The sequence below is a fragment of the Bombina bombina genome, chromosome 3 (assembly GCF_027579735.1).
Source record: "Bombina bombina isolate aBomBom1 chromosome 3, aBomBom1.pri, whole genome shotgun sequence".
Classification (NCBI taxonomy): Eukaryota; Metazoa; Chordata; class Amphibia; order Anura; family Bombinatoridae; genus Bombina; species Bombina bombina.
In genome coordinates this window covers 427768352-427912530 of record NC_069501.1, presented here as the reverse complement: position 1 = coordinate 427912530, position 144179 = coordinate 427768352, and the positions used below count along the sequence as shown (strand labels likewise).

At 36.4% G+C, this 144179-nt stretch overlaps 1 protein-coding gene across 1 annotated transcript; it reads left to right on the top strand.

The window, feature by feature from the left end:
* Positions 1-68121: 68121 nt before the first annotated feature.
* LOC128653391 (uncharacterized protein C6orf132 homolog) lies at positions 68122-139232 on the top strand. Its single transcript, XM_053706640.1, has 5 exons — positions 68122-68429; positions 100265-100368; positions 122510-122576; positions 128658-132162; positions 138207-139232. Exons 1-5 carry the CDS (start codon positions 68291-68293, stop codon positions 138298-138300), a joined length of 3909 nt encoding a protein of 1302 aa, XP_053562615.1. The 5' UTR covers positions 68122-68290; the 3' UTR covers positions 138301-139232.
* The last annotated feature ends 4947 nt before the right edge of the window (positions 139233-144179 follow it).

The following is a 144179-nucleotide window of genomic DNA, read 5'->3' as shown; positions in this document are numbered from 1 at the left end:
CCTGGGAGGTACCCCCTACATACTGCTTATTACAGCATGTGCACCCAATCAAATATACCACATTTTTACTTCTACAATTAACGCATGATTCAGCATTATACTGTTTACATGTCATTCTGGACTCAAAAATGTCACTTCTATTAATGAAGCTACAGGGGATACATGAACCATATCCACATCTATACATGCCTCTCCCTCTTACCATGAGCTAGTTGTTCTTTGGGTTCGTAACTCACTAGGAGATAGAATGTTACCCAATGTGATACCCTGTCTATAAGAAAAACGACAGCCCTGTTTTACTTTATATTGTAGTTTATCATAGGAAAATGTCTGCAGATAATTTTGCAAACATCATCCTAATCCGAGGAGTATTGTGTGAAAAAAAGTAACAGGTTGCTGTTTTGAATACCTCTGCTCATTCTGTCTTACTGTCTTGTAATAATGAGTTTATGTCAAGCTGCTCTACATAATTTTTGGCTTTTGAATAATATTTTTTTTGTACCCTCTTTCCATTAATTTATTAGGAAAGAGTTTCTACGTAAGCGCCAACTAACACCACTCTGCCCGGAAAATGGTGAAACCCTAGCTGTCACCAGTGGTAAACAAATCAGAAGAAGTGGAAGAACCAGGCGTCAACTAACGAAGGCTTAGTGGGATTTTAAAGGTTAAAATAACAGAAATGTATTGCTAATTAAAACAATAACATGTATGGATACAATAATAGATACAATAAAATTACAATAAAATTCCTAGTCTATGGATCCAAGACTTTTTACAGGGTAAAAAATGTTGCAATAAAATCAATACAATGAAAAATATATTAGGTGCATGTGAACAAAAATAGTACTGGTCGAGAAAATAGAAGAGTCTTCTCAAAAGATATGTATATATATCCTACTGTACTTTGGATAAGACCCTGCTGCAATCAGAGGTTAAACAAAATTGTCCATGAGTTGATGTTCAGTGCAATGGGTATAGGTATTAGTTATATTGGTGAATAGAAAACAACAGTCAAATGTTGAATATTCAGTATTCGATATCAGTTCCTGAGTTGTGTCCTAATGTGATAATCCAAAAAATGCAATCCAAAAATAACTTGAAAGCCAAAGTTACTAGTGAAATCCAAAAATAAAATAAAGTAAAGTCAAATGTCAAAATGTCAAAATAAACTCCAAAGTAGACAAAAATTGCAAAATAGTGTCCGGGAAATCCAATGTCTAAAGAAAAATTACTTAAGTGAATAGCGTGGGTGAAAAAAAAAAAAAAAGTGTGTAACAAAAAATGCTATTCCAGCACCAAAAACAAATGAACCTCAAAAAAATGTTCCAAATAAGATTCCAATGCGATAATGTGGATGAATGTACGTGAAGTATATGCAAAAGGTAGTGTAACACAATGTGCTATTGTAGCACCAAAAAACAATGTGCTATTTCAACACCAAAAAACAATAAGTCATAAATTGTAAATCCTGAGGGGAAAAATAGGTTGTATTCCAAACCTTTGGACACAGAGGGTCAACTCACACAGTGGGAGAACAGTCCATAGTGGATAATGGAAATATAAAACAAAAATAGCAAAAAAATCAAAAATAAAAATACTGATGAAAAAATACCTGTGAAGAGAAGAAATAGATACAATGTGTAGCAGGTTTTTCAAAGGGTGCTCCAGTAGAATCAAACTTACCAGTAGAAGGTCTACGCGTTTCGGCCTCTCATTAGGCCTTTATCAAGACTGGTTTCTTGTACTCGTTAGTGACCTTTTATAGCATCTGTCTGTAATTGATCGGAAGTAAGCATCTATGTTACTTCCGGTTTCGTGTGTAAAATAGGAATATAAATACTCCTTTTAACAGAGCTTTTTTAATAGTTTTTTATGGCTCCACTACATTAGAGGCTCTGTTAAAAAGAGTATTTATATTCCAGATGCTATAAAAGGTCACTAACTAACTGTTGTACTAATATATAATCAAAAGTATCATGGTCAATATGACCTGGATATAGTCCATCATCCATTAGAGATCTAAATTCAGTCTGAAACTCATTTGTTGGATTACTGGTTAAGATTATATAATCCTCTGTGTTATTTAGTTGTCTTAGTACTTCATCTACATAGGAACTCCTATTCCACACAACTACACTCCTGCCCTTGTCTGCAGCCTTTATTATTAGATCAATATTTGATTTTAATGTTTCTAAAGTAGATCTTTCTTCTTTTGAAAGATTAGGGTAAAGTCTTTTGGGTCATGTAGATAAACTCACAAGATCTGCTTCAATTCTTTTTTGAAAAATTACTAGAATCTCACCCCTAGATTGTACAGGGTAGAAGACAGATCTGGGTTTGAAGCACGTATGGGAGTTTATAATACCTGACCCAATATCACTTTCTTGTCCAAATTGAACCAGACTGTGGATATCCCTTAGTTCAGAGAGGTCTAAGGGGCCGATTTATCATGGCCCGAATGGGGCCGTATACCCCTGTTTTCTTAAGACTGCTGCTCCTTAACTTGTACGCCTCCTCTGAGGCGGCGGACATCAATCCACCCGATCTCATACAATCGAGTTGATTGACACCCTCTGCTAGCGGACAATTGGCCGTGAATCTGCAGGGGCGGCAATGCACAAGCAGTTCACCAGAACTGCTAATGCAATGCTAAATGCCGGCAGCGTATGCTGTCAGCATTTCGGCATTTATCAATGTCTGGCAGACATGATCGCCACAGCGGATCATGTCCGCCAGACACTTGATAAATCAGCCCCTATCTGTAAGTTTCTAACATGAGTGTCATCTAGTACGATATCAGCTTCTGATATTTCCATAGAAGTATCTGATTCTGAATAACAGTATTTCTTCAATGTTAACTTTCTCATTAATTTATTTACATCCACCAGTATTTGAAACAAATTAAATCTAGAAGTCAGTACAAATCCTAAACCATAGCTTAAAACTTGAATTTCTATGGCACTCAATTGATAATCAGTTAGATTTATAACATTCATTTTCTGTGAATGATCAACTCCTATTATTGATGATATTTGTTTTGTTTCTTGCCCTTCCTTAAGGGATATCATTCATTGGTGCTACAGCGGTCACGTGATGGTGGGCTGGTCCGGGACAGGATTTTAGTGCTCACAGAATGGTTGGTGTATGAGCTGTATGTGCTGCTAACTTTGAAGTTATGGAATTCCTTACCAATAGCCTATAGTGCTGAGACAGTGGATATCGGATCTAGGAGAGGAGTCGTGCTTTCCCTGAGTGGTCGGTTTGGAGCTGTTTTTTTTCTAACAGCCCAGACCTGCACACTTTAACTCCTAAGGCAAAGCTTATTTCAGGGTTAAATCAAAATTCATTAAAATTATGGTGGAGATAAAAGCCTGAGATTAAAATCCTCCATGTCTCAAAAGTAAATCAATAAAATATTTTTGCATAGGAAATAAGCACATCTAGACAAGTATCCCTGCTTTGTTACCAATGCACAATAGGATTCTAGGTAAGATATGCAAATTAGATAAGCAAAATCAACCTTAGCAGCAAATCTTATCAGAAATCTATCTGCTACTGACGAGTTCTAAAGAGAACAAAACAGGCTGTCTAGTAGTGGTTTCTGTATTTGCTGCAATCACCCTATTAAGGGATCGCTGTGTTAAAACAGTATTTGAAGCAAAAAATCTGATATTTTTCATATCTAATATATATATATATATATATATATATATATATATATTTATATGTATTTACAGACAAAAATACACATATAAACACATAAAAACATATGTACACACACACATATATATATATATATAGGAAAACATCAAACAGGGGATCTGCACACACAATAAACTTCCAACTTTTGGGGTGCTCTGGGTAGGAAAAGTAAACAAATGAAATAAACAGGTTCCGCACTCTCCGCTGTGAAAACACAAACTTCTTTAATTGAACTGTGACGTTTTGAGGTAGCTAGCCCCTTCCTCAGACAGATAAATATAATGCAACTTACTCCCCTTAAATACCCTCCACAATGTACTGTGAATAGGGTTGCCACCTCGACCATGTTTTCCTGGACACTTATGAGTTACACATGCTGCAGGGTATACAGGGAGGAACATGAATAGTGCTGTCCAGCATCACTTTTCGTGTGCTATCTATGGGTGCAATTCATGTTCCCCTCTGCACACCCTGCAGCATGTGTAACTCATAAGTGTCCAACTTAAGTGTGGCAACCCTAACTGTGAATGCTGAACACCTGCAGCGTCTCATCTGCGTAACTGAGCATGCTCAGAGATAACTACGGTGGCCGCATTGGGACAAACAACTTAAAACAAAGTTAAAAATGAAAAATGCCTGAAATTACAATGTAACAATATTCATATAAACAAAAATGTAGACGTTACTTACAAAAAAACAGGCAAGTAATGAATATCAAGTGTAAGTATGAAATTCATACACTGTAACAGGACATCATTAATTTGACCAGGGAGACAAATGAAACCTACCTACAGCAAAAATTGCTTTAACTAGAAGGGAATATGTCAAAAAGACATAAAAATTCTGAATACAATCTTAATCATCCCTGTATAATCTAATAACTGACAGACTTTGAATAGAATACTTTGAATCGATCCTCTTGTCATAGGCTCCATTCTAGATTATACATAATAGGTCAGTATTAATCATGTACTAGATTTGGTACATTATTTATTTCCAATAGACGATTATCCCCTTGCAGTATACTTTTGTATATATTTTTGAGTTTAGGGTCCACTATATCCTCTTGTCATAGGCTCCATTTTAGATTATACATAATATGTCAGTATCAATTATGCACTAGATTTGGTACATCATTTATTTCCAAAAGACGAGTATCCCCTTGCAGTATGTTTTGGTTTTAGGATAACTCCCTTAAATTTTGTTAATTGTTTCCTCTTGTCATAGGCTCTTATCCGTACTATACACAGATGATGTTTTTATAAATACATTACTTTGTATTGGATCTAGTAATATGTTTTTAATGCATATTACACATGGGGATATATATCCTTAGGGTTAGCCAATGTTTTAGCCATTTCATTATGTGCTCATTTGATTAATGCCATTAACATGTTTTTTGCAGCGCAGTAGTAGGGTTGCCACCTGTCCCTTAAAATATAGAACACTTATAAGTTACACATGCTGCAGGGAGGAATATGAATAGTGCTGTCCAGAAACACAATACATTCCTCCCTGCACACCCTGCAGCATGTGTAGCTCATAAGTGTCCAGGAAAACATGGCTGAGGTGGCAACCCTACGCAGTAGCCTTGGTTTGCTGTGACCATGCACCGCTCATTGGATCTGCGTTATCGATTGGGTCTTCCTTTTACTACTATTATGAGCACTTTGGCAGTGAACGGTGCTTTGCCATGGCAACGCTGATGCTGGCTGCTGATTGGGCCTAGTAGGCATGTGCCCTTTCAGGAAGTACTTGGATTATGTTTTCTGATCAGGCTGTAACGGTTCCGTAAGTAACAATGGCTTTACTGAGCCCCATTTATGTATAACAGGTTTTCTCGCATTGTCTGTATAGTATATGCAATTTGCTGTATAGTGATTAAGTTGCGGTCAAAGTAGGATACGTGTGCTAACATGCTAATGTGCATTTCATTGTTTGCCTGTTCCTCTATGTTGTGCCTGTTCTCTCATGCAGACCATAATGTTCTAGTTGCATGATATATGTCACATATATTTTATTCAAATACACTTATTATTAAGCTCAGACAGATTTGTGCATTAGTTTTGCTGTAATTAACTACACACTATATTTGTTTACTATGTGATTGGGTGGTTACCATGACTACCTTTTTTCTTTTTTTTGGTCCTAATTGGGGGGTGGGGTTTGTGTAATGTTTGTTATATATTGTTTGCACTTTGTATACACTGTGTCTGAGGAAAAGGATACTTTGTCCCCGAAACGTCACTACTTTCACAGTAAAAGATTGTTTTGGAAAGACCAGAGAGTGCCAGTTTTGTGTTCAGATATATATATATATATATATATATATATATATATATATATATATATATATATATATATATTATCCAATGAAATAAAGGTAGCACACGATTGCAAAAGGCTGAACCTTTTATTAGAGCAACGTTTCGGGGCTCCTGCCCCTTTCTCAAGCTAATTTGTAACTGACACACATACCCCTTTTATAGGGTCAACATAAAACAGGAAACCAATTACAAAGCAAGGATGTGTTTAACAGGAACTGACATCATCACATATCCTGTGGAAAAAGAAAAGCAACACATAATTTAACCTCTAACACCCCTTGGCAAGTGTTGGACAACCTATTAAAAACACTTGCAGCAAGTCGCTGACCAAAAAAGCAATAATGCCCAAAAACAAACTAACACTGACAGTAGTTTACAGGAAATGAAAAATTGTACAATACATATTTATCATATCAAGGGCAAAAGATCAAACTCCCTGTTTAACCCCTTGGGGTGTAAAGTGTTGAGAAGCCAAATCCATTTGGCTTCCCGATTTAGTAAGTCCCTATGCCTATCACCTCCTCTCAGTCTCTTAGGGGCACTATCTATTACCAAATACCTTAACTGATTGGCCTGATGACCCATTTCAGCAAAATGTGCTGGGAAAGGTAGATGTAACATCTTAGTATTGCAAATGGTCGACTTGTGTTGACAAATGCGGTCTCTTATCTTTTGTGTGGTCTCGCCAACATATAGTAGCCCACATGGGCACTTAAGCGCATAGACAACATAAGCCGAATCGCATGTGTAGTACCCTTTAATCTGGTACCTCCTCCCTGTGTGTGGGTGGGAGATTACTCCCCCCTTAATTATATTGTTACATTGGGCACACCCTAAACATGGGAATGTGCCTTCCTTTGGGGTTCCAAAAATAGTTTCTGGGTGTCACTCTTAGGCTTTTCAGATATGGCATGTACCAACTTTCTACCAATCATGTGGCCCTTCTGAAACGAGGCCCTAGGGACTGTCCAAAATTCCTTAATCTCTGGGCAGGTATCTCGTAGGAGATACCAATGCTTTTTAATGATGTTATGCACTTTCTTGCTCAGCGTATTATATGAGCTTACAAAATTAATTCTGGTCTCCTTGACAATGTTCTTGCTTTTACTTTTAACAATATTTGAACTAACTGGGCGATTTTTAAGAGATTTCTCTATGGTTTCTAACTCTAGAGCATCATAGCCCCTACTGACAAATTTACTCTTCATGCTCTCAGATCTGTCATCAAAGAGCCAATACCAGCCACTATGGGCCTACCCGGCTGGTATTGGCTCTTTGATGAGCCCTACCGCACAATTCCTGGATAAAATCTTAGCACCATTGGTCACACAAGGCAAATCATATGTCAGGGATATGATGCAATTCATTGACAAAATAAATGCTATCAAAGAGATAGATGACAGGGTCATCTTGGCCACTTGGGATGTTACTTCCCTTTACACGATGTGGGGATTGACTGTGTAGGAGAAGCTTTAGAAAAATGTAAGCAGTATAGCAATATACAACAAACATGGTTTTTAGAGCTGTTATCTTTGGTACTTACTAACAATTTCTTCCTCTTTGAAAACCAATTTTACATGCAGAAATTGAGGAAAGGCATGTATACACCAATCCGCTATTCTCCAAACACTGTCAGGGGTGGTTCCGCTACATAGATTATTTGTTCATCGTGTGGCCGGGCCCCCCTGAAACATTAATTTAATTTAAACTCTGCATAGAGAATGCAGTCTCCTTTTTAAAATTCAGCAGTAAGATGGATATGCAGAAAGTGGAATTTCTTGACACAATGGTGTATAAAAAAGAGGGATGATTGGCTACAGATATTTTTGTAAAAAGTACAGATAGAAATACACTCTTACATAGAAACAGCTTTCACCCCCCATGAGTTTTTCAAAGTGTGCCCAGATCACAATTATTAAGATTGGAGAGAATTGTATCGGATCCACTAATCCGACGTGACAGATCTGAGAGCATGAAGAGTAAATTTGTCAGTAGGGGCTATGATGCTCTAGAGTTAGAAACCATAGAGAAATCTCTTAAAAATCGCCCAGTTAGTTCAAATATTGTTAAAAGTAAAAGCAAGAACATTGTCAAGGAGACCAGAATTAATTTTGTAAGCTCATATAATACGCTAAGGAAGAAAGTGTATAACATCATTAAAAAGCATTAGTATCTCCTACTAGATACCTGCCCAGAGATTAAGGAATTTAGGACAGTCCCTAGGGCCTCGTTTAGGAAGGGCCACACGATTGGTAGAAAGTTGGTACATGCCATATCTGAAAAGCTTAACAGTGACACCCAGAAACAATTTTTTGGAACCCCAAAGGAAGGCACATTCCCATGTTTAGGGTGTGCCCAATGTAACAACATAATTAAGGGGGGAGTAATCTCCCACCCACACACAGAGAGGAGGTACCAGATTAAAGGGTACTACACGTGCGATTCGGCTTATGTTGTCTATGCGCTTAAGTGCCCATGTGGGCTACTATATGTTGGTGAGACCACACAAAAGATAAGAGACCACATTTGTCAACACAAGTCGACCATTTGCAATACTAAGATGTTACATCTACCTTTCCCAGCACATTTTGCTGAAATGGGTCATCAGGCCAATCAGTTAAGGTATTTGGTAATAGATAGTGCCCCTAAGAGACTGAGAGGAGGTGATAGGCATAGGGACTTACTAAATCGGGAAGCCAAATAGATTTGGCTTCTCAACACTTTACACCGCAAGGGGTTATACAGGGAGTTTGATCTTTTGCCCTTGATATGATAAATATGTATTGTACAATTTTTCATTTCCTGTAAACTACTGTCAGTGTTAGTTTGTTTTTGGGCATTATTGCTTTTTTGGTCAGCGACTTGCTGCAAGTGTTTTTAATAGGTTGCCCAATACTTGCCAAGGGGTGTTAGGGGTTAAATTATGTGTTGCTTTTCTTTTTCCACAGGATATGTGATGATGTCAGTTCCTGTTAAACACACCCCTGCTTTGTAATTGGTTTCCTGTTTTATGTTTGACCCTATAAAAAGGGTATGTGTGTCATTTACAAATTAGCTTGAGAAAGGGGCAGGAGCCCCGAAACGTTGCTCTAATAAAAGGTTCAGCCTTTTGAAATCGTGTGCTACCTTTATTTCATTGGATAATATTATCACACTGGGACCTGAAGGGTGGTCCTATTAGGTATTGCACCGGACATTACTTATATTGAGAAACAAGTTTACATATATATATATATATATATATATATATATATATATATATATATATATATATATATATATATATATATATAGGAAAACATCAAGCAGAGGATCTGCACACACAATAAACTTCCAACTTCAGGGGTGCTCTGGGTAGGAAACGCAAACAAACGATCTGAAAACACAAACTTCTTTAGTTGAACTGTGACGTTTCGGGGTAGTTAGCCCCTTCCTCAGACAGATAAATATAGTGCAACTTACTCCCCTTAAATACCCTCCACAATGTACTGTGAATGCTGAACACCTGCAGCGTCTCATCTGCGTAACTGAGCATGCTCAGAGATAACTACGGTGGCCGCATTGGGACAAACAACTAAAAACAAAAATTCCTGAAATTACAATGTAACAATATTCATATAAACAAAAATGTAACCTAAGTAGCCCTGATATAAGTGATGAATATTACATCTTAACTAATGAGGGGAATATGTAAGACTTTACTTACAAAAAAACAGGTAATGAATATCAAGTGTAATTATGATATCCATACCCTGTAACAGGACATAATTAAATTGACCAGGGAGACAAATGAAACCTACCTACAGCAAAAATTGCGTTAACTAGGACGGAATATGTCAAAAAGACATAAAAATTATGAATGCAATCTTAATCATCCCTGTATAATCTAATAACTGACATACTCAGAGTATGACTATCTGATTAGTATGAATCTATGGCTAGCTGTACTACACAATATACTACTATGTGTAAAATATGTACAAACAGGATCATTACAAGAAACATTGCATATCAAAATGAGTATTAAGGCCCCTAGGTACTAAAGTATGTAAGGTGTAAATCCACCTGGTCTCTTTTTGCAACAACAATTTGGCCCTATTACCCCCTCTCAGTAAGGGAGGGACGTGATCAGTGATCACGTATCGCAAATCGGCCACAGTATGTTTGGCAGACAAAAAGTGTCTAGCCACTGGCTGATCACTTTTACCAGTGGCTAGGGCAGCACGTATGGATGCCCTGTGATTTGCCATACAGGTACGTAGATCATTATCATCAACATTTTGCCAACGTAATATCTGCCACAGCAACAGTGCAGCATGTACACTATAAACTTGGTAGTACATGTGACTCTGTGCTTAATAGCAGTACCTAGGGGCCTTAATACCCATTTTGATATGCAATGTTTCTTGTAATGATCCTGTTTGTACATATTTTACACATAGTAGTATATTGTGTAGTACAGCTAGTCATAGATTCATACTAATCTGATTAGGGTTGCCACCCGTCCCTTAAAATACAGAACACTTATAAGTTACACATGCTGCAGGGTGTGCAGGGGGGAATATGAATAGTGCTGTCCAGAAACACAATACATGTTCCTCCCTGCACCCCCTGCAGCATGTGTAACTCATAAGTGTCCAGGAAAACATGGCTGAGGTGGCAACCCTAAATCTGATAGTCATATTCTGAGTCTGTCAGTTATTAGAGTATACAGGGATGATTAAGATTGTATTCATAATTTTTATGTCTTTTTGACATATTCCCTCCTAGTTAAAGCAATTTTTGTGGTAGGTAGGTTTCATTTGTCTCCCTGGTCAAATTAATGATGTCCTGTTACAGGGTATGAATTTCATAATTACACTTGATATTCATTACTTGCCTGTTTTTTGTAACAACGTCTTACATATTCCCTTCATTAGTTAAGATGTAATATTTATTTCTAGCCAATTTTTTTTTTGTGCTAGTTTTGTTACATATTGTGAAGACGAGTTATTTATCACATATATAAGGGCTACTTAGGTTACATTTTTGTTTATATGAATATTGTTACATTGTAAATTCAGGCATTTTCCATTTTTAACTTTGTTTTTAGTTGTTTGTCCCAATGCAGCCACCGTAGTTATCTCTGAGCATGCTCAGTTGGGCAGATGAGACGCTGCAGGTGTTCAGCATTCACAGTACATTGTGAAGGGTATTTAAGGGGAGTAATTTGCACTATATTTGTTATCTGTCTGAGGAAGGGGCTAACTACACTTAAACATCACAGTTCAATTAAAGACGTTTGTGTTTTCACAGCGGACGAGTGCGGGACAAGAGAGAAAAGAGAGAGAAGAGAGAGAGAGCCGTTCACCCACATCACAAATCTACCTAATAAATGTATTAACCCCTAATCCGCCACCCTCCATATCGCAAAGTAACTAATGAACCTCTTAACCCCTAAACCGCCACCCCCCACAACGCAATAAACCTAACTAAGCTATTAACCCCTAAACCGCCAACCCCCACAACACAAATAACTAATTTAATTACTAAGCCCCCTAACCTAACACCCCCTAAATTAACCCCAATTACATTAAATAAAAAAATACTAAGTTACAATTAAATAAAAAACCTAACATTACTTTAAAAAAAACAACCTAAGATTAAATTAAATTAACATTAACATTAAAAGTCTAACATTACAGAAAAAAATAAACCAAATGATCAAAAATAAAAAAATTAAACCTAATCTAATACCCCTATGAAAATAAAAAGCTCCCCCAAAATAAAAACACCCCCTAATCTAAACTAAACTACCAATAGCTCTTTAAATGGCCTTTGTAGGGCACTGCCCTAAGTTAAACAGCTCTTTTACATAAAAAATACTAAGTCCCCCCTAACAGTAAACCCCACCCACAAAACCCACAAAAAGTTAAAAAAAAACTAACACTAAAAAAACCTAAATTATATTATATTAAATTGCATGGGCAATCAGCTCTTTTACAGCCCAAAAAAACCCTAATCTAAAAAAAAAGCCACCCCAAAAAAATAAGAAAAAAACGTAAGTCTAAGCCCCAAATAGGTACTCACCGTTCCTGAAGTTCGGCGGAGAAGGTCTTCTTCCAGGCAAAGATGATCTTCTTCCAGGCGGCGACCTCTTCTATCTTCATCCAGGACCAAGGTGACGTGGAGCAGAGGTGACAGGACCGGTGACCACTGAGCCATCCAGCGTGGAGATCCTCTTCGTACGATCACCGCCGCACATTTACGATTAAATGCAAGGTACCCATTTTATATTTGGGGTACCTTGCATTCCTATTGGCTGAAAATTTCAATTCAGCCAATAGGATGTGAGCTACTGAAATCCTATTGGCTGATTTGAACAGTCAATAGGATTTCAGTAGCTCACATCCTATTGGCTTATTTGGCTCCGCGGTTGCCGGTCCTGTTCCGCGGTCACCTCCGCTCCGCGTCACCTTGGTAGTGGTTGAAGATAGAAGAGGTCACTGCCTGGAAGAAGATCATCACCGACTGGAAGAAGACCTTCTTCGCCGGACTTCAGGGACAGTGAGTACCTATTTGGGGCTTAGATTAGGCTTTTTTTTTTAGATTAGGGTTTTTTTTGGGCTATAAAAGAGCTGATTGCCCTTTTAAGTGCAATGCCCATACAAATGCCCCTTCAGGGACAAGGGGTAGTATAGGTTTTTTTAGTGTTAGTTTTTTTTATTTTGGGGGGTTTAGTGTGGCGGGGTTATTGTTAGGGGGGACTTAGTATTTTTTTGATGTAAAAGAGCTGTTTAACTTAGAGCAATGCCATGCAAAAGAGCCTTTTAAGGGCTATTGGTAGTTTAGTTTAGATTAGGGGGTGTTTTTATTTTGGGGGTTTTATTTTCATAGGGGTATTATTAGTTTAATTTTTTTATTTTTTATAATTTGGTTTCTTTTTTCTGTAATGTTAGAATGTTTTATTTTTTGTAATTTTATATTACTTTAATTTAAAGGTATAGTCTACTCCAGAATTTGTATTGTTTAAAAAGATAGATAATCCCTTTATTACCCATTCCCCAGTTTTGCATAATCAACACAGTTATATTAATACACGTATTACCACTGTGATTCCCTTGTATCTAAGCCTCTGCAGACTGCCCCATTAGCTCAGTGCATTTGACAGAGATGCAGTTTAGCCAATCACTGCAGACCCCTAAATAACTCCACGGGAGTGAGGACAATGTTATCTATATGACACACATGAACTAGTACTGTCTAACTGTGAAAAATTTTTCAAAATGCTCTGAGCTAAGAGATGGTGTTCAACGGTTTTAGAAATTAGTTTAAGCCTACCTAGGTTTAGCTTTTCAAAAATACCACCAAGGGAACAAAGCAAATTTGCTGATAAAAGTAAATTGGAAAGTTGTTTAAAATTGCATGCCCTATCTGAATCATGAAAGTTTAATTTTGACTAGACTGTCCCTTTAATCTTAAAAAAAAAAAAAAAGATCCAGAAGTAGAAAGAGCGCTCTTAGCCAACGGGTAAAAAAACAAAATATAATCCTAAAGCGCACAATTGTAAAATCCAGGTAATGATGCAGGTGCACAGAGCAGATGCGTTTCGTGCACATGCACACTTGGTCACTGCTTACCTGTGCACCTGCAAAGGCCTGCCTTTTAAGCTATTCAGCTCTTAAAGTGATATTACTTCATTTATTATGATTCAAAACCTGTATAAGCAGATTGTTTAAATAGTACTGACTGTTTTGCTATTACATAAATCTCAGCTTTATCCTCGCAAATAGCAAATAGCTTTTTGGCATACATAAAACACAGTATAATTGAAACACTATATATAATACGTTATTAGCAAAAAAATAAGTAAATAGAATATCGCAGTCATCTATAATTACAGTCTATATAATAACCAACATAGTAAAGTGTAATTTCATATTTATACAAATAAATCTAAATTTCTCCTTTCGTTAATGCCTGAAGGGTAACTAGTTTGTAAGGTAAAGATCCAAAAGACTTCTCTTTTGTTTAGGATAATTTCCCTATTTCCTCCCCTTCTCCAGATGGGAACAAAATCTATGCCTTGCACCGTAAATGCACTAACATCTCAGTTATGTAAATCTCTAAAGTGTCTGGCTACAGGAGTATCTAATTCTTCATCCTCTATACTACGTAGATGTTCTAAAAACCTTTCTTTGAGAGGTCTTTTAGTTTTTCCAGTATATTGTTTAGAACATAGTTTACAAGTCAGGAGATATGCTACATGTGTAGTTGAACAATTAATAAAAAAAATAATTTTGTGTTGATGAAGAGGTCACCATATCTCCCTCAGTAACAAAGTTACATGTTCTGCATATCTGCCTTCTACATTTAAAGAAGCCTTTCCTTCTTTGTAGCCAACAACTATTTGTTGTTGGCTTAAGATCAGACAGAGATAAAACAAATCTTAGTTGTTTTTTTTTTTAAAGTAATGTTAGGTTTTTTCTTTTCTAAAGACCACTGCTTCATAACTTTGTCCACACACAAAGTAGTGTACAATATGGGTTGATACTTCCCTCAAGATATCAGAACCGCAGCCGTCCCACAGTCTCTCCTGTAATCTGTGTAGATAGATATGGTGTGCTAGATGGAGGCGCAGGTTCACACTATAAATCGATTTGATCACTGTGTACTATCAACAAAAAATGGCTCAAAAGGGAACTGCAACCGGCTAAAGTAACGATTCTTAAGTAATATAACATGTTTGTAGACAAATGTTCTGATATACTCTCTAATATTGTGTAAATTAGGTATTATAGGTTTTCTGGACTAACTTTGTAGATTTATTTTAGAACGTATGTTAACTTTTTTCAAACTAACCTGTTTTCCAATGAGGTAACAGGTAGCGTCACTATTCATGTATTTAAATACCGCCTGTGTAGCGGAACGGTATGCTTGGTTTGTAAAGCACTTTTAAATGCTCTTGAAAAAGACGGCTAGGTCCGTTGAAAAGCATTGGGCAAAATAAATTACAGGTTTTTTTTACTAGAAAACCTGTGAAATCCTTTTTTGCACTAAGAAAGAGCCGGTCTTCTGAAATATATGCTGTGAGTATATACACGCCTTACATGGTGTCCTTATTTGTTATAACAGGACAATCCTTCTACTCTGAAATAGGAGTACACCTCTGCACCTCTACAGATGAAAACTGATGAGGAATAAGAAATACACAGTGATCAAATCCATTTATAGTGTGAACCTGCGCCTCCATCTAGCACACCAATTTATAACTTGTCCGCCTGCTCTGAGGCTGCGGACATCAATCCGCCCAATTCTATATGATCGGCTGATTTACACCCCACGCTAGAGGCCAATTAGCTGCAAATCTGCAGGGGTGGCATTGCCCCAGTAGTTTACAAGAACTGCTTGTGCAATTATAAATACTCTGTCGGCATTTATCGATGTGCGGGGGACATGAAACGCTACATCGTATCATGTGCTTTAATAAATCGTCCCCTTAGTATCGCATTTTAATAAATCGTCCCCTTAATATTTTTTTATCTAATGTAATTGGGGTTAACTTAGGGGGTTTAGTAATTAAATTAGTTATTTGCATTGTGGGGGGTTGGCGGTTTAGGGGTTAATAGCTTAATTAGCTTTATTGCATTTGGGGTGGCGGTTTAGGGGTTAATAGGTTAATTAGTTACTTTGCGATGTGGGGGGGATGGCGGATTAGGGGTTAATACATGTATTAGGTAGGAGGCAGGGCGTAGTCGTGCAGGAACATGGCTGCACTGTGAATAAGCTCAGTAGCCTTTCTCTCTCACATGGCCCCATTCAGCTGCAAAATTCACCGTTTGACCATGCCTGGTGAATATCTGCACTCAGGAACCTCAGAGGCAGTGATCTGAGAGCAGCGACTGTCAGGACAGTATAACACCTTCAAGACTCGGAAAAACAATCTCCGTTCTGGCGCCATCTTGCCAGCATAACTTGCTATGGCTCCACATCACTCGATCCGCTACAGGACTCGGCCAAGCTGCATACCGTTAGAGCTCAAGCAAGATCAACAGAACACCGCAATACAGGGTAAGGCAGAAATTAATACCACTACCTAAAACCATTAGTTTGAGGGGCAATTACCTTGCACGACTATATAATATAATATTTAATGACCAATAGGGACAACAATCCTAACCCTGCCTATCATGGCTTTTTAAGGGAACAAACACCAAACTTAGGGATACAAATTTCATAAAAGAAGAAAAATAACATACAGACCTCACTGTAATGAAGCGGTTGTGGCCACTAAACTACAAAATGTTAATCAGCAACTCTATGACGTTACAATAGAATATTTTGCTATGAATATGCCTGATATAAACTATAACAAGGTATATATAGAATCCTGAACAGCCACCTCATGGATAAAATATACCCTTTAAAGCAAGTGAAAGTTTAGATATATGCTTAAATAAAAATATAGTGCTCATGGACAGAGTTTAAGAACCACTACCCTAACCAAAAGGAACATTAACCCACCTCACAAATATATCTTAAACATTTAAGAATTTACACAAACCAAAACTCATTAATAACTGGACTCTCTGACTTAAATACCTTCTGCACATGGCAACAAGAAGATCTACCAGACCTAATACTAAAAAACTGATAGGCACAAATACCCCATCAGTAAGTTCCTTTTTCCAAACTACTGAAAAAGAACCAACTACTGCAATAGAATCAACTTAACATTCAGATAAAATGGCAACACAACCACCTATAACTATACCTCCGCTACCACAAAATCAGCTATCACAAATACAACATACAATATCAACTCTTCCATCAAAATGTGATATTGCTGATTTGAAAACATTCATTAAAACTGAAATCTCCTCTCTAAGAAAGGAATGGATATGAGTGAGATGAACTCGAGAATTGAATACTTAGGAGATGGACAAGAAAACCTAGACTTATTGGTCAGCGACACCACACAACATCTAAATTGTCAAAATTCTATTTTTCAAGCCTTACAAACAAAAGTTGAAGATCTTGACAATCAAAGTAGACGTAGCAACCTACCGATTCAGGGAATACCTGAAGATATCACCCAAGAAACCCTCACCACCTACTTGCTACAACTCTTCAAACACCTAGATCTCTCACTAGAACTCTCTGAATCATCATTGGAACGTGCTCATAGAGCCTTAAAGCCGAAACCAAACCCTACTAACCCACCAAGGGATATGTTACGGTACCAACAGTGTACCAAGGGTTAATACCAGATGAACAATGTCCTGCATACAGAATCAGCACTTCATAACCTTGATCAGTTTCCCTGCAAACATGAGACCAAGCTCCACATTTCAGGTTTAAAACAGAATATATTTATTAAAGGCTGAATGCCTAGTATTTATACAGGTTTTGACCCCAGATGGGGGGGTTGAATATAACCCTGGCTTCAGGTTACAGAGGGCATTGGTTTAACAGTAAAGCAAACATATGAACAATGCATCAAACCTCTAACAATTGTCTATTCACAGGTAAAACAGATTAACATATTAAGTTAATTAACTAGGGAAGAACGTTTACTCAGACAATCTGATGTTGGGCAGTCTAGTTAACATAATCACACAAGGACACAATCAGTTTACCCAGACAGACTCCTGAGACACAATCAGATCTGAAACATACATAGAATACATCTTATTACAGAATATAGGAACAGTTCTTATTAGCTATAAAGTCTTTTATGCCCACTTGGTTTATAGAGTCACAATCGCTCCCACAAGGGGCACTCACACCCTGTACCCATCCTGTATTTATGGATACAGGGTGACATAGACATAAGACAGAGTTATGAAAGTACATGGGGTGTCCAGCATATAAAATTCCATATTTCCATGCAGTCTCTGGGTATCCTTAAGCCCATGTGCCTCCAGCCCAAAGAATGTTCCATAACAGGCCCTCCAATGTACAGTGGCGAGATTGGTTTCGTCACATCTCTCCCCTTTTCCAAACAGACTAACAGGGTATCTGACCTCCTGCCGGTCAGTGCCCTGGTTAGTCCAGCAACCCACCCTTAAAACACAATTAGTAGTACAGCCCACCCACAATAAATGGTTACTACACCTGAGTACGGGGAAAACTTGTCCATGTCCAGGTGCCTCACCACAGCTGTGTGGGGGACTGGCACGCTGAATTGGTGGGTTGCGAGGTGGGCAGAGACCAGCTGTACTCTGCCCGGGTGCCAGCACTACCTTGGAAGTAGCCTGGTGGGAGCATGGTTGCTGGAGGGGGAGACCGACTGTCTCCCCTTTGGATACATAGCTGTGCTGCTGGAGGGGGAGACCGATCATCTCCCCTTTGGCTAAACAGCCCTGTTGCTGGGGGACAGGACCAGCTGTCCCTACCCCCTGTGCTGTAAGGGCAGAGACCACGGTCCCATCTGCACAGTTGTGGGGCTTACTGTCTCCCCCTGATGCGTTAAGCTGCCGCTGGGGAATGGAGTCTGGGCTCCCAATTCCCTGTATATCACTCTGCTGCTGGGGGACAGGACCAACTGTCTCTGCCCCCTGTAACTCAGCCTGCCGCTGGGGAATGGAGTCTGGGCTCCCAATTCCCTGTATATTCCTCTGCTGCTGGGGGACAGGACCAACTGTCTCTGCCCCCTGTAACTCAGCCTGCCGCTGGGGAATGGAGTCTGGGCTCCCAATTCCCTGCAGGACCGGTGGAGAGACCTCGGTCCCATCTCCACCGGCCACCTGGGGTCCTTCCCAGTAAATCTCCACAATATCTTCCCAGCTGAATGGGTCTGGATATGGGTCTTTCACCTTGCTGTCCTGCTGAGCCTTCCCAATGGAGTGGAGGAGATCTTGGTAGTCCTGCTCCAGTTCCCACACCAGGGCTGCTAAGTGAGCCAGGTCTGGCTCTACCTCATGGGGGTCAGCCCAGTCATGCCTAGCCTCCCTCTCATAGAAAATGTCCTGAAGTCTGGTCTGCGCAGGGCTCCCAAAGTCAGGCTCTGCAAAGGACTCCCATAACAAGCCAGGACCATCAAACTCCTCTCCCTCTGGTTTGTCATGCTCAGCTGTCCAGGGTATATACTGTGCCATATACCACCAGAGCGCCTGGTAGGCATCCTCCAGCCATAGCTCCTGCCATACCCGGTGCTCTAGTGCCTTCACCCATTCCTCCAGGGGCTGCTCTCCCAGGAAGGGCATCCGCAGGGCCACTTGCTTCTGCAACCACTGCTCTTCACTGGGGAGACTCTTACCCTGCTGGTATTGTACATTATCCAGGGCCTGGTACCAGATGCCTTTCCTTAATGCATCCCGGCCATCCAGGTCCTCCTCCTCATATAACACCGCTGGTTCCATTCTGTTGCTTTTAGGGTCGCAGTACTGGGACATGCGTTGCCCCCAACTTGTAAATCCACGGAATGGTGTCTCCTGTAGCTGTCCTTCTGGCTGTAGGATCAATCCCGTCGCTTGCCACCAATGTTACGGTACCAACAGTGTACCAAGGGTTAATACCAGATGAACAATGTCCTGCATACAGAATCAGCACTTCATAACCTTGATCAGTTTCCCTGCAAACATGAGACCAAGCTCCACATTTCAGGTTTAAAACAGAATATATTTATTAAAGGCTGAATGCCTAGTATTTATACAGGTTTTGACCCCAGATGGGGGGGGTTGAATATAACCCTGGCTTCAGGTTACAGAGGGCATTGGTTTAACAGTAAAGCAAACATATGAACAATGCATCAAACCTCTAACAATTGTCTATTCACAGGTAAAACAGATTAACATATTAAGTTAATTAACTAGGGAAGAACGTTTACTCAGACAATCTGATGTTGGGCAGTCTAGTTAACATAATCACACAAGGACACAATCAGTTTACCCAGACAGACTCCTGAGACACAATCAGATCTGAAACATACATAGAATACATCTTATTACAGAATATAGGAACAGTTCTTATTAGCTATAAAGTCTTTTATGCCCACTTGGTTTATAGAGTCACAATCGCTCCCACAAGGGGCACTCACACCCTGTACCCATCCTGTATTTATGGATACAGGGTGACATAGACATAAGACAGAGTTATGAAAGTACATGGGGTGTCCAGCATATAAAATTCCATATTTCCATGCAGTCTCTGGGTATCCTTAAGCCCATGTGCCTCCAGCCCAAAGAATGTTCCATAACAGGCCCTCCAATGTACAGTGGCGAGATTGGTTTCGTCACAGGATATAATTATGAAATTTGCACAATACCAACAAAAAGAAGCCATATGGAAAAAAGCATGCACTCAGCATTCTATAACATTCCAAGGACATAACTTGCAGGTCTACCAAGATTTATGCCCAGTACCAATCAAAAAGAGGCATTTTCTTAGATTTATCACATCTCAGCTGCAGAAGCATAAAATAAAATACCACTGGGGCTTTCCTTTCAGCTTCTTAGTACATAAAGATGGCAAAACACTAGTCTACAAGGACTCAGAAGACCTTGACACTGTCAAAAGGCCTCAATATAACTTTCACAGTACCCCAACAACGCGACAACACGCATGAAAATCCTGCTAAACATCAAAGGCCACAGTGGACCAAGGTATCCAGAAGACGTACAACTGATTCTCCATTCAAGTGAACGGACTCTAAATATGCCAAGAGACGGACTCTCTCTATAAGGACCATCTCACCAAATTAACAGGTCGTATCTATATATCTAATGCAAAACATGAAGACCCAATAACTTGTAATAGATATCATCTTAAAAATAAATGTAAACTTTAGACATTAATAATGTTAGTTTTTTCAATGCTTTATAGGTACGACAGGAAATACACGTAAAAACAGACTTTCGTGTAAATAAATGCTCACCTATAGTAGCTATTAATTTTTTTATCCTTTAAAAACTGTTAATATGCTTATTCCTTATAAATATTGTTATTGTTTGTTAGTTAAAAAGTTGTATAATTATGTCAGTAATGAATTATGAGACTAAAGGTGTTGTGGCAATGGCTGCTTATAACAGACAGCTCTTAAGTTGTTCGACCATTGGAAGGCTGTCAGTATGCCTACTTGTGCAGGATGAGGTGCGGCCCCCTGGCCAGGTTACCAACTCGCAAAAGCAACCACATAAACAAATTTTTTACTAAAGTGAGCTTGGATCGTCCCTGGACGGGAGGTCAGGCCGGCATGAGCGATAGCTAGACCTTGACTCCTCCTGGATCCCCCAATCCTGCTCACAAAGCCACAATACCAACAAATTGTCCTGTAAACATATACTATCCAGGCAAAGACAATTACGCCATTCATATTAATGGATACTGTTAAAACTTTGTATACCCTACACAGGGGCTGGTGAGGGGGAAACGCTTCTCACCAAAGTTATCTGTTCGATTATGTTAAAACTTATATTAATCCTATTATGTTATGTTATTTGTTCTTTGTTAATTCTTGCTAATGCTGCTAAAACTGACAAAAGACGACTCACCACTCCATACATTTATCACTAACAACAATAAAACGAGCTACATCCCTGAAACACCCATTATAAACGCCACATTATACCCCAATGGCTAACTACCCACAGGGAAAAATACCCTCAAACTCAATACGGATCCAAACTATAAATACAAAAGGACAATAACCTATCAAAAAGATCCCAAGCCTTAAGAGATTTTAACAGACACAAATCAGATTTAGTTTTCATCCAAGAAACACACTTTCTTAAAGGAAGGGAACCGCTTACTTTTAACCTTAAATGTGGCAACTGCTACTATGCATCTCATACCAAATCCAAAAAACATGGAGTGGGAATTTTAATTAAGAAAAATGTTCCATTTAAAGAAATTAAAATTATAAGAGATAAAGCTGGTAGATACATTATACTGATAGGTCTACTATACGGCCGTCCTATTACACTAGTCTCCATATATACCCCAAACACTAAACAGTCATCCTTCGTTAGGACGGTGACTAACCTCATCTTAGAACACCAAAAAGGAATTTTATTTATATGTGGAGATCTTAATATGTCTCTAAATCCTTTATTGGTCTGCTCATCCACCAACAATTAACAGTACATGACTTGTGGATAACTTTTTACCCAGAAAAAGAAGAATACACGTTTTATTCATAGCCACGCAAACAATACTCAAGAATTGACTATATTTTCACAGATGTCACAGGCCTCTCATTATTTAACTTGTCTCAAATTTCTCCCATAACATGGTCTGATCATTCGTCAGTCTTAGGCTCCTTAACATGGCCATCAAAACCAATACATGAATATATATGGAAGTTAGACAACCATAACTGAATACTTTCTACATAACAACACATTGGAAATATCCCCATTAAACATCTGGGAAGCTCACAAATGCATCACTAAACAAAGACGTATATTTCTGGCAACCATACTTTCTAATATTCTAATAATGAAGACCTGAAAAAACAACGTAAACAGTGCCAATTAACCAAAACTTACTAATCGCCATCCAATTAGAAAAAAAAAATATTTAGCAACTCACCTAAATAAAGAAAACAAACGTCAGGCACAACGCCTACAACTATTAAACTATGAAGGTTGAAATAAAACTGGTTGTTCCTTAGCGCGATATCTTAAACAAAAAAAATAAATATATATATTTTATGCATTAAGGACGATCACAATAAAATCCACTGCTCTACTCAAGCCATATCTTGTGCATTCAGAACATACTTCCAAAAACTATACAATCTAAACACCAATTCTGACCTTAAGACAACCTCACAAGACACAAAATTAAATGACATAAACACATATCTTTCGTCCCTAAATTTACCCCACCTCACTACCACTTAAAAAGACCAGTTGGAAGATCCCATAACACCAGAAGAAATACAAAAGGTCATTAAAGATCACACAACTTGGAAAATCGCCAGGCTTGGATGGTTTTAGTAATAGATATTATAAATGATTTCAAGAAGAACTAATCCACCATATTAACGAATCCAAACAATTATCACCTAGATCACTAGAAGCCCACATTATCCTCATACCCAAGCCGAAAAAATCTCTAGAACACCCATCACACTACCGCCCTATCTCACTGATAAATTCGGACGTGAAAATGTATGCAAAAATACTGGCAAATAGATTAAATCTTGTGCTCCCAGACTTGATCCACTAAGATCAAGTGGGATTCGTTCTTAAGAGAGAGGCGAAAGACAACATGGTCAGGGCCCTAAATCTAATCCAATTTATCCAAGACAGAGGAATCCCAGGAATTCTTCTGTCTATAGGCGCGGAAAAGGCCTTTGACCGTGTTGGCTGGGACTTCTTACGAGCTACATTAATCAATATGGTCCTCGGCCCCAAGATACTGAATAGAATGTTTTCATTATATTCCCACCCTAATGCAAAATTTGTAATAAATTGAACTCTATCTAAATCATTCACCATATCTAATGGCATGCAGCAGGGGTGCCATCTTTCTCCCCAGTTGTTTGCCTGTTTTATAGAAATTCTAGCTACAAAAATCAGACAAAACCCACTAATCAAAGGAATACAAATTGGAACTCATACCTATGTTATGTCTTTTTTTGCAGACAATATCTTATTCTCCATTGTAAACACAGAAATATCAATTGCCCCACTAATGCAAGAATTCAAAACTCAGACATTTTAAATATTAAACTAGATAATACCACACTAGACAAAGTTAAACAATTAACACCATTTACATGGTGCCCCCACTCCTTACACGATATCTAGGAATAAAACTAACAATTGCAATGGAAAAAACTTTTGCAACCAACTTTCTTCCCATCTCAAAAAATATTATAAGAGACCTATCATCATGGCTCTCTAAAAGTTATTATGGTTAGGCAAAATAAACATTCTCAAAATGAATATCTTCCCTAGACTCCTGTATATACTCCAAGCCTTACCAATCCCACTACCCAAAAACTACATTCCCAGTCTACAAAAAGATTTCAGTGATTTTGTTTGGCATAGACGCCCACCCTGAATAAACAAAAAAATTATGCAAACCCCTAAACACCAAGGAGGCCTAGGGATACCCAATATAACCAAGTACCATCAAGCCATATTTTTACAAAGAATTGTAAACTGGTTCACACATTATGAACACAAACGGTGGGTACAACTTGAACACTCAATTTCAAACACACAACATTTAGGTAAGATTTGTTGGAATCTAGAGAAATCATCGAACCTGACGCTTACCAATTTTCCACTAATAGTGGAAACGTACAAAACATGGGAACTTATATTAGACACACATCCCAATATATCCTCGAAACCCTCCCCTTTAACCTCACTAATAGATAATGGACAATTCACAATAGGGTCACACACATTAAGAGACGCTCCAAATACATTCTACTGAGACATCCCAATACATTTTACAATATCCATCAAAAAATTGCTAACCCAACCAGATCTGATTGAGAAAGGATACACCTGCTTTCGCAATTGGTTTATGTACACTTGTGTCCATCATTTTATTACATACCATAAGCAATCTAGAAATATGGTTAGATCATTAACTAACTTTGAAAGCCTATGCGTTAGACCCCCTCCAACATCACACACCCTCTCAACAATATACAAAATATTGACATGCAACCCACCGGGATACATTCCTGTCTTCCTAGAAAAATGGGAAGAAGAGTTAGGTATAATAATCTTGCCACAAACTAGTGTATCTCTTCTACATAGATGGTATCTCACCCCAACCAAATTGCACCGCCTTTACCATACCAGACCAAACCGTTGTTGGATATGTGTTCACAGACATGGTAATATGGTACACATGTGGTGGTGGTGTAACATAATTCAGAATTTCTGGAGAACCATTATCGAAGAAATAGAAAACATATTAGACACTCAATTCCATAATTCAGAATTTCTGGAGAACCATTATCGAAGAAATAGAAAACATATTAGACACTCATTCAATTTATTGGAACAATACCTCAAGAAATAAAACCACACACATAAACAGTAAGAGAGTATAGATCTGTTTGTTGATCATTAACCAATACAACATCAAACCAAACCACACAGATTGTAATTAAATAAATACATAAAATACATAGGAGTAGCTGTTTTCACATTACTAATGTATGCGAGTCGTCATCCATATTCCATATTCAATGTAGTAAAATACTTTAGTCAATCTCAAGCATCAATCTCATTCTTTTCTTTTCTTTTATATTCTTCACCTTCATAAAGCTCATAGAAGTGAAATGTAAACTTAAAAGAAGGTTTTTCATCCTTTCTCTTCTTTTTCTGAAAGATTTAATTGTAAAACATTACTGATTGTTATATGTTGATCACAGGAAGCTGCGCCTTCCACATTATAATAAATAATTTTATTAGGTAGTTTGCGATGTGGGGTTTGGCGTATTAGGGGTTAATATATTTTATTAGTTATTGCGGTGGGGGATAGCGGTTGACAGGTAGGTATTGCGCATGCATTAGGTGTTTGTTAATACTTTCAGGGAGTTACGGTGCTCACATATTCAGCGCAAGGCTTGCTGCGCCTGCCTATGTGTGGCGAGGTGAAAATGGAGTAAAATGTATCCATTTTCGCTGCGTAAGTCCTTGCACTGAATATGTGATACTGACTTGCGAGGTGGTTCTATGTTAGTTTATGGGAGTAAAATTAGCGGGTGACAGGTGAAATATATATGTGATATCAATACTGGACTAAAAATCACAAAAGCTGGCGAGACGCTGCATATGTAATTTGGCCTTAATGAGAATATGTGATGGTGTTTGTGTGAGAGTCGGGTGTTTTTTTCAAACTTTTTCTTCTCCATTGACTTCTATGGGGGAATACGTGAACGTGCATGCAATGTTGTAAGTTCCGATTTTTGCACTAGTCGGGTTACCACTAGCACAAAATAGTAATTGTAATACCAGCGCATCCCGACTAGCGCAAAAATCTTAATTCTAGCAGAGTTTTCCCTATTGCGAAAAATGCAAAATACTGCTTCACTTGTAATCTAGCCCATAGTGTCCAATATGCAATTTATCTTCTTCTTTTCTCTTTGCTGCTCGGGCAAAAGATAAGTATCTGAACATTTTTACTAAACCGTCTGACAGATTTTCTCCTGAAAAGAGAGCCAGAATGACTAATATATGTATGTTTAGATCAGTCATAACAGATTCTGCTTTTTCAATGTGTAATTTATATGTATCATCAGATTCTGAAGATGAAAATATCCATTTAAAAAAAAAGTAAATGCAGAACTGACGTTCACTTTGTTTAAACTGAGTCAGATGACTCTTAGGGGCAAATTTATCAAGCTCCGTATGGAGCTTGATGCCCCGTGTTTCTAAAGACCGCTGCTCCATAACCTGTCCGCCTTCTCTGAGGCGACGGACCGAAATCAACCCGATCGAATATGATCGGGTTGATTGACACCGCCTGCTAGCGGCCGATTGGCCGCGAATCTGCAGGGGGCGACATTGATAAATGCCGACATTTATTGATGTGCAGTGGACATGATCCGCTATATCGGATCATGTCCGCTCGCACCATAGTAAATAGGCCCCTTATAGTGAAAAAGATAATAATGATAATACTGTTTTTAAACATATATTTTCTTCTGAAAGCTCTTCCTCTTCTGAGGATTCCCCTAAATATAGAAGATCAAAAAGACTAAAAACCTAAATTGTTAGACAATACTGGCAAAATTCTTGATCCTAACGAACTGCAACATCCCAGGTCATCAGAATGGAGACAATCTAAAAGAGTTGATAAGTTCCTTGACTATTATATATGCAGATCTTTAACTAAGAAAACTAAATTTAACCTTAAAGCAGAATGCCTAAGACATAAATTACCCCATAAAACTCACTTAACCCCAGATATTTCTAAAAATGTATTAAAATGTATTGGAAGTAGAAATTTCAATATGAGAAAAGGCCCTGACAGGTATTTAAAGACATGCCAAGATAAACTTTTGGATACCTTTGGTCCAGTAACTAAATTGAAATTAGCTGAAGAAGTTATTGTAAATGATACACAATTTGATCATTTCTTAATGAGGAAATGGATCCAAAGGATTATTTATCTATAAGGAGATTCAAATACTGCTATTTCTACTCAGAGACGCTGCATAGTTTTAAGCAGTACAGACCCGAAATTAGATGACTTTGCTCCCATTGAAATGGGGCCCCTAGCTAATGTTTGTTTGGGGATGCTAGTCTCAAACAATTAAATAGTTACATGTTATATTTAAATCCCTCAAGAAAATGTAATCTTACACAAAAGAAAAATATTTTATCAACCTAAAAAGATTTTTGATAGGACCGAAAAAGGCAGAGTCCGCTTTTCCAGCTGGTCCAACGCAATCTCTAGGACTCACTTCCAGAATGATGCCACTTCATCAACTCTTCCCACAACAACTTTTTTCCCATCAAGAGCAAGGCAATGGACAGCAAGAATCCATGATTCAGTGGCTCTAGATGACCATTCTCAGGTGAATTTTCTTATTTATACTTTCACAAATTTTTCCCATCAAAAAATTGGAGGCAGACTGACATTATTTATTCACAATTGGCACTTCATAACCCAAGATCCTTATCTTTCTGTCTCTTCTACTACTATCAGTAGGTGAGTTAAGTGGATCATGACTCAAGCTGATGTGGAAGATATTTCTTCGGCTCATTTAATTAGAGGTGCTTCAGCTTCTAAAGCCTTTTCTAAATCTGCCCCTTTACAAGAAATATTGAATGCTGCTGATTGTTTGTTTGACACTATTCTTCATCAGTTTAATTTTAAACCAATTTCTTCTATTCCACACCATCTGATTTTCTGATTTCCTTTGCTTTAAACTAGCAAAATATGAATCTCAGTCCTTGTAAAAAAAAATCTGAATATCCTAATTTTATGTTATAATCTAGATTTTATTAAAGAGACAGACAAATATTTTCCCTCCTCTTTATCATTGTCCCCACCCTATTTTGATAATATTTATGTTTTTACATTTTTTTTATTATTATTATCTATATTTTTTCAGCTCCAGCTTCTTCTAATTCAAGATTCTAAACAAAAACAATCTCTTCATCTCAAGACGTAAAGTAATTTGCCTACACATACAACTTCAATTTTAAGATTTTTAAGATTCATCTCATTTTTGGACCACTTGCTCCACTTCAAGTTCTTTATTTTATTAATTGTGTTCTGTATTTTTACTTTCTTTTTGTTCCAACATTTTTCATCCTCCTCGCAACAAAGATCAAAGAGGAAGATTAGCTGCAGATTGGACACTAAATTTCTGTATATGTTATCTGATTGGTCTGGAGAGATCACACCATATTATCTGTTTGTTAATTGGTTGAAGTTTTCTCTGTTTTTTTTCTTATTTCTTATTATGCTTTAAAGTGCTGCCTGAGCAGTAAATGAAAAGTAAAAGCAAAATATTTGTCTATGTCACTTTAATAAAATCTATATTATTCCGTCACAAAAAATACTTTTTTAACTTTTTCTTTTGGTAGCTGGTGATCAGTGGTTACTAGACTTGTACAGCCCAGAAAAATTTGGTTCATCCGCATCATTCATAAATATTCAGGGAATTTGTTTTCCCGAATATTCAATGGCTGCACTATTCTGTAATCGTTTAGTTTAAAACAAAACATATACTGAATATTCGTAGAACATTTACATTTGTTTTTATTAAACAATTGTAAATGTTTCTAAGTTGGAGGTGAATAAGTTCACTTGTAGCTTTATACTTACCTTTAGCGCACTGGAGAGCCGTGCTAACTCGCACCTTTCTTCACAGGGCCTGGCCACGCTAATAGGAGGTGTAGCAGAGCAGCTCCAAGGCCCTGGGAGTTGCCCCGCTAAGCTTAATAATAGCGTGACCGGGCTCTGTGAAGAAGAGGAGTGGGTTATCATGGCTCTCCAGCTCGCTAAAGGTAAGTATTTAACACATTAAAGGTAATTTAAATAAAACAAATAAATAATGAAGAATTTTGTTTTCTTCCTTTGGTGCATTTATTCAGATATTTGCTTAGTCAAAAGAAACTAATATCCTTTTTTTGTAACCAATTTGCATTTGTAACTTAACTAATTCACATTTCTAGTAGCTGCACATTTGTCTCTTCTCAGTGACTCACCAGATGTGTGTAATCCATGGCTGCTCTGGGGCTGACTCTAACTACCTTTGAAGAAGTTAAACACACAGTTATAAACTAGATTTGCATAATCAACATAAGCATGATAACAAGACAATGCCATATTACTTAGTCTAAACTTCAAGGGCGCGATTACATATGTGGCGTTGCCCGCAAAAGCCGGCGATGCCGGTTTTTAGTTGGATATTGCTATCACATAAACAGCGTCGCATATAAATGCGTCGCGTATATTTCACCCGTCGCCCACAGTTTTTACTCCCATAAGCTAACATAGAACCACGTCGCAAATAGGTATCACATATTCAGCGCAAGGAATTATGCAGAGAAAATTGAGACATTTTACTCCATTTTCACTTCGCCACACATAGGCTTGCGCAGCAAGCCTTACGCTAAAAATGTGAGCACTGTAACTCCCTGAAAGTATTAACAAACACCTAACGCATGCGCAGTATCTACCTGTCAACCGCAATCCCCCACCGCAATAACTAATAAAGTATATTAACCCCTAATCCACCATTCACGCACATCGCAATCTACTTAACAAAAGTACTAACCCCTAATCCGCCATCTCCCCACATCGCAAAGTAACTAATTAAGCTATTAACCCCTAATCCTCCAAACCCCCACATCGCAATCTACCTATTAACCCCTAATCCGCCAACCCCCACCTTGCAAAGTATCCTATAAATATATTAACCCCTAATCCGCCAAACCCCCACAATGCAATAAACCTTATAAATCTATTAACCCCTAAACTGACAACCCCAACAAGGGGCATTTGTATGGGCATTGCCCTTAAAAGCACATTCAGCTCTGTTACTGCCCTTAAAAGGACATTCAGCTCTTTTACAGTGTCCATTAAAAGCCCTAATCTAAAAAATAAAAAAAAAATCTAAGTCTAACCCCCATATAGGTACTCACCGTTCCTGAAGTCCGGCGGAGAAAGTTTTCTTCCAGGCGGCGGTGAAGTCTTCTTGGAGGCGGCGACATCTTCTTCCAGCGCGGCGACCTTTTCCATCTTCATCAGGACCAAGCTGGCATAGAGCGGAGGTGTCCGCGGAACTGGACCGGCGACCGCGGAACCATCGAGCGTGGAGATACTCTTCATACGATCACCGCACCCTGAGGATTGAATTCAAGGTACCCGTTTAAATATGGGGTACCTTGCATTCCTATTAGCGACATTTTCAAATCAGCCAATAGGATGAGAGCTACTGAGATCCTATCGGCTGAAATAGGGATTATGTTTATTTTTTTAATTTTTGTTAATTTGGTTTATTATTTTCTGTAATGTTAGACTCTTTTAATTTTTGTAATTTTATATTAATTTAAACACACCACTAGATTTCTAGAGTTCTACAGCCAAAGGGGTGCGTTAGCTACACATGCTTTTTCCCCCCCCGCACCTTTTAAATACCGCTGGTATTTAGAGTTCACAGAAGGGCTGCGTTAGGCTCCAAAAAGGGAGCGTAGAGCATATTTACCGCCACTGCAACTCTCAATACCAGCGGTGCTTACGGATGCGGCCAGCTTCAAAAACGTGCTCGTGCACGATTCCCCCATAGGAAACAATGGGGCCGTTTGAGCTGAAAAAATACCTAACACCTGCAAAAAAGCAGCGTTCAGCTCCTAACGCAGCCCCATTGTTTCCTATGGGGAAACACTTCCTATGTCTGCACCTAACACCCTAACATGTACCCCAAGTCTAAACACCCCTAACCTTACACTTATTAACCCCTAATCTGCCGCCCCCGCTATCGCTAACCCCTGCATATATTTTTTTAACCCCTAATCTGCCGCTCCATACACCGCCGCCACCTACGTTATCCCTATGTACCCCTAATCTGATGCCCCTAACACCACCGACCCCTATATTATATTTATTAACCCCTAATCTGCCGCCCCCAACGTCGCCGCCACCTACCTACAATTATTAACCCCTAATCTGCCGACCGGACCTCACTGCTACTATAATAAAGTTATTAACCCCTAATCCGCCTCAATAACCCTATAATAAATAGTATTAACCCCTAATCTGCCCTCCCTAACACCGCTGACACCTAACTTCAAGTATTAACCCCTAATCTGCCGACTACTCTATTAAATTTATTAACCCCTAAAGCTAAGTCTAACCCTAACACTAACACCCCCCTAAGTTAAATATAATTTTTATCTAACAAAATAAATTAACTCTTATTAAATAAATTAATCCTAATTAAAGCTAAATACTTACCTGTAAAATAAACCCTAATATAGCTACAATATAAATTATAATTATATTATAGCTATTTTAGGATTAATATTTATTTTACAGGCAACTTTGTATTTATTTTAACCAAGTACAATAGCTATTAAATAGTTAAGAACTATTTAATAGCTACCTAGTTAAAATAATTACAAAATTACCTGTAAAATAAATCCTAACTTAAGTTACAATTAAACCTAACACTACACTATCAATAAATTAATTAAATAAAATACCTACAATTATCTACAATTAAACCTAACACTACACTATCAATAAATTAATTACATAAAATACCTACAAATAAATACAATTAAATAAACTAACTAAAGTACAAAAAATAAAAAAAGAACTAAGTACAAAAAATAAAAAAAGAACTAAGTTACAAAAAAATAAAAAAATAATTTACAAACATTAGAAAAAGATTACAACAATTTTAAGCTAATTACACCTACTCTAAGCCCCCTAATAAAATAACAAAGCCCCCCAAAATAAAAAAATGTCCTACCCTATTCTAAAATACAAATAGAAAAGCTCTTTTACCTTACCAGCTCTTAAAAGGGCCTTTTGCGGGGCATGCCCCAAAGAATTCAGCTCTTTTGCCTGTAAAAAAAAACATACAATACCCCCCCCCAACATTATAACCCATCACCCACATACCCCTAATCTAACCCAAACCCCCCTTAAATAAACCTAACACTAAGCCCCTGAAGATCTCCCTACCTTATCTTCACCACGCCGGGTATCACCGATCCGTCCAGAGGAGCCTCCGAAGTCTTCATCCAAGCCCAAGCGGGGGCTGAAGAAGTCCATCATCGGGCTGAAGAGGTCCATCATCGGGCTGAAGAGGTCCATCATCGGGCTGAAGTCTTGATCCAAGCGGGCGCTGAAGAGGTCCATCATCGGGCTGAAGTCTTCTATCAAGCGGCATTTTCAATCTTCTTTCTTCCGGATCCATCTTCATCCCGCCGACGCGGAACATCCATCCTGGCCGACGACTTCCCGACAAATGACGGTTCCTTTAATAGAATGTCAGCTCAATCTGATTGGCTGATTGGATCAGCCAATCAGATTGAACTTGAATCTGATTGGCTGATTCCATCAGCCAATCAGAATGTTCCTACCTTAATTCCGATTGGCTGATAGAATCCTATCAGCCAATCGGAATTCGAGGGACGCCATCTTTGATGACGTCTCTTAAAGGAACCGTCATTCGTCGGGAAGTCGTCGGCCAGGATGGATGTTCCGCGTCGGCGGGATGAAGATGGATCCGGAAGAAAGAAGATTGAAGATGCCGCTTGATAGAAGACTTAAGCCCGATGATGGACCTCTTCAGCACCCGCTTGGATCAAGACTTCAGCCCGATGATGGACCTCTTCAGCCCCATGATGGACCTCTTCAGCCCCCGCTTGGGCTTGGATGAAGACTTCGGAGGCTCCTCTGGACAGATCGGTGATACCCGGCGTGGTGAAGACAAGGTAGGGAGATCTTCAGGGGCTTAGTGTTAGGTTTATTTAAGGGGGGTTTGGGTTAGATTAGGGGTATGTGGGTGGTGGGTTTGTAATGTTGGGGGGGTATTGTATGTTTTTTTTTGCAGGCAAAAGAGCTGAATTCTTTGGGGCATGCCCCGCAAAAGGCCCTTTTAAAGGCTGGTAAGGTAAAAGAGCTTTTCTATTTGTATTTTAGAATAGGGTAGGGCATTTTTTTTATTTTGGGGGCTTTGTTATTTTATTAGGGGGCTTAGAGTAGGTGTAATTAGCTTAAAATAGTTGTAATCTTTTTCTGTTTGTAAATTATTTTTTTATTTTTTGTAACAGTTCTTTTTTTATTTTTTGTACTTTGTTAGTTTATTTAATTGTATTTATTTGTAGGTATTTTATGTAATTAATTTATTGATAGTGTAGTGTTAGGTTTAATTGTAGATAATTGTAGGTATTTTATTTAATTAATTTATTGATAGTGTAGTGTTAGGTTTAATTGTAACTTAGGTTAGGATTTATTTTACAGGTAATTTTGTAATTATTTTAACTAGGTAGCTATTAAATAGTTCTTAACTATTTAATAGCTATTGTACCTGGTTAAAAAAAATACAAAGTTGCCTGTAAAATAAATATTAATCCTAAAATAGCTATAATATAATTATAATTTATATTGTAGCTATATTAGGGTTTATTTTACAGGTAAGTATTTAGCTTTAATTAGGATTAATTTATTTACTAAGAGTTAATTTATTTCGTTAGATAAAAATTATATTTAACTTAGGGGGGTGTTAGGGTAAGACTTAGCTTTAGGAGTAGCGGTGAGGTCCGGTCGGCAGATTAGGGGTTAATACTTGAAGTTCGGTGTCAGCGGTGTTAGGGAGGGCAGATTAGGGGTTAATACTATTTATTATAGGGTTATTGAGGTGGGAGTGAGGCGGATTAGGGGTTAATAACTTTATTATAGTAGCAGTGAGGTCCGGTCGGCAGATTAGGGGTTAATAATTGTAGGTAGGTGGCAGCGACGTTGGGGGGGGCAGATTAGGGGTTAATAAATATAATATAGGGGTCGGCGGTGTTAGGGGCAGCAGATTAGGGGTACATAAGGATAACGCAGGTGGTGGCGGTGTGTGGTCGCAGATTAGGGGTTAAAAAATTTATTAGAGTGGCGGCGATGTGGGGGGACCTCGGTTTAGGGGTACATAGGTAGTTTATGGGTGTTAGTGTACTGTAGAGCACAGTAGTTAAGAGCTTTATGAACCGGCGTTAGCCCAGAAAGCTCTTAACTCCTGGCTTTTTGCTGCGGCTGGAGTCTTGTCGTTAGAGTTCTAACACTCACTTCAGCCAAGACTCTAAATACCGGCGTTAAAAAGATCCCATTGAAAAGATAGGATACGCAAATGGCGTAGGGGGATCTGCGGTATGGAAAAGTTGCGGCTGCGAATTGAGCGTTAGACCCTTTCCTGACTGACTCTAAATACCAGCGGGCGGCCAAAACCAGCGTTAAGAGCCCCTAATGCTGGTTTTGACGGCTAACGCAGAACTCTAAATCTAGTGGTTAGTTTTTTTTATTTTTAAAGTAATGTTAGGGTTTTTTTATTTTAATTGTAATTTAGTATTTTTTAATTTTAGGTAATGGGGGTTAATTTAGGGGGTGTTAGGTTAGGGGGCTTAGTTATTTAATTAGTTATTTGCGTTGTGGGGGGGTTGGCGGTTTAGGAGTTAATAGATATGTTAGGTTTATTGCATTGTAGGGGTTTGGCGGATTAGAGGTTAATAGATTTATTAGGTAGATTTGCGATGTTGGGGTTGGCGGATTTAGGGGTTAATACTTTTATTAGGTGTATTGCGATGTGGGTGAATGGCGGATAAGGGGTAAATAGTTTAATTAGGCATATTGCGTTGTGGGGGTTGGCGGTTTAGGAGTTAATTTTTTATTAATTGCGATGTGGGGGGATTAAGGATATAGGGGTTTTGACGTGTCGGGTTTATTTTTGGGAGGCGAGTTAAACTTTTACGGGATATTTAACTTTTTTGTGGGGGTTTTATGCGCCAGCAGTTGCTAAAGTGCTGTAAGTCATTGACGACTCCAGAAATGTGAGTAAACATTGCTAGTTTATTTGACTTTATGAACTGCTGGCGGGGTTTATGTGATTCCCCGATGTGCGAGGGGAAATTACGGGCGACACGGGTTTCAGCAGTTATGCTAAAGCCTGTGCCGCATATGTAATCTCACCCCAAATAAGTAGTAGATTTTTTTCTGACAAATGTCAGTCATGTCTATTTCCAATCCTCCTATACCATGTGACAGCCATCATATACGTATATTCTGTGAATTCTTGCACATGCTGAGCACATGGGGACTTAAAACGTTTAAATGTAAAAAAAAACTGTGCACATTTTGTTAAAGTGAATGTAAATTTAGATGATAAAGTGGGCACTTTAATTCATCAAAATTTAGATTTCACTCGTGTTGTGAAAATACTTACCTTTGAATCTTGACAGCCACTCCAGTGATTCCCCCGGTCCCCCTCTTCATACGTCAGAAATGACGGATCGGTCATCCTCCAATCACGGCTTCCCCCCCGGGGGAATCAGTGTCTGTTTCAATGCCGTGATTGGAGGAAGCCGGATTCCTCATTTTAGACCCGGGAAGAGGCTTTGCGAAGGGCAGGGGAAGCGATGCAGCGGCTGTCAAGATTAAAAGGTAAGTATTTTCACAAGACGAGTGAAATTTAAATTTTGATTAATTAAAGTGCCCCTGTATTTTAATCAGATTTTTACAAACCGGGCACTTTATCATCTAAATTTACATTCACTTTATTGAAAGCAAATTGGAAAGTTGTTTAAAATTAGATGCTCTATATATCTGAATAACTAAAGTTTAATTTTGACCTGAATGTCCCTTTAAACACACAGTCATAAAAAGGAATAATGCATTTTCATTTTGCACTTTCCAATACCTTTCATAAGATGTATTTACATAGGATCCAGCAATCAAGCTAATTTGTTCTGTCGTTTAAAGAAGCTCCTTACTGTGTGATACCAACATAATTCCAATAACATACCTGCTGCCTGTTAAAGGGATATAAAAAACCCCAAAAAAATATTTTCTGATTCAGAGTATACAATTTAAAAAAAAAGTTTTCAGTTCACTTTTGTTATCAAATTTACTTTGTTCCCATGATATTAGGTGTTTGGAGCACTATGTTGCAGGAAATAACATTCTTGAAAAACTGCTGCCATATAGTGCACGCTCTTGAGTTTACGTCCCTACTTTTTAACAAAATATACCAAGAGAACAAACAAAATTTTATAATAGAAGTATGTTAGAAAGCTGTTTAAAATTGCATGCTCTGTCTGAATCATTAAATCATTTTTGTTTTGTTTCATGTCCCTTTAATCTGCTATTGACATAGTACCAAAGTCAAAGTTAATGAAGTTAAAATATGTTTAACAACATGCTGACAACTTGTTAATAGGGTTCAACACATAAAATCATATTCACTTATTCTCATTTTCCCTACTGACTATTTTAACTGCTTTAAAGGGACAGTCAACACAAAAATTGTTATTGTTTAAAAAGATAGATAATGCCTTTACTGCCCACTCCCCAGCTTTGCACAAAAAACATGGTTATAGTCACATACTTCATAACCTGTAAACCTCTAAATTCCTATCTAAGTCCCTAAAGACAGCCCCATGATCACATGCTTTTGTATTTGCTTTTCACATCAGGGGAAGCAAGTTCATGTGAGCCATATAGATAACACTGTGCTGACGCCCGTTGATTCTAACAACACAGCACTAATTGGCTTAAATGCAAGTCAATAGATAAAGTGATGTGATCAGGGGGCCATCAGAAGATGCTTAGAAACAAGGTAATCACAGAGGTAAAACGTATTAATATTATAAAACTGGGGAATGGGTAATAAAGGGATTAACTATCTTTTAAAACAATTAAACATTTTGAGTTGACTGTCCCTTTAATACAAAGTATGGAATGCACATAAAAACAGAGAAACTGTTTTATAGAGGGAAACTAAACTTTATTGAGATATGATTTTACTGTGCCATTATAGTGTTCTAGAATTGTCACAATAATCACTGTACCCTAAATAACTAAATCAGCTATCATCCAATACTGTGCATGACATAAAAAATATATTTATATGATCTTATTGATAACGTGTTATTGGCTCAGATGTTATAAAGAAAATACAGGATTGTTACACCCCCTTGCGCTAGCCAGACAGTAGTTTTCCATTACTAAACTTGTGTTCACATCTAGTTTTCTACATATTGTGACTTATATCACTTTAGAAAATTAGCCTTAAATTTGACAATCTCACATTCACAGAATGTGCAAGAGAGATCAGCAAGACCTGCAAAGGTCAATGAAAAAGGCATATGTGCATAGCCACCAATCACCAGCTAGTTCTCAGTAGATAACTGATACTCTGGGGTAGACTTTAACTATGTTTTTAACCTATTTGCAGGAATTAAGCAGACAGTTATATGACAGTAATAGTACAATGATAAAATGCTCTAATTTGGATGTCCCTTTAAAGAGACAGTCTACACCAGAATTGTTAATGTTTTAAACGATAGATAATCCCTTGTTTACCCATTCCCTAGTTTTGCATAACCAACACAGTTATATTGATATATTTTTACCTCTGTGATTATCTTGTATCTAAGCCTCTGCAGACTGCCCCTTTATTTGTTCTTTTGACAGACTTGCAGTTTAGCCAATCAGTGATGGCTCCCAGGTAACCTTACGTGCACGAGCACAGTGTTATCTATATGAAAAACATGAACTAACACCCTCTAGTGGTGAAAAAACTGTTAAAATGCATTCTTAAAGGGACAGTCTAGTCCAAAAAAAAACTTTCATGATTCAGATAGGGCATGTAATTTTAAACAATTTTCCAATTTACTTTTATCACCAATTTTTCTTTGTTCTCTTGGTATTCTTAGTTGAAAGCTTAACCTAGGAGGTTCATATGCTAATTTCTTAGACCTTGAAGGCCGCCTCTTAAGAATGCATTTTAAGAGGTTTTTCACCACTAGAGGGTTTTAGTTCATGTTTTTCATATAGATAACACTGTGCTCGTGCACCTGAAGTTACCTGGGAGCCATCACTGATTGGCTAAACTGCAAGTCTGTCAAAAGAACTGAAATAAAGGGGCAGTCTGCAGAGGCTTAGATACAAGATAATCACAGAGGTAAAAAATATATAAATATAACTGTGTTGGTTATGCAAAACTAGGGAATGGGTAAACAAGGGATTATCTATCTTTAAAAACAATAACAATTCTGGTGTAGACTGTCCCTTTAAGAGGCGGCCTTCAAGATCTAAGAAATTAGCATATGAACCTCCTAAGTTAAGCTTTAAACTAAGAATACCAAGAGAACAAAGAAAAATTGGTGATAAAAGTAAATTGGAACATTGTTTAAAATTACATGCTCTATCTGAATCATGAAAGTTTTGTTTTGGACTAGACTGTCCCTTTAATGTGTTCCATAAGAAACCTTAAAAACTAAAAGATTTTCTAGTCAAAATGATCTTAGTAATGCAACATAGCTAATAACATTTCAGTGTTTTGTTGCCTCTGTGAACCAACAGAATAATACACTTTTGCTAATTAAAATAAATTGGCTGAAAAATACAATGCAAGATTGTCATGAGTTTTGTATTATTCTGCATGTAACCCTAACAGTGCTGTGTTATGGGTACAGAGATAATATTTTTATTATTGGAGCTTATTGTACACTTTGTGCTCCTTCTGTATACTTCATTAAGAGATATTTATTCTTATTATCCTCTAATATCTATGTATACACATTATTGTCACTGCTTGGCGCCTCTTGCAGGTACCTGTTTGGCTCTAGTTGCCATCTGTGTACAGTTTTTTTGTATCACATAATATTTTTAGTTTCAGTGTGCCAGTTGCTTTTCTTATTTAGGGCTAAAGCACAATTTAGCACTTTTGCTTGAGCGTAAACTTCGCTAGACTAATGCTTTTTGTGAGTATCGAGTAGCGCGTGCATTACAAGTTGAAAGTAATATGTTTCTTGTGAATGAAATCCGACAACCACATTTCGTGACCACATTAACGTTTTCTCCCCATAGAAGTCAATGGAGAGCTCAGAAGAAAAAAACTATCGCTCTCGCACTAACCCGACAGAGAGAGAGAGAGAGAGAAAGAGAGAGAAATACATATTTAATAACAAAAATTACATTTTCGATGTGAAGAACATAGGAATGTAAAATATGCATAATGCGCTTTGGGGTTCACGATTTAGGTTTAATGTGGTGTCAAGTTAGCACACATGAAGAATTGTTAACTTCAATACGTATTCCTGAAACATTAAATATAAAATATTAAAAAATAATTTGTAACAATACTGTTAATAGAACCAAATAATTAATTGAATATATATATATATATTATTTTACAGTATGTATAATCATTTTTAATAATTATTATTCATATTTCTATATTTAACTTTTCAATAATTGAAACAAAAAATTGTCTGGCTCCTAAGCTTACATTCCTGCTTTTTCAAATAAAGATGCTGCTTCTGACCGACTCCACTTCAGTTCCGCCTGAAGCAGAAGTTAAGAAGCAGCGGTCCTAAGACCGCTGCTCCTTAACTCGTCCACCACCTCTGAATACGATCAGGTTGATTGACACCCCCCTGCTAGCGGCTAATTGACCGTGAATCTACATGGGGCGGTATTGCACAAGCATTTCACAAGAACTGCTGGTGCATTGATAAATGCAGACAGCGTATGCTGTCAGCATTTATCGATGTGCGGCGGACATGATTCGCTATAGCGGATCATATCTGTCTGCACCATGATAAGTTTACCCCCAAGAGAACGAAGAAAATTTGATAATAGGAGTAAATTAGAAAAGTTGCTTGAAACTGCACGCTCTGTCTGAATCATAAAAGAAAAACAAAATTGGGTTTTATATCCCTTTAATTTTGACTTTACATTCCCTTTAATATTTTTTTGTAGCCAGATGGGCAGGATATATATACATATTTTTGTTTGTATCTCTGTTCTACAAATTACTGGTTTTGCAGGATTACATTTAATAAAGATCACAGCCAGCACTGTTTTTATGAATAGTTGAGGTATTTTAATCCTATGCATCTCAGCTGACCTACAGTAAATAAATATGTCACCTTGCAGATGAAAGAGGGAAGAAATACCTGCATGTATGTCACTAGAATTTGTATCATTCTGCAGACATGAGGTGAGAGGTGGCACTAAATTATCAGCATACAGGAAATCACAACTAAATGTACAGCATGAACTGGAAATATGAACAAAATAAGTAACTGCATATGTTTAGTGTCAAAAGTTTCCATATATAGTTTAATGCAATATTTTATAAACAAATAAGATGCATGGAATGGATACTGTATTCAACATTCAACACTATTCATCCATTTGATACAGTTGCATTTAAAAAGATAGTAAATATCTTGAGATTGTAATATAAAATATTTACTTATAAGTAGTAATACAATTTTGCAATATACTTTATTTATTTTGTTTTCTTTACCTGTAGTTTAAGTCTGAAAATTGTGGGGTTTCCAGTACTGTATTTATTATTACTCAAAGTGCACAAAGCAGGTTAAACAACCCTAACCCTGTTACCACATATCTTTAAAAATTGATCATTATTGGCTTCAACATAGTTGATAAGTGCAAACAATTGATAAGTCACTAACAAAATGACAGCTGGCTGTGTCTACTCCAAATAAGGCAAACAGTGATTGGAGTTTGACTATTAAAAACAATTGCAGCAAACAAGGTCTTAATGCAATAAAAACTAATTCACACTCACCAAGTATGTTAAAGGAGTAGTAAACACTAAAAATTGTAATGTTTAAAAAGATAGATAATCCCTTTATTTACTATTCCCCAGTTTTGCATAACCAACACTGTTATAGAAATATACTTTTTACCTCTGTAATTATTATTATTATTATTATTATTATTATTATTATTAGTTATTTGTAGAGTGCAAACAGATTCCGCAGTGCTAATTACCTTGTATCTATCCTTCTGCTGACTGCCTCCTTAGCTCAGATCTTTTGACAGACTTGCATTTCAGGAAATTAGTGCTGACTCTTAAATAACTTCACATGCATGTGCACAATGTTATCTATATGAAACACATGAACTAACTGCCTTCTACTGTAACTGTGAAAAACTGTCAAATGCATTCAAATTAGAGGCGGCCTTTAATGGCTTAGAAATTAGCATATAAGCCTACCTAGTACTAGCCTTCAACTAAGAATAACAAGAGAACAAAGCAAATTTGATGATAAAAGTACATTAGAAAGTTGTTTAAAATGGCATGCCCTATCTGAATCATTAAAGTTTAATTTGAACTTTACTATCCCTTTAACTTATTTCCTGACTGCAGTAAAATCTTGTATGTAAAAGCTAATTTTTTTAGTCATTTTCCTGAAAAATATGCAGTTCTGCATTTAAATTTTGTTTCTGTTAGCATGATAAGCTCATTAATTATAATTATTTTATTAGCTACAAACCAGTGTTTGTGTATTCTTAATTTTGGTATAGTATCCCTTAAGCTTCTTCTGGCTTTGGTTGTTATTTGCTGGTTGTAGAAGGAGCATAACTGTAAATAATATTTGAAAATATACTACCATCCAAAAAGGTTCCACACAATTACATCCCTTATTTGTGGATATAGGTTTCATCTATTGGCATTAAATTGCCTTAATGATCAATATAATTGTGTTCTTGGCAAATGCTAGCCATCTCATAACAGCCATGTCATGTTCTGCTAAAATCCTGAGGCAACAAGTACCTTAGACCAGTGTTTCTCAACCGCGGTCTTCAAGTACCCCAACAGGCCAGGTTTTCAGTATAGCTGAAACAGTGCACAAGTGAAGTATTCAGCTGATCAGTAACCATGCACTCACCCATCAGCTCATTATTTCACCTGTGCATTGGTTCAGCAGCTGTAATGAAAACCTGGCCTGTTGGAGGTACTTAGAAGCAAATTAGAAGAAAAGTTGATCCACAGTAGTTAACAAAGCGTCAAGATTGTCAAATGTTGAAATTTGTGACGTAATATACGCTCCCGCAATATCAATCAGATGCAGATCGATGCTTGTGTTATTCGAGCGGAATACTGATCCTCCGCCGTCACATTCGACTCTATTTGACCCTCTTGCCAATTTATCAAACATTCAAAAGATATGCTCACGTCTATTCCGACGCAGCATACCTATTGTTCAAACCGCCACCCTTGAGGTCGCGAATGCCATAGAAATCAATGGGAGTCTGAAAACACAGAAAGATTATGTTCGATGCTGCAAGAAAATGAAGCATATTAGATAATAAAAGTAAATTAGGGAGATGTTACCCTACTTATGGATTGTGTTACATTTTTGTCTCTCATTACAAAGCAAGGGGACAATATTGCTCCAAATTTGGTGCAAAGTATTGCTCCAAATTTGGTGCACTAGTAGATATAGGGATAAAAATGAAATAAATACATTAGATAATATAGCCAACTTCCTTTTTTTGGATAAATCTATTTGCACCATATTTAACACATGTAATACAAGTCCCAGTCTCCACTTCGCAACAAATTTGATGCAACACTTTTTGAAACAAATTTGACCCAATACTCAAACTCCTAAACAACCCACAAACTGGTAAAGTTTTCCACAACTTTAACAAATGAATACTCACGCGATTAATGAAATCAGTCAATCTGATTGAAATATACATTTTCTACTATCACTAACGAATCAAATTGCTCTATACTTGAGTCATTGATCACTCATCAGAACTTGTAAGTGCCTTTTGTTACATTGTGTATTATACTTTGAAAGTATGTATATGTGAAAATAGTATTAAAAATAAACACTGATGATGACATTAGGCCACACAGTGTAATATTTCTAACAATGATTTTAATAATCAAATAATAATTGATTCAATATAATCTTAAACTGATAGCTCAAAGGGATAGTCTACATAACATTAAACTGTCATGAATCAGATACAGCAAAATTAAAGGGACACTGAACGCAATTTCTTTTGTGATTCATATAGAGCATGAACTTTTAAGTAACTTTCTAATTTACTCCTATTATCAAATTTTCTTCATTCTCTTGGTATCTTTATTTGAAATGCAAGAATGTAAGTTTAGATGCCGGCCCATTTTTGGTGAACAACCTGGGTTGTCCTTGCTGATTGGTGGATAAATTCATCCACCAATAAAAAAAATTGCTGTCCAGAGTCCTGGACCAAAAAAAAAAGCTTAGATGCCTTATTTTTTAAATAAAGATAGCAAGAGAATGAAGAAAATTTGATATAAGGAGTAAATTAGAAAGTTGTTTAAAATTGCATGCTCTATCTAAATCACGAAAGAAAAAAAATGTGGGTTCAGTGTCCCTTTAAAATCACCTCTTTACTGTCATGCTATTTTCAGTGTTTTTCTTCCTTCTCTTGAATTTCATTTTCATTAAGAAATGTCATCTTATATGCCAGCCCATTTTTTAACACCTTTGTAGGGGTGGTGTTTCAAACTAGACTGCAATCAGAAAGGGTTACACAGAGAGGTTACATGCAGAGAGAAAACTTCCCCAGCTCTTAAAATATTCATTGATTGCAAATAAATACATATGATACCCTGATTACATGTTATATTAGCAATTATGAAATAGAGATATGAAAGGCAACATTGTTTAGAACAAAAAAAGGAATTTATGGACGTAAATATGTTTGCAAAAGATTTCTGACATAACACATTACAGTATTTATACACAAGTATGTGCAAAGATATATGTACAAATTCTATCATTATTAATCATTTTATAAAAAGAAAAAAATATGAGATAGGCATATAATGATTTATAGAAATACAAATATACATTATTTGTATAACAAATAAATAGAAAAATAACTTTCAATGAGATATTATTGTTTGTTCAGGTATAAATCTAGCTATTTCTTTTATATTAACAGATGAAAAATAAAAGATTAGCTTTAGAGCAATGTGCTTGTTCATGGAGTAATGAAATGGTATAAATAAAGTTGGAAAAAACAGAATATCCGCAGCATCGATGACTCTTATTTATCAACAGTCCGATGCTCATCGCGCCGTACTTGATGCACTTGTTTTTGACAGACTTTTTAATAAATAAGGCCATCGTATGTAGATTCACGGCAGCGATCTCTGGCAATGTCTGGCAAGCGTATTGACTCCAGCGAATGTGACGAGATTGATGCAATGATAAATCGGCCCCTTAGACTGTATGATTTAAGATTTTTTTGTTTTGGCTAAAAACTCAATTCCTCAGATTACGAGTGAAGCGCTAATTGAAAAACCTTTGTAAACATAGCCAGCAGAAGAAATTACACTCCCAGTGGGGTGCAGTATAATTAAGTAATACCATTTTTATTTGCCATTGTTCTCTGAGCTTTGGTTTTCGAGATAAATATAAGATAAGGAAGAATGTGTGTGTACATAAAAGTGATAACATAATGAGATCTGATATTACCTGAAGCTTAACCCATTGTAATCGGCTGTGGCTTAAAAGCACAAAACCAGCTACTTCATATACACAAATAAACATGAAAATGCAATTTCTCATACATTTTATGCTCTGCAGCTGGTATAACAAGTTATTGAAAATACATTCATATAAAAACTATTTTACAGTGTTCTGTCACTTTTTTTTTTTTTTTAAACATTTATTTATGAACCAACATTGAGTACAGAACATAAAGTACGCCACGAAGGGCTTAATGTCATAATACAAAAGGAATTAAAACAATTATCATAACTAAATAACAATAATACATATCCTTTGTTGATGGGATAATGTAAGAATCGCTCAATGAAGGTATTTTATATATATATTATGTACCATGACAAACAAAAAGAAGAGAAGGAAAAAAAAAAAAAAACAATAGTATGAGTGAAATTTGAATATTCATTCAGATAATTAACAATTTGCTTTTTTGCTGTTTCTTTTGCAATCTTAACCTCTAAATGAATTGCCTAAACCTCGTAATCCTTATCAACTAGGAAATACCAAGAGGGGGGGGAGTATGGGGAGGGAGGGGGGGGAGGGGAGAAAAATTGAGTGTTACTATCTGTCTAATATCACTACTTCAGAATGTCTAAAAGGATAAATTAATTGATCTATTTCTTCTGGTGGAAAAATCTTGATAAATGTGGACCATTTTCTAAAAAAAAGTATTATATCCCTTTCTGATGTTAAAGTTGTGTCCATCTGCTCAACAATGCATTGTTTTTTCATATAGTTTTTGATCTCTAAAATACTGGGTATCGTGGAGCCTCGCCAATTCTTAAGAATTAAATTTCTTGTTGCCAGAATTGTCACATTTCTAGCCTTCATATTTTCAATGGCCAAGGGGGATTCTTTAAGGAAAACAACTTCTGCCAAAGAGATAGAGAGAGGATGTATCTTCAGTACTTTTTTTAGCCAGAATTCTATTTTCTGCCATAACTGTCTTATCTTGGGACATGCCCATATCATGTGAATTATATCAGCTGCCGGATATGCACACTTTGGACATATATTAAATTTGTGATTATGCCATTTGAATCCCTTTAGTGGGGTATAGTAAGATCTATATAATAGTTTGATATGTGATTCTCACCAGCTTGCAGCTTGCAGAAGGTGGTCTGAACTATTATAGCTATAGATTTTTCTACCTGTTCTATCACAATATTTAGTCTTGGAGATAAGAGATTCCAACTCTGTGTTATCTGACTTAAATTAGAGTTTCTGAGAACTAGTTGCCAGCTCATACCAGATTGAAACGGAGGTTAAATCATTTTTGGCAAGAATAAGCCAGTTATCTAATTTTCCCCATGACCATCCGAATTTTTCAGTAAGGAAAAAAAGATAATGTCTAGCCTGTAAATAGGCAAAAAAGTCCTAGTTGCTTAATTGGAATTCCTGTTTTAGTCTGTCAAAAGATTTTACTGATAGAGTATCTTGATCTATGAATTGGGTCATAAAGGTTAGACCCCTCTCCTGCCAGGTCTGGAATATCCGAGATTGTGTTCCTTGCTGAAATTCTGGATTGCCACATAGGCATTGGAATTTTGGAATGGAAAGATCATTACTTACTTTTTGCCCATATTTCTTCCACGCCTGTATTATCGTATAAACCGAGCTGAAACACTTCACCTTTTTTGGGATTAATTGAACTGGGCAGTGAATTAAAGCTATGGGATTATAAGGATATATAATATTTCTTTCAAGCTTATTATTGGTAAAGTAATCTTTATTCACAACCCAGTCTATCACAATACGTGAGAGAAAGACTAAACTGTATTTACTAAGATCAGGAAGAGCCAGTCCCCCAAATTTTTTTGTGGAGAAAAAGTTTATTTAAAGAGATGCGGGGTCTTTTGCATTTCCATATAAAATACCTTAGAGCCCTGTTCAATTTTTTCCAATCTTTAACTTTTAAAATGACCGGGATGTTTTGTAAAGGGAAGAGAATTTTTGGAAGGAGATCCATTTTAAATAGAGCAATGCATCCTGACAAGGACAATGGAAGATTTTGCCAACTACTCATATACTCTATTATATTTGATAATATAGGAGAAATATTAAGACCATACCACTCTTTTGGATTAGTTGATACGTTAATTCCAAGGTATCTAAAGTGGGACACTGCCTCCTTAAAAGGTGTTGTATGAAGAGAAACCTCGTTTTTCCTAACCATTGATCCTATAGCCAGTAAAGGTTCCAAAAAAGTTAATGATCGACAGTAATCTTGAAATGTTTTTTTCTGTATCCGAAATATAAATCAGCACATTGTCGGCGTATAAAGCAATTTTTTGCTCTACTGAACCAACCTTTATTCCCTCGAGAGATTGCCTAATTTTAAGAGCTAGAGATTCCATCGCTAAGTCAAATAAAAGAGGTGATAATGGGCATCCTTGTCTTGTGCCTCTCTGGAGATTGATTAGATTGCATTCTAAATTATTAACAATCAGTTTAGTGGAGGAATTATTACAAAGATTATCAATAAAATAAATAAAGTTATCTTTAAAACCAAAATTAGACAACGAGGTTAAAATATGTTGATGATATACCGAGTCAAACGCTTTTTCTGCATCGAGCGCGATAACTGCTAAATCAGACTGATCCTGCAAAGAAGTTTCTTGTGAGTTATAAAAGTAATCAAGGACTAAAACTATTCTCTGACTTTGGCCGCTAGGTTACGCTTAGAAAAGAATCCTGCCTGATCTTTGTCAATAAGAACCCCTATCTTGCGCTGAAGTCTCTTAGCTAGAATTGATGTTAGTAACTTATAATCAGTGTTCAATAACGCAATGGGGCGATAGGACTCCTTTTTCAAAGGATCTTTTCCCAGTTTCAAAATCAATGCTGTAGTAGATGCAGCAAAATTCAGGGAAATATGCTTATTTTCTATATAATAATGGTTAAAAAGATTCCTCAGATGAGGAATTAGGACATGGGACAGTATCTTATAGAACTCGCTAGGAAGAAAGTCAGGTCCAGGAGCTTTATCCAATTTCAAATTTTTAATGGCACAGACAATCTCTTGATCAGAGATAAGGGCATTCATTTTAGCTATTGCTTCGTCAGTCAAGCATGGATAGTCAAGCCCTCTCCAGAATAGTTCTGAAGCTTTCATATCTGATTCCCTGAAGGAATATATATCCCTGTAATAAACAGAGAAAGCATCAAGGATTTAATTTGGGTCTTTAAGTATAGTATCTTGCTCAAGAAGCAAGTCAATAGCGGAACTCCCCTGTGTATTCTTAACTAATGAAGCTAGCAATTTGCCTGCCTTATCCCCATGTCTATAAAACTTAGCTCTATATTTAAAATCAGCTTGGACTGAAGTATACATTAATAAAGTGTCTCTATCTCTTTTAGCAGAAGTATACCTCCTCCAATTCGCAGATGTGGGTTGCGCTAGATACTTATTATAGGTACTAGTGAGTGAGCTCAGTATTTTATTTTCCCTGTGGGCAGTTTTTCGTTTAAAATTAACCATATAAGCAATAATGTCCCCTCTGATTACTACTTTGCCTGCCTCCCATAGTAGACTCGGATCATTAACTGTTCCAAGATTTAGAGAAAAAAAATCCGTCATTCTAGCAGTCAACCAATTTTTAAATTTTAAATTTTTATTAAAAACTTAGGAAAAAAGAAACCGCGTGGCTTGTATATTTTATTGCTCAACGGAATACTTAAAATAATTGGGGCATGATCTGAGATGGTAACTTGTGTAATCTTAGCTGTGGTTCCTATTTTTAGTAGATTCTCATTGACTAGAAATAGATCAATTCTTGACAAAGAATTCACGCTTCTGGCTTTACAAGTGAATTCTCTTTGAGTTGGATTTTGAATCCTCCAGATGTCTTTAAGAGCTAGATTCCTAAATAGAGTTTTAAACATTTTACTTTCCAATTTATCTCTTTTAGAGATATGAGTAATATGTATTTGCCTACATCTTCTATCTAGGGGAATCTGTGGAGTCATGTTAAAGTCCCCTGCTACAATTATATTACCTTCCCCAAATTGCAAAATTTTAGTTTGTAATAATTCCCAAAACCTTGGTTCAAATTTATTAGGAGCATAAATATTACAAAGGGTAAATATGGAATTTGAAAATTTAATTTTTAAAATCAAGATTCTACTTTCCGGATCATTAACTTCTAATAATACCTCATATGATGTGTTCTTCCCTAGTAGAATAGCTACTCCTCTTTTTCTACCTATACTAGATGCAAAGAATACTTCCTTAAACCATGAGGATCTTCATTTCAATGATTCTACTGCATTCAGATGAGTCTCCTGGATAAAGGCAATGTCTGTATTGAGTTTCTTCAATTGTGAAATTATCATTTTGCGCTTTATTGGAGTAGAGATACCTCCAACATTCCAAGAGGATATAACCATTTTTTTTTACTTTAGTCGCCATTTATCGGGAGAAACCCCAAAAGGGGGGACGCCGCCCCAACCCCCACTCCCTACTCCTATTAGAAAAAAAAAAAAAACAGAAAGAAAAAAGAGGAATCAAGCAGTATGAGAGGCTGAAAAACATTTGAAACATCATTAGTCACAGCAAGATTACTCCCATATGTGACTTTTAAAATCAACACTGCTTAACACATTTCTCAGTATAAAACTTTTCTGCCTCAGATACATTATCAAAAAAATATGTATGACCCTGCATTTCCACCTTGAGTTTAGCTGGGTAAACAACTGTGGCAAAAAGTCCCTCTTTAATCAGTGTACCACAGATTGGGGAGAGCTCCCTCCTTCTCAGGGAAGTTTCATAAGCAAAATCCTGAAAGACCAAGATTTTATTTCCTTCTAACAGGATAGGTGCATTTTTGAGAGATAATTGCAAGACCCTAGCCTTGTCCTGATAATTTAAATATCTCACTATTATGGGTCTAGATCCACCTGATGAAGGAGATCTCCCCAATCTGTGGCCCCTTTCTACGGCTAGGGGTAGCAATTCTTGCGGGATGTTAAAGAGTTTAGGAAGAGTCTTATCTGCAAGCTTTATTAAATCTATGTGTTGGACAGTCTCAGGAACCCCAATTATCCTGACATTGTTTCTCCTGGATCGATTCTCTAAATCCTCAATTTTATTTTGTAATTCTATCAAGGAAAGTGAGTTGGCCTCCAATTTATTGTTGTGAGATACTGTGAGATCTTCTAGGTCAGACACTCTTTGTTCGACCTCCTGAATCCTTGCCGAGAATTGCTTAACTTCTACTGACAATGTGTGTATATCTTGTTTTATCTATAATCTAAGAGACTCAAATTTTGGATTCAGGGCTTCAATAATACTATTCACTAATAGCTGTGAATTTGTAGCGTCAGTATGCTTTATAGTAGAAGTTGGTTCAGGATGTAATTTGGCCAAGGTTTCAGCTGCTGCCTTATTCCTCCTGTCTCTGGGTCTGGAAGCCATGGTTGGTGAAGTGATTTTATTGTGAGACGGTGAATTTAAAAATGTATCCATAGGTGTGTTAGACGAAAGAAGTAAGAGAAAACGTGCGACACGAGGGATTTAAGAAATAATTGTGATTATAATTAGTTTGTGAAAAAGTGAAAGTGATAAGAGAGCAAAAAAAAAGGAAAGGAAAGGAGAGAAGAGCATCCCCACCCCCTTCTTCAGGGGGTAAGGAGAGGAAGGATGGGAGGACGGTGAAAAAATAAGAAGGTCAAGTGAGACAGTGCCAAACAAGTATTATTATAAAAGGGTGTGTAAGACCACCAAGGATCCTTAATCCCAGAAACAGGTTATCCTATATTAGTTGTGTTCAACCTTGAAACCCCTAAATCAGCACTCTGGAATTTAATGTAACTATTCCTAGTTAACTACCTTATTCATAAGCCTTCTCATGGGATGATTATCGATAAGTTAAATACTTTATAAAGTTTGTTTCCAACACTAGACCGAGTATAGCCAAAGTCAGCTTAGTCTTGATTTATCTAAGAAACTTTACAAATAACTGAACTCTTGGTTTGTTATTTCAAAACAACCTTTACTCCACAACTCAATGCTCTATTGATTACATCTAACCAAGAGGAGGATCCAATTTCCAATTTTCAATTTATGCCCGACACCAAAGAGCTATATACCACAATATACTGCAGAACTCTATCATCAACAGATAAAAAAAAGGATTGAATACTTCTAAATATGATACAGTGTCAAGCGAGTTATATTCACACTATGCCCTTCAAATTATAGTTTAAGCTCTATTATATTTCGTCTTATAGACTATGTTATTTAGCCAATTGCTATATATCATCTACTCCAGAATGAGAGAGAAATGGGAGCAGATCTTACTTTGGTCTAATGATAAAGATAAAAAAAAAAAAGGATAAAAAAGTAAGAGAATAATGAGGATCAGTAGTTCTACTCCCTTCCCGCCTCCATTGTATATCTGTACCATTAATGTATATTAAGGAATAATAAAGTGATAGTCACTAAAGAGTTTTTCTTAAGACACCCTGAGTTTTATACAAAATTTATACAAAACTTTATACAAAATTTCTTCAATTAGTCCCCCTTCAACCCTCTCAGGAGCTGATTCCTTTAACTAGGACCTCTAGATTAAATCCAAAGCTTCCCCAGCCTTCAGCCTTTAAGTTCAGGAGCCACATAAAGGGGGAAAAAAACAAACCATAAGCCTTTATCCAAAAAGAAAAGCACCGGGCCTTTAATTTTCAGAGTACTTATCAAAGTCAGCGTTTTTGATTCTCAGAAAGTAAGTTCCATTAACTCTGCAGTCAATTATACAGTTAGTTTCTTTCCCTGCAATCTGCTCAATATTACCTTACACTAGCTTTTGTCCTTGGAACAAAGCCAGGGGGCACACAGATGTTCCAGCTCACTCTCCCGGTACCTTCTTAGTTACTAAACCACCAGCAGCCTTCACAATAAGTATGACAATCAAAGCCAGGAGCGCCTAATAACTCTAGCACCAGCCCAACGGTCTCAGCCTGTGATGCGTGCAAATATACAATTTCCCAGCGTATCTTACTTCCTTCGAATGGTCCGCATTTACACGGTTGAGGCCGAGAAGACACACCAACGAACCAGCTTCTCCATTCGGCTGCCTCTCAGGTACCTCGTTCGCTGCTTCTCACCTGTAACCTCTACAAACAGCACACAGTCTAAGCCACGGACGCCCAGCAACACATCAAGGGGCGGAGCAAGAAGCAGCTCCCAATGATCTCATCCTCGGGCCGTTCACCACAGGTAAGTCGGTCTATACTGTATTTCACGTTATCTCCTGTTAAGATGTCTACCCCCCAAGCGCAACATCGGTGGAAGGGGGGACTGCTTCTTGATTCCTTCAAGCTTGTGGACAATAATTTCAGGCTATCTACCCCCCTCACGCAGCACCGGTGGGAGGGGGGGACTGCCGCACTTGATCTTTATTCCCTGAACAATTTCTACACAAGTTGTCTTAAGTGTAGATCAGGGCAATGGATGTTATCTTATAGCACCAGATGTAGAAAAGCGCTTTGAGAGTCCTTCAGGGCATTTAGACGCCAGCTGCTGCAGTCTCTTCTCCTCGGTTGCAGAGGCTCCCGGCACGAACTACCGCCACTAGGTTACCTGCAGGGAGCAAGCTTGTGTTGTGCAACCTGTTCACAAGCTCCTCCTCCGGATCTCAGTGAAATTCACACCAGTGTTCTGTCACTTTAAGTAACTTTGTCACTGGACAATAATAATTTAAGGCCTCATGATTAAAAGCTCGCCAGCATGGAGAAAAATTATGCACACTCTTTGGGGGGCATTATATTGCAATGTTTGTATCAATTCTTCATAGCCAGAGCCCTGCATATTGAAATAAACAGCTCTCAAACCAAAATTTGCCCTTTTAAAATTCTTTAAGTACTAACAAGACGTCTTAGATTATCTCGTCAAAATGGAGAGCTTTAGATCATCAGGCCCTTAAAGGGACAGTGAACACCTTGTAATTTCAAGACATTTCTGTTGTGTTAATACAGAATAACATATCAGTCAAGTCTTAACATTTTTAAAACATCCCTTTTACTGCAGTTATTTTTTAATAGCCAAACTCCACCCACCATTTGCCTTATTTGGAGGAGCCAATCTGGGCTTTAGTCCACAGACCACAAGACTAGCCAAGGTTATAAAGTTTGTACAAAATGCACTGTTTTGTAGTTGATATCTGACAAAGCCAATTAGAGACATGTATGTAGCAAAGTTAGCCTTGAAAGTCAACAGGTTCCAATTTCTTACAATTAGAAATTGCTCAATTTTCAGAGCTAAATTACATAAAAAGGGAGCAAAATTAATAATGAAAATATAATGCAAAATTGTTTCATTATGCATAACTAAGTTCTTTACTATCCATTTCAGGAGAGACTAAGTAAACACACAACTCATTTGAAAGATATATACATTTGCAGATTGAATTTTGTTGTAGTTGTAAGAAAATCACTCTATAGACAAGTGATTACAACTAAATTACCACGTAAACTACATTTCAAAGTATGGTATCATCATAAATTTAGTTTTGTTGCAACTAAATGGATTGTAACTTATTACAACTCTCCAAAAAAGTTATCAGCATAGATTAAAATATCATTCCAACCCTCATAGGGGCTGAATTTACTCCGTTATTTAAATAAAGGGGACTGAACATGGAAGAATCAGCATGTCTCTCATGTAAGCTAATGTCATTTTCTGGAATGCAGAATGTTGCAGGGGAGAGCAAATGTGACAGGGAGAACTCTACAATAACAATACTTTATCTTCTGGTTTCACAGACATATGTTCTATGAGTGTATTACATAGATTTTATATAACAAGATAAAGCAGAGAGTCCAGGAATAATGTGATTAGAGATTTTGACAAGACTTGTCAGAAGACTTCAGACACACCCAAGAAACACCCCTGTTCAGCCCCTTCAACAAGGCTGAGAGGCTCATTTTACATTTTTAAATTTTGATACAATTTTAACTTTGTACAGGGAGTGCAGAATTATTAGGCAAATTAGTATTTTGACCACATCATCCTCTTTATGCATGTTGTCTTACTCCAAGCTGTATAGGCTCGAAAGCCTACTACCAATTAAGCATATTAGGTGATGTGCATCTCTGTAATGAGAAGGGGTGTGGTCTAATGACATCAACACCCTATATCAGGTGTGCATAATTATTAGGCAACTTCCTTTCCTTTGGCAAAATGGGTCAAAAGAAGGACTTGACAGGCTCAGAAAAGTCAAAAATAGTGAGATATCTTGCAGAGGGATGCAGCACTCTTAAAATTGCAAAGCTTCTGAAGCGTGATCATCGAACAATCAAGCGTTTCATTCAAAATAGTCAACAGGGTCGCAAGAAGCGTGTGGAAAAACAAAGGCGCAAAATAACTGCCCATGAACTGAGAAAAGTCAAGCGTGCAGCTGCCAAGATGCCACTTGCCACCAGTTTGGCCATATTTCAGAGCTGCAACATCACTGGAGTGCCCAAAAGCACAAGGTGTGCAATACTCAGAGACATGGCCAAGGTAAGAAAGGCTGAAAGACGACCACCACTGAACAAGACACACAAGCTGAAACGTCAAGACTGGGCCAAGAAATATCTCAAGACTGATTTTTCTAAGGTTTTATGGACTGATGAAATGAGAGTGAGTCTTGATGGGCCAGATGGATGGGCCCGTGGCTGGATTGGTAAAGGGCAGAGAGCTCCAGTCCGACTCAGACGCCAGCAAGGTGGAGGTGGAGTACTGGTTTGGGCTGGTATCATCAAAGATGAGCTTGTGGGGCCTTTTCGGGTTGAGGATGGAGTCAAGCTCAACTCCCAGTCCTACTGCCAGTTTCTGGAAGACACCTTCTTCAAGCAGTGGTACAGGAAGAAGTCTGCATCCTTCAAGAAAAACATGATTTTCATGCAGGACAATGCTCCATCACACGCGTCCAAATACTCCACAGCGTGGCTGGCAAGAAAGGGTATAAAAGAAGAAAATCTAATGACATGGCCTCCTTGTTCACCTGATCTGAACCTCATTGAGAACCTGTGGTCCATCATCAAATGTGAGATTTACAAGGAGGGAAAACAGTACACCTCTCTGAACAGTGTCTGGGAGGCTGTGGTTGCTGCTGCACGCAATGTTGATGGTGAACAGATCAAAACACTGACAGAATCCATGGATGGCAGGCTTTTGAGTGCCCTTGCAAAGAAAGGTGGCTATATTGGTCACTTATTTGTTTTTGTTTTGTTTTTGAATGTCAGAAATGTATATTTGTGAATGTTGAGATGTTATATTGGTTTCACTGGTAAAAATAAATAATTTAAATGGGTATATATTTGTTTTTTGTTAAGTTGCCTAATAATTATGCATAGTAATAGTCACCTGCACACACAGATATCCCCCTAAAATAGCTATAACTAAAAACAAACTAAAAACTACTTCCAAAACTATTCAGCTTTGATATTAATGAGTTTTTTGGGTTCATTGAGAACATGGTTGTTGTTCAATAATAAAATTAATCCTCAAAAATACAACTTGCCTAATAATTCTGCACTCCCTGTATTTTGAAACTATATTGTACATTACGAGCCAGATTACAAGTGGAGCGATATTTAACACTCTTGCTCTAACTCTGCAAGAAGTAAGCTTTTTGCGTGCATTGGGTAGCGCTTGTATTTCAAGTTGAAAGTAAAACATTTTTACTCATGTGCTAACCTGATGCACTCAAAAAGCTGATATTAAAATATCGTGTACGCGTTAACGTATTCCCCCCATAGAAGTCAAAGGAGCAAAAAAAAGTGGAAAAAATACCTAACACCCTACTCGCAATTAAACCCAAATCGCATATTCTGAAGTGCGCTAACCTGACAAGAAAATATTAATATTTCACATTCCAATGTTCTTCACATAGCAGAATATGTTCTATTTATTCATAAATACATATTTCTGCATATATATGATTATTTTTTGGTAAAATATATATTAACAATATTAAATATGAATATTGCATAAATATGCTTTTTCATGTTTTCATTTACTTGACAGAAAAGGGCTCCAATGCACTTATATATGTTTATATTTGTATACATATGTATTAATGTGTTTATATGGGTATACTGTATATGTCTGTAAATACATAAATATATATGTACACACACACACATATATATATATATATATATATATATATATATATATATATATATATACAGTCATATGCAAGACTTTAGGCACCCCTGACAATTTCCATGATTTTCATTTATAAATAATTGGGTGTTTGAAACAGCAATTTCATTTTGATCTATCAAATAACTGAAGCACACAGTAATATTTCAGTAGTGAAATGAGGTTTATTGGATTAACAGAAAATGTGCAATATGCATCAAAATGAAATTAGACAGGTGCATAAATTTGGGCACCCCAATATTGCATCAATATTTAGTAGAGCCTCCTTTAGCAGAAATAACAGCCTCTAGACGCTTTCTATAGCCTGTAATAAGTGTCTGGATTCTGGATGAAGGTATTTTGGACCATTTCTTCTTGCAAAACATCTCCAGTTCAGTTAGGTTTGATGGTTGCCGAGCATGGACAGCCCGCTTCAAATCACCCCACAGATTTTCAATGATATTCAGGTCTGGGGACTGGGATGGCCATTCCAGAACATTGTACTTGTTACTCTGCATAAACGCCAGAGTAGATTTTGAGCAGTGTTTTGGGTCGTTGTCTTGTTGAAATATCCAGCCCCGGCGTAACTTCAACTTTGTGATTGATTCCTCAACATTATTCTCAAGTATACTAGACAATAGAAATTACCAATGGCACTCCTTAGGTATATTGGACCATAATCTCTAATAGAGCCACTTATTCGGGCTGGGTGTAGATGCTGTGTATTGATTCAATGAACACAATCTGAGAAGAGAGGTAGTGAGATTACCTCTCCAAAAAGAATACATGTATAGCACTCAGGGGACACAAAAAGAAAATATGTATCTGTAGGTAACTTATCACTAACATCACGTTAGAAAATGAAAAATGGGAAATAGCACAAAAGTACTAATAAAACTTAAATTTTATTGGGGTAAAGTAAAATTAGGAAAATAAGTTAAAAACACACTTAAGTACTTAACGTAGTGAACATAATGGTTCAATTATCAGGGTAATCGAATTGAAATGGGTGTGTAATACAGGATTGTTAGTACTGTGTTTGTCACTGGTAGTGCTAAAATTGAAATAATCTCATTGGTAAATTTAATACCTCAGTTGGAAGATCTCTTATGTGCAATAGACAATATATTTATATTGCACACGTAGTAAAAGAAGTTGGCTAGTAGCCAAAAATTGAGAAAATATAGGAAACCCTGTGTCAATATATTCAGCATTTCTATGGTAGTCACAAGAGATAGTAATTTTACCCTGATTTTCTTAGATCATATATACCAGTATCCCACATTGAGGTTATATGCTTGGCTTCTGGCACGTCTTTATTGTTTATACATTGAGTTATTACTATACATTGTTACATGTGGCAACTTAAAATAGATTGGAATATAGTGCTATTGTTACGCTCAATTACAATGATAGAGCTATTACTAATATATGATAAAAAGAAAATGCATTGTCCAGCTATTGATAGACTTGACTATATTAATTCTATTGGTAGCCTTTGTTGCCTCTGATGGTTATCGATACTACTAGGTGCTTGTAGTTCTGTAGTAGCCATGAAAGGAATAGAATAGATTAGTGCTTGAATTACAATGTTGCTAGTGGCTGATCATAGCTTGCAACATACTCTAATATGGTATTTTCCTTTTAGCGGTACTAAAGGAAACAGTGAGCACTCTAAACTGTTAACAGAGGATCAGGCTAAGTGTAACATCAATATTATCTGTCAAAGTCCTATAAGTGTGCTCGGTTTGAGCAGTAAACCATTGATAAGTTATGCTATTACACTCGTTATTGGAAGCAAATGCACTTTGCCTTGAAGACCATATATATAAGATTATGTGCTCAAAATAATATAGGAAAGTCAGTTAACAATGTTTTTATGAAGCGGTACAGGTTTCTCATTAATCTTGTGCAAACACAGAGGCTGAGTCAAGCTCATAATATCGAGTATAAAGCACACTGGGCATCTAATAGTGCCCCATTAAAGCGATTACACGAGAATAAAGTTAAAAACTACAGTAAAGTTATAGTAGCCTAAGGCTTTCTAAAAACACAGGAGCTCCTAAGACTCCTCACCAATGCCCTAGCGTCCCTAGCATGTTTCGCCGGAAACAGCTTTTACAAAGGGTAAGCGCAACTGACAACGGCGACAGGCGTGTCACAAACGCAATTATAGTATAGATTCTCAGGCTAATCTTTGCATTGAATACACCAGTATAACTTATTTACTGTTAAACCTGCTGAGCCACAGGGAACAAAATAGACACATGAGAAATAATACGATTTTTGTTGACTTTGCATATATTCTGACTTTTAGACTGTGGGAAGGAACGGAGATTAATTAGACAGTGATAAAAGAGAAGGATAACTAGTTAAATGAGCAGTAAACACTTTGAGAATTTAATATAAAATATTTAAATATGTATAGTGAGCATTTCAATACACTTTCGTTACTTATATTTGCCCCCTTCCTGTAATTTAACTATTAAAATCAAGATGTTTTCCAATTCCAAGACTGAAGTGCACCTCAGACTTCACAAACCTAAGACTTCCATATCTCTGCGCCTAATTGCTTTCAGCAGTGATGATCAGATAAGAAGCTGCAAAACAATTTAACTTTTGCTAAAAAACCTAAATGTATGCTTACCTGATAAATTTCTTTCTTTCCGGATATGGAGAGAACACAACGTCATCAATTACTAGTGGGAATATCACTCATGGCCAGCAGGAAGAGGCAAAGAGAACCACAGCAAAGCTGTTAAGTGTCACTTCCCTACCCACAATCCCCAGTCATTCGACTGAAGGGAAATGGAAAAAGGAATAACACAAAGGTGTAGAAGTGCCTGAGGTTTAGACAAAAAATAACTGTCTTTAATTTAAGGGTGGGGTCGTGGAATCTCTATATCTGGAAAGAAAGAAATTTATCAGGTAAGCATAAATTTAGTTTTCTTTCCTATGATATGGAGAGTCCACTACGTCATCAATTACTAGTGGGAGCCAATACCCAAGCTAGAGGATACAGATGACTAGGGAGGGAAATCAAGACAGGCAGACCTAAACAGAAGGCACCACCGCTTGAAGAACCTATCTCCCAAAATAAGCCTCAACCGAGACAAAAGAATCAAATTCAAAAAATTTTGAAAAATTACACAGAGGGGACCAAGTTGCAGCCTTGCAAATTTGTTCCACAGATGCTTCATCTTTAAAAGCCGGAGAAGAGGATACAACCCTTGTATAATGAGCTGTAACTCTCTCAGGAGACTGCTGACCAGCAGTCTCATAAGCAAAACGAATTATACTTCTCAACCAAAAAGAAAGAGAAGTAGCAGAAGCTCTCTGACCCTAACACTTTCCTGAGAGACAAACAAACAGGGAAGAGGACAGGCGAAGATCCTTAGTACCTGTAGGAAGAATATTAGAGCACACAAAACATCCAAGTTGCACAGCAAAAGATCCTTATGAGAAGAAGGATTAGGACATAGAGAAGGAACAACAAGTTCCTGAATATTAATTCATTCCGAAACCACTTTAGGAAGAAAATCCAACTTAGAACCTCATTACTAACATGAAAGATAAGGGAAGGTGAATCACACTGGAAAGCTGAGAGTTCCGAGACTCTCCGAGCAGAAGAGAAAGTAAAAAAGAAACAAAACCTTCTAAGATAACAGAATCTATGGAATGCAAAGGCTCAAACGAAGCCTGCTACAAAGCCTTTAAGAACAAGGTTAAGGCTCCAAGGAGGAGCAACAGACTTAAACACAGACCTGAGACTGACCAGGGCCTGTCAAAAAGATTGAACATTTGGCACACCCACCAGACACCGGAAAAAGCAGAAATCGGACCCTTCCAGATAACTGACCCTCCTGGAGAAAAGACCAAATTCTAGGAATCCTAACCCTACTCCAAGAGTAGCCCTATGATTCACACCAAGAAAGGTATATACACCATACCCTTAGAAAAACTATCAATAAACAGTCTTGCGAGCCTGGATCATGGTCTCCATGACTGACCCAGAAAATCTACGCTTAGACAGAACTAAGCATTCAATCTCCAAGCAGTTAACTACAACGACATTGAGATGGAGGAATGGACCCTAAAATAGAAGGTCCTTCCTCAAAGGTAACCTCCAAGGTGGCAGAGATGAAAACTTCACTAGGTCAGTATACCAGATCCTGCAAGGCCATGCAGGAGCTATTAGAAAAACTGATGCTCTCTCCTATTTGATACGAGCAAAGACTCGTGGAAGGTGCGCAAACAGAGGAAACCAGTAAGCTAGACCGAAATCCCAAGGAACTGCCAGAGCAGCCATCAGGGCGGTCTGCGGATCTCTCAACTTTGAACCATACCTGTAAAGGTTAGCAATCTGCCGAGACGTCATCAGAACCAACTCCGGTACCCCCATTTGAGGGTTAACACCTCCGGATGGAAAGCCCACTCCCCTAGATGAAATGACTGTCTGCTCAGGAAATCGATTCCCAGTTGTTCAGTCCTGGAATGTGGATGGCAGAAAGACAAACAAATGTGAGCTTCCACCCACTGAATAATCCAAACCACCTCCTTCATGGCTAAGGAACGCCTAATTCCTTTGATGTAAACCACTGAGGTGATAAAGCCTGACTTGAACCCAATAAACCAGGCAAAGGACAATTAAGGTCAAGCCATCAAAGCATTGAAAATCGCTCTCAACTACAAGATGTTTATGGAGAGAGCAGACTCCCCTCGAGTCCATAGACCCTGCATCTTAAAACGAATCCCAGACTGCTCTCCAGCCTTAGCAGGCTGGCGTCCATGGCCTAATCACCCAGGAAGGTCTCTGAAAGCATGTGCCCTGAGCCAGATGCTCCTGAGAAGGCCACCACAGGAGAGAGTCTCTTGTAGACTGTCTAGATCTATCCTCTGAGACAAATCCGAAAGGACTCCGTACCATTATCTGATCATGCATAACTGCAGAGCTCACAAATGAGATTGAGCAAAGGGAAGATGTCCATGAGAGTTACCATCAGACCAAATAACCATACAGTGAGCCACTGATGGTCGAAAAGAGGCAAGAGGAAAGAATCAGAAATTTCCAACCTCTGCCAAAAAATTCTTTATAGATAGGGAAACTACCCTTGTAGCTATAACAAGGGAACTCATCCCAAAATACCTGTAAAGAGAGACCCCAGAACCACAAACTGAAAGCGATTGTCTATAAGGGCAAATCTCAGGAACTGATACATATCTTTCAGGTCTATGGTCGTCATTACCTGACCATCTTGGACCAAAGGAAGAATGGAACAAAAGATTTCCATTTAGACGGATGGCACTCTGGGCAATTAGTTGAGACTCTTAAAGTCTAGAAAGGGTTGAAAAAAAATCTCTCTTTATTGGGAACCAAGAACAAAATTGAATAGAACTCTAGGCCCTGTTCCCTTACTGGAACTGGAACTATCACTTCCAGGAAGGAAGGTCCTGAACATAGTTCAAGAATACCTCTCTTTTATATCTAGACTGCAGGTAAACAAGGGAGGTGGAATCTGCTCCAGGGAGGAAAATTCAATTCTGTAACCCTGAAACACTATGTCCACAGCCCAACTGGGACTTATCATATCCAAAACTGAATGAGTTTCCAAGAAAAATGTCCTTTGAAGACGTTCTTAAGGTCTGTGCTTCTTGACTAATGGTAGAAAAGGCCCTTTTCCACCAGTAATATCAGAAATCATTTCAGCCAGACCAGGCCCAAACAAGGTCTTATCCTTGAAAGGGAACGTCAAAAACTTGGAATTAGAAGTAATATCAGCTGACCAAGAGTTTAGCCACCACACTCTGTGGCTAAGACAGAGAAGCCAGATATATAGACTCCCATATAAAATTTGCACCGAATCATCAGAAACAGAGGAATTGGTTAGTTTGAGAGCCTCAATCCTGTCTTGGATCTTCTCCAAAGAAGTCTCCCAAATTGAATCAGACAAGGCATCTGAAAATCTTGATGAACATACATCTTTAACAAATAAGCCACCAGCTTTTTGTCCAGGGATCCACAAAAGAGCAGCTCTCCACTATAGGGATCATAGTTCTCTCAGCCAGCATAGAAAAGGCCCCATCTACTTTAGGCACTGTGCACCATGAATCTTTAATGGAGTTAATGATAGGAAACATCTTTTTAAAGACGGGAGACAGGGAGAAAATTACCCCTGGCTTATCCCATTCCTGAGAAAAAATCTCTGTTGCAAGGTCTGGAACAGAAAACTCCTCCACAGAAGAAGGAACATCATAAAATGTATTACATTTACCAGATTTCCTAGGGTTGACAGCAACAAGAGTATCTGAGTCTTCCAAAGCAGCCAATACCTCCTTTAATAGTACACGAAGGAGTTCAGGCTTAAATCAGAAGTGTACTTCTTCAGTATCAGATAACAGAATTATACTGTCCGAATCTGAGATTTCACCCTCAGGGACTACCAACGTATCCTCCTCAACAGACCTATGAGGGAGAGCAATCTGTGTAGCAGGAGATGGAACAGAAACCGTATTATCTGAATCTTTAATTTTCCTCTTATATTTTCCCTTGAACATAGGAAAATAAGATAATGCCTCAAATACCGCAGAAGATACCTGTGCAGCTATTTCTGCAGGCAAATAAACTCCTCCAGGAGACTGAGAGGAAATGCAGGGCACTATATGAGTAGCCATTAAGGCTTGGGACGTTTGAGGAGAAAGCTGTGGCAATGCCTAAACACATCAGTAGTGCCATTAGTACCCCTGTTCCTCATCCTGAGAGACATGAGGCTCAGAAAAGTCCTTTTTAAGCAGGAGAAACAAAATTGCATAGTAACACAATTTATGAATAAAGGCATAACAGATATATGTCCATAGGAGCAGTACTCTAGCTCCAAAATTAAACTGACAGAAAAATAATAACTTTAAAAAAATTGTGCTGTCACTTTAAAGGTATAACAAATTGCCTTAAACATGAGAAGCAATTATCATAGGAATAGACCCTGTTCCAAAAGCAATAAAAATACCCCAATTCACTTAACTTATTTTTTATTAAGGACTACTTGAGAGGTTTGATAAATAAGCACTTTCACTTTAAGGAAAATATAAGATCGTTTTACTATTATGCACTTTCACTTAATAAACTTCAAGCAATGTTATCTTGCAGGGAGCTACAAACTCAAAAGATAAACGATCCGAAATAATGCACAAGACTCTTAACAATATGCATACACTACTCAAAGGCAGCTGAAAATGGTGCTGCTCCGTTCTCAGCCAGAGAGGGAGACGAGGTCGTGTGATCGGACCCAGAGACAGCTGGAAATGTTGCCTCTCCGCTCTCAGCCAAAGAAGGAGGCGGAGTCACATGAAAGTCAAAGACATAAAGTGCGCAGCGAGAACTAGCAGCGCGCTTCAAGTACACAACAGCCACATAAGTTTAAAGGGACATAATACTCATATGCTAAATCACTTGAAACTGATGCAGTATAACTGTAAAAAGCTGACAGGAAAATATCACCTGAGCATCTCTATGTAAAAAGGGAAAATATTTTACCTAACAATATCCTCAGTTCAGCAGAGTAAGTTCTGTGTACAATGTTATACTTCAGACACTGCCCAGCTGCAGGAAAAAAAAATGAAATGAACAGCAGCCAATCAGTATCAAAAGTGCTGAGGTCATGAACTCTTTTACTGTGATCTCATGAGATTTGGCTTAACTCTCGTGAGTTTTCATAGTAAACTTCCTTAAACTGAATAGGGAAATATGATGAGTTGTTTACGAAGCTCGCTCCTTTGCCTGTCCTGGGACAGACATACTGATTTGCTGCTTAGAAGTCCTTTACAATGGGATGTGGCTACTTAGGAACTTTTGAGGTAAAATATCTTTATTTTTTACATAGAGATGCTCAGGTGATATTTTCTAGTCAGCTTTTTACAGCTATGCTGCATCACTTTCAAGTGTTTCAACATTTGGGTATCATGGCCCTTTAATCAAAAAGACAAACAGCCATGCCTTAATAAGTGGAAAATCGTTCAACTTCCCTCACATTTGTACAAAACAGCCAAGGTTACTTGCTCCTTGCTACCCGCTCCTCAAATACAAGAATGAGCTACCATTAATAGATCCAAAAAACATTGTAGATTCTTTAACTACTACGTATCGAACAAGACTTTAAATTGTGATACAAATAAAAAACTCCCCCAGTGAGAACCGGTTCTCCCATTCCAAAACCAGTTACTTACCACTGCACTACAGCGGGATTTTGCTAACTGCAGCTCAGTAGAAGGGAAAAAGAAAGTGGTAATAAACGGAACAAAAACAACGGCCTCTGGGGATGATTCCCACAATATAAGGGAAAAAAAACCACAAGTCTCACACATATATAAAGTGCCTGCCACTGACAAATAAAATCCTTCCCAAAGGATTAATATGTCCCAATAAACACTGCAGAAAAACTTTTCCTAGTGCAAGTCTCCAAACCTAGAAGACAAAAGTACTTACGTGCAGTCTAGCCATCCGGCAGGAGGACAATTTACAAGGCGTGAAAGGACACACACTCCTTACAGAGACCTGTAGAAAAAGAAAGAACAGAGTAAACTTACTCTGGCTTTCTATACCATGGACAGTAATATGTTAGGAAACGAAGCAAGCTACAGCTATACCCAAAAATCTTGCTGGTAGCGAAAAGAAATCCAATTTTCTTCAGACACCAAAACTTCACCTCCTCCATTGACAGAGGCAAAGAGAATGACTAACTGGGGATTGTGGGTAGGGGAGCGACACTTATGAGCTTTGCCTCCTCTTGCTGGCCAGGAGTGATATTCCCATTGATGATGTTGTGGACTCTCCATATCTTAGGAAAGAAAAATGATACTGGCTAATTGTATCTACTCCAGTTATAAGTCCTGATTGGATTACTAAAGCTTTACAAGAAAGAGAAACACAACCAGGAACAAACAATGGCTCAGTAGCATGTTCTTTTCAGAGTCAACACCTGGGAGTAGGGTTGCCACCTCTGCTATGTTTTCCTGGACACTTATGAGTTACACATGCTGCAGGGTGTGCAGAGGGGAACATGAATAGTGCTGTCCATGATCACTATTTGTGTGCTATCCAGGGGTGCTATTCATGTTCCAATCTGCACACCCTGCAGCATGTGTAACTCATAAGTGTCCAGGAAAACATGGCTGAGGTGGCAACCCTACCTAGGAGCAGCATCTTTTACCCCAACTGTGCTTTTCATAGCGAACTTTAATTAAGTATATCAGTCTGATCCCACCTAAAACAGAGAGTCTAGTCCTGAAATACCAGGCACTCCTCTTTTGAAAGAAGAATATGGCAACCCCAGAAGATTTGGCTTTCTGTGGACTTTGTCATCGAGGTGCACTTATATCCTTAGGCACACTGGGTGGGGAGTCCACATTTGGTTTCGCTCACCATCCTTAAAGAGACTTTTTCCCATGATCACAATGCACTTAACGGTAAAATGAAACCCACAAGTTTTCTTTCATGATTTAGATAGACCAGTGTTTTCCAAAACCAGCAGTCCGGACCCTTAACAGGCCAGATATTCATTATGTCTTAATTAGAGCACAGATTGGTGCGGATGGTTGAACTGCTTATTTAACCTGTGCTCTAGTTAAAGGGATAGTAAAGTCCAAAATAAACTTTTATGATTCAGTAAAAGTTGTTTAAAATTGCATGCTCTGTGTGAATCATGAAAGTGGTGAATGAAGTTTGCTTTTTGAAAAACAACTGCAGCAATCAAGGTGTTAATGAATTCAAATCTTTTTCACAATCACCTAGTGTATTAATAAATTGCAAGACAACAAAAATATTGTAATTATAAAGTGTTTACTGTTCTTTTAAGAAAGGTATTACAAGGGCAGTGCACTGCAAAATTGGTTTCCCTTTTAAAAGATAGATAATCCCTTTATTACCCATTCCCCAGTTTTGCATAACCAACACAGTTATAATAATATACTTTTAACCTCTGTGATTATCTTGTATCTAGGCCTCTGCAAACTGCCCCTTTATTTCAGTTCTTTTGACAGACTTGCAGTTTAGCCAGTCAGTGTCTGCTCCCAGATAACTTCACGGGCACGAGCACAGTGTTATCTATATGAAATACATGAACTAACACCCTCTAGTGGTGAAAAACTGTTAAAATGCATTCTGAAAAGAGGTGACCTTCAAGGTCTAAGAAATTAGTATATGAACCGTTACCTCCTAGGTTAAGCTTTCAACTAAGAATACCAAGAGAACAAAGCAAAATTGGTGGTAAAAGTAAATTGGAAATTGTTTAAAATTACATGCTCTATCTGAATCATGAAAGTTTATTATGGCCTAGACTGTCCCTTTAATGTGTTTCCAATTCCAGCTGCAGAATATAAAATGCATGGGAAAATGTTTGTTTTTGTATTTGCACAAGCGAACCTGCAGTCAGGATTTATCAAGCAGCGATCATCAGACAGCTGCTTCCCTGCCCTGTTATCCACCTCTTAAGTGGAAAATTTCAATCTCCCTGATCTCTTCCCACTGGAGAGATTGAGAGCTCCTGCCCGCATGTGATTGACTGTGCGCATGCAGGGGGGGGTGTCCCACGAGCGCACAGGAGAAGCCGGCGCACAGGAGTGAATATGTACACCCTTGTCCGCCTGTGGATGATAAATCAAGCACTAATGCTGATTTTGCACAGAGAGCAGACCTTGTTACTTTATCTCTATATATACACACAAAAATTATTTATCTTATATTTGTCAGCATACAAAAAGATTCAATACCTAGGACAATTGAAAATGGACATTTTAGAATCTATCTTTCCCACCCCCATTAGGAAATAGATAACTTCTGCTCTCTTTTGTTTACATAACTTTTCACTACCTTTCACTGCAGTATTAATATTTTCATTATAGGTGTCAATTTCAGTAAAGAAAAACAGATATTTCAAATGACAAACTAAAGGTAAAGGAACAATTTGTAAACAATTTAATACACTCCAACAAGTAAAATGAATCACTGGGAACTCATTAAAGGGGAGAAATGCAGTACACTGTCCCTTTAATATAATTAAAATTGGTCTGAGGACAATAGTCAATATTGTTTAATGCCTGAAGGATATGGAGAGGATTTGACTTGACTAATGTCACAAGAGCAGTTGTACAAAATGACACATTTCTTTCAATCAAAATAAGCAGTGCTATGCAAGTGCAATAACAAACAAAACAGTGCTCTCTGCCCTGGTGATGTCATTGGGGCCTATTTCACTAAGTCTCTGTGCACAGTCATATTTAAAGGTACAGTATAAACCAGTTTTCATATAACTGCATGTAATAGATACTGCTTTAAAGAATAATATGCATAGATACTGATGTAAAAATCCAGTATAAAACTGTTTAAAAACTTACTTAGAAGCTCTCAGTTTAGCTCTGTTGAAAAGGTTGTTGGAAAGCCCACTGCAAGTGGGAAATTCAGACCCCGCTTCCTTTGCATATATGGTTAGGAGTCTGAAAATCAGAGCAATGTTATTTAAAAATAAGCAAAACTATAAATGTTTAATAAAAAACAACAACTTTATGGGCTATATAAATAGACCATCTACAAAACATTTATGCAAAGACAAAATGAGTGTATAATGTCCCTTTAGATATGAAAGCCTTTTGTGTTAAACTGTAAAGACCTCATTTAAATTTCCATGTGGCTTGAAAAAGTGATGTTCCTTTGCTAAAAACATATATATATATATATATATATATATATATATATATATATATATATATATATATATATTAATAATGGCAAAATTGTATTTTATGGAGAGAGAAAGCCAGAGAGGGTGTACGGAACATCAGTAAATAGACCATATCCAAAGCAGACTTGCAAAACAATCCATCATATATGATTTTATAGTCTACCTCAGTTTATATTTTTAAAGCAATTTGATATGTGTCATCTATTTTGTAAATCCCTAATTTATGTATTTGATTACCTAACGAGAGACAGGTTGTTCCACATAAGGCCTGGGGGCCACAATTTATCTCCAATTTATCAGCCATCTTGACATTAAACACTGCTCCTCTAGCTCACCCCATGACCAACTCACTGAGTGCTAACAGCTTATTCCTGTCCAATGTACATAAATCAAGTGTTCATCTGCTCCTGATTGTATGGAATTGTTCTTTAATTAGAATTTTTTTTTCTATTTTGTGTACATTTATATATTTTGTTTTTATTAACAGAATTTCAAAAACAAATGTATAAAGCAGTCACAGATTATTGCCTTTAAGTAATACTTTCATTTGGTTTGAATTTAGACTAGAACGTGACATAAAGGTGCACGTCTTGTGAACCTTAGACTCTCTGGCAACAGAGGGTTAATGTTAGGTTGCTTCACACCCTTAGAAAGCGCTTGGTAACAGCAAGAATGTGACTAGTGTAGTTTGTGAAGGGAGGGTCATAAAAAAAGGTGTAGTCAAATGAAGTGAACCAACAGGAATTAGCTATTTACCTGCTGGAAAGGTGGGTCTGAAGTTTCAATTCTTCCTGCGTACAATCCACAGGGACTTGGTTTCAGCAAGCTGCCTGGATTGCATTGGAAATATGCCTCACTAGAGACAGTTTTTTTCAAAACTGATTTTATTTTTTAATTTAATGATCTATATATTTAACTAATATTTTATCTACAAAAATGAAGAAAAATAGTTCCATGCAGGGGACCCTGAATAAACTCTTTGGAAAGAAGAATTCCAATAATAATTCACTTTATGCAGACAATCCACCATGGATTCTAACACAGGGAACAAAGAAAAGCTCTGATGATTACCATGGTGAGTTATTTGGGGGGATTTAGGGATAAAGGTTTGGAGTTGAACATCTGTGCATGCCTAGGGATGTGCAGCTAGGCAAAGCAGTGTATAGATTCAGATTTGAGTGTATGCACTGCTGCTAGCAGGACATGCAATGTCAAATGCTTTAGAGTTTTATTTTTCAGGTTTGTTTCTGGTGTTTGATAGATTTGCTGTAGCTGGGGAATTCATCTTGCATTGCTAAAGCTGCAATCTTAATAATAGCTGTGCTTTGTGAGGTAAATGGCTTGGCTCATGCTGTGTATGAATCCTTTTCTTTCAAGCTCTGTTCAGTGGAAAATATAATGTATTATTTGACAGGCAATAAGAGCCATCCTTTCCACTTAAATAAACCACTGCAATTCTCCATATTATTATATACTGCTTCATATTTATTATGAGAAAAGTTTAAAATATTTTACATTTATTTAATGTTCATTACTCTGTTCTAGATCTGTAGGTGTAAAAAAATATTGTGTGTGTATATATATATATATATATATATATATATATATATACATACACATAAACTTGAGTGTATGTTTTTTGTTTTTTTTACACACACACTCACATATATATCTCTATCAGTGGTGTATGTATAAAAATAAAAAATAAAAAAATAAAATATATATATATATATATATATATATATAGTAAATACACACAAACTTGAGTATATATGTATGTATAGAAAATAAATATAAAAATCAGTGTTTATAATCATTTATGCACATTTATTTATTTTTATATATATATATATATATATATATATATATATATATATATATATATATATATGTATTTTTTATTTATTTTTTTACATAGGTCAGTCTGTATTTGTACATGAAGGTGATATTGATAATTGTAGATATGGTGGATATTTTCGGCCTATATCATTTTTTAGAGGCATTATATTTTACCTAATATATGGAAGTTGCCCATAAACAAATCTTTGACCTTTTTATAATGTCAAGAAATACCTCATAAATGGCCAAATGATGACCTCTTGTTTAGCAAACTGCTAACCAGCTCAGGTGTACAAAAAGGTGGCAATTAGGATGTCAGGGGTTTGTTAAATTCTTTTGTTGTTAGTAATGTGTTTGTATTGTGTTAGCAGTTATTGGGACTTTGGTCCTTGACCATCAACAAACAAAATTGTAAGCCTTCAGTGTTGTCCAATAATAGTGTTGTGTGGGTTAAAAAAACAAAAACAACCTCTCAAATATTAATTATATACCTAGTTTTCTTAATTCAATGTGGATTTTTATTTATTTTTTATCATGCTTATAAATTATATACAGGCATACCTCGCTTTATTGCGCTTCACAGATACTGCTCTTTTTAAAAATTAAAGGTTTGTGGCAACCCTGCGTTGGTGCGATCTTAACACATACACACGAATACACATACACACCACCATGCACAAGATTATGACTCGCTGAAGGCTCAGTGTATGGTTAGCATTTTTTAGCAATAAAGTATTTTAACTAAGGTATGTACATTGTTTTTTTTTTTTTTAGACACAATGCTGTTGCACACTTAACAGACTACAGTATTGTGTAAATATAATTTTTATATGCACTGGGAAACAAAAAAAAAAATTGTGTGTCACTTTCATGCTATATTCGCTTTGTCTGGAACCAAACTCGCAATATCTTCGAGGTACACCTGTACCCAGTTTACTTACTTAAGTGCTCTTCCTATTCTCCCTTTTTTAAAAACAATATTGAGATGCAGAGTTTGTAAACCTGAGACAAGAGAGTCCAGAGACCATTTCACAGTGGGCAATAACCATTATGTTTTATTTTATTGGTGCTATATATATACATTATACATGTTTTCCCTTTAATTTTCTAAATGTCATGAGCACTTTAGCTATAATTTTCTAAATAGATTTCTTACATTTGGGCACAATTTTTATACATTTTTATTTTTTCCTTTTTCCACCCAAGACAAAATCTAAGGACCTGTTGATCTAAAGCGTTCCGCTAAGGCGAGATGGTCTAAAAAGTCTCTTCAGCATGACAAGACCCCTCCAAAAAATGTAGACAAATATCTTGAGACGTTTGTTTTCTTTATAATATAGGAGAGACTCCTATATTACAATATAAATATTTTGTGTGATTTCTCGCCAAGCCGGCGAGTTTTTGATAATCTCTAAATGAGTTTGTTGGCTTATTCCTGGCTATATCATTATGTAGTGTACACACTTACTGGGAATTAATAAGTAACTTTGTTTTATGTACTAGGTAAGAGAATGTGGTAGTGTAAATGACCCTCTTGCTTATCTGAAGCCATGAGACAAGGGTGTTTAATGTTCCAAACACTCTCTTGCTTTTTAATAGACTCAGGTTAAGTATGCCCTAAAGCAGGTTACTGCAAGAAAAAGTCTAAATGGTGTAATGTCATATTTGTCTGAGAATTTAAAGGGAAAAAAATGTTGTGGGAACCCAAACTTGAAATTTGAATCTCTTTTTGTATTTACTATAAATGCTTATTTTAACTGCTTTTGTCATATAATAATATTTTATTGTTTTTGAGCTTTACTTTGATCCTGCTACTTAAAAGAGAAACTGTATTCAAAGTGTATTTTTTTTTTTCATCTTGAAGCCACCAGGATCGGATGTAACATTTCTTCCTATTCCAAAAAAATCAGTTTTGAAAGGAACTGTAGAATTATCATTTCAAGTGATGAAGATTATGAATACATTTCAAAATCTTCCCTTTAAAGGGACATAAAACAAAACTTGAAATACACAGTAGTGAGCATTTGAAAGGGCACAGCTTAAAGGGACAGTTTACTCAAAATATCTCAAATTTAATTTGTTCCCAATGATCCACTTTACCTGCTAGAGTGTATTAAATTGTTTACAAGTAGCTCCTTTACCCTTATATTGGCATTTGAAATAGTTGATTTAGCATGTGGTATCCCCACCTATTCTGAAAGTTTGTGGCCGCAGGTCCAAGCTATAGATAAGCTTTGTAAACACAACAAGCAGAAGAGATTACACTACCAGTGGGATATAGCAGAGATAAGGTAGTAAAATGTTGATTTTCCATTGTTCTCTCTTTAAGTACTGGTGATTGTTTTATGGACAGATATAAGATTAAGAAACATGTTTATGTAGACAATGTACAGTAATGAGATCTGATTGTGGCTTCAAAACACAAAATCATTGTAGACACATTAAGGGAAAAACTATTTTACAGTATACTGTCCCTTTAAGTTATCAAGACATTTTAATTCTGGTTTTGCTTCTTTGTATGGAATCCTACAATGGAAAGAAGTGCTCTGCACTTTGGGAGGACAGCTCTGATGTAGGGTCAATTGAACAGAACTGGAGTTAGCAAAGGAGATTCAAGCCGCAAATGCGTTAGCTCCAAAATATGAATTGGTTTTCTGAGAGTTCTTCCTTTTTTATGTTGCCAATGAAATATTTTTTGTTAGAATATAGTCTGATAAAATTATTGCATTGGTTTATCTTGCTTTACAAATGTTCATACCTACAGAATGTTATCATGAGATTATTACTTATGCCGTAATCTCTCCCCATAGCTTTCCACTGAAAGAATATCACTGCCCATATCTCAGTGAAGGGCTCACGGCAGTATTGTGGTAGGCAGATCTAGGGTTAATCACTTGAATGTTATAAGGAATTTGCACCCCCAGTTGTGCAGGTGGCATATCAGTGGCAATTGTATGTCCATGTCTGCATCACATGTTTGATACTTGTGTGTGTGTGTATATATATGTGTGTGTGTGTGTGTGTATATATATATATATATATATATATATATATATATATATATATATATATATATATATATATATATATACATACATACATACATACATACATACATACATACATACATACATACATACATACATACATACATACATACATACATACATACATACATACATATGTGTGTGTAATTCTAGACATAATTGGTGGCAATCCTTCTACAAATATGGCCATAGATTCATTTAAGCTTTTAGAACAGTAACGCTATATAATAGTCCCAAAATATGTGCAGGGCTTTTATTTATATTCCTAAAAAAAAAACTATGTTTAATAACTTTTTTTTGAGTGACTGGCTAATTTTAATACATCACAAGCTTTTGGAATACCTTTTGTTTCCTGGGACCAGTACAATGACACACACCCTATGTTGTGGTATGATGACCCTATGTACCTGAATTCTGAAGCACGTGTCAATTCAAAAGCAAAGCTGATGCATGAATGGATGTGATTTCCCTTTCTGCTTTGATTACCTATTTTGTTTCCTGTGTGTGTGTTCGGTGTATTCAGGGCTTGGCTTGGCAGTGAATCATACAGATGAGGTTTACATGTGCACAGAGCAGTACAGTCTGTAAGAATTTCATGCAGGGTGGGGCATCTCATCAGACAACTTTCAGACACCCTCCCTGGTGCACAGACTGACAATTTAATAGCATTTATCACCTCTCTGGTTTTAAAGGTTGGGCTGTTGAGATAGATAGATAGATATATATATATATATAATATCTCTTTTTATGTATTGATTTTTTTTTTAAAGTAAAGCATTAGGCTTTATGTGACTCTACATGGAATGGCAATTAATTGTAATATCTTGATATAAAACACTTCTTTATTGTTGCCACAACAGAGGTAGTGGACTCTATTTATCAAGCTGCAGATTCAGGTCTGTAGTTTGTGCGCTGAACTTTTGCATGATTGAGCCTGCTCCTTCTAGTTAAAGGGACAGTCTACTCCAGAATGTGTATTGTTTAAGAAGATAGATAATTCCTTTATTACCCATTCCTCAGTTTTGCATAACCAACACTGTTATATTAGTACACATTACCTCTCTGATTACCTTGTATCTAAGCCTCTGCAGACTGCCCCCTTACCTCAGTGCTTTTGACAGACATGCAGTTTAGCCAATCAGTGCAGACTCCTAAATAACTCCACAGGAGTGAGCACAATCTTATATATATATATATAACACACATGAACTAGTACTGTCTAACTGTGAGCTGAGAGGCGGTTTTCAACAGTTTTAGAAATCAGTTTGACCCTAGCTAGGTTTAGCTTTTCAAAAATACCACCAAGCGAATAAAGCAAATTTGATGATAAAAGTAAATTGGAAAGTTGTTTAAAATTGCTTGCCCTATCTGAAGTGGTCTTAAGGCTGCTGTTAACCTACATTCCACCCCTGTGCAAGTGGTTTAAAGGGACATTATTATTTTTTTGTTTCAAACAGAGCATACAAATTTTAAAAATGTTTTAAATTTACTTATATTAAGATTTACTTTGTTCTCATGGTATTCTTTGTTGGAAAGATACCCAGATAAAGTGCACATTCCTGGAGCACTACATGACGGGAAACACTGCTGTCCTTTTTTTTTTTTTTTTTTTTTTTTTTGCAAATGTATAACATAGTTATAAAACTGCTGCCATATATTGCTCCAGTCACATGCACACCCCTACACCTTCCTACCTGCTTTTCAACAAAGGATACCAAGACAACAAAGTAAACTTGACAATAAAAGTAAATTTGTTTTGTTTTGTCACCCCGGACTAATCTGATCGGGGTGATAAACAGCCTCTTGTATGATTAGTTACATGGTAACTAGATGTAGATGTCACATGGTAAAAAGAATATTATTTTTACATTACTTTTGAATACTAGTAAATTTGTGATGAGATTCAGATTTATCATGAAGCAACAGATAGCTGCGGATTAGGAACTTTAAAGGGACGTGAAAGTCAACATTGAATTTTCCTGGATCAACATGCAATTTAAAGAGATTTTTTCAATAGATCTCTCTATTTAAATTGACTGCGTTGTCTTGATATTGTTTAACAAGCAGACCGAGGTAGGCTCAGAAGCAATTATAGGGAGCTAGCTGGCGATTAGTGGCTACATAATATACCTCTTGTTGTTCGCTCACCAGATGTGTTCAGCAAGGTGTCCCACTGATGCTAACTCTATCTATGTGTTTAACCCCTTTACAGTGGGTAAACTCTTTGAGCATCTCAGTATTGCTCTATTGATTGCATGTAACTAGGACTAACATATTTTTTTTTACCACTTGTTTGTCCCTTTAACTCAGAAAGTACCTACTTGTCTGGCCATGTGATGCTGTAGACTCACTATTCTTGGTGCAAACTGTAGCAAACATATCGCTGAGAGCAAATGTAACATTACTGAGGTACACGAAACAGAAAACATGGATGATCCAGTACATCTGGTTTTTCCTGAGATATGAATCTGCAAGACCTATATATATCTAACCACAGGTATGCAGCTATTCTTTAAAGGGACATTGAACTGAAAGTGTAATTTCCTTTTAAATTTAATTTAAAGGGACATGAAAATCAATTTTGTTTTCACGATTCTGATAGAGCATTCCATTTTAAACAACTTTCCAATGTACATCTATCAATTTTTGCTTCATTCTCTTGGTATCCTTTGTTGAAGGAAAAGCAATTCATTACTTTGTTGAATTAATGACAACAGACATGTATCTGCAGCCACTAATCGGCAGCTAGCTTCCTGCTCCTGAACCTACCTAGGTATAACTTTTCGACAAAGGATAGTGGGGGCAGTCAAATGGTTCATGTCACTTCTGTTTACGTGTTCTCGTCAACTAAAGAGTTAAAATTATTGATTTTGTATGCTACTGGTAGCCAAGGTTTGAAATACCTGCTTAGTTGTGAAAAATATACATGTGTGATCAAGAGTGGAGGGCGAAGGTAGAGAGCTTTTTTTTTTTTTTTTTTTTTTTTTTTTTTTTTTGGGGGGGGGGCATTGTGTGACCCCACTAACCATCATGCCAAGTCACAGACAGAATGTCCAGTATTTTTGTGGAGGAGATCTGGCAACCCTAATCATGAATTGCTGCTGGGCAGGGGCAGAACTACCGTTGGTGGTGCAGTGCCACCAGGGCTCAAGTGCTGGGAGGGGCTTAAAGCAGCCAGTCTGTACACATTCTGCGCACACCTATGTATAATCGTAATGCATGAGAGCCTTTTTATTAGTGCAGGTTGTAGGTCCATTGCATCCTATATATATACTCAAAATCATTTATACAGGGCAGCATGTATATTATTACTATTGCTTATTACTGAGTTACCTTTGGGGGGGGGCAAAAATATTGTACCAGGGCCGTCTTTAGTAGGTTCATTAATGCTGCTGAGTCTCACCAACAATGGAGCTGAAGGATCACTGCATACCTACCAAGATTTCCCTGAAATTATCTGGGATGGGGAGGCTAGTGGCTTAGTCATGGAGACCCAGGAGTGGAGTCACAGCAAACCTGGGAGCAGTCCAGTGATGCAGAGTAGTGAGGGGATGCTCTTCTTAGTTTTGTATTGGGCTTGTGTTGCAGTGAAGCATCTAATTGGCTGTACCATTTGCCAATACTAAACTGAAAAAAGGCTTTGGGTGAGGAAAGGCCATAAACACTGGATTGCACGCACAAACAAATATACAAAGTGACTCTTACTACTGCAATTTTAACACAGTGCATCAAAGGCATATGATCTATGTGTTGCAATGAGCAGATTCATTGCTGTATTTTTAATGTTTGTTTGAAAAAATGTTGGCACAGCATCGATAATGCTCAGGAAAAGATTAGTAATGTACTTTTGATTTTTGCCTGTTTTTCCTGTAATTTAGCTCAAGATAGGGGGGCTGGTGCACATATTGCAGGTTCCAGAATGCTGACCATACAGCATTCTACACAGTAATTGCTTGATCAGTGCAGGGTCTCATTTGTATTGGACTTTAATTGTTCACAGGATTACAGTATTTCTGCATTTTATTGCCAGTGTACCTACTCCTTATTGAATCGATCATTTACTTTTCGCTTTTTCTTAAAGGGGCATATAAGAGCAGTAAAAAATGATCTAATGCATTAGAGCATTTTATTGCGCTGTTGCTTAAACCAAGCAGTTAAAGGGATATTAAACCGCTGGGTACAACTGCAGTAGCATGTGTTTCCTCCTGTGACTGCAGCTGTCATCAGTCATTCTCTAACAAATATCAGTTAAGGACCATTAAATGCAGTATAATTACATAATTGATAAGTACATAATAAAAAGACAATGCAATAAAACCTACTCTGAATTTCAAATAAGCAGCAGATTTTTTTTTTTTCTGACAAAATTTTTTTCTCCTATTTTCCAGCCCCCTGTATCATGTGACAGACATCAACCAATCACAGATTAGTATACGTATACCCTGTGAGCTTGTGCACATGCTCAGTAATAGCTTATATTTCTTATGTAAAATTTAAACTGCAAAAATGTAACTTCTGCTCTCTATTGTGTGAGCTGAAGTGCAAGGTACAGCTGTCAGAAAGCTGGTAACCATCACAGATCTGTGAAAATGCACTGCTTCTGTCACAGGACACAATAATGAGGGAGCTACAATATGGTATAAAATGCAGAGATTTACCATCTATATTCTGTAATGAGAACAGCTTTATAGAGAGCTAGAGGTATATAAGAAAAAAACAAAAAGCATATTGAGTAGTAATAATGCTAGCGTAGCTTTACCAGTTGTTTACTGTCCCTTTAACATCATCGATCAATGCTCTACTTGTCTCACTGACTGTGTCCAGCTACAGCCGATCAAGTATGGTACATGTGCTTAGCTGCTAATCAACTGATCGTGTTCAGTTTTGGATTGGTAGTGCATAGCTACTACAGAGCTGACTTTGGCTATGTGTTTAACCCCTTTTTTGTTTTATCATACTAGTTTCTGAAATGGATGCACACACACATTCCCAGTAATTTGCTTACTGCCATTTCAAATTTACTACCCTAGGCCAGATTCTTGATGCTCCGTACATAAATAAATATAAACCAGATAACACTATGGAAATTTAAAACGTCTTTGCTTTCGCATGCATTTGCAGTACTTGAAATACCATCTGAAAAGAAATCTAGAAATAAGAAGGCTGTTTTTAGCATAAACACTGATTTGTATGGTTTTTAAAATTGCTGCAGTGCCTTCCTATCGGTGAAACAAAAAAAGTAAGCTGTGGGGACTTCTGGCTAGTTGACAACCAATGTTATGATCATTTGTGTTTTTTAAGTGATCGAATTATATTGATTTGTGGCCTTTAAAGTGTTAGGAATCGGATGTGTTGGTCTTCACTGACCTAGCTAAAGCTTTTTTCTTATATCTGTTAAATGGTTCAAGAAAGTCAACTGATTTTTAAATACTATTTAAAAACAAATGGTATTCTCAAGAATAAATCCATTTAGTAAATTATTATACTCCATGAATATTAAAAAGACGTGCATTTGTTTTGGGTGTATGCTAAACGATAGAATAAATGAGTGGTCCCTTTTTAAGTGAGGAACAAATACATACATGCAACAAGAAAAAAACGTAGTTGATTCGTTCATGCAGTTAAAAGACTATGAAACCTGAAAATTTTCTTTTGTTATTCAGAGAATAGCATTTAAAAAAAGTTTCCAATTGACTTCTATTATCAAATTTGCTTTTTTCCCATGATATTCTGTGTTGAAGAAATACCTAGGTAGGCAACTGGAGCACTACATGTCAGGAAATGGTGTCTTCTAGTGCTCTTGCAAAAGTTTCCATATAGTAATCAGAAATGTCCGGCTCCTAAGCATATGTCCCTGTTTTTAAACAAAAGATACCAAGAGAACTAAAAAAAAAATATTATAGAAGTTGATTAAAATTACAAGCTCTCTCAATCATGAACTAAAGATTTGGGGTTTTATATCCCTTTAAAACTGTTTCTCTATAGGTGTAAAATTTACACATTTTAAATAACGATCCTGCAATTTCCTTGTTAGCTTGTTGAATGCTGTGTAAGCTAATACACTTGCAGACTTCATGTCTTGTCTTATCCTTACCCCATTAAAAGTAAGAGATTGTTCTGCAATTTAGACATTTCCCAAAAGAGTGGAATTAATTTGCTACTGAAAATTCTTTCACACAAAGGAAAATTAAAGAGCAGTGTTTGAAATAATTAATTTTATGTATTGTTTGTGATAATCCGTACAAAGTTTTCATCTGTGTGCATCTGTTAAATGTATTGCTATCATTAGAATTTTTATGTAATAGCAGAAACCTTTTATTAAACTATTTTAAAATATTTATCTTTTAGATGCACAAATTGTGTGTAGAGATACATGTTAAAAGACTATTAAATGTATTGGAATAATCAAACAAATATAATACAATTAAATTGCACTTTTTGAATTTCATGCGTAGATTTCAGTTAATTCAATTTTCATTGCCCCTGTATCATGTGACAGCCATCAGCCAATTGCAAAATGCATAAACTGTGCACTCTTACACATGCTCACTAAGAGATGGTTCCTCAAAGTGTGTATATAAAATATTAAAAATATATATTATATTTAAAATTTATACACTTTTTAAGAGCAGGTGTCTTTGGACTGTTTTTGCGCTATTCCTTAATTCTTTTGGATTTCTATATAAAATATTATGCACCTTTTAATGAAAGCAAATTTGGAAGATTGTGTTATTTTTGTTGTTGTGGTGTGTGTTTATTGCATGCTCTGACTGATGAATACTTAATTGCACATGAGACTTTACTCGGCACTAATCTTAATTCAATTTCTGATAAAAACAGGTTTGAATTATTTTTCTTCCCATGAAACGTTAGAGGGGCAAATAAAAGGGGGGTGGGGGTGGAAAGAAAGCAGCATGACCACATAGAAGCAAAGCTGTTAAATATTTGCTTTTATCACTGTTGGATTAAAGAACAATGGCTTGTTTATAGATCTTTAAAAAGCTCACTTTAGATAATTTGCAGAGATCAATGTTCAATGTCATATCAGCCTTTAAGACCTAACCTTTTACATATTCAAGGAAATTCACGTACACCTGATTTTCCTTTTTATAAAGGAATTATTCACTTTGAACTACCACTGGGATTTGTTTATCTAACCGGTTTTAAAGTACACACAGCTCCTTGTAATTAGTGGTCTTTCAACAAATGAAGATACCTGAAATGTTTTTTACAATGGTCAACCCCCCCCCCACTGCTTCCTTTTTAAAAATTTTTGTGCGCTAATTTTGCATTGTTTTGCCGTATTTTATAACATCTGCTCCATTGTGACCAATTAGGGACCAAATTATAGCAGGATTTGGCTAGTGAAAATTGCAATTTGCTCTTCCAATTTGTGGAATTAGAAGACACCATTTTTCAGAGCTGTATTACAGGAAAAGAGGGCACATTTGTTTTAATACAAACACATATGTTGTATATCAATTTCATAGTGTTTAACTTAAGTTCAACTCTTGCACACTATTTTATTAATTTCTTGTTAAATATAATCTACTGTTAAGCCAAATCTTAACAAATATCTCGAGGTGGTGGTTGTTCTGGATTACACATAAGTAAAGTTTCCTTTATGCATCCTCTTAAAAGCTGTCCCCCATATTCCCTTTGCCACAGAGGCAAAAAATAACCCTTGCAATGCACAGTGGGTATTATGGGTAACATGGATGGTGTTGAGTGTAAGTTGGAGCAATTTATCTGTAACAAAGGGAGAATATTACACCTCCCTAAATAACAGGGTGTATAAGAGAGACCACATAGATACTAAAACACTGTCAACTAGGGGTACAAGTCTTTGTACTGTGTATTGCTTATATGGACATTAAGGAGACAGTGTACTGTAAAATGTTCTCCCCTTTAAAGGGACTTGATTCCCAAATGTTGCAGCTCTTGAAAGCAATGCATCATATCTTTAAAAAGTTGAGTAGAAAATTTCACCTGATCATCTCATGTAAAAAAGAAATATATTTTACCTCAGAATTTGCTCATTAGCCACATCCCAATTGTAAAGAGACTTTAAGCAGCCAAAAGGGATGTTAGTCCCAGGACTTTCAAGGGAGCATGCATCTGACATGTGCAGACCCAGATTTGTTATTTCTCTTTTTAGTTTAAGGAAGTTTACAATGACATATCTTGTGATACCTGCATTGTCTCCTAAATTCCAAGATGGCGGCATCCATAAGTGAGGAGCATAAAATGTGTTTAATCTTTTATGTAAGAGTTTTTTAAAACATTGATGCACCTGGATTTTTAAAAAAAAAAAAGAAATGATAAAGTTAGCAACTAATCATTTAAAAATAAAAATGTCCATAGATGTTTAACTTAAAGGGATAGAAAGGTCAAAATTGAAATGTACATTTCAATTTGATATAGAAGCATATTTGCAATATACTTTCAATTAGCAAAAATGCTTCTAGTAAGTTATTACTGTTTTCAGCGGCATACACACACATCCTCGGAGTATGCAAACACCATATTTGCTCAGTGAGCTGGCGGCTGTGTGTATTACTTTTGTTAAGACATAATTTGTGAAGTCACCACGCAAATTTATTTAAAATGGACAGTATAGGGAAATGGGGGCATGCTGCTTAGAAGCCTGTATCTCAGGCATCTAAGCAGCTACAGACCCCCAAGACCGTTATAAGTCTTAGGGATATGGAAAAAAAAGTATAAAAGTAAAAAATATATTTAAAAAAAGTAAAAAAAAAAAAAAAGCTCAAATCCAGATTAGCACCCAGGTGGGAAATGGTTTAGCAGCCGAAGGGTTAACAGGTATACAATATAATCCTATATCTGAGCCCTTTGTCTATTACTGGCACTGGCAGGAAGTGAGGGTACCACAAATTTGTGTCAGCGAAAGTAACTAAACCTGCTACTAGATGTAACGGTGAGTAAAGTTTCTTGCAGTAACACTATAGGTCCAAAAATTGTTTTTTTTTCTTTTCTTTTTTTTTTCTTGTAGGAACTATTTTAAAAACTACAAAATAGATTTTGTAATTCACTACAAAAATAAAAAATGCAAAGTCACTGAATTTCAGAGTTAGGAGCATTGAAATAATTCTCTTATAATAGAAGATCCATTCAACCATAAACTCTGGCTGCACTACAATTGAAGCAACATGTTACCCAGGGGCAGAACTACCATTAGTGTAGTGGCATCAGGGCCCAAGTGATGATGGGAGCCCATAGCAGTCACTCTATTCATAGGTGTGTGCAGAGTGTGTACAATCCTAATGCATGGAAGCCTTTTATTAGTGCAGGTTGCAGATAAGATCTATCTTATTGCTAATGCTTACTACTGAGTTACCTTTGAGGGGCCCCGTAAAACATTTTTACACCTGGGCCCTCTGATTAGGTCCGCTACCGATGTTATCCATATGCGAAATCACTTGTAAATGATACAGCATAACTGTTAAAAGCTGACCAGAAAATATCACATGAACATCTCTATGTAAAAAAGAAAGATATTTTACCACAATGTTTCTTTGGCTCACCAGAGCAAGTGATGTGTGATCCAGATAAACTTTTTTTTTTTTTTTATTAAATCTTCTGCATAGGAAAAAAAAATTTCATTACAAACTACCTTAAATTAAGGAGGGAAATAAAGTGACTGAACATTACAGATGCACACCCCCTTCCAAGTCCCAGGACTACCACCCTGATCAGATGTTTAAAGGGACAGTTACTCAAAATGTTTCTCCCCTTTTAGTTTGCTCCCAATGATCCTCTTTACCTGCTGGAGTGTATTAAATTGTTTACAAGTAGCTCCTTTACCCTTATATTGGCATTTTAAATAGTTGATTTAGCCAGTGGTATCCCCACCTATTCTGAAAGTTTGTGGCCGCAGGTCCAAGCTATAGCTAAGCTGTGTAAACACAGCCAGCAGAAGAAATTACACTCCCAGTGGGATATAGCAGAGATAAGGTAATAAAATGTTGATTTTCTATTGTTCTCTCCAAGTACTGGTGATTGGTTTATGGACAGATATAATATAAAGAAGCAGGTATATGTACACAATGAGAAAAGTAATGAGATCTGACTATACCTACAAGCTCAACCCATTTTATTAGGTTGTGGCTTCAAAACACAAAATAAGAGCTTTAATATACACAAACCTTCAAAAGCTAATTTTCATACATTTTTAGTCTGCAGTTGGTAAAAAAAAAAAAAAGCAATTGTAAACATTAAGGGAAAAACTATTTTACAGTATACTGTCCCTTTAACGTCCCTTTACAGTGGGATGTGGCTATTTAATGACATTTTTAGATAAAATATTGTTCCTTTATTATACAGAGATGTTCATGTGATATTTTCTAGTCAGCTTTTTACAGATATACTGCATCACTTTAAAGTGCTTCACCATTTTGGCTATCTCGTCCCTTTTTAAGTAATCTAGATTTTATTTTTTTTCCATTGAGGGGAAATGGTAATTGCTGAAGCAAAATTTACACTTCTATGTTAAGCACTCTCAAAAAGGCATTTTGTTCACAATGTGCCACAAACCTATACATCCACCAACCCTCTTTACTAATTGCTATCCTCTCTGTATCTCAGTGTTTTTCAACCAGTGTGCCGTGGCACACTAGTGTGCCGTGAGAGATCCTCAGGTGTGCCACGGCAGACTGACAACAGTACGGGGGTGTCCCTCTTTCAAATTTTGAAATATTGGGAGGTATGTTACAGGCTCATCGGGCATCATTTACAACCATGACATTGATATTCATTCACAGACAATCATTATGATTGATTGTAAAAGAATGCCAATATGTCATGTATAGTTTGTAGGAGGCATGACAGCACAGTACAGTGTGTGTGTGTGTGTATATATATATATATCCAGTATTAAATTTTTGTTTCAGAACAGCTAAACACTATCTGTGTGTATATAAATAAATATAAATGTGTGTGTGTATGTATGTGTATATATATGTATGTATGTGTGTATATATATATATATATATATATATATATATATATAATTTCTATATCTCCTGTATTAGGCTACAATGTGTCATTTTGTAAAATTTTGGGATGGTGGTGTGCCACAGGATTTTTTAATGTAAAAAAGTGTGCCACGGCAAAAAAAAAGGTTGCAAATCACTGCTGTATCTAATACAGAGTGGGGCATGGGGAGGTAGACAATAGAAATTGAACAATGTGGTACCAAGCAAACCCCCAGGTGTCTCTATCTATCTCTCCTCTCATGGGACCAAGTGTAAACAACATCTTATATAATTTAGCAAATATTTAATAATACAACCTATACATTCAGATGTACTAGTTTTATATCATTTTAATACTATTGTATACATAGTACCATCAGAAAGATTTAATAAGAAAGGTAACCGTTAAAATCATTATTATTTTTCCATTTCGCCTAAACTTTTGTCTATTACCATGTTAAAATCTGATGTGTAATTATCTTTGTACATGTGCATTTTGTCTTGTCACCAATATTGGACTATAGATAATATGATACTTTCTTTGATGTAATGTGGCTTTAAAGGCGAATCATCTTGTTTGTTAATCTTTACTTCAATAAAAAAGTTATTTACAAAAAAAATCATTATTATTTTATTATATGAAAGTCTGGCTTTCGGGATAATTACAAATTTTGGAATTCCGAATTTGGGTTTTACCTTTGTGTGTCTATATACAGTTTAAAATAATTGTGTAGCACATCTAGCCAAATCAGTTTATTTTAGCAAAGCATTACAACATGTATGTGCTCATTTGCAAGTGTAACAAAGCTCAGAAAATCTTTTGCAACATTTCAAGACCTCACGTTACCACAGTAACACAGCAAATGCAAATAAACACATTGTGCTCACTCTGTGATTTCAAACACAGTCCTTTTTAAGGGCTATTAAACCGTATGCAATTGTTATATAAAATCTTTAGTTGTGTTCAGTTAAACTTTTGCAATGTACTTTCATTATTTATTTTGTCCCACTTTCCTGTTATTTTAACTCTGAAAAATTTGTTTCTGTAAAGTAATGGGCACCGCCATGTTTGAACTTAAAGGGACACTGAACCTAAATTTTTTCTTTCGTGATTCAGATAGAGCATGCATTTTTAAGCAACTTTCTAATTTAATCCTATCATCAATTTTTCTTTGTTCTCTTGCTATCTTTATTTGAAAAAGAAGGCATCTAAGCTCCTTTCCTGGTTCAGACTCTGGACAGCACTTTTTTATTGATGGGTGAATTTATCCACCAATCAGCAAGAACAACCCAGGTTGTTCACCAAAAATGGGCTGGCATCTAAACTTACATTCTTGCATTTCAAATAAAGATACCAAGAGATTGAAGAAAATTTGATAATGGGAGTAAATTAGAAAGTTGCTTAAAATTTCATGCTCTATCTGAATCCCAAAAGAAAAAAAATTGGGTTCAGTATCCCTTTTTAAAGGGACATTCTGGTTTAAAATTTAAATGCACATAGATTAATTGCATCTTTGAATAGAAACATATTTGCAATATACATGTATCGGCAAAAATACTTCTAGTAAAAGGTATCACTGTTTCAGTTTCAACATTTTTCTCTGCATGTGAAGCATAGCTATTTATTCTCAGTGCACCAGAATGTTAAATACTGCAGCTGCTCAGAGCACCAGTGGGGCTTATATCATGTCAGCAATTAACAAATTGAGTCATTACCAGATGGTACAAGCACCTTAGTCTCACTGAGCAAGTGTTGTGTTTAAAATGCTGTTGCATAGTGCATACTTAAAGGGACACTGAACCCAATTTTTTTCTTTTGTGATTCAGATAGAGCATGACATTTTAAGCAACTTTCTAATTTACTCCTATTATCAATTTTTCTTCATTCTCTTGGTATCTTTATTTGAAATGCAAGAATGTAAGTTTAGATTCCGGACCATTTTTGGTGAACAACCTGGGTTGTTCTTGCAGATTGGTGGATAAATTCATCCACCAATAAAAAAGTGCTATCCAGAGGTCTGAACCAATAAAAAAGTTAGGATGCCTTTTTTTCAAATAAATAAATAAAGAAGACAGAGATAAATATAAAACTAGTTCAAATATGGCAACGCCAATTACTTTATAGAAACTAAGAGTACTTCATTTTCTATAAAATGTTATAATTATGCTTATATTGCCCTTTTACCTTTTAGATTATATGTGTAATTTCTTTAGCTGAGGGTATCTAGTCTAAAATATTTTTAAATGGGCCTCAGTATAGAATTGTTTTTAAACGTCCATTCAGTATCGCTAAATGTTTTTATATTAAAAAAAAACACATATTACAACAATGTGGCTTAACTTTTATAATAAAAGTGTGTCTGTATATATATGTGTGTGTGTGTGTGTGTGATCTATGTATGTGCGCGTGTATACATATTATTATACAATATCTTTTTATTTTTATTTTTTTGTAAAAAAAGGTGCCGGTGTTCAAAATAAATAAATAAATTCTGCTCCATATTTTACAATGTTTGATGTATTTTGTAGCCCCCTCTTGTAAAAACTAGAGTATTTACATGATTACAAATATTACCTCTTATGAGTTGGCAGAGGTGGGGGTACTCAGTACTGATGAGTACCCCCACAAAAAAAGCCCTTTCTGTGAGTGTATGAATGTATGTGCGCATGCACACACAAATCTTCATTGTGCATCACTGGATAAGAATCAAGCCGTTGACTGTAGGTGTATCTTCATACGCCCATTATAAGCTATTCTTCTTTCCAAGGCGTGGGCCAGCTTGCATTTTATATGGAACCTTAAAACTGGTGTTTCTTTGGTAATGACCACACCTTCATCATTAACCACTGCCCTGTCTAATTTACAGAATTAAATAACATAATATTTGCTAGTGAAGTATTTGGAAATGTAGCAAAAGGGTTAAAACAAGGAAGCTGCTTGTGTAGGTAGCTGTCAAATAAATGCATGCAAAATATTATCCACTTCCAGTATTAATTTTTTGTTTCAGAACAGCTAAACACTATCTGTGTGTGTGTATATGTATGTGTATATATATATATATATATATATATATATATATATATATATATATATATATATATATATATATATATATATATATATATATATATCTCTATCAGAGCACTACACTATTGCCTGCAATGTTTTGCTCCAGATACCTACTTGATAATAGATGTAGCCATTATAGTGAAACGATTATAGTCTCTAAATACATAGCGACCCTGCAATGCTATGTATTTAACACCTGCAAAGGTTAAGTGAATAACACTCCTGATTTGATCAGCTGCATTTTCCGAGCTGTATTTTAATTATTTGTTTAGCCCTTTTTGGGGGTTAAACACAAAGGGCCAGATTACAAGGGGATCGCTACTTATTGCTCTCGATTGAGCTTTAACTGCGCTAGAAGTATTTTTTGTGTGTGCGTCAGGTTGCGCTCGTATTAGGAGCTAAAAGTAAACTGTTTTCACTCACGTACGGTAAACTTATGAGCACATAAAGCAGAACTTCAAATATTATGTGCACCTTCACGTATTCCCCCATAGAAACCTGGCACCCTGCTTGTCTGTAAAACCGATCCCATACTCTCAAGTGTGCTAATCCAGCATTAAAATATGACTATTTCACAATCCAATATACTTCAAATAGAAGACTCTATTTTATTCATAAATATTTTTTGGAATATATACATAGTACTGTTCAAAAGTCTTAGGCCACCATTAGATTTGTTTTAGCAAAGTTTTAATGACCTTCCATATTTATTTTTTGTCCTTGACCTCTCCTGATTCTTCAAATTTCTTTATAACCGCTTGAATACCACATCATGAGAATCCAGTTTGTTTGCTGATTTCCCTTTTGAGAGTGGCCTTGTTGACGCAAAAGTATGATTTTATGTCTGTCAAATTCTGTGATCTTTGGCATTTTGAATGGAATGATGTGATTGAAAGTTTGTCTTATTAGCAAGATTTCAATGAATTAAACTCATACCACATGTGTATGTAATGCTCAAGCGTGTCATTTTGACATGAAATAGTAGGACACATACAGGTTTTAGCAATGAGATGTGTGTGTGTGTGTGTATATATATATATATATATATATATATATATATATATATATATATATATATATATATATATATATATATATATATATATATATATATATATATATATATATATGTCATTTTTATACCATTGCTAAAACAACAAATCTAATGGTGACCTAATACTTTTGTATGTGTGTGTATATGTATATAGAAGAAATATCTATTTAGAAATACATATAACATAATCTGCTATGTGCAGAACATTGGAATGTGAAATATTTACATTAAAAACCTTTAAATATGAATATTGCATAAATGTTTTTCATATTTTCATCTACTTGACAGCAAAGGGCTCCAATACACTTATTTATATCTTATATCTTATGTATTTATATGTGTATACATGTATTTATACCCATATAAATACACGTATAGTGGGACATTTAAAGGGCTGTTAAACAGCCTGTTTCCTTGTTGCTCAACACATTGTTTACTATTCCCTGCAGTTCTCTTTAAAGCCGTTCTCTTATTTTAACCACTTACTGGTGCTGGTTGCCGCTATCACACCCTATCGCAAGAAGCAGCGTGCATTCACAGATTAGTGATATTGTTGTGGGTTGTTTTTTTTTTGACAAGCCATGCTTCAGTTTAGTGCTCAAACTTTTAAACTGTGTTTAGATAGAAAGAAAAAAAGTAAAGCTTCCCTTTCAATGGTCTAACTTGCAAAAAGCCAGATAAGTCCCTGATCTATGAATGTGCACCACTTTTGTTATGGGATGCAATAATACATGCGTTCCAATATGGCAGCACCCAGTATGAAGATGTGGAGTTTTACCAAGCAGTTACTGAAAGCCTTTAGCCACACCTGATGCACCCTGTACATTGGTGGTCAATTGAGTGCGGTTTTCACTGATATAGTAAGATTGTGCTATTTCTGCATGCCTCACTGCCTTGTGAAACACAATTATACAGGGTACGTTAATGGGTTAAAATAACTAATGTAGTTGTACCTGGCAGTTTAAAATCCCTTATGTATGAATTATGAACAATGTTTAATGGGTTAAAATAACTAATGTAGTTGTACCTGGCAGTTTAAAATCCCTTTATGTATGAATTATGAACAATGTTTAATGTTTCAGGGGACAGTTAAGTCAAAATAAAACTTTCATGCTTTGGATAGAACATGCAAGTTTAAACAACTTTCTAATTTATTTCTTTTGTCAAATTTGCTTCTCTTGGTATCATTTGCTGAAAAGTCAGCTGCAGAGCTCATTGGTTGAGCCATTGACAAGAGGCATAGGATTGCAGCCACCAATCAGCAGCTAGCTCCCAGTAGTGCATTGCTACTCCTGTGCATACCTAGGTATTTTCTTCAACAAAGAATACCAAGAGAGAAAAGCACATTTTATAACAGAAATAATTTGGAAAGTTCTGACTTTGATCTCCATTTTTAAGGTGACAATATATTTCCTTTTTTAAAGATTCAAATAAAACATTCGATTTTAAACAACTTTCCAATTTTATCTTTATTATCCGATTTGCTTCATTCTATTAGTATCTTTTTGTTGAAGGAGCAGCAATGCACTACTGGGAGCTAGCTGAACACATCTGGTAAGCTAATGACATAAAGCATATATGTGTAGCCATCAGTCAGCAGCTAGCTTCCCATAGTGCATTGTTTCTCCTGAGCCTACCTAGGGATACTTTTCATCAAAGGATACGTAGAGAAAAAAAACTAATTAGATAATTTGAAGTAAATTGGAAAGATGTTTAAAATTGCATGTTCTATCTGAAACATGAAAGTTTTAACTTAGACTTTATTGTCCCTTTTTAAGATAAACTTCCAAAAGCATGAAGTCTCTATCTGTATTCCTCATGAGACACAATTTCAGAGACTTTCAATTTTCACATTTACTAAAGGACATTTGGAACTTTTCCAACTTGAATTTAGTGCTATTATTCAAAATGAATAGTAAGGATTTCTTAGCAGAATATTTTTTTATTTTTTTTGGAGGGGGGGCGCAATTGCTAAGAATCCAGATCAAAGTGATAATAAACTTTCCCCTTTATATAAACCTATCTGGAATGTTACCCAAACAGGAACAAATACACAAGCACTGTGCACTTTTATTAATGTGATGCGTTTTTTTTTTTTTTACTTGTACACATGAACTTACAATGTAGAGACTCCGTTACAGAAGTCAGAATAACCGGTGGCAACTAAAAGCAGAACATAGAACCGGGCAGGATACACTATAGCTCAGCACCGTGAGGAAGAAGGAAACAGAATCTGACTACACATGTTGCGTATACCATTGTTTCTCAACCACGTTCCTCAAGTACCCCCCAAAAGGTCTGGTTTTCATTATAGCTGAACCAGTGCACAAGTGAAATAATCAACTGATGGGTGAAGGCAGGTTAGTAACCATGGTTACTGGTCAACTGAATGCTTCACCTGTGCACTGGATCAGCTATAATGAAAACCTGGCCTGTTGGGGGTACGTGAGGACCGTGGTTGAGAAACACTGGTGTATGCTATGCAATGTCATGTGCGTAGCTGGATTATGTTTTCTTCCTCCGCTGGGTTTTCCCTATCTAGATGTTGCCTGCCACAGTGTCCTGTAGTGAAGCGCACTGATGCCTCAAGGGAGCCCACTCGTGAGATGGTTGTCACCTGGTGACACCGTTGCAGGAGACTTACTTGAGTAGAGTTCTGCCTGGTGGTGTCATCCCCTGGATCGTGTCCCCCATGTTCGGTTCAAACACTATTGTGACGCCACTGGGGCTGAGATTCAAATACCCCAAGTTTTTTTTTTTTTTGGTGAGCTAACAGTTTGAACCAGTGTCCAAACCTTGCTCTAGCTAGGAAAAAAAAGAAAGGAAAAGAAATGCCATATGCCAATAGCTAACGTTCCGGATCTGTTAACACAAAAGGGAACGTTTACCATAACTTTAAGGGATCGTGGTTTATTACCCCTCCAATAAATGTTTCTATTTCTGGAAAGACACATTTTGTTAATAAATATTTCAATACAAAAGCAGGAACTTGATGTTTGTGCCAAGATTATTACTTGTGAAGGGCAGCTCCCAATTTCTATTGTTGGACAGGGCTATGTCTCCACAAGCCAAACCTATCATTTAATTAACTATATAGAGATTGGGGAAGTTGGCAACAGTAGTATCATTAAAAAAATAAATTAGTTACATTTTCAATTTTATCAATCAAATGTCTGTTATCTGGTAAATCTATGAGACTAACATGTCCCCTGCAAAGAAGTTAAATACTGGGGATTCAGATTCAGATCTCAGCATTTCTTACTAAAATAAATGCCAAAATGGCTGCTCTCTATGGCATTCAGGTCATTTTGGCGCACACACAGGACAAGAGGCGCGTGCATGTGTAGTCATTGATTACCAGCTAGTTCCCAGTAGTGCACTGCTTCTTCTAGAGATGATTGTAACAATGTGCTAACTCCTCTGCAAAAGTTAAACACACAAAAATATGCAAACAACATTGCAAAATGCCCTAATTCGTTGAAGCATCATCAGTTTTGAACGTTTATGTCCCTTTTAAGGGTTTTGTAACTCCAGTCCTTGATAGAGACATTTTAAGGAAACATAATGCAATTGTAAAATGCACAACAATTTTACTATTGCAATACCCCATGCCTTTGAATATGTGTTAGGGGTTAAACACACAGTTAAAGTCTGTACTTATGCTTGTCGGCTAGACATGGGTTGGTGTGACAATCAGGTGGGGGGCATATGTGTGTAACCATCAATTAGAAAACCTACAGAAGCTTGAAGTAGTAAATACTTCAGTGTATTAGGGCATTTTACTATTGCATTTATAATTGGGTTTTCCATTTCCACTAATTGGCAATGAAAAGTATGTATTTATTTTTACCTTGGCCCAACAGATTTTTTAATCTTCTTAATTACTGCCTTTTTTTTTTTTTTTTTTTTTGAGCAGTAAAATCCTTAAAGGGACATGCAATTTTAAACCACGTTCTAATTTATGCCTGTTATCAATTTTGCATGATTCTAATGTTTATCCTTTATTGGAGGAGCAGCAGTGCACTACTGGGAGCTAGCTGAACACAAATGTATGCTTTTCAACAAAGGTTACCAAGAAAGCAAAGCAAATAAGATAATATATGTAATTTGGTTTAAAATGGAATGTTCTGTCTGAATCATGAGACAAAAAAAAAGTGTTTCATGTCCCTTTTAAAATGTTTATCTTCACAGCCCATATGCTAAAGATCACCCAAGGCTTATTTTATTTTTTAACATCACTTGGCACTTTATTATTCTGACATCACTTGGCACTTTATTATTCTGACATCACTTGGCACTTTATTATTCTGACATCGCTTGGTTGAGTAATAGGCGTCATCTGCTTTTGTAAAGTAACATTTTTATGCAGAATGTCCTTGTAGTGTCACAAAATGATTCCCTGTAATACTGGGCGGCTGAACCTACATTATCAAACCTGTTGCTGGGTAACTGTATCAACATTTTAATTACCTATACAGTAATGCCTGACTCATTAATACCTTAACTAGGTTTCAATAGTTTCGATTCATGATGAATTGAACCATATAAAGCAGTAATATATACATTACGTATGACTATAAATTAGGTTATGACTTTTTAATCAATTGGAATGCTCCATAGATCCAACTTGAGATACGAGTTTTACAACTCTTAACCATTTATCTGCCTAGGGGACTGCAATTTTTTTTTTTATTTTTTTTATTTTTTTTTTTTTTTGCTACAGTTTCTAGCAGCAAAATATTTGACCCCACCCATTCCCAAGATAGAAAAAATATTTGACCCCACCCATTACACAATTATTCAATTGACAAATGATAAGAATATATGTTTTATACACATGATATGGGTAAACAAAGTAGAATATATGTAAGTGTATGTGTGTATATGTGTGTATATATATATATATATATATATATATATATATATATATATATATATATATAAAAATATGTGTGTATATTATTGAGTAACATATAAAATAGTTTATCTGTTTGATTTATTTCCTGTAATAGTATTTAAATCTTTTGTGTTTTAAAGGTTTGAATAAAATATTTTATCTATAATCCCAGTATTTTAAGAGAACAATATAACATGTGGGGTTTTTTGTTTTTGCTAAGAAAGGGAACTTTTCATTTCAACTGAGCTGATAACACATTTTGACAATCAGAAAAAGTCCTATGTTTAACATGGATGTTTCCCTGCAATTATGATTTATTTTCTTGATACTTTAACAGGTTTTTAAAATGATTTTACACTTATTGAATCTGACACCTAGAGAAACTTGATAAAGTCCTGAAATGGCCATTTTCACACTTTTTCAAGTATTCCAAGACCATCTGGAATAATGATGAAACATAGAAACAGAGAATTTGACGGTAGATAAGAACCAAAAGGCCCATCAAGTCTACCCATATTATGTTACGGTTTTCTTAGGAAAGCCTTATGTATGTCCCAGGCATTTTTAAATTATTTTACAGTCCCTGTGTTTACCAGATCTTTTTGAAGTTCATTCCATGGGCGCAATCAAATATACGGCGCAGGTTTCGGCGCAATCGTGGGAACCCGTGCCGCCCGTAATTTCACCTTGCACATCGGGGTATTACATATAAGGCGCCGGCATTTCCGAAGTGCCATAAGTCTGATAAACTAGCAATGTCCAGAAATGAGCGGTCACTTACGGCACTTTAGAAACTGCCGGCGCCTAAGAAAAGTAAAGCAAATAACAAATCTCCCGTAAAAGTCTAACACGCCTCCCAAAAATAAGCCTGACACGTAAAACCCCTATTTATTCTTAGTTTATTTTTATTTTTTTAAGTAGTGTTAGTTTTATTTACATTTAATAGTAACATTAGTATTTTGTAAATTAGGTAATTTTAGTTCAGTTAGGGGGGGGTTAGGTTGGGGGGGTTAGGTTAGGGGTTAGGTTTATTGTGTTGTGGGCTATGGCGGTTTAGGGGTTAATAGACTTTATTAGTTATTGCGGTGGGGTATTGTGGTTGACAGGTAGATAGACATTGCCCATGTCATGTGCAGTCACTAGAGGCAGGTGAGGCAGTGCTTCACCTCTCTTATGGGCAAAAATATATATATATATTTTTTCTTGGCTTTAAAAAAAAAATTGCAATTTGTTTTCCCCAGCAAAAGCAGGTCTGCCCACCATTACACAACATGCTGCACCATCTACTGGATGAAAGTGGTTAAGATCATTGCATGGCCCATTAACTGCTTATTTGAGGCAGACCTATTTGGGCTGACCCAATCCAGTGAGAGGCATTAGTAAGTGGAACTTAGGGTTGGGGCTGGATGTTAAATCATATAAAACAAAACAAAAACAGAAAAAAAACCTCTCTTATTTTGTTGCTGTCCTGTGAAGCTGCAAGCTTTGCTAAAGTGAAAAGGAGAGTTCTGTTCTTCCCCTCTAAGTGCAGTGGAATGTTCCACTGTCACTTCCTGAATCCTTACAGAGCAGGAAGAGAAGAGATGCAGACTTGCAGTGTTTTAGCCACATTTTATTAAAGTAAGTGCTCCAGCCTTAGATTTTACTGAAAAGGATTCTGTTAGTGAAAATTATAATTGAATGAATGTGGTTTAGTGTTAATTGTTTTTTTTACTCTTTTACAGCAGTTTAATGATCGTTTTTGTATTTTGTTTACTCAAAATTTACACTAGCAGCTTGCCTCTGTACTGCACACTAATTTATAGTCTCACTTTATGAACTCTCTGTAGCTCTGCTGTTTTATTACTTAAAAAGGCAGTGGTCCCTCTCCCCCCCCCCCCCCTTGTGTGAGTGTGTGTGTCTCTCTCTCTACCATCTCTCTCCTTATTGCTGTTCTCCCCCATGGTCTCTTTTTTTTTTTTTCTTTTTCTCTTTCTCTCTTTTTCTCTCTTTTTCTCTCTTTTTCTCTCTTTTTCTCTCTTTTTCTCTCTTTTTCTCTCTTTTTCTCTCTTTTTCTCTCTTTTTCTCTCTTTTTCTCTCTTTTTCTCTCTTTTTCTCTCTTTTTCTCTCTTTTTCTCTCTTTTTCTCTCTTTTTCTCTCTTTTTCTCTCTTTTTCTCTCTTTCTCTCTCTTTCTCTCTCTAACCCTCTGTGCGTGATTGTGTTTCTCTTTCTTTTTTTTTTCTCTTTTTTTTTTTTTTTTCTCTCTTTCTCTCACCCTCTGTGTCTCTCTCCCCTCGTCTCCCCCCAAGTGCTTTTCTGTGTTTCTGTCTGCCTTTTATTTATTTAATTAATGAATTGGTAGTGCCATCTGATGGTGTGGCTTTATTTAAAGGGGTGGGGTCAAGCACCCCACCATCTTTAAATTTCACCAGCCGCCACTGGATCAAGACATTTATCTATCTATAAGCATAATTTGCAGCATTAAAGTAAAAAGTATGTTTTAAACACATTTTAATGGGCATGGATTTCTAGATCTCCTAATCAGAGCAAGCATTGTGTTATCGGCAAGAGTTTCTGTTACAATCCTTTTAGACTAAAATCAGATGTTTACTAAGTTGACCAGTTTTCCAAGACACCATTTAAAGGGACATGAACCCCATATGTTTTCTTTCATGATTTAGAAAGAGCATGCAATTTTAAGTAACTTTCCAATTTACATCTAATATCTATTTTTCTTCATTCTTTTGATATCCTTTGTTGAAAATCATATCTAAATATGCTCAGTAGCTGCTGATTGGTGGCTGCACATAGATACCTCGTGATTGGCCTCCCATGTGCATTGCTATTTCTTCAACAAAGGATATCTAAAGAATGAAGGCGTATCCTAGCCACTGCCTCACCAGCCTCTGACATCACCGCACGTCACTGATGCATTAGGTGTTTATTTTTGCAGGCATTTTCGGGAGTTACGGTGCTCCCATACTCAGCGCAAGGCTTGCTGCGGCTGCTTTTTATGGCGAGGTAAAAATGGAGTAAGATTTCTCCATTTTCGCCACGTAAGTCCTTTGGATACCAAATTGCGCAGCTGTTCTATGTTAGTCCTATGGCTTAAAAAAATACGTCCGAAGGGTGAAATATATGCGCGTAACTTGTATGCTACGCCGTATATGTAATACCAAAATTGCGTAAAATCTGGCGGCGGAGGATTTTGCGGGCGACACTGCATATGTAATGGAGGCCCATGAATCTACAACTCTTTCTGTTAAAAAAAATAAATAAAAATAGTTTCCTCTTATTTTTCCTGAATCTGCTACTCTATAAATAAAGATTGTAACCCCTTGTTTTAGTATTTCTTTTCTTTTTTTTTTTTTATGGAAAATGCTTACACTTTAATAAATCCCTTCAGATATTTGAAGGTTTATATCATGTCACCTCTTTCCCTTTTCTCCTCTGATCTAAGTATGCATAGTTTAGAGTCTTTCTTTTTTATGTTTTTTTATTTTTTTTTATTTTAGACCTTGTACCATTTTATTAACCTATCTTTTGGATAGTTTTTAATTTATTTATATCCTTCTGGAGGTGTGGTCTCCAGAACTGTACACAGTATTCCAGATGAGGCCTAACTAGTGATCTGTAAAGTGGCAAATAAACTTGCTATTTCTTATACTAAGGGCTCGATTTATCAAAGCTGAGGCGCATATACACGCATCTGTCCGCCTCAGCTCGCTTCTGTCGGGGCAAATTTCCCAGGAGGAAATTTTCATTGCACACGAGCGCTATTTTGCGCTCGTCTGCAATCCTGCCCGCACACAGCCAATCATGAGCGGGCAGGAGCTGTCAATCTCCTCCGGTCGGACTAGACCGCAGAGATTGAATTTTGCCACCTTAGAGGTGGCAAAGAGGTTAGGAAAGCAGCGGTATGATGACCGCTGCTTGTTAAATACAGCGAGCAGGTTCTTGTGAGAACTTGCAGCGGTAGGGGCTTTGATAAATCGAGCCCTATTACCTCTCCCAATGCAACCAATTATTCAACTGGCCTTACTGGCTGCACTGCTGCATTTTCTACTGAATTTTAAATCCTTTAAATGAATAATTCCCAAGTCCAGCTTACCTGTGCAAGACACTCTCTAAAATGTCTTCTCTGGCCTTTTCAGAGGCATATTTGTATACATGAAATTTATTAAAGAGGCATTATACTGCTTTGTACAATTACAGTAGCATGGTTACTACTCACCATGCTATTGTATTTCCTCCTGTACCTGCAGCTCTCTTTAAAGCCATTCTCTTATTTTAACTCATAATCCAGCTGCTAAAGCTCTGCATTTTATACTGGGCGCCGCCATCTTGTAGCTCACGTATTGTTGCATCCTGTGACTGAAGTAGTGAACTTTCACAGATCTGTGATGTTAATGTATTTTTGACTGCTGTACCTTGGAGTTCGTTTAGCTCACATAATAAAGAGTGGAAGTGTTACGTAACTTTTAATTTGGGCCATAAAAAAAATGTAACAAACACCAAGATGGCGGCACCCAGTGTATTAATGCTGAGCTTCACTAACTAATGATTGTAAGGGGGTTAAAATAAGAGAACAACTTTGAAGACAGCTGCAGTCACAGGAGGACAAATTATATTGGAGTTAGTAGTCCACATGCTACTATAGTTGTACTTAAGTGTAATGTCCATTTTTTGTTAAAGCTCTAGTCATCGATATTGAATAATATGTATTTGATATGTGATATCCCATAGAGGTAATGGGATTTTCAGGAACCACAACATATAGAAATTGCATATAGCAACCGTGTTCTGTAAATGTCTAATTTAGAGAGACAAAACCCAACTCACAGAAGTGTGGATTTCCAGTTTGGGCTCCATTTTTGTCGCCACATTATTGCAATGGAGGAAACCTCAGAACTTGGTGTATTTATGATTTACAGTGTGAGAACTGTTTAAAATCCTGCTTTTAGAAGATACATTGCAGGCTTTTTTATTAGAAAATAATTTCCGAAGTGCTCTTATTGATTTTACAGTGCACGCTGTAAAAGGGGCTTATTTTAAACAACTATAATTTTACATTGAGGTATGAAAAGCCATTAAATATGTCAGTTTTTGTTTCAATAACATGTACTTAAAGCGACATTAAAGTCAAAATTAAACTTATGATTTAGATAGAACATGCAGTTTTAAGAGACTTTCTAATTTACTTGTATTATCAAATTTTGCACATTTTTTTTATTTTTTATTTTACATACACACTTTGTGAGGTACTAGATCCTACTGAGCATGTGCCCAAGTTTATATGCTATACGTATATTAGTCTGTGATCGGCTGATGGCTGTCACAGGATAGAGGGGGCCGGCGAATGGGGAAAAGAGAAATTTGAGAGGAAAAAAAAATCTACTGCTTATTTGAAATTCTGAGTAAATTGTATAACCTTGTCTTTATATTATGCAATTCTACTGTGGTCTTTTAACAACCAAAAATATGTTTTTGGCAACTGACTTAGTGAAAACTTGTTCACGGCTGTGGGCTTTTAGAGGCTGAATCCACTTTTGGATCATGATCACTAGTAAAAAAGGCTTCCCATATTGACTGATGCCTCTTATCGGAGCCAATAGTCTTATGTTACCAATATGTTAATTTGCTTCCAAAGATCATTTCAGTAAAAACATTAGTATGACTTAGTATAACAAATGTTTCACATAGCTTTCAATACAATTTCTAACAGTAACCAGGTCATATTTAATTTACCATTTTGATTAAGATGCTGTATTTAAGGTACAGTGTACTGTAAATTTTTTCTCTCTCAGTTAATTTATTCCCAATGATTCATTTTACCTTGTGGAGTATATTCCATAATTTACAAATAGCTAATTGGCCTTTTTTAATTTGTTGTTTACATAGCTTTTCTATATACAGTACTTAAGTATTGAAACTTTCAGTATAGGTGCAGATATAATAGGCAAATCAGCTATTTCAAACAAGAAGGTTTAGTGGTAATCATGCTCTTAGTGGGAGGTGGGAAAGAGAACAATGTAAAATTAACATCTAAGTATTGGTCTCACTGTGTATATAGAGATAAAATAATGAGGATTTTGTGAAACGATACAGAGAAGGTAATGGGTTCCGCTCTCTATGCAAGCTCAGCCCATGTGATGAGGTGGTTGTTGTTTCAATTAGATGAGACAACTATCTTATATAGAAAATGTATACCTAAATGAGCAATTTCCTATAGATTTCAAAATGTGAAGCTGGTAAAACAATCTATTGTAAACACATTAAGGGAAAACTAATTTTTCTCTACACTGTTCCTTTAACATCTGAATGCTTCCAATAAGGGGAAAATGTCAATGGTTTCCTGACATTAGAAATTGTGAAGATACCATGAGAACTATTAACAGCAGAGATGATAGTAACTGATAAAGTGGGTTTATCAGTGTTATTCTATTAGGATGATATTTAGAAATAGTTATTGCAGTAGCACAATTCAGTAAGCCATTTTCATAAATACGTCTTTTTAAAAGGATGCTAAAGGACAATTAAATATAGTAAAATTCAATTATAAAAATACAATGCAATAACACATACTCTGAATTTCAAATATGCCATAGATTTATTTTCTAACAAATTTACCCTTTGATATTATTATTATTATTATTATTATTATTATTATTATTATTATTATTATTATTATTATTATTATTAATTTATTTGTAGAGTGCCAACAGATTCCACAGCGGTATACAAGGAAACATTTATAGGGATCAAATGGGTAGAGGGCCCTGCCGAGAGTTGCACTGTTGTAGTCAGCTCTTATGAAGGTGATCTACAAACAGCTGGACTCTTAGGCTTACATGCTTAGGGGATAGCAAAGGAGGAGCGCTTGAAGCGTTCAAAACTAGGGGAGAGTCTTGTGGAGCGAAGCAAAGAGTTCCACAAGATGGGAGCCAGTCTGGAGAAGTCCTATAAAGAGGAGAGTAGGAGGTCATGAGCAGAGCGAAGGGGACTGGAGGGAGAGTATCTGGAGACAAGGTTTGAGATATAGGGGGGGAGATATACCCATTTGCTGGACCCCTGTATAATGTAACAACGATCAGCGAATCACACACTAGTGTACATGTACCCTGTGAACTTGTGCACATGCCTATAGGATCTGGTGCATCAAAAAGTGTGCATGTAAAAAGACTGCAACATTTGATAATGGAAGCAACTCGGAAAGTTTCTTAAAACTGCATGCCCTGTCTGAATCGTGTTTCATTTTGACTTTAGTGTCCTTTAAGCAACTCTTGCTTTTGTGTAAACGTGTGCCTTTCACACTCTCTAGTAAGGCAAAAAAAAAAATCTTTAACCTGCAAATCAGTTGTTTTAGGCAATTTGAAGCATTTTGAAAACCTAAGTTACAGAATGTTTGCTTTCTCTTAGGTAGAGTGATCAATAAACCATTTTTACACCTAAACAAAAAGTGTTTGTGCCCTTTTTAAAGCTAAGGCCACCTACGCAGCACAGAAGCCTTTAGAGTGTCACTTATTAACTTTTGAATTTTGGAGGAGTTACTTGGTTTGTGGGGGAAAAAAAACATGGTATAATTTTGATTTATGAATGCTGAAAATGTTGTACATTTAAAAATATATCTATTAATTATACTTTATTTTCTCTTTATGTGCTATGCGTGGATTCTGTTTGAAATATAACATACTTTTAACCATTTGGGGAATGGTTAATGAAAGCCTGCCGTTACATTCGGGAGTACATATCTAAGTGTAATATATTTATTTTATAGTGTGCATTCTTTTATTATTTGTTTTTTATTTACACCTTTCACTATCAATTTTTTTGCACATATGGGTGAATATTGTAAACTATTCATTTTTTACGGTGGTATTTGGTGTTCTGCATGTAATTTACACAATTGTTTATTAAAAACCATGTATTATTCATGCACAAACATTTTTTTTCTTGTTTTTGCTTTAAATACACGTTTTAAAAACAAAACAACAAAAAAATACTTTACATTTTTTTTTTTTTTCTTCAGATGGAACATTGAACTCCTTTTCATTCCTGGATGACTCTGGAACGGCGACCTTGAAAGCTCGACCTGGACCTCGTGTCCGACCTGTTCTCCAGTTCTCAAATAGTGTAAGTGTATGTTGACAATCCATGCAAAATAGTGTGAATGTTGTATGCAGAGCAATGTAAATCAGCAGTCATGGTGTGTGTGTGTGTGTGTATGTATGTATGTATGTATGTATGTGTGTGTGTATATATATATATATATATATATATATATATATATATATATATATATATATATATATATATATATATATATATATATATATATATATATATATATATATATATATTTAGATGGACATGAATCTGCAAACATAACAAGGCACTAGGTGCATTCACAACAAGAATTAAGCATAATCTTATGCTTAAAACATGCTAACATGAATAAATGTGAATCTAGAGACTTATAGGCTTTTTAAAACCTTTACTAATATTTTGCTCTTGTGCTTTTGTTGCTATAAGTTGTAAATCCATATATTTCAGATCTTACTAATCCATTTTCCCTATAAGTAAGCTGGACAGATAGCTTATCATGCTAATGCACTGTTACAGAGATCATTGGCAACCCAAGGGTTGTAGGTTTGATCCCGGCACTCACACTGTTGGCATAGTCACTGCTTTTAGGACTTTTAACATTGTTGGTATTGCAGCATTATAGGTAGTTTAAATAAGTAGCAAAATATATAATCCAAGTAATTAGAAACCTGATCTTCCAAAGAGATAAATGTGTTGCCTCCTCTGCTACTTAAAAATACTGGATTATCCCTCCTCAGCATAGAGATCTAGGATCTCTGACACCCACAATAAATAAAGCAACCTTCATACAGTGGGACTAATAAATCATTAAAACACAAACCTTATCCACATACCCTTCACCACTAACCCCATTAATAGACAATCCTGAACTACAGCTAAATTCCCCTACAACACCAAGCCACCCAATGACATTACGAGACATGGTCCCATGTCATCTAGTGGTACAAAATGGCAAACATAAATCAAGAGAATCCTTGATTGACTCCTTTGCAGTTATATTTACCCACTGGTACAAATATTTTCAAATAAATCACTATATCTCTACACATAAATATAATAACTATGTAGACCTCTTACACCATTTGAGACTCTATGTAATACCACCACATATATCAAGGGCACAATGTCACTCGCCTATAAACTCCTTACAGAATACCACTCCAAAACCCTCTCATCTTATACAAAAAATGGAAAGTAGATCTACTACAAACCCAATTAACCACTAAAGATTGGAACAAAATCTTCCAAAACACGAGTAAGACATTCTCCTCAATATCTAATATGGAGATAAATATGACTCTTTTATGCATGTGGTACTATACACCCACTAGATTAGCCTCAATGCACAAAAACAGTAATACAGCGTGTTGGAGAGAATGAGGAGACACAAGAGATTTCCTACACATTTGGTGGCCATGCCCCAAGATCACACAATACTGACAACACATCATTCTCACAATACAGAAAGTAACTGGTCTCAAACTACCCTACAACCCAATAACTCTCCTCTTTATTAATTCCCACATGATTAAATGTAAACTTTGACTCCAATTGACATTTATCATGCTTAATTGCGCTAAATGCCTAATTCCAAGAAAGTGGAAATCCACTGAAACCTCCATCCTTAATCGAATAGAAGACCCTAATCACACACACTCCGCAATTGGTAAAACTTCATTATACGAATACTAAACGACTAGATGACTTTCTAGCCATGAGATTCTTATGGGAAGAATACTTATAATCCACCCCTGAACCAAAACCTGGCACACAAAATGTACCTTGAAAAGTCATAAACATAAGATACACTCCTAGATAGTGAAATTAATGAGATCCCATTACAAGGTTTCATTAAGACAATTTAAAGGGATAGTAAACACCGAAATTTTGTTGTTTAAAAAGATTGATAATCCCTTTTATTTACCATTCCTCAGTTTTGTATAACTAACAATGTTATAGAAATATACTTTTTACCTCTGTAATTACCTTGTATTTACGCTTCTGCTGACTGCCTCCTGATCTGATTTTTTGACAGATATGGATTTCAGGCAATTAGTACGGACTCCTAAATAACTTCACGTGCATGAGCACAGTGTTATCTATATGAAACACATGAACTAATGCCATCTAGTGATGAAAAACTGTCAAATGCAGAGGCAGCCTTCAAGGGCTTAGAAATTGGCATATCAGCCTAGCTAGGTTTAGCTTTCAACTAAGAATAACAAGAGTACAAAGCAAATTTGATGATAAAAGTAAATTAGAAATGTGTTTAAATATGCATGCCCTATCGGAATCATGAAATTTTAATTTGGACTTTACTATCCCTTTAATGCATATGTCATACTTCTATTTGAATTGTAAATCTTGTCAATACGCACAAAAATTATATTTTGTAAATGGACTCTAAGTGCATATCATTATCAGAATGCATTTATTATATAATCTGTTTGTTTTGTTTTACTTCAATATAAGTTTAGAAAAATAAATGAATACTCGATTACCTATAGGTAAATGGGTATGGGTGGTAGGGGGGGTCACACAAAGTCCCCCCCCCCCCAAAAAAAAAAAAATCTCCTCTCTATTTTTCTCAATTTAGCAGTAATTGTATCCCCTTGGTTGCCAATAACAAATGTGCAGTAGTGGTTTGACCCCATTGACTGCTAGGAGCACACACTACAATTATATAAGAAAATAACACAATTACTTCTTTGTGAGCCATATTTGTAATGCATAGACACATATGAGGCCCTTTACATTTAGTTGACATGACTTTCAAAATACTGAACATTTAAGAGTACAATAATTTTGTATAGATTTTACTGGACAGCCTGCTAAATTACTATACTGACCGGTTGAATGCTGGGCACCTGTTAAACCTAGTTGCTTATTGTGGCTGTGTGTTTTTTATAGTTTTTAAATAAAGCTTATTATTTAAAATCATGCTTACAAAAGATGAAGCAATAAATGACATATACAACTCTTTATATATAAAAATAAATAAAATAAAAAAAGACTGATGAGGGAAGTAAACTTGAAATCGGCATCCGGAAAAGCTGAGAAGTTTGTATATGGATGGATTCCCAGAACGTATCCAAGCACCCTAAAGTCCCTTTAGAATATATCTCTCCTAATACTTGTGTTCTACAATTTTGTAAAATAGTTGTTTTGTTCCAAACTTATAAATTGTTCACATAAAATCGTCCTGAGAAGAATTTAATAAAATCAAAGCAAATCGATAGGGGCCAGCAAAACGAACCCATATATTTATATGAGAAAGGAAGATTAAATAGTCTAAAAGGGTAGGGATGGAAAAAAGGAAACTTGTTCAGAAAGGGTGGGATCTCTATTTAGTTTTTCTTTATCTGTATAATGCATCAGAAAGTGTACAAGTTGGGCGTATCAAAATGAAGATGAATCCCATTCGCAAAGTTTTTGTTGGGACATTCATTTACAATTCTCTAGTGCTTTTCATAGTACACCCTCTCTTAGGCTGTAGGCATTCCTGGTGGAGTGTCTCCTGGCGTTGTGTGGTATACTTGGTTTTCTCTAATTGGTAATAAAGGGGAGTGCATAGATGATATGTGTGCTAGTGGCGATCACCTTATCCCACTCATTGAAAAATTCCATGACCAGTGGGTTTTTAGAGAGTAACTTGGGACGATCAGCGAGATCTATCCAAGCCAGTGTTCCTAAATTTCCCGAGCTAATCCTACCTATGCATTGTGATCTGAGCTATGATTCCACTTCATTAATCTTCGCAACAAGACTGCCTAATGGTAAAAAACTATATCGGGAACCCCCATACCCCCACTGTCTTTCAGTAAATGCATAGTTTGTCATCAGCCACATATAATACTTGACCAGCCTATGGAGCTGAAGATGTTATTAGGTGGTAATGAGATCGGGACCAGCCTATGGAGCTGAAGATGTAATTAGGTGGTAATGAGATCGGGACTGTTTGTAGCTTATATAAGATTCTAGGGAGGATTTTCATCTTTATTATACCTATTCGACCCAGCCATGAAAAAGATTCATTTTTACAAAACTAAAAGTCCCTGACATTATCATTTTTTAATTGTAGATCATTAAATGTAAATAAACCTTGGTAGCTGGGTGTTCATATATAACCCTAGATATTTTAATTTGAGGTAAGCCACTACAATGCGGTAGGTAGACCTAAGATATTCTATATCTGACGGTGGAATAGATACATTTAGGAGTTTGGATTTTGATAGGTTGAGGTGAGTGTCTTGAACTAAAAGATTTCCTTTCTAAAATTTATTTGAGGAACCTCACATGAGATGTCATAGACTTAATCTCGCTAGAGCAGAGAGCTTTATTTCATTGGGCACTCAATATTTTTACGTTCTATGCTTTTCTGAACCTGTGCTTGTATAATGTGTTTTCCATAATGTGATTATTTTTTTATTTTATTTTTTAATGTGCACAAAATGAGCACCAATTTGGTATAACACACTAGATCAAGCTTCTTGTTTGGAACATGTTGTGTTTTTATGCCCACCAAAGTGATCTGGTCTTTTAATTATAGCTAGTTTATTAATAACCTGTTTGCCTCAGCAGCTGTTTATTATTTGCCTTTTTAGTTTATTTACTTGTTCAAAATAATTGAAACCTTTTAGCATTGGGTATCAGTGTTCTGTAACGTCCTCCTAAAATGCTACAAATTTCATAAACTGCTAACAATAATAATAATAATACAATATGCAATTTTGAACAACTTTCCAATTTACTCTTATCTAATTTGCTTTTTTTCTCTTGGTATCCTTTGTTGAAAAGCCTGCTTAGGTAGGCTCAGGAGCAATGCACTACTGTGTGCTAGCTGTTTGTCACTGTCTCACTAAATGTGTTCACCTAGCTCTCCTTCAACAAAGGATACCAAGAGAATGAAGCAAATTTGATAAAATAAGTAAATATTAAAGGTTAATGTACTTTAAGGCCTATTTCTTCCACTCTGTATGTTTAGTTTATAACTTTTTGCTATGAAGACGGGGCATGTTATTTCTGCAGACACAAATTTACAGTTTTGAGACTACAAAAAACATAAAATGTGATATCTTCTAGACAGAAAAAAATGCAAAAAAATAATCTTACAGAAGCCTCTGGGAGAGCATGACGTATATGGATTCATGGAATTAACTTCCCAAAAAACTAAACTACAGCCATGAATATGCAGCCTCATGCTACATAATTAAAAAATAATCCTTATTTCAAGATTAATAACCTTGGATTATAATGTACATTAAATCTAAATTATATTAGATGCATTTTATTTAACAACAAAAAATTAAATTTAAATAAAAAAAAATTAAAAAATCCACTTTAAATTAAAAAAAAAAACCCTGATATTGTTTATATAAAATAAAAAATTGAAATAGATTTTTATCGACCTTGGTTTATGGAACCCTAAATCCATACATTTTAATAAACAAGTGGTTATTTTGGTTCAGTTGACCAGCTTCTTATTCTAGCCAATGAATGGCATTTGATCAAAGCCAATACAATGTTTCCCTCAGGATTATGCTCCATGCTTAGTATGGCTCTGAAGCAGAGGCAGCTATATAGGAAACGGCAGTGTGTGCTCCAAGAAGCTCCAAATGTTGTCAAATTTGTTAGCCCCCCAATTTTATGTTCTAGAACTGCCACTTATTCTGAAGAGTAACAGATTTTTATGCAAAGGACAAATCTCAAAAATATTAGTTTTGGAATGCAAACACAAAAATGAAATCAGCGCTTAAACTAATAACCCAAGTGATAATATGCCCTCAATAAGTAAATAATGTGTATATAAGTAGTTTAAAACTTAGTAGATAATCACAAATAGTTTCTAAAATTTCATAGCCTTAATGAGGAAAGGATAAGAAATATGTATTGCATATAAAAAATGCACAATACATGTACAGAACGTTTCAACTAAACAAAATATAAACAAATAATTAAATATTATAAAACTTAGTCCATGGTTTTAGGTGAGCATGTAGATAGATCCGGGTGCAGCTCCTCTATGCCGGAAATTCCTTAGTCCAACCAAAGGAAGTAACAAGATTCTATTGAAGACAAAAAGCACAACTCAGTTTCAGGTGATTTAATAGCAGAATAGTACAAAATAACACATGCGCACTTACACAAATACTTGGGAGAACTTCCGGCAATCGCACTAATGAGTGCAGCATCAGCTTCAAATGTCCAGGATATCTAGAATCGCCAGGCTGAAGACTTTCTACAGCAAGATAGCTGATAGTCTCTGTAAAGCGTCTGGAATTACCAGCACCGGAAATCCGTTGAAGCACCAGACAGTCCAATACCGGTAGTACGTAGCCTCTGCGCGTTTCATTTGGCTTCGACCAAACTTCTTCAAGGAGGGTTTGTAGAATGTGAATATCGGCCCTCAAGTATTGAGAGCCTTTTAAGTCCTCTATGGTTATGCAATGGCCAATCACCATCCTGAATAAGCAATCCACTAATGGTTGGTTTCCTGAACATTAATGGTTTGCAAAAACAATAGAATGACAGTTCATGAATCAATCATTTAAAGTGTCCATGACAAACAAAACATAATATTAAAACTGTCTAAAAACACCATAAAATGGGGCATAATCAATGCAATAAGAACTTATAATAATTTCATATTAAAACATATATATCCATATACACATTTAATAAAATACACAATGAATAACAATCCTAACGATAAACAACATAAGTCATAGATATTAGACATCATGCACATAGTAGAATTAATTATAAGCAGCTCAAATGGAAAATATTTCATGATCTACATAAACGCCTGAATGTCTATGTCCAAATTCAACCCCTTTGGGCTCATAGTATCTAATTTAAAGATCCAAAAGTATTCTTGTTTTCTCAATCTAAGTAATCTATCATTCACAGAAGGGGGGATAAAAGCAATAACCTGTACTCTTAAAGAGACAGGGTCCCATTATGATATTCAAAAAAATGACAGGGTATATTGTGTTTCACTTGTTTCTTTGTAGGATCCCTGGTGTTAATATTTGTTCATTAACCCTAGTCCTAATATTTCTTTTGGTGCATCCTACATAACGTGTTGGACGCACCAAAAGAAATATTAGGACTGGGGTAAATGAACACATAATATTAATAACACAAGGAATCCTATTAACACCAGGGATGTCTAATATCTATGAATTATGTTTATCGTTATGATTTCTATTCATTATGTATTTTATTAAATGTGTATATGGATATGTTTTAATATGACATTTTTATAAAGTTCTTATTGTATTGTTTATGCCCCATTTTACGGTGTTTTTATACATTGGATTTAATATTATGTTTTGTTTGTCATGGACTCTTTAAATGATTTATGAACTGTCATTTTGTCGTTTTTGCAAACCATTAATGTTCAGGGAACCAACCATTAGTCGATTGCTTATTCAGGATGGTGATTGGCCATTGCATAACCATAGATGACTTAAAAAGCACTCGATACCTGAGGGCCGATATTCACATTCTACAAACCCTCCTTGAAGTTCGGCCGAAGCCGAATGAAACGCGTAGAGGTGATGTACTACCGGTATTGGACTGTCTGGTGCTTCAACGGATTTCCGGTGCTGGTAATTCCAGACGCTTTACAGAGACTATCGGCTGTCTTGCTTAAGAAAGTCTTCAGCCTGGCGATTCTGAATATCCTGGACATTTGAAGCCAATGCTTCACTGACTAGTGTGATTGCCGGAAGTTCTCCTGAGTATTTGTGTACTATTTAGGTGTAAGTGAGCATGTTGTTGTGTACTATTCTGCTATTGAATCACCTGAAACGGAGTTGGGCTTTTTGTCTTCAATACAATCTTATTCGTTTTGGAATGTCTGCCCTCTATTATGCTTTTTATTTTAATTGAGTGATGGAAAATAATAAAATAAGTACTGATTTCTCATCAGTGTTTTTGACCCTTTGCAGAGGAGAGTTAGAAAAAAAAAATTCAGGCAAGTATTTCTCTTCCATCACTTGCAGGGGTTAAAAGCTGTTCTGCAACATACTTTTTCTTTCATAGACTTAAAATGTAATACATCTTACAAACTGACACAAATAAGTCATTTTGGAATGTTTGTTCAATAGAGAAGTATTTTCAGTTTCTAGCCAGTTTTACAGGAATATTGACCCCTACATTGCCAGATTGTTGGATTTTCCTAAAGAAAAAGGCTAAACAGATTTTGCTGATTTTGTTTATGTACATTTGGACTTTGTTCCTAAGTGCAGGTTTGCACAATATTATAAAATATAGTTATAAAATGTAATATATATTGTACATATTTATATAATACAAAAGTAAACCACTTGTTAAAAAAAACCAAAACAAAAAACAAACTGGGTATTTCGTAAACCCGTGGATCATACAGCCTACAAATGTATAACTTCATTGGTCTCCCAAACTTGGCATTTTCATGACTTTATTGTAATGTGCCAAATATTGGTCCACAGACCCAATTTAGCCTCAGTAATGTGTTTATGTCCTATGCGTGTACATGAGATCAATGTAAGGGATAGAGCCTGCTTGTTAGGTTGTAATGCTGCAGATAGAGAGAACGTTTCTAAGCTGTTTCCCTATAACTCGAGAGAGGTGATATATTTGTTGTTGGATTAGTGGAGATATAGGATAACTGTAATATACCATTTAAATTAGAAATAAAAAATTCCTTAAGTGACATGAAACCCTTTCAAATTCTAATATAAGATTTAATTATGTGTATTAAAACAACTTCGCAATATAGTTTTATAGTCTACTATTGTGTCCACTTTTCTTGTTATTTAAAGTGAATGTAAATTTTGATGCTAAACTGCCCGGTTTTTAAAACTTTGATTAAAAACAGGGGCACTTTAATTCATCAATATTTTCATTTCACTCCTGTTGTGAAAATAAACTTACTTTTTAATCTTCACAGCAGCTCCAGCTTCCTCCACCTGTTTCAAGGCCTCTTCCTGGGTCTAAAATGAGGTATCTGGCTTCCTCCAATCACAGCAGTGAATCGGACACTGAATCCCCCGGGGGGGAATCTGTGATTGGAGGATGACCTATCAATCATTTCTGACATCAGAAATGGCTTGTGAGACCGGAGGAAGCAGCAGCTGCTGTGAAGTTTAAAAGGTAAGTTTTTTTGTCACAACAAGAGTGAAATGTAAATTTTGATGAATTAAAGTGCCCCTGTTTTTAATCAAAGTTTTAAAAACCGGGCACTTAAGCATCAAAATTTACATTCACTTTAAATTGACAATAAAGTAATAATTAGACATTCATGTTTAGATAGAGGTGACGTACGAGGTGATGTACTACTGTATTGGAATGTCCGGTGCTTTGACGGAGTTTAAACAACTTTCCAATTTAATATTATTAATTAATTTGCTACCTTCTCTTGTTATCCTTTGCTGACAGTTTATCTAGGTAAGCTCAGGTGCAGCAAATAAACTAGGTTTTAGCTGCTTATTGATGGCTGTATGTATGTATGCGTGTGTGTGTGTGTGTGTGTGTATATATATATGTATATGTGTGTGTATATATATATATATATATATATATATATATATATATATATATATATATATATATATATATATATATATATATATATATATATATATATATATATATATATATATATATATATATGTATATGTGTTTGTGTGTGTGTGTATATATATATATATATATGTATGTAGCCCTCAGTTTACGCCGGGGGTTAGGTTCCAGAAGGAATGGTTGTAAATTGAAACCCTGTTTATAATGTAAGTCAATGGGAAGTGAGGGAGATAGGTTCCAGGCCCCTCTCAAAATTGTCATGAGTAACACCTAATACATTATTTTTAAAGCTTTGAAATGAAGACTTTAAATGCTAAATTGCATTATAAACCTAATAAAAAAAAATCACACAAAACAGACTTCACTTGCATTTTTCTGCAAACAGTTTTTTCTATGCATTCCAATCTGGACTGATTTATAGATAGGAAGTTCTTGTTCCTTTGAAATCTGCTCAATAGCTCAGTTCTGGTTAAAATGATTAGTTTCAGCTTGTTTGGCTTTGCTGCAACACAAGCGGATAGCTCCACCTACTGGCTATTTTAATAAATGCACTGCTTCTCAATGCTTTTCAATAGCAGTCACATGACTGGAAAAAGGTTGTTATTCTGAAACGGTGTAAATTGAACCGTTGTAAAACGAGGGCCACCTGTGTGTATATGTATATGTATGTATGTATATGTATGTATGTGTATGTATATATATATATATATATATATATATATATCATGTCATGTCATGTCATTGGCTCACCCATGTTTTCAGTTAGAAACCAGTAGTGTATTTCTGCTCCTTCAACAAATGATATCAAGAGAATGAAACAAATTTGATAAAAGAAGTATACTGGAAAGTTGTTTAAAATTGTATGTTCTACCTAAATCATGAAATAAAATTTTGGGATTTCATGTCCCTTGAATAAAAGGGATTTCCAGTTTTGAGGGCTGGAAGTGCACACTGCAGATTTTGAAAATCTAACTGCTATACATCTGTCTTAAAGGGACAGTCTACAATATCATTTTTATTGTTTTAAAAGACAGATAATCCCTTTTATTACCCATTCCCCAGTTTTGTATAACCAACAGTCTTTTTACCTTGTATCTAAGCATCTTCTTACAGCCCCCTGATCACATGACATTTTATTTATTATCTATTGACTTGTAGTTAATACCGTGTTGTGCTAAATCTTAACTCCTCGGGCGTGAACACAATGTTATCTATATGGCCCACACAAACTAGCAGTCTCCTGTTGTGAAAAGCAAACAAAAAAAGCATGTGATAAGATACTGTCTGTAGTGGCTTAGAAACATGCAGAAAGTTAGAGGTTAAAATGTTATAAAGTATATTAACCCTTTCCTGCTGGGGTTAAAGTGTCTACATCGGAACAACTGTTCCGATGTAAACAATTTGAAATCTCGCGATTGTGCATGTGATCATGAGATTTCAATGATGGGATTGCGTCAGGGGGGCGTCCCTATGATGCTAGGCACGCCTCCCAGACCGAGATCCCATCAGGGAAGCGCCAGTAGCTTCAGGAAAGCCAAGCCGTTAGGACGTTGTATTCCGTCCATCGGCGCTAAAGCCCAGAATAATTTGGACGGAATACAACGCTGTAATGGTGTTAAAGGGATAATATATTAATGTTGGTTGTGCAAAGCTGGGGAATGGGTAGTAAAGGCAATATCTATCTTTTTAAACAATAACAATTTTAGTGTAGACCCTTTTAAATTGCCCTCATTTGTGCAAGTTTTGCTGACAAAATAAGGAACAAGTTTTGTCTGTTCAGGTAACAAACCCATATTCACTCCTCAAAGACAAGTGATGAGTGGAGTTTTTCTATTAAAAAAAAACAACAAAATGTTCAATGCCCCTTTAAGCCTTGCATGCTAAAAAACAAAAAATGAATTTAAATTCCCTTACCCTTCTGATGATTATATTGCCACCTCCTGGGAACATGCACCATATTTTGGAGGTGGGATAGGGGCAAAGGGGAATTTAAAATGCACGCACCTCTTCCCTTGAAAGAAATAGCCCAAATCAGAGTATTTGTAGGCAGTAGCCTGACTTCTGACCTCTTTCCAATCCAGAATTAAGAGCATTATCCCTTGAAATCCTCTGATGCCACACGATCATTAGGACTCCTAGCTTATTGCTAGTTCAATCTGCTGTTTATAATAATGTTGATGCTTTAGAGGTTGCTTGGTAACATTCTACTACTCGGATGCATATAGTGCCCACTCTTAGAATAGAGGCTTTATTGATGATTGGCAGAAAATAATAATCAATAGTAAAACAGCTGAGGATGTATACTCAATGTTTTTATGGTACTACAAGAGTGCTGAGGGATGCATTCTCCAAGTGCTAGTACCCCATAGGACCAGTAAATACAGTAAATTTGCATAATCGACAAATTAATGATAAAAAGACAATTTAATAACACTTAGTCTGAACTTCAAATAAGTAGTAGATTTTTTTTTTTTCTGACAAATTAGTTATGTCTATTTCCACTCCCCCTGTATCATGTGACAGCCATCAGCCAATCAGAAATGCATCTACTTATATTCTGTAAATTCTTGCACATGCTCAGTAGGAGCTGGTAACTCAAAAAAAGGTGTAAATAGAAAAAGACACTGCACTTTTTGTTAATAGAAGTAAATTGGAAAGTTGTTTAAAATTGCATGCTGTATCTGTATCATGAAACTTTAATTTTGACTTGAGTGTCCCTTAATCTTCTAGCATCTTTCTATAAAAACTATTTTACAGTCCAGGAAAATACTCTTATTGAAGTATTGTTTTAATTTTAGGCATTTGCCGCCCCCCCCACACACACACACACACACTCCTGTTGCTTTTCTTTCAGAATAAGTTGCATCAGGGTTTACCAGATCCAATAAGCAATGCAACAAACAGAGCATGTCATTTGGCTATGTGCTGAATGTCTGACGCACTACATTACCTAATTGGTTATCCCTGGCTCTGCATTCTTTCTCTGGGAAGGGACATATCTATAGAGCATTCAGAATCTAAAGTAACCAGGCCACTCACCTTAAACAAATAGTTTCAGCCCTGAATTAGAAAAGTGGATATTAAGCAACTTCAAACATCATATAAACATTTGACTTACAGGTAGCAAGATATATATACTTAAAGGGACAGTAAACCACATGAGATTGTAATATACTCTAAATTGATCAGCTATGTGTATTAAAATAACTTTGCAATATACAGGTACAAATTCTGAAATCCAGACTTTTTCATTAATTTAAAAATAAAAATGACTATTTACACCACCAGTAACATGCATCTTTTTGGGGGGGGGGGGGGTCCTAAAATGCAAATACTTGTCTATTTTTTTAAAAACAACAAATATTACCTTTCTGATGGTACTATGCATACAAAAGTATTACACATGTTATAAAATGTAAATATTGCCTAAATGAAAATAAGTTATTGGTCCCATCTCCTCTCCAAGCTGTCACATTTTCTGAGGCAAATATTCTGAAATCCAAACTACTCCAAAATCCAAACCTTTTCCAGGTCCCAAGCAGTTTGAATAAGGGGTTTTCGACCTGTACTTTTTTATTTTTTTTATTTTGACTTTTCATGTAATTTATCTCTAAAAATTTCGGGTCTCAAAACTGGAAATTCACACTGCTAACTTCTCAAGACTAACTTTGTTTCATATCTGTCCCTAATTCCCCAGCAGAGGTTATTGGCTAACAAACTGTATAACAATACTATTTTTGTTAACATAATGACTGTAGCTAGCCTTGTCTATTCAAGCAACAAGTTTGGATTGACTCAAAGAAATGATTACATTTGACTATGTAATTCTATAGCGAGATAACAAAACCTGTATTTACACACCCTACTTCGCAGCCTCACCTCCCAGCACAAAGTCACACTTGACCCCAACCTAGTTACCCAAATAGAGTCAGTAAAGTCACAAACTTAGAAAATGTTAGAATGCAATGGCAATTACAAAAAGTTAAGCAAACTTACTATGCCAAAGGGAATAAGACAGATCGCCTCTTAGCTAACAAACTGCTGAAACCCGCATACCCTACATTAAGATCCTGATGGAACAGTCAGGCTTCAAGCAGACATAGGCAAAGCATTTGCCAGATACTACTATGACTTGTATAACTTGGAAAGCTCCCAGGACTTCCCTGCCCCTTCCTCTTCAGCAGTCAAAAGCTTTGTTGACCCACTATCCCTTCCGACATTTGACTGGCAACCAAAAAGATTTCCGAGATTCTCCCTTCAATCCGCAAGAGATAGCCTTAGCCATTAAAACCTTAAAATCCCACAAGGCACCGAGCCCAGATGGGTATACCGCCCTTTTCTATAAAAAGTTCAGCTCCCTCAATGTACCTCTACTTACTAGAATTTTCTCCATAGCTAGGCAGTCGGGAGCCCTTCCCCCTGAGTTTCTTGGGGCAACAATAGTAACAATACCAAAACCCGGTAAAGACCCCAAAGCTTGCGAGAATTTTAGGCCTATCTCTCTAATTAACGTGGATACGAAACTTCTCGCTAAGATTCTAGCTACTAGGCTTAACTATATTCTCCCCTCCCTGATAGATTGGGATTAGGTGGGATTCACCCCAGGTAGGGAAGGTCCCGACAAAACCAGAGGCATCTTAAATAAAAAATATTTTTTGGGCAAACGTGAGAAAGTCCCCTGCACCACCTTAGCCATAGACGCCGAAAAGGCATTTGACCATGTAAACTGGCTCTATCTTTTTGAAGTCCTGAATAAGTTTGGATTTCCGCCACAATTTTACACGTGTGTCAAAGCATTGTACGCCTCCCCATCAGCAACAGTTAGAGGTTTAGGATTCCTATCCCCTCCTTTTCTGATTACTAACGGAACAAGACAGGGGTGCCCCTAGTCCCCCTTGATATTTGCATTAATTATGGAGCCCCTAGCTGAAGCAATCAGATCTTGCAATGATATTAAGGGTGTTGTGATTGCAGGAGTACCTCAAAAAAGCGTGCTGTTCACTGATGACCTCACTATATTCCTGGGCGACCCTACCCCTTCCCGCCCTTTTTAAACTCCTCCATATCTTCGGGACAATTAGCTACTATAAATTAAACGTAAATAACAGACGCCTTCGCCATTAATATCCCCGACATAGAATATGCTGATCTCAAAAGATGTTACACGTTTAACTGGTCGCTGCATAAAATTGAACACCTAGGAGTTTTCATCTCCTGGAGTATCTCTACCATTGTTGAAACTAATTTCTATCCACTCCTACATTCCTTCCAGAAATGTGTAGATCACTGGAATGTGCCAAGCATATCTTGGCTAGGCAGAGTGGCAGCCTTTAAAATGACTCTCCTCCCCAAGTTAACTTACCTTTTCCGAACTTTGCCGATACCCAAATCCCTCATTGGAAAATTCCAATTGCTATGCAATAAATATATCTGGAAATACAAGCATCCACGCGTGGTTACAAGAATCTTGCAGCAGCCACTGCTGAGTGGAGGCGCTGGCGCCCCCAACTTGGCACACTATCACGAAGCCTCTAGGCTAGCCCATATCCTCCCTTGGAACTCTGATGCCTCAGATTGTAAATGGTGGATGTTGGAACAGGCTACTCTACCTGACTCGCTCTCTCTTTCAGACCTGCTACGGTTCCCTAAACACATTCGAGCCTCATTTGATATCCAAAACAATATAGTCCTTTCAGCCCTACGCTTTTGTGATAAAATATGATCCCTACCCCCGACTGCCCCTCACCAATTCACTCACTGTCGGGCCTATTCAAAGGCCTTAGGGATTCACATCCTTTTTTGTGGCATTTACATGGCATTGCTAGTATCAAAGATCTTTACCCTTGTGGACAGCTAATTTCCCTTGCAAATTTTCACTCTACCTATCAACCTTCCCAATTGTTATATTTCTAGTTCTGGAGACTTAGAAGCCTCCTCCAGTCATGGGGGTTTACTACCCTCCCCCTACGTGCTTCCACCAATTGGGAACGACAATGGGATACAGCCAAAAGAATCCCTAGGGCATTGTCGATCTCCTATCGAGATGTACTCAACCCCCCTATTTACTATGTCTGTCCACATCATATGATGGGAGAGAACTCTACAATTCCATGCCACCCAGGACGAATGGTCCAAGGCAACCCTAATTACAAAAGAAGCTCTTCATTGTATCACCTTGCTGGAGCTATACCTTAAAGTGTGCACCCAGTGGCACCTGACCCCCCCCCCCAAGACTCCTTAAAATGTCTCCTTTAAATTCCCCCTTGTGCTGGAGAGGTTGTGGTATGGTGGGATCGCCGGCCCATGTGCGGTGGGAATGCCCTGTACTGCAGCCCCTCTGGAGTATGCTCGCTCGCAAATGTTTCAACTTTGACCTTATATTGTGGACCACACCACAAACTGTATTGTTCCACCTATCCATTGGGTCTCCTCTTACCCCAAAAGGTCTGCTTAGTTTGACTGCCGTCAATAAAGATATACTATCTATTGGCCGCCTATGGAAACAGAACACACTCCCCACCTGGACCAATATCACTAAGACTATGAATTATCTAGAGACGATGGAGAGTCCTATCTTTACCATCAATAATAAGATGAATCGTCATTGTCAGACGTGGGAAATCTGGAAAAAGATTAGATAATCTTGAGGGGAGAAGGGGTGTGAAGTCCTGATGGGTGGAAATGATGCTCTCATGTCCTCTCTCTTAATCCCTTCCCCCTCCTCAAAGTTTTTTTTTTTTTTTCTTTCTCTCCCTTCTTTCTTCTCCCTCTCCTTTTGTCCCTATCTGCCCAGTCCGACACAATTCTCATTATTCCTAACACTTAATTCTATACATATGCCCTTTTTAAAGAACTATGAATGTAAATGTATCCTATATCATTGGATACTACCCCCCTGTTTACACTACACATAAAGTTGTATACCAGTTATTGATGTATGCTTGTGTCAATACCATGTTTTTCTACATCCGTTGTTCATATTAACCATTGTAACACTACTATATCGCAACAGACTTTGTAACTTTGATTTTTGATGTTGTAACATTGATACATGTTAATAAAGATTGTTTAAAACCTTTAAAAAAAACAATTTACAAGGTTTTTAAGTACTTTGTTGCATACAGCTGTCTAAGCTCTACAAGGTATCGGTGACCAACTGAAAACAGCATAACTGATAATTAAAAAATAAATAAATCAGTAAATTGATCTGTAGTTTTTATTTAAATTTCATCTAGTCCCTTACAAGGGTGGTTAACTGGTTATAGACCATAACAATAGGTAGTTCAAAACAATGATCACATAGCTAAATATCATGGGTGTAAGTGAAACTGTTGAGAGAATCCCCATCCGTTCTCTCCTCTTCTTGCTCTGCACAAAGCACTCTACAGGTTTAAAAAAAAAAAAATTACTATTAAAAAAGACTGTTTTCAACCTTAAATTTGTGACATCTTGTTCCTTTATGGGTGCTACTGTAATGAATGGGAGCGCGTCAGTGGCGTTTTTTTAGCTCAGACAATGTAAGTGCAGAATATTTTGAAGAACAGTTTGGTTTTGTGATGCCTTGCAGCTCCCATTCTCTCCAAGGAGATAGAAAAGGTTTATAACTAATGCTTCCAGATGTAGATAATCACTTTAGTATGCTTTTCTGTGTGCCTGACAAGTATAAGATAATAATTAACTGCTCAGTACATTTGTAAGAAATCTATGAATCAAAAATAAACTAAAATGGGTGAATGTAGGGTATGGAGGGGGGTGCAGACTTCTCGGTGCCTACGGTGGCAATAATCCTAAATACAGCCTAGATCATATAATCGTCCCTAGAGAGAGATTAAAGGGACATTAAACACTAAATAAATGCTAGATAAAATGATGCATTCAAACAAAAGTTTAGTCAGAATAACATATAGACGTATTTTTAAAGTTTCATTAGCTGTTTAAATATTCACAAAATAAGTGTAAAGCTTTAGTGTCTATAAAACAATGGGAGCTGCCATGTTGTAACTTAGGTTACCTTCTCTGCTGTGGCCAATTAGGGTCTGTGTGAAATATAGCAGTGTTCTGATCCTGTTAGAAATGGAAGTGCAGAAGAGCTAATTCAGAATGGAATTACAGGATAAGGGGACAAAATAAATAATGAAACTATATTGCAGAGGTTTTTTTATTTATACAGTTTTTATCATTTTATAGTACAATCTACAGTGTTTAATGTCACTTTAATGTTGTATTGGTCCCACAGAACATGTTCCTTTTAGTAGAGTGATACCTTTTGAAAAGGGACATAAAACAATAAATAAATACTAGATATGTCTTCAAAGCAAAGATTAGCAATTGACGCGTGTGTATAAAAGATTCTCTATCTATCTATCTATCTATCTATCTCTCCATCTCCAGAATGTGCACTCTGACCTTCCTTCATCTGCCAGGGTGCTAGTGATATACATAGTAACAGAAATGAAAACTTGCACTCATTGGGTATTTAAAAAATCAGATTTACTGTGATAAGTGTAACGTTTCGGGAATTTTACATCCCATTCCTCAGACACAAGTGATACAAAAAACAATGCCTTTATGGCCAAACATAGTTTTAACCCCACCCCCCAATAAGACAAAAAAACCCCCACCAAAATCGGTTGTTATGGTAACCACTAGGTCACAAATAATCAACATAGTGAAATTATTCGTACAATGTCTGAGTACATATTACTCGTGCTATTAAAAATAATGATGTGACTTGTATAAATGAAGAACACAGGAAAAACATAGATAGCAATCAACTAGAGAAACGTGCAGCTCTGCACTTATTCGGATTTGACAGTAAAACAATTACAATACACTTATCACAGTAAATCTGATTTTTGAAATACCCAGTGAGTGCAAGTTTTCATTTCTGTTTATATATATATATATATATATATATATATATATATATATATATATATATATATAATCTCTGTCCTAACATTTTAGCTGGATGGCTAGTAAAATCAGTCATCAGTCAGTAAAATTAGTGGTGCTTACTTTATAAAAAAAAAACCTCACAGGAATTAGAAAGCTCACAATTTTTAGAGTTAAAGGGACATTGTACACTAGATTTTTCTTTGCATAAATGTTTTGTAGACGATCCATTTATATAGCCCATACAGGATTTTTTTTTTTTTTTTAAATGGATAGTTTTGCTTATTTTTAAATAACATTGCTCTGATTTTCAGACTCCTAACCAAGCCCCAATGTTTTAGGAGAATACAGACATATACCTACTCCAGCTTGCTTCTGTTTGTGTAAATGGTCTTTTCATATGAAAAGGAAGGGGGAGGGGGAGTGTCTGCTATTTCCCACTTGCAGTGTGTGTTCCAGTAACCTTTTAAAAAGAGCTAAACTGGAAGCTTCGAAATAAGTTTTTAAACGGTTTTATACTGTATTTTTATATCAGTATCTGTGCATATTATTCTTTAAAGGGATAGTATACATCAATTTTCATTTAACTGCATGTAATAGACACTACTATAAAGGGAAATTGTACTGTGTTTTTCTTTTTACTACTTATCCCCTTTAATGTTTTTTCAATGATCCATTTTACCTGCTGGGGTGTAATACATTGTATATTATTTATAAATAGCTCCTTTACCTTTTTTTCCACTTGAACCTGCTTTTGCCTGATTTATCCCCATATATAGTTAATATTTCAATACTTAAGTACTGGTTATAGAAAAATCTTTGTAAACAAGGTTCAGAAAAAAAATACATTCCCAGTGGTTGGGGGGACAGTGAGATTTTAAAATGATCATTTTCCACTGTTCTCTCTGGTCTCACTGTATATATAGAGAGCTAAGATAAGTGTTTTTTGTCTAAATATAGAAAGATAAGCTAATGAGGTTGGCTCTCACTGTAGGCTCAGCCCATTTTGATTACATTGCTGTTTCAATTAGAAGAGAGGGCTATTTGTCCCCTATAAATACGACATTGCATATTATACCTATGGTTATAAAGCTGTTGGAGCACTACAAATAACTAATGATAACTTCATATATAAACAAGAGCAATTACTCATGTTTTAAACCCTGCAGCTGGTATAGCAAGTCTTTACAAACACATTAAGGGAAAAAATATTTACAGTACACTGTCCCTTTTAAATTACAGAAAAGGTGGAAAGCAAGAGAGCCCGCAAAATGGCTAACTGTTAAAAAACACAAGTTTATAGGTAAATTGAATATTCCATTCTAACAGCACTCGTACAAAATAAAAATAGTCCACTTTATAAAAATTCATAGACAACTAACATAAATAAAATTGACAAATTAAAATAATTATATAACAAATATACTTGTATTATGCATTTCAAGGCCACCTGAGGAAGAGATGTGGCATACTCATAGTATGTGCAGGGTCTGGCCAGACTGCTTTCAGCAATGCTACTGCAGATTGCTTCGAATAGCATAAGTATATTTTATATTGTGGTTTTATTTTTCAGTTGTATTTTTATAAAGTGGACTATAATCTATTTATTATGTGTGAGCGCTGCTCATTTTGCTTTTTAAATAATGAAAGTGTATTTTAACTAGGCGTAATTTTAATGTTTTTTATTACAATTTCAAAGTGTATAATGTATTTCTAATGAATAAACAATAGGCATGTGCATTTGGGTATAAAGATGGGATCGGATCCAAAGCTCTGAGCAAATCCAGATCTTAGTGTGTTGCACTTTCACAAGAATAAATCCGGCTCTGAAAATTGCCAAATTTGGCTGCAATCTTCCACATTTGGATCCGATCAAAATAGTCAAATGCAGAGGTCTTGAAAGTGTAACCTTGATTTTATGAATACACTGCTATAGTAAAGGGTATCACAATCTAATAAAAGGGACATTGTCTAGTTCCTTGAAAAGTGTCATATGTTAGGAGGATATCCATATGTAGTTTATATTTGAAAACATATACCATCACATAAATAAAGCTTAATTAATATTCTGCAAAGTACATTACATATTTGTTGCCAGCTATCCTCCATAAAATTATGGACGAAAAACGGGCGATCAAAGTAAAGTGATAGGTACATTTGTGATTAAAGGGACACTCAAATCAAAATTAAAGTTCATGATTCAGATACAGCATGCAATTTTAAACAACTTTCCAATTTACTTCCATTAACAAAATGTGCACCGTCTTTTTTACATTTATACTTTTTGAGTCACCAACTCCTATTGAGCATGTACGAGAATTCACAGCATATACGTATATGCATTTGTGATTGGCTGATGGCTGTCGCATGATACAGGGGGAGTGGAAATAGACATAACTTTGCAATTTATTTAACAAAAATCTACTTATCATTTGAAATTCAGACTAAGTGCTATTGCATTGTCTTCTTAGCATGCATGTGTTGATTATGCAAATCTATTGTATTGACTGGTCCTTTAAATGTCAGATCAGAGCCTGTTGCTTGCAGCCACATACAGTTACACGCCCATATTGGACCTTAGACCCTCATCTCACAAGTCCCTGTTGACCTTATGCCCACATAATCCAATCCCATTGAGTTTTCATATGCATTTTACTAGGTAAACACTTGAAATACAGGAGTGTCCAGTTAAATACAACTGCTAAAGGTGGAGAGTCTAAAAATCTCAGGTGGCAGGTAACTGTCACTTGTGAACAAATTCCCAGTAGCCCCCAGAAAGACTCCAGAAAGCACCTTGATGGGTTGCTTTTTTTTTTTTTTTTTTTTTTAACATCATTGCAGTTCTACCCAAACCCAGAACTTAAACTCTCTTTAAATCCACTTACCCTAATAATAATACCTTATTGTTATATAGCTGTGATACCCAATGATGAAATGCCATACAATTATATAAAGATGGAAATTTAGGGTCAGAGAAACATACCATGAGCATGTTGGAATCTCTGCGATAATTCTGTTTGACAATAATTTTGCCTGTTTATATATAATCTATACCGCAAATTTCAGGAACATTAGTAACCATTGCTACTGAACTTTATATAAATAAATTATAATAATTAATAATAAAACTAGGTTTATATGAACTCATGTCCCCAGTGGGGTTGTGACCGATACTAAAATGTTAATTGTACATTGTTCTCTCTATATGATACTGATTCTTGAATAAACAGTGAGAAATAAGATAAGGAAGACTTTGTGTAAATAATTTGATAAGCTAATTAAGACTGCTCTCCCTAAGTTCAGCCTATTTTGTTGGTTTGTGGTTTCAATGAACAAAAAATGCTATTTCATATACAAAAATAAGCACAAATGAGTAATTTCCCATACAATATTTTTAAGTGTCAATAGTGATTTTAATGCGTACAGAATGGTCAAAAAGCAAGGGAATTTCATAATAAAGGGTTTCCATAAACTAACACTGTGGACTAAAAAGAAAATTACCAGTAAGTCGGTTTTGATTTTCTTAAAGCTACACAAAATGTTTTTAAAATGGCATAACCTATAATGTTTTATTTTTTTAAATGCTAGTTTCATTGAATGGTCATTAAACTATATATGAAATAAGTGTTTACATAAGTGCTCACATAAATCGTACTACTTTGGTGTGTTATGACAACTCAGTCTGGTTTGTTTTCTTTCTCAGAATACCGAGACACAGGGATTGGCCGTACCAACACCATCTGTACCATCTGTGTACTCTGCTGCTTCAGGTAAGGCAGCTGAGAATAACTGTAGATTCCAGCAAATATTTATTTTTTCACAGTCATATTAGCTACACTTTACAAAACTGCCATCGTTTTGTAATTCCTGTTAATGTACATGAGGTAAAATATTTGCGCAAGAATTATGAAACTAATTTGCAAATAAATTAAGTCAACTGTGATACAAAAATAAACTTAAAACTAAATGGACACAAATGCTAATCTTCATACTCAACAGGTTATGACCATTTTTTTGTGTAAATTTTTTGTTTTTAGGAGGATCCAGTAACCTTTTGAAACCATCATGGTTTTTTGTTTGTACAGCTTTATGTATAGGGTGTGTATTTATATTACCCTAGTGATACTACGACATTGGTGGCCACAATGTCATTTTAAATTTCAAAGTTATGCTGTCATTCGCCTCTTGTTTGGTAACCTTTACCCATTGGCCATTTTCTTGTCTGCTCTTTAATATGATGTCTATGTTGTGTGGTTTATTTTTTGAAGAAAGGGTAGAACATTTTTTTTTTTTTTAAATGTATTTCTTTTATTTAACTTGATACCTATTGGATTGAATATACATACTTTTCATCAACCATTTGGCATTGAAAGGGTTATTCTTCATAAAAGAAAATACCTATGTTTATAAGACTATCAATTGAGACAGCACACATGCATCTGGGGCACGGATTAAACAGACTGCCAATCCCAGTATTCACAATGGAAAAACAATGGAATCCAGCCTCTTGTCAAAAATAATGATAACACCTCTTTATTGCTTCCATATCATGGGGAAAAAAGACAATGTTTCAAGACCTATAGTGGGCTCTTAGTCATGACTAAGAGCCCACTATAAGGCTTGAAATGTTGTGGGTTTTTTTTCCCATGATGTGGAAGCAATAAAGAGGTGTTATCATTATTTTTGACAAGAGGCTGGATTCCTTTTTGATTTTCATTATGTTTATTAGACTGTCAGGGTTATACTACATCTCAGTAGTATGAGTTTTCAGGGCCCTCCCCAATTTTATTGCTGTAAACCTGGTGTATATTAAATAATGGAATTAAAATTTTCTCTCTCTGGCCACCTGATGTCTAGAAAGTGTAATTTGAGTTAGGAGCATGTTCAGCCTCCAAGTAATAAATGGCTCTTATTGGTTAGGTAACTATTGAGGTTGCACAGCTGCAAAATGGTAAGGTCTCTTACACTGTATGTACCCAGGATCACTCTCTTCCTCTCCTAACAGTCAAAATTGTGAGGCCTAAATTAACCCCTCAAAATCCATACCCAATACCAGGCCCAAACTGGCAATAGGGCATACAGGGCAAATCCCTGGTCGACCAGGCTCTTATGTGGTCCTTGCTGCTATATACAATAGAAAAGCTGTTACAGTCTGCATATTTTGTAAAGCAGAAAGTACATTTTCTGTCTGGCTGTTAACCAGAGGTGATGCAGAACAGGAGATCTGGTGTATTAAGGCTACCTAGCTGACAGAGGTCTAACTGATGTGGGCTGCTCCACCATTTAATCCCAGTCCAATCCTGGCACCCTAGGCATTCCCTAGACACAACTAAAATGATTTTCTTTGCTAAACCAACCAATGTTAGTCCTACTTATATTACTTGCTTCATGACAATGGTACGACCCTGGAGTGGTATCTCTTATATTACACCACCTAATGGAATCCTATGCCTGACAAAGCGACACCAAGTTTTCCCACCCAGAAACTGGACATGGTGAGCAAAATTGCAAGAGGAGGATGAGTACCACTGTCATATGCTTTGACAAGCATGCCCAAACCGATATTCCAAAGGCACAATACAATCAAAGTTGTTCATTGACACTACTCTTTTCTATTCTGTTCTTTTTATGACTTCCCACCTGAACCCCCACTACTTCCTATTATGTCAATGCATGTTCAGGAGCCCTCTAGATATGTGTCCCATTCCATGTTTAAAGGGACAGTATACACTAATTTTCATATAACTGCATGTAATAGACACTACTATAAAGATCAAGATACACAGATACTGATATAAAAATACAGTATAAAACTGTTTAAAAACTTACTTAAAAGCTCTCAGTTTAGCTCTGTTGAAAAGGTAGCTGGAAAGCCCAAGTGGGGAAATAAGACACTCCCCCTTCTTTTGCATATGAAAAGACCCTTTACACAAACAGGAACAAGCTGGAGAAGGTAGCTGACGGTATTCTCATAAAACTTTGGGGCTTGGTTAGGAGTCTGAAAATCAGAGCAATGTTATTTAAAAATAAGCAAAACTATACATTTTAAAAAAAAACTAAAAACTTTATAGGCTATATAAATAGATCATCTACAAAACATTTATGCAAAGAAAAAATGTGTATAATGTCCCCTTAAGGAAAAACCCTTGCCATATTTTATAGCCAGAAAAACAACTATTCAGAGACAAAGTTGTTAGTAATCTATAGAAGTCAACATTACTTAAAGGGACAGTCAACCCAAAATTTGTCCTAAGTCATACATATAACGTTGCAGCCGCTTATTATTGCCAACTGTAGCCCAATTTTGTAACCTATATTGTAAACACTTACTATTTGCCATTTTTTAAAATGTCCGCCTGCCCCCTCCCCTATTTCGTCATCTGCCTGTTATCGCAGTTACTTTGCGATCGTACATGTTCCTGTGTTTGGCGCATGTGCTGATTTTACTGAAGAGGGACGTTTCAAACAGGAACTAAAAAATACCAGCTCATTAGCCGAGCTGTTTCATATTTGTGGCGCTGTGCATCATTGCGCATACTCCAAATACAGGAACAGTGTACGATTGCAAAGTAACTGCGATCACAGGCAGATGATGACGATACTGGTGAGGAAATAGGGGAGGGGGCAGGCGGACATTTAAATCGGCAGAGGCGCAAATAGTGTTTTTACTTGCAAACTATATGTTACAAAATTGGGCTACAGTTGGCAATAATAAGCGGTTGCAACTTTATATGTATGACTTAGGACAAATTTGGGGTTTACTGTCCCTTTAAAGGAATACTCTTATTGCAAATTACGTATTTGCCTATAGATAAATTACTTATGTGGGATATTTTTAGGGGGTCACTTTGTTTTTAAAATGCCCCTTTTTGTATTTTTCATTTAAACACATGAGGTAATGAAATTGCCACCATTTTGACTTATGTGCCCAGGCAGGTACACAGTGTGTTATTCAGGTTGGCCAGTAGGTGTGCTGTTCTCTTTATTTCACATTCAGTAATCAGTATTGGTACAAAATCATTTCAGCTTCTTTATTTTTCATATTGCATAATGTTGTCATAAAACAAGGGCCTTTTTTCCACAGAAGCATTTATTAACCCCTGCATCACCTCACCACTGACATCTCCTGTCTTCTGCCATCCACATTTACCCTCTACACACACCTCACTTCTCCAGCACATAACTCTGCAGACTCTCACTCAGCTGCTTCCTGTTATGCTGTGCATCAAACTCCACTTCTCCTCAGCACATCTAAAACAGTGGACTTCAGTTAGTTATTAGAACTGCACCATTCTGTGGCTCTGAACACACTGATTATAGACTTTCCTCTTCACTCATCCATGTATCATTGCTCCCTGGCATTCAAGTCACCTAAGTACACTTTACACAACCCAGTCACACACAGCATTTCCTTAAGTTACCCTATAACTGCCAAACCGCTCAGATTATTCATTATTATTTTCCATGTTTATACTTTTCAGTGGTGATATTCTCTAACTGAACCTGTATGTATTCTGCACTTTCTAATAAACCTCATATAACACCTAAATTACCATTCTTTTTTTTCTTTTTTTGTCCGTCCTATATCCACAAAAAGCATGATATTCCCTTGCCCTGGAGTCTCTCTGAGAGTCATATCTCCACGTAAAGATCCCCCTTTCCATATGGCCCCACTGACATCCACAAACCACATGAGATTAGTGCTTACCCATACCCTGTATATCTTGTAAGTCATATGCACACGAGACCTCAGATCAAACCCTGCAGACCCACTGTCAAGTACCCAAATTATACATTAGATCAGTAGGGTTCCCACCTCGGTCATATTTTCCTGGACACTTGTGAGTTACACATGCTGCAGGGTGTGCAGAGGGAACATGAATTGCACCCCTGAAAAGCACACAAATAGTGATCCTGGAAAGCACTATTCATCTTCCTCCCTGCAGCATGTGTAACTCATAAGTGTCCAGGAAAACATGGCTGAGGAGGTGACAACCCTACAGATCAGATACCCTGGCCCTGCACCTCTTTGAAAACCACATGACCATGCACTCCTATATATATTTAACAATTTAGTCTTCTGAAAGAAATAAAAAACGTAGTTGGAAACCTAACATTTTTATATATTGGAAACCTGATGGTTAGCACAGCCCACAGTGAAGAGAACAATAGAGGAAAAAGACAATATTAAAGGGACAGTACACTGTAAAATTGTTTTTCCATAAATGTATTTTAAATGACTTGTTATACCAACTGCAGAGTATAAAATATTTGAGAAATTGCATTTTCGGGTTTATTTGTGTATCTGAAGTAGCTGGTTTTGTGCTTTGAAACCACAGCCTATTACAATGGGTTGAGCTTCAGCTAATATCAGATCTCATTATGTTATCACTTTTATGTACACAGACTTGCTTCCTTATCTTATATTTGTCTGGAACACCAAAGCTCAATACATAGAGAGAACAATGGAAAATTATCATTTTATTAGTTAACTATCTTGCCCCCCACTGAGGGTGTAATCTCTTCTGCTGGCTGTGTATACTTAGGCTTGTCAATAGCGTATACGCCAGTATCAAAACTTTCAGTATAGGTTGGGAAACCACAAGCTATTTCAAATGCTGAAATATGAGTAAAGGAGCTACTTGCAACCAATTGAATACACTCTGGCAGGTAAAAAGGATCATTGGTAATAATTTAAAGGGGAGAAAGTTTTTGGGTGAACTGTCCCTTTAATGTAAGATGGTTTGAAAGGTTTTAGCATCAGCTGCCCTTTTATTACATGTACTAAGGTAATATGCATTGCCTACAGTTTGAATTTGACAAATCAAGCCAAAATAGACCTTCTAAATTAAAGCCCCAAAGACAGCATTTTGAGATGTAATTACTCAAAATACCTTAATGGAAATTTAATTTTCAACAGCAAATAAAGTTTTCAATCAATGTATACAACTGAATTACAAAATATTTATTTTTAAACCAGTGGTCCAAGATATCTTTAAACTATTGGTCTTTGATAACTAAATGCTAATGACTGCAATAAACAAAAGCTGTTTGTTTTATGTTTTTTTTTGTTTTTTTTTACCTTTTGGGATTTTTTTTTTTTTTTTTTAAAGGGACATTAAAGTCAAAATTTAAACTTTCCTAGAGAGCATGCCATTTTAAACACCATTTAAATTTACTTCTATTATCATATTTGCTGAACAGCATACCTAGGTGGGCTCAGGAGCAGTAATGCACTACTGGGAGCTAGTTGCTGATTGGTGGCTGCTCATACATGCCTCTTGTTATTGGCTTACCTGATGTGTTGATCTAGCTCCCAGTAGTGCATTACTGCTCCTTCAACAAAGGATATCAAGATAATAGCATGATACCTGAGCCAGGCAACATTTCTATAATAAACGTTTATGATTAGGATAGAGCTTGCAATTTTAAACTACTTTCCAATTTACTTCTAATATAAAATTTGCTTTGTCTTGGTTTACCTAGATAGGTTTAGAAGCTAGCTGGTGATTGGTGGCTACTCACACATGCCTCATGACATTGGCTCACCAGAGGATCAGGTAGCTCCCAGTAGTACATTGCTGTCCCTTAGCCTGCCTAGGTATTCTCTTCAACAAAGGATACCAAGAGAACAAATCAAATTTTATAATAACAGTAAATTGGAAAGTTGCTTTAACTAAATCATGAAAGGAAAAAAAAGTTGTATGTCCCTTTTAATGATTATTTGCTGATTACTGAATAAATAAACATTATGAAGTATGTATATTCTTTCTATAAACTGTACTAATGCTTTCCTAACATTGCGAATGTTGGATTACATCAAAAGTAATTTATTATTTTTTTCTTTGTAGGTAATGGTGTAAAAATAAACGGAAATTACAGAATGTACAGTTCTGTTGGGGATTTGAGGTCAAGTGACTATTCTGAACTTGAAGATGAAGAAATCCCTGCACCACCTTCTATGCCACCACCACCACCTCCTCCCTCCATGCCCCCACCACCTCCACCACCACAAGAAAATCCACTTTCATCTACAGTGTCATCTCCAGCTTCCCCAAGTCTACCAGACTTTATACCACCAACACCAAACACTTCTGCACCCAATCCTAATCATCCACTTGCTTCTCCTACTTTTGCACCATTTGGTGACCAGCAACAAATGCAAAATGCTTCAAAATGGAAATCTGAAACTGTTCTTAATACTTTGCCTTCTGATTTACAAATGGGTTTACCAAATCGATTTTCCTTAAACCCTGATTTATTGCACAAAAACAAGCAACAGATGGACAAGTTTGATACTGATCCCCATTCCACATTACCAAGATCCTTTAAGGTTCCTCCTCCTGCACCAGCTAGAATATCCTCTATACAACAGGAACAAATGTTCCAGCCCAATGACCAGCGTACAAGTGCAGTTTACGCAAGTGATCCTCCACGATCACCAATACCTTCAAGCTTTAATCCAAGTGTACAAGCTAAGCTTTTTACAACTAAAGAGCAGAAAGATAAATCTTTATATGATTCAATAAACAAAAGGAAATCTGTAATAATAATGGAAGATCTAAAAAATGCTGCACAAAGCACTGATCTGGAAAATACAGTGGAGAATGTTGGTAGTATTAATGCAAGTACTGAAGTATATGGATCAGTTACACAAAAGCCCAAAGCTGATGTACCCATGCAGTCTGAAGTAGTTGTAGAGAAATCTGGGGGTAACAAATCAAATTCAATTGGTCAACAACAAGGGGATAGAGACTTTTTTAACAAGTCCATTGGATTTAACAATAGTGACCAAAGTCAGTCCAGTAAAATAAATAAAATTAAAAGTGAGCTTTCATCGGTCTCTAGCAAAAATAACACTACAGAATATAATAAAATACCATTTAACAAAAATAGCTACCATTCTGAGACATCCAAAGGTTTAAAGCCCACCATAAAGATAATCTCACTAAAACCTTTATTGGGAGACAGTGATGCATCGAATGCTGGTTTACAGTTTAAGAATGATACTTTTACAAGAAAAAATATAGAGATTTTCCATAATGAGCAGACAGAGATGGAAAACAAAGTTTATTCTAAATTCACAAATGATTCAGAAAGTTATGGGATGGAGGCTCCACCATCAATTGCACCTCCACTGGTCCCAAATATGGTGCTACCAAATCCTCCATGTATGCCTCCGCCTCCGCCACCACCTCTTGCAACTGCATCATCTCCATCTATGGTTCCACCGCCTCCACCACTACCGCCACCAAAGGTACTTACAATGCAGTCCCCATCTCCACCGCCTGCACCACCTGTAATAGTTCCCTCATTAAATACACCTAGAGCATCACCATTGATGTCTCCTAAACTTAAAGCTCTCCCTGCTCAACCATCTTCACCGATGAAGGCCCCAACCACTTTACCTCCAAAAGCACCTCCAGCACCACCTCCATTGCCCCCACCACTTCCACCTAATCAAACTCAACAGCTGCCAATAATTAAGGCATTACAAGCAAAGGAGGAGCATCTTAAACAGACCTCACAAAAGGAGAAACTTGTGGAAATTAAGCCTGCTCAACCAAATTTCCAGCCCACTGATAATGAACAGAAGAACAGAGTTGGCAAAATAAAGAATGAGCTTGAAGCCTTCTTGGCATCACAGATGAAAGATGAGAAGAAACTAGGAGGGCTTAAAAATTCTCCTCCTGAAGCAAATAGAAAAACTTCAAATGTAAATGCTGCACCATTTAAAGGAGGGGAAAATACGATTGTGAATTCCTTAATGATGAAGGTTCCTCTTTTACCTGTACCTCCTGAAAAAGAAGAAACAGATGCAGATACTTCTGATTGGCTTCCCAAAAGCAAAGAGATTGAAATTCCTGAACCTGACTACATGCCAATACCAAATAAACAGGATACTAAACTTAAAGATCTTGCACCACCTGTGAAGATCACTAAACCATCTGTTCCATTACCTGTAACTCCATCCACACCAATATTTAAAGAAACAACAAATGTACACCAGAATTCACCAAATCCAGTGCCATCTTATAAACCTCACCAAGAAAGAAAAGCCAATGCTGGCAATTTTACTTTTGAACCAGTATCTTTTGTTACACCAAATCCAGATCCTATTGTATTAAAATTAGATAACCCACCAGATCCAGTAGAAAGTAAGTTATTGGAATCTCCTGTCAAAGAAGAGTCACATATTTCACATCAAGACCGTTTAATCAATGATCTTGTAACAGGTGAAAAGAGTGAACCTGTGTCTCCAATGGCACTACTCATGGCAGCCAAGCAACGTACCCAAAAGGGAAAACATTCAGTGTCTTTGGAGCGTGCTAGTTTACCAAAAGTGTCTGTAACTAGTGAATCTGTGTCTGGTTCTTTCAGTCATCAATACAATGATACACAATCAAACTCTTTCACTGTTGTACCTAAATTGCAACATAATTTGTCAGATGATAGAAAGACAGATCAGGTTGGTTACACTGGGTCTTTAAGAGATTCAAAATTTACTTTGGGTAATAGCAATAGGACAGAGGAAATTCTTCCTAAGTCAAACTGGATAGATAAAGAATTTCAGGCATCAAATAGACAAGATGAAGGTTCTCTCAAGAGCTCAAGTGTCCCAATAGTGACAAATAGCACATACTGGAGGTCAGAATCTGAAGATCTGTCAAAAGAGAGGTTGTATCCTACAGGTCAAAAACCTATTTCTACACAAATTTCAAATATTGGTGACACTGCCAAATTCACAATATCCTCTTGTCCATCACCAACCCCTGTTTCAAGGACAGATGAAGAACTTGAGTATACAATTCTACCACCCCCAGCAGAATTCATGAATGATAGAAACAGTCCAACCGTTCCTAATATGGACTCAAGGAACATGCAGCAACAGGAAAGGCCTTCTATGTATGATCGTATAAGAGACATGAAATCAGATTATGTTACTCCAGGTTACGACCGAAGTTACGCAACAAATAATGCAATGGTTTCCCAAACAACTACAAGCAGCAGGGACTATAATAAATACTCGAGTGACAATTATAGCATGGGAGTCTCTCGAGATTCTCACAAAGGATCTCTAATTAAGAAAAGATTGTACATGCCTGAGCCTGAGAGCTCCAGAAACTATGGAATGAGTACTAGCACATTAAGATCTGGGACTCCCATGTCTTATAATCATATGTATTCTCAGCCCAGTTCCACTATGTCTTTAGATCAACGTCGTCTAAGTGCTACATCAAGATACCTTGCTCAGGGACGAAGAGTGTCATCAGAGAATTTAAATAGAACAACTTTAACTGATATGAAATATAAAAATCCAAATCAGGAGTATTCAGCTAACAGACCATCAATTAGGTATGTTCATGTTTGGTAGCTAAGATATAAAGAATGAGTAAGGCAGAGAATTTTTTTTTACTAACATTGCATGTGATTTAAAGGGGAGTGCATTATTAATTATCTAACATTTAGGGGTTGTTTGTGAATTCTCAGATGCTAATTTTGGGATTATAAAGATTGAGGTACCTAAACAAGAATAGTTTGAGAGAAAAATATTAGCATATAAATTTGTATTTTATTTATGTGGCTAGGTGTTATTTAATAAGGACCTCTTTAAAATTTTCTTATGATAAATTCTACACAATTCAAAAACTGTTTGCTGCATTCTTTAGCCACTTTAAGACAAAATATAGACAGTTTAATTATGTTAAAGGGATAGTCTAGTCAAAATTAAACTTTCATGATCCAGCTAGAGCATGCAATTTTAAGCAACTTTCTAATTTACTTAATTTTTCTTTGTTCTCTTGGTATCTTTTTTAGAATGTAAGCTTAGGAGCAGGCCCATTTTTGGTTCAGCACGTGGGTATCGCTTACTGATTGGTGGCTACATTTAGACACCAATCCGAAAGCTCTATCCAGGTGCTGAACCAAAAATGGGCCAGCTCCTAAGCTTACATTCCTGTTTTGTTTTGTTTTTTGTTTTTTTTTTCAAATAAAGATACCAAGAGAACAAAGAAATTGATTATAAGAGCAAATTAAAAAGTTGCTTAAAATTGAATGCTCTATCTGAATCATACAAGTTTAATTTTGACCTAGACTGTCCCTATACAGAGACAAAATGAAACTTATTTAAAGCAGACAGAGCATATCATTTAAAAAAAAAAATGCAAAATTACTTTTGTAATCGAATTTGTCTTGTTTGTTAGTTTAGTAAAAATAGATTTCTTTTCCAACTGAGCATACTGAAGTAGGTTCAAGAACCTTTTAATTAGAAATCAAAGGGGAATAGAAAAAACTTACCAATCAGCAACTTCTCATGACAGTAACAAGTTAAATTCTATGATTCAGATCATGTCATTTTAAGAGACTTTTCAACTTGGTATACTCTTTATTGACTTGTGGTTATACATGTATGCCTCTTGTCATTTGCTCATCAGATGTGTTCAGCAACCCATTTGCAGAATTAAACACACAGAGCATTTCATCATTGCACTGTTGTTTTAATATAACACATTAGAGCACTTTTTTAATGTCTATTTGAAGCAGCTGATATGCATATGCCCAACATTCTACAAACATTTTATGTCCTTCTTAAAAGAAATGCCTATTTCCTCCATTCTAAACTGTCTCCCTCCAGCTTCCTCCTGCTACTCAAAAACTGTCCACCAACTTGTAACTATTTCTGTCTTCCTTTTTTCAATACTACATCAAAGCTATCATTAAGAAAGCATGTAGGTAACGTGTGGTGGAAAAGAGCTGCTGGATAATTAGATATAATAATCATTCTACCTAAGAAAACAATTAAGAGAAATAGAATGCTCTGCGTGTGTATTGTTAACATTGCTAATTGCACATTTTTCTAACATTCTGACGTCCTACACTACTTTAGCATTAGCAAGTCAAATATGACTAAAGGCCTGATAGATACCAGCTGTGTTTTTTTATTGTTCGACTGGCACTGTTATAAAAAAATAATTTTGATCCATTTTAAGCAATCACAGTTACTGAGACAGAAATATACTGTTGAAGTCAGACCCAATTATATCTCAAAACCATTAAGAATCCTGTAGCTCAGCTTTCAAGTGAACTATAATGAAGTCAAGGTTTTCTATTAATCTTTGTATTTATATTCTTCATGCTGTTGACTGAAGAGAATGATTTAGGAATGTAAAAAAATATTTTGAAAGAAAACTGGTAATGTGCAGTGTATATTTAATGTTTTTTCCTTTTTTAATCTATAGGTGTAACAATTCAGAAAAAGCTAGCGCTATGGATTTGTAAATCTGCATTGTTTGCATTCTGATCCTTCTGCTCTCTCTATTCGCCTGCTAATATATGCACCTTCACTCACCATCACAATTTTCTCGAAATTCCCAAAAATAGAGCCCTTTTTTAATTTTTATTTTTTAAATGACAACCCAAGGTATTGAGCTAGGCACATTTTGGTATATTTCATACCACAGTTTAGCTGCCAAATGGAATCGTATTAAAAAAACAAACAAAAAAAATCCTTGCCTTTTTCACAAACTTTGGGTTTCTCACTGAAATTTACATACCGCTTGTGCAATCATGGCACACATGGTTGAACAAGCTTCTCTGCTCTGTTACCATATGGTAAAGTGGTTAAAGTGGTACTTGGGTGTACTTCATTTTTGTGCTGAATGGGGGAATTCTAGTCTATAATGAAATACTCTAATTCATTACATTATTGAAAATTAAATGATTAAAGCATAATTAAAGGGACATTCTAGTTTTAAAAAGAAAAATACTTCTTAAAGCATTTTATTTTTGAAAAAATTCCAGCTATTACTATGTGTTTAAAAGTTATGTGCAGGGGCTCTGCACTAAATAAATAAAAAGAGAGAAGTGCTCAACCTGGGAACGAACAATAGCATAATAGCTTGTTCTATGGCTAGTTACCACCCTAGAAGCAGCCTCTTTTTGCTCAATATGTGCCTTTCACAGAGAAGAACTTTCCTGTAGCATATCAGTCTGATCCTGACTTAACAGTACAGTCCAGCCCCGAAATACCAGGCAATCCCTCTCTGAACGCGAGAAACAGCAAAACCCCAGACGTACGTTTCGGCCTATTGTGGGCCTCGTCAGTGAGGTGCAGCCATATCCCTCTAGGCACACTGAGCAACGGGTCCACGTCTGGTTTCCCGCATCACACTTAGGGAGACTTCCCTAAGTGTCATAATTTGCATTAATAAAAAGAGAGAAGCGCACAACGAAACGTACGTCTGGGGTTTTGCTGTTTCTCTCGTTCAGAGAGGGATTGCCTGGTATTTCGGGGATGGACTGTACTGTGAAGTCAGAATCAGACTGATATGCTTCAGGAAAGTTCTTCTCTGTGAAAGGCACATGTTGAGGAAAAAGAGGCTGCTTCTTGGGTGGTAACTAGCCATAGAACAAGCTATTATGCTATTGTTTGTTCCCAGATTGAGCGCTTCTCTCTTTATATTTATGCAAATTATGACATTTTGGGAAGTCTCCCTAAGTGTGATGCGGGAATCCAGACGTGGACCCGTTGCTCAGTGTGCCTAGAGGGATATGGCTGCACCTCACTGACTAGGCCCACAATAGGCCGAAACGTACGTCTGGGGTTTTGCTGTTTCTCTCGTTCAGAGAGGGATTGCCTGGTATTTCAGGGCTGGACTGTACTGTGAAGTTAGGATCAGACTGATATGCTTCAGGAAAGTTCTTCTTTGTGAAAGGCACATGTTGAGCAAAATGAGGCTGCTTCTTGGGTGGCAACTAGCCATAGAGCAAGCTATTATGCTATTGTTTGTTCCCAGGTTGAGCGCTTCTCTCTTTATATTATAGCTCTGCACTAAATGTTTGCGTGGAACACTCTGTGTCCTTTTTAGGTTTGTTGTATAAAAACAAAAAACAAGTTAACATAGCATTGTATGTTTCAATAAAGGACTGTTTGGATGACAGTTAAGTACACCTAGATTTAAAGGGACAGTCTACTCCATAATTTGTATTTCTTTCATGTAATTGGCAAGAGTCCATGAGCAGCTGTATTTAGGTGCTGCCATTGTATTCTCTCATCATTAGTTACATTGTAACACTTACCATACTTTGATAGATGTTCATTATGGGATTTCTATTACCAGGGGATATAGTAATATCTTTACCCACGTTGCACCGATATTACCACTCTGTGTTTTTATCTTGTTTATATTTTATTTTTATTATTTATCATTAAAAGCTAAGTTTTAACCTCTTCTTTCAGGGAATAATAACTTTCATCCACCTGTATATATTATATACTAATTAATATATATTTAGTGTTGTAGATTCATGTACATACTTTCCCAATGTCATCATTGGAACCCTTTGAAACATATGAAAGCTTGTAGCGTTGTGTGGGAAAAGTTTGCAAAATGTATCTAAAACTTGTTCCCAGGTGTTTTGATGAAGAATCTGTGCAATGAAAAAACAAAAATATGTTTTAGCTCTGCTTTCCAGCAAGCATATAGAGCACTTAAAGGGACAGTCAACTCTAAAATGGTTATTGTTTAAAAAAATAATCCTTTTATTACCAATTTCCCAGTTTTGCATAACCAACATGGTTATATTAATACACATTTTACATTTTGTGATTACCTTGTATCTAAGCCTCTTTTTACTGACCCCTGATCACATGGCTATTATCTATTGACTTGCATTTTAGCCAATTAGTGCTATCATGCACAACTCCACGGGAGAGAGCACAATGTTATCAATGTCACACATGAACTAGTAGTCTCCAGTTATGAAAATCTGTGTGATAAAAGGCTGTCTGTAGGGGCTTAGAAACAGGCAGAAATTTAGAGGTAATTACACATTTATAATATGCTACCCTGAACTTGGTTATCCATTAGAACTCACCACCTGCTGGTTTCAAAATCAATTTGAAAAGTTTATATTTATTTTTACTCAACACAGTTTTGTGTTTTAAAGGGACATAATACCCATTTTTTTCCTTTCATGAATCAGACAGAGCATGCAATTTTTAAATAACTTTCTAACTTCTTTCTAATAACGTATTTGTTTTAGTTTTCTTTGTATTCCTTGTTAAAAAATTATATCTAGGTAGGCTCAGATGCTGCTGATTTGGTGGCTGCACACATATATACTATTGTCATTGGCTTTCAGCTGGCTCCCAGTAGTGCATTACTGCTTCAACAAAGGATACCAAGAGAACTAAAAACATTAGATAACAGAAGTATATTGGAAAGCTCTTTAACGTGTGATCTATTTGAATCATGAAAGTAAAAATTGGGGTTGCATGTCCCTTTTTAACCAGTGCTCCTTTAAAAGCATAAAAGGAAAACATTATTTAAAATTAATGTTGAAACCAGCAAGAGGTGCATTTGTTCTACAGCAGTATAGTTAGCACACTTATTTTCATCCTAGTTGTGTTTAACCCTGGCCAAGGTGTTAAACACATAAGTAAAGTCACAATGGGGAACCACAAGCATTGCAACTACTGAGCAGAACATGGCTGCTGAGAGTGGGAGTAAATGCAGCCGCCAATCGCCAGTGGTTTCCTGTTTGTTAAAGGGACATGAAACCCAATTTTTATATTGCATGAATTAGAAAGAGCATACAATTATAAACAACTTTCTAATTTACTTCTATTATCTAATTTGCTTCATTCTCTTGATATTCTTTGCGGAAAAGCATATCTAGATATGCTTAGTAGCTGCTGATTGGTTGCTGCACATAGATGCCTCCTGTGATTGGCTCACCAAGTGCATTGCTATTTCTTAATTAAAGGATATTAGATAATAGAAGTAAATTGGAATGTTGTTTAAAAATGTATTATCTACCTTAATCATGAAATATTTTTTGGGGGTATAGTGTCCCTTTAACTGCATTGTTTGCAGTTTCCTAGTGAGACTTATTTGGCAGAGATACACAAACCATATATTTTGTGCATTAAAATGTCCTGTTAAATGTTTTAATTACAGGCAAATATGAAGTGCAAGGGTCAGTAATGCAGAAAATATAAGTTCTAACAAATGAACATCTCTTGGTAGTTGATCTTTTTTTATGACACAGATCAGAAGACTGAGAAGAGATACCTTTTAGCATTTATGGGGCCCATTAGCTCGGCATCATTATTCCGCCCCCCCCCCCCCCATATGTTCCAACTCTATCCCAACATTCAGTGAGTCCTATATAAAGAATAACACTATATATTGCAACTCCTGATACAATAACCACTTCTTAGTAAACTGAATACAGGATGTACAATGCACCATCTCATTCCCTTACCCTTGAAAGCACAGGGAGGGTCCCTTCCCACCCTCACTATGCCCAAAGGGTAGGCCTGATGATTATCATCTTTTATAACTGTTTGTTTTTTGTTTTTCTTTATTTTCTTCTTTTTATTTTCCCTACTGTAGGCCTCAGCAGACCAGCTACCCGGGCATGACCTTCACCGTGAGACCGGGCACCAGGCAACCTATTTCTAACTTGTATCAAGGAGGCTACCTCTGAATATTTTAACACCTCTTCCTGCTGCCATCTTGACTGTGAAAGACACATAATTATTTTCAAATTAAAGTGCCTTTTATGAACTTAATACATTGGTTTCTCAAATTAAAAATTATTCAAGAGTCCCATCTCTTTATTTAAAAAGAAACAAAAACAACAACAACAAAACTCTACAAATGTAATGGCACTGTCTTGTTTTCATGCTATAAACAATGCCCATATATCCTTTGTATCCTTGACGACGGGAGTTTTCAATATTATTAGCTTGGTTCATAATAAATGGCTGCTGTTGTATTTTGTTTATTTACACCACCCACATACTGATGCTTTGTATAAACCAGTTCAGCATTCTTTCCCAATATTGTTTTATTTTTATTTTTTAAACCTAAATTTTTGTTGCTGCTAATTTCCGTTGTGCATATTTGGTGTTGTTGCCTGTGTATGGAGAAGCTGTAAATTTGATATTCTGTTTCTGCAAATGTGATATAATAATGTTTTCATTTGCAGTTTTTTAAGCTATGTACATAAATAAGTATTCATTATTATTCCACATGTATTGCTATTCTCTTTCTCCTTTTTTGTGTTTTTTGTCATTTTAATCAGTAATGCTGTTTATGTTTATATAATGGTTAAAACTAAAATAATATAAATATATAAATATGTAATAAAATGGACTGTTGTATAAAAAAATGTTTAATGTATATAGAATGGAGTTTCCATGTTATGTAAATTTCCATAGAAAGCACTTTTAAATATGTTCATTTTATATGTATATTTGTGCATATGGTACTTTTTGATGTGCCTGTCTACATAGTGTTGTAAGGGCCAATATATTTTCTTATTTTTGCTTTTAGTAACAATACATATGGCTTTTGCTCTTGCTTTGTTCTCTCCATAATTTTAAAACAATAAAATATTTTATGCAATATGCACAATTCTTATGATTTATTGGTACTTAATCCAGCTTTATCTTGGTTTTAGTTTGGAAGTAAAAACAAAAGCTAACAGATCCTAAACACACACATACACACACACACACACACATATATATATATATATATATATATATATATATATATATATATATATATATACAGGTGGCCCTCGTTTTACAACGGTTCAATTTACACCGTTTCAGAATAACAACCTTTCTTCCAGTCATGTGACTATTGAAAAGCATTGAGAACCAGTGGATTTATTAAAATAGCCAGTAGGTGGAGCTGTGCGCTGTGTTGCAGCAAAGCGAAGCAAGCTGAAATTAATCAGTTTAACCAGACCTGAGCTATCGAGCAGATTTCAAAGGAACAAGATCTTCCTGTCTATAAATCAGTCCAGATTGGAATCCATAGAAAGAACTGTTTGCAGAAAAATGCAAGTGAAGTCTGTGTTGTGTGATTATTTTATTAGGTTTATAATGCTGTTTAGCAATTGTTTTTGTTCATTTAACTTAGTTTAATTATATATTCTGTGTTGTGTGATTATTTTATTAGGTTTATAATGCTGTTTAGCATTTAAAGTCTTCCTTTCAAAGCTTTAGAAATAATGTATTAGGTGTTACTTATAACAATTTTGAGAGGGGCCTGGAACCTAACTCCCTCACTTCCTATTGACTTACATTATAAACTGGGTTTCAATTTACAACGGTTTCGATTTACAACCATTCCTTCTGGAACCTAACCCCGGCGTAAACTGAGGGCTACCTGTGTGTGTGTGTGTATGTATATATATATATATATATATATATATATATATATATATATATATATATATATATATATACACTATAACAGCAAGTAATAGAAATTCAACTATTTCCTGCAATAGAAAAATTAAACAAAATATACAGTTAGAAGCTGTTTTATAGAGCCACACTGGGTAATAGATTAAATTGTCATTTTTTTCACACCTCATTAATAGCAAATTATATTATTATTCTGGTTTTGGGCAATGAGACATGTCATTTATACAGTAAGCACATTTTCAATATAATTTTGCAACATACAGTGGATTATTAAGTGGCTAGTGGAAGAATCTATAAGGGGCACATAACTATGCCTTTTTGCTACACAATTATTTTCTTAAATTGATTTTTTGAGATCATGAAAGAAGATTGGTACCACTGTTTGTAGCTATTGATTCTCCTGAAAGGGTAAAGCCAACTGTAACCTCTAGCAGAGTCTTCTGCCACTTGTGTGTCCTCATGCTTCAAGCAGTCTATGGATATTGGGCTTTACCTCTGGAAGCCCCTCTTTGGGGTGCAGCAGGTAAAAAATTTTTTTTGGGGGGGGGGGTTATATGAAAGATGCTACAGCAGACTGAAGTTGTTACCTGGTGTTCAACAAGTAGTACAATCATGCCCCAAATGTAGCCAAGATTTGCAGTCCATTAAGAGTGCAGTTTTATGAAAACTGTACTAGACAATTAGTTAAAATTCTTGCTTGCCCTCTTAAAGGGACACAAAGCCCAAAATAGTTATTTCACGTTTCAAATAAAACATACAATTTTAAACAACTTTCCAATGTACATCTATTCTCAAATTGACTTCAGTCTTCTTCATTGGAGGAGCAGCTGTGCACTACTGGGAGCTAGCTGAGGCATATTTGTGCAGCCACCAATCAGCATCTACCTCCCAGTAGTCTAGGTATGCTGCTCATGAGCCCACCTAGTTATGTTTTTCAACAAGATACCAAGAAAATTAAACAAAATAGAGGTAAATTTGAGAGTTGGTTCAAATTGCAAGCTCTATTTGAATTATGAATGTTTTTTACTTTAATGTGCCTTTAAATACAGTACCCCTACCAAATCCTATAAGGAGCATATCCTAAGAACAACCCTACTTTGTGCCAGCTATATTTACAAACATGTCTCTGGCAAATATAGCAAAATGTGGAGAAGGAAGCATTCGAAGAACTTTACCACATTCAGTAGCAGAAAATATAATTATCGAACACAATGTAATGCCATAATGAACATTTATCCCAATTTGGGCCACAAACTAGAGACTTTGTCAAATGAGACACCAACGAAAGAATAACCTAATATGTGTTTCACTGATGTAACATCCTCTATTGGAGACATTGCAGATGGAATCTGTCATAAAGAACTGCATCTGAAGCAGCTACCATTAGGCCCACTACTTCCATTCATAGAAATTAGTCTGTGTTGTTCTTTTAAAAATTAAATACTCATTAGAAACGATAATGAACCCTAGGAAGGATACACAGGTCTTAAGAGTTAAGAAGTTCTTAGTAGGTTGAGCAAGACTTTGAAGCAGAATAAAGGTCTTTGTGAAAGATCCCTTGCCAATTGGAGGGAGGTTGTCTGTACCAGAATAACTTCTAGGTACGGAGCTACAGAAAGTCCCTGAGCTTTCACCACTATAAATAGAGTTCCAGAAATAGACACAGTTGCCAGACAAAAATTAAGTGCCACAAACAAATAAAGCCTGTTTGAGGAGGCAAAACTTAGGAACCTGACATGATCCCTGGGAAAAAGACATATGTAAATAGGCATCTAAAAAGTTAATGTAATTTCTTTAGGGTTTTGAAATCCAAGTTAGGCCGAAATGTACCTTTCTCTGGTTAATATCCAAATCTGGAAAAGAAGCAAACAATCCCATCATTTTCAAGTCCATTGCAGAAGCCAGAAAGGAATTGACATTTAAAGAATCTCAAGGCCCTTGGGAGGGCTGTGAATATTTTCTAAATTCCATTGAGTCTCTATGAAGTAATGGGTGCCAGTATGTTATCCTTTTATATATATCTCCTGCTGAGGACAGTTAGGGACAGATATAAAAACAGAATTTATGCTTACCTGATAAATTACTTTCTCCAACGGTGTGTCCGGTCCACGGCGTCATCCTTACTTGTGGGATATTCTCTTCCCCAACAGGAAATGGCAAAGAGCCCAGCAAAGCTGGTCATATGATCCCTCCTAGGCTCCGCCTACCCCAGTCATTCGACCGACGTACAGGAGGAAATATGCATAGGAGAAACCATATGATACCGTGGTGACTGTAGTTAAAGAAAATAATTCATCGGACCTGATTAAAAAAACCAGGGCGGGCCGTGGACCGGACACACCGTTGGAGAAAGTAATTTATCAGGTAAGCATAAATTCTGTTTTCTCCAACATAGGTGTGTCCGGTCCACGGCATCATCCTTACTTGTGGGAACCAATACCAAAGCTTTAGGACACGGATGAAGGGAGGGAGCAAATCAGGTCACCTAAATGGAAGGCACCACGGCTTGCAAAACCTTTCTCCCAAAAATAGCCTCTGAAGAAGCAAAAGTATCAAATTTGTAAAATTTGGCAAAAGTGTGCAGTGAAGACCAAGTCGCTGCCTTACATATCTGGTCAACAGAAGCCTCGTTCTTGAAGGCCCATGTGGAAGCCACAGCCCTAGTGGAGTGAGCTGTGATTCTTTCAGGAGGCTGCCGTCCGGCAGTCTCATAAGCCAAACGGATAATGCTTTTAAGCCAAAAAGAAAGAGAGGTAGAAGTTGCTTTTTGACCTCTCCTTTTACCAGAATAAACAACAAACAAAGAAGAAGTTTGTCTGAAATCTTTAGTGGCCTCTAAATAGAATTTTAGAGCACGGACTACGTCCAAATTGTGTAACAAACGTTCCTTCTTCGAAACTGGATTCGGGCACAAAGAAGGTACAACTATCTCCTGGTTAATATTCTTGTTGGAAACAACTTTCGGAAGAAAACCAGGCTTAGTACGCAAAACCACCTTATCTGCATGGAACACCAGATAGGGCGGAGAACACTGCAGAGCAGATAACTCAGAAACTCTTCTAGCAGAAGAAATTGCAACCAAAAACAAAACTTTCCAAGATAATAACTTAATATCTACGGAATGTAAGGGTTCAAACGGAACCCCTTGAAGAACTGAAAGAACTAGATTAAGACTCCAGGGAGGAGTCAAAGGTCTGTAAACAGGCTTGATTCTAACCAGAGCCTGAACAAACGCTTGAACGTCTGGCACAGCTGCCAGCCTTTTGTGAAGTAAAACAGATAACGCAGAAATCTGTCCCTTCAGAGAACTTGCAGATAATCCCTTCTCCAAACCCTCTTGTAGAAAGGATAAAATCCTAGGAATTTTTATCTTGTTCCATGGGAATCCTTTAGATTCACACCAATAGATATATTTTTTCCATATCTTATGGTAAATTTTTCTAGTTACAGGCTTTCTAGCCTGAATCAGAGTATCTATTACAGAATCTGAAAACCCACGCTTTGATAAAATCAAGCGTTCAATCTCCAAGCAGTCAGTTGGAGAGAAACCAGATTCGGATGTTCGAATGGACCTTGAACAAGAAGGTCCTGTCTCAAAGGTAGCTTCCATGGTGGAGCCGATGACATATTCACCAGGTCTGCATACCAAGTCCTGCGTGGCCACGCAGGAGCTATCAAGATCACCGAAGCCCTCTCCTGGTTGATCCTGGATACCAGCCTGGGAATGAGAGGAAACGGTGGGAAAACATAAGCTAGGTTGAAGGTCCAAGGTGCTACTAGTGCATCTACTAGAGTCGCCTTGGGATCCCTGGATCTGGACCCGTAACAAGGAACCTTGAAGTTCTGACGAGACGCCATCAGATCCATGTCTGGAATGCCCCATAATTGAGTTATTTGGGCAAAGATTTCCGGGTGGAGTTCCCACTCCCCCGGATGGAATGTCTGACGACTCAGAAAATCCGCTTCCCAATTTTCCACCCCTGGGATGTGGATTGCAGACAAGTGGCAGGAGTGATCCTCCGCCCATTGAATTATCTTGGTCACTTCCTCCATCGCCAGGGAACTCCTTGTTCCCCCCTGATGGTTGATATATGCAACTGTCGTCATGTTGTCTGATTGAAACCTTATGAATTTGGCCTTT

Bases quoted from the DNA above. Each gene is read 5' to 3' on its own strand.
- LOC128653391 (XM_053706640.1), top strand. From the start codon at position 68,291: ATGAAGAAAAATAGTTCCATGCAGGGGACCCTGAATAAACTCTTTGGA. The intron at 68,430-100,264 runs GTGAGTTATTTG...TTTTTTCTTCAG, and splicing joins AAGCTCTGATGATTACCATG to ATGGAACATTGAACTCCTTT. The intron at 122,577-128,657 runs GTAAGGCAGCTG...TTTTCTTTGTAG, and splicing joins TGTGTACTCTGCTGCTTCAG to GTAATGGTGTAAAAATAAAC.